The sequence below is a fragment of the Oryctolagus cuniculus genome, chromosome 15 (assembly GCF_964237555.1).
Source record: "Oryctolagus cuniculus chromosome 15, mOryCun1.1, whole genome shotgun sequence".
Lineage (NCBI taxonomy): Eukaryota > Metazoa > Chordata > Mammalia > Lagomorpha > Leporidae > Oryctolagus > Oryctolagus cuniculus.
Window position 1 is genome coordinate 68,922,515 of NC_091446.1, and position 140,573 is coordinate 69,063,087.

At 52.1% G+C, this 140,573-nt stretch overlaps 2 protein-coding genes and 1 long non-coding RNA gene across 13 annotated transcripts; 2 read left to right on the top strand and 1 right to left on the bottom strand.

The window, feature by feature from the left end:
- Positions 1-12,828: 12,828 nt before the first annotated feature.
- On the bottom strand, positions 12,829-62,682 carry POLR3A (RNA polymerase III subunit A). 2 transcript variants are annotated; one of them, XM_008269916.4, is made up of 32 exons: positions 62,480-62,682; positions 60,040-60,175; positions 59,758-59,895; positions 58,524-58,695; positions 58,189-58,343; positions 54,366-54,605; positions 54,108-54,270; positions 53,677-53,813; positions 50,822-50,925; positions 48,854-48,995; positions 45,975-46,115; positions 42,450-42,519; positions 41,509-41,636; positions 41,213-41,351; positions 38,910-39,074; positions 37,679-37,851; positions 35,915-36,026; positions 34,760-34,878; positions 33,985-34,122; positions 31,798-31,968; positions 30,058-30,171; positions 28,740-28,775; positions 22,124-22,210; positions 21,955-22,037; positions 21,237-21,407; positions 19,825-19,918; positions 19,536-19,628; positions 17,786-17,950; positions 17,191-17,355; positions 16,805-16,936; positions 15,646-15,778; positions 12,829-13,439 (listed from the first exon to the last, which is right to left on the bottom strand). In XM_008269916.4, the coding sequence occupies exons 1-32, from the start codon at positions 62,521-62,523 to the stop codon at positions 13,291-13,293; spliced, it is 4,209 nt and encodes a 1,402-aa protein (XP_008268138.1). In that variant the 5' UTR covers positions 62,524-62,682; the 3' UTR covers positions 12,829-13,290. The 2 variants fall into 2 exon arrangements, with proteins under 2 accessions (XP_008268138.1, XP_002718445.1); XM_002718399.5 differs by lacking the exon at positions 28,740-28,775 and having other exon boundaries at positions 62,480-62,676.
- A 1,388-nt stretch (positions 62,683-64,070) lies between these two features.
- On the top strand, positions 64,071-69,993 carry RPS24 (ribosomal protein S24). 10 transcript variants are annotated; one of them, XR_011382454.1, is made up of 7 exons: positions 64,279-64,424; positions 66,095-66,160; positions 66,259-66,468; positions 67,180-67,290; positions 67,404-67,906; positions 69,534-69,554; positions 69,910-69,993. XR_011382454.1 is itself a non-coding variant. In XM_008269912.4 (7 exons), the coding sequence occupies exons 1-5, from the start codon at positions 64,422-64,424 to the stop codon at positions 67,892-67,894; spliced, it is 396 nt and encodes a 131-aa protein (XP_008268134.1). In that variant the 5' UTR covers positions 64,279-64,421; the 3' UTR covers positions 67,895-67,906; positions 69,534-69,554; positions 69,910-69,993. The 10 variants fall into 10 exon arrangements, 8 of the variants coding, with proteins under 8 accessions (XP_008268135.1, XP_008268134.1, XP_069914002.1 ...); XM_008269912.4 differs by having other exon boundaries at positions 67,889-67,906; XM_070057904.1 differs by having other exon boundaries at positions 64,383-64,748; positions 67,889-67,906.
- Positions 69,994-80,084: 10,091 nt separating this feature from the next.
- On the top strand, positions 80,085-84,730 carry LOC138845390 (uncharacterized). Its single transcript, XR_011382456.1, has 2 exons — positions 80,085-81,409; positions 83,461-84,730. It is a non-coding gene; the product is annotated as an uncharacterized lncRNA (long non-coding RNA).
- Positions 84,731-140,573: the final 55,843 nt, after the last annotated feature.

Consider the following 140,573-nt stretch of genomic DNA (forward strand, 5'->3'; position numbering starts at 1 on the left):
GTTTTTATTTGTTTTCATCTATTTGAAAGGCAGAGTGACAGAGAGACAGATACACACACACACACACACACACACACACACACAATCTTCCATCCACTAACTCACCACTGCACCATAACACCTGCCCCTAGAACTAGAAGTTTTAAAATCTCTTTTCAACTCCACATTTTTTTCTTTTTTCTTTTCTTTTTTTCTTTTTCTTTTTTTTTTTTCTTTTTGACAGGCAGAGTTAGACAGTGAGAGAGAGAGACAGAGAGAAAGGTCTTCCTTCCGTTGGTTCACCCCTCTAATGGCTACTACGGCCGGCGCGCTGTGCCGTTCTGAAGCCAGGAGCCAGGTGCTTCTCCTGGTCTCCCATGGGGTGCAGGGCCCAAGCACCTGGGCCATCCTCCACTGCACTCCCGGGCCACAGCAGAGAGCTGGCCTGGAAGAGGGGCAACCGGGACAGAATCCGGCGCCCCAACCGGGACTAGAACCCGGGGTACTGGCACCGCAGGCAGAGGATTAGCTAGTGAGCCATGGTGGCGGCCTTCAACTCCACATTTTATACATTTCCATGACATGCTGTCTGCAACAGGGACCATGCAGAAAACGACTGGTCACAGCGTGCTCCATGACCGTCAGATGCGGAGCCCCGGCGTCGGGAGCCTGGGGCCTGCGGCACAGCCAAGACGCCCAGGCAGAAGGGCAGGGCTGTATCCTGCTCACCTGGCTGACCTCTGGCCTTTGGGGGTGGTGTGTGGGTGTTGTGATTGTCAGGTCAACCCCGCAGGCTGTGGCTGAGAGTCACGCAGAGCCGGGTTTGTATTCCCTGTGTGCCAGGGAAAGCGATGGCACCACTGTGGGTCTGGTTTTCTCACTCAGAACGAATGACACAGTCCGCAGCAGGGTCAGCAGCCGCCACGTGAAGATGCTTTGTACCTGCTAAGTCTTCTGGGCAGCCCAGCATCCAAGTCTCCCTTCCACACTGTGCCTAGGCCTCCCCTCACCTCCCGCTCACTGCACAAGAATGGCAGGTGGTCAGCACCCCGTCCCCTGCTCCCTCGTGGCCCATGTGGCTGAATGGAGGCTCCTGCAAAGGAAGAATGGAGACTCTTACTCTGGCAGTGGGGCCCAGGTGTGGTGCTGAGTCCTCCCCAGACCAGGCCTGGGGTGAGCGAGCCAGACTCTGCTGCCAGTCACCCTTGGTGCCTGCCCGGTTTCCCATCCCGGGCTTCTAGCCTTCATGATGGTTTCGGGATATGTTTCCAAAACCAAACCCAAACAAAGCTTTTCCACTGTGTTTGCCAGATTTGGTTTCTATTTCTTGTTAGCAGGAACTGCGATTGATACATCTGGTGCCAAAGATGATGCAAGTTATCAAGAACAGGGCAACCGGGCCTGAAACCCAAGTGGGGCTGAGGGCCCCGGTCTGGGCGCTTGCTCTCCAGGTCTTTCTCTCAGCTTTAGCAACAGGCAACTTGCAGAGAAACAGTCAATAAAACAGGGACTGCCAGCGGTAAACAAGGAAGTCCAAGGGCAGGCACGTGGCCTAAAGGTTGAGGAAGCTTAAGGCTCTGGCCAGAGGCCAGCACCGTGGCATAGTGGGTAAAGCTGTCGCCTGCAGTGCCGGCATTCCACATGGGCGCCAGTTCAAGTCTTAGCTGCTCCACCTCCCATCCAGCTCTCTGCTATGGCCTGGAAAAGCAGTAGAAGATGGCCTAAGTGCTTGGGCCCCTGCACCTGCATGGGAGACCCCAGAAGAAGCTCCTGGCTCTTTGCTTTGGATCAGCCCAGCTCTGACCATTGTAGCCATCTGGGGAGTGAACCAGAGTATGGAAGACCTCTCTCTCTCTCTGTCTCTGCCTCTCTGTAACTCTGTATTTCAAATAAATAAATAAATCTTGAGAGAGAGAGAGAGAGAGGCCGTGTCCCATATCAGAGTGCCCAGGTTCCATACCTGGCTTTGGCTTCCTGCCAGTGCAGACTCTGGGAGGCAGCAAGAGATGACTTAAGCGATTGGGCTCCTGCCACCCGCACGGAAAACCTAGATTGTGTTCCCGGCTTCCCGCTTTGGCCCTGCCCAGCTGTGGTCATTGTGAACATTTGGGGAGTGAATCAGCAGATGGGAGTTCTCTCTTCCTAGCTCTCTGTCTTTTGAATAAATGCATAATAATTTAAAAGAAAAAAAAGGAATCCCAAATTAAAATGGAGAGATTATTTCTCCTGTCACATTAGCAAAGGTTCAACTGTGTGAATCTATAAACGTTGCGTATAATGACATGGTAACAGCTAGTGCTGGCAAGGAGGCAAAGCGGCCCATGACACAGACAGGGTGCCAAGGGAATCCTAGTAAGTGTTGGAAGCTCACTACTGGAGAGACATTTTAAATATTAATTCCCACTGCCTTGGGCAGCTTCTCTATAGGACAACAGCAGGAGCATCATGGCTCAGCTACGTGCCTTTAAACATTGCGGCAAAATACACACAACAAAATCTACCCTGGCAGGCATTTTTAAGTTCAGCGGCACTAACAACACTCATATTGTATACCAATCTCCAGAATTCTTTCTCCTTCCAGAGATTTACTTACTTGTTAGAAAGGCAGAGTGAGAGACAGAGCTCTTCCACCTGCTGGCTCACTCCCCAAATGACCACAAGGACTGGGGTTGGGCCGGGCTGAAGCCAGGAGCCTGGGACTCCATCTGGGTGTCCCATGTGGGTGCAGGGGCCCTAGCACTTGGCCAGTTTCCCAGGCACATTAGCAGGAAGCTGGCTCAGAAGCAGAGCAGCGAGGACTTGCACTCCAATATGAGAAGCCAGAGTCACAACCAACAGCGTAGCCCATTGTGCCACAATGCCCACCCCGTGTTGTGGTCGTCCTTTCTACTTTAGCCATTCTGGTGATGGCGAGGAGGTTTTGAGGGTGGAGAAAGACCCCTCTCTTCTGGAAGGCAGAATCCACAGGTTTCTCAAAGGCCCTGAGAGCTGCTGTCCCATCACCTTCCCCTCCCCCTCTCCTGTACTGCAGGCCAGGGTTCTCACTCACAGCAGTGAATCTTCAGGGTGTGAGAACAGCCCTAAGGAACTCAGGCTAGGGGGACCTTGGTGTTCATCCACCCCAAACTGCCAGACTATTTCATTGTGTTTTTTAAAAGACATACCTTTAAAAAATCTATTTATTTGAAAGGCAGAGTGACAGTAAGAGAGAAAGAGAGAGGGAGAGGGAGAGAGAATCTTCCATCTGCTGGATCATTCCCCAAGCCGCCGTAACACCTAGGGCTGGGCTGGGCCAAAGCCAGAAGCCAGGAGTCAGGAACTCGGTCCAGGTCTCCCATGTGGGTGGCAGAGGCCCCAGGACTTGGGCCGTCCTCTGCTGCCTTCCCAGGCGCATTAGCAAGGAGCTGGATCAGAAGTGGAGCAGCGGGGACTGGAACAGGCGCTCTGATACGGATGCCAGTGGCGCAAGCTGCAGCTAACACAGAGTCACAATGCTGGCTCCCGGCAGACCAAACTGAGGCCAGAGGGAAGTGTTCGTGGGGGAGCTGCGTTGGCATCAGCCAATGCAGACTTGCTTAGGACGCCTGAGATTCCTGTGCGACCCTGCGCCGCTCTCCCAACAGCACTTGCCCCATTCATACCACGCAGGCAACGCCCATCAGAAGGGGCTGTTCCAAGGATACAACATCTGGAGCAGAGCAGATACCGTACTTATGCTTTGGGGTAGCTGAAATCTAATGCCTCCACCGACTCCCAGGGGGCACCACTGCCCACCGCGGTCGGTCGGGCCTTTGCTTTCTCTTCTCTCCTGTGCATGCAACGGAAGTGACTTGTTGCACAGGAGCCTGACGCTGGTGGAGATCATTAACGGCCCGCCTTCCCAAGCTGGCCTCTCCCGCTTCGCCCCTTCAGCCCCCCTTCTCATGCCAGCACGCAGACCACGGGCCTCCCTTATTTATCCAAACCCCCTCCCCTCGCCCCCTCCACCTGGTAATGATTTCCTATGGAGTCTCCCAGGTGTCTCCATGGGGACGTTTCCTGCTCCGGTCTCCATGGCAACTCCTCAGGTTGCCATGGCGACACTTAAGCGATTATTTGGAGACCCTTAAATAAATCACCCGTGGTGGTATATGCGCGGAGCGTTTGGCTCTGGCTCTTGTGTTTGGGGCCAGGGCTGGGGCCCAGGCCCACAGGCAGAGGAAGGGGGGAGGCAGGGGTCAGGGCCTGCCGCCCCCGGTCCAGCTCTGCGAGGGGCCCTCTCTGGGAAAGTTGGAAAGAAGCCTTTTGCAAAGTGGCGGAGGGACGAGAGGCAGTCGGGCTCGTGCACGCCTTGCATGGCGAGAGCTGCAGCAGGATGAGCACGGAAGGCCATGGGGTGGCTGGCAGGGGTTCTATCCAGGCCTCCGGGGCTCCATGCTGTCTTCAAAAAGTATCTATTTATTGGAAAGGTAGACTGGCAGAGAGAGAGAAGGAGAGACAGACAGCCAGACATAGATTTTCCCTCCACTGGTTCACTCCCCAGTGGCTGCAAAGGCGAGGGCTGGGCCAGGTTGAAGCCAGGAGCCTGGAACTCCATCGGGGTCTCCCACGTGCGTGCAGGGGCCCAAGCACTTGGGCCATCTTCCACCACCACTTTTCCAGGTGCATCAGCAGGGAGCCGAACTGAAGGCAGAGCAGCCAGGACTCAAACTAGAGTTCCAATAAGGGATGTGGGCAGTGTAGGCCTTGGCTTAACCCACGGGGCCACACGGCCAGCCTCTTCTGCTGTCTTGATGGTGCATTCTAAGAGAGGATTTGAGATGGAATCCACTCCTTCCCACGTTTATTTATCTGGCCAGTGTTTTCAAAGCACCTACGCTGTACCAGGCACTGTGATAGGGCTGCAGTTTATGAAACACAGATCCAGGGGCTGGCTCTGCGGCACAGCGGGTGAAGCCACCACCTGCGGTGCCAGCATCCCATATGGGTGTCAGACCCGGCTGCTCCACTTCCCATCCAGCTCTCTGCTATGGCCTGGGAAAGCAGTGGAAGATGGTTCAAGTCCTTGGGTCCCTGCACCCACATGGGAGACCCGGAAGAAGCTCCCGGCTCCTGGCTTCAGATGATCTCAGCTTCAGCTGTTGTGGCCATTTGGGGAGTGAACCAGCAGATGGAAGACCTCTCTCTCTCTCTCTCTGCCTCTCTGTAGCTCTGCTTTTCAAATAAATAAATATTTAAAAATAAATAAATAAAACGCAGATCCAGGTCTGCTCGGAGATTGTGTTCTGTGGGGGGCGAGACAGACAATGGGCCAATAAGGGAGGAAAGCAGGCAGGTTGGGTGGAGGCCTCAGTGTCGGGGGGGTGGGCTAGCCGTCCCAGGACGACCCTTGAAAAGGTGGAGGGTGCGGCACGAGAGGAACGGACTGGCACTAGGGACCCCATTGGCAGTGTCTGGCTCCTTCCATGTGCTCTGGCAGCGTAGCTACGTGGCACACAAAGCCTTCCGGCGTTTGGATGCCTCACAAGCAACTCTGCAGCAGACAGATCTGGCCAGGGGCCGAGCCTCCATTTCAGACTGGGAATCTCAGGCCCGAGAAGGATGGAGGCCTGGGGCGGCTGGCACGGAGGCTGAGTTGCCACTTGGGACGCCTGCCTCTTCCCTGGAGCCTGGTTTGAGTCCCGACTATTCTGCTCCTGATCCAGCTCCCTGCTAAGAAGGGCCCTGCGAGGCAGAAGATGATGGCTCCTGCCACACATGGAGGGGACCTGGATGGAATTCTGGGCTCCTGGCTTTGGCCTGGCCCAGTTCTGGCTGTTGCAGGCATTTGGGGAATGAACCAGCATTCACTTTCCATCTGTCTCTTTTCCATTCAAACAAAAAGCTGAAGTAAGATTACAAAGATGAAAACTGGGAAGGAAAACCTGAGGCCATGCTGCCACTGGTGGGCAGAGCGGTGATGAGAGCAATGCAGTCTCGCAGTCTCGCACACCCCAGTCCAGGCCCACTGGATCGATCACCAGGTCTGCCAATTCATACCTACCCTAAGCCCTGTCTGGTCAAAGGGGAGCCCAGTGCAGCGTACCTGGGGAGCATGTGGTCTGTTTCTAACAGACCTCAGGTGATTCTGCCATGCGCCCCGACCTGGAATTTCATAGAGCGCACTACTGCCTGACGCGGGTGATGAAAGACCCAGTCTTGAGGCCCATCAGCACCCCTGCAGGCAACGGAGAGCTTTGCAGGCCCAGGCCTAAGGCACAGTCCAAGAAGCTTCTCCAGGCGGTAGCCAGTCTTGATCCCTCAACACTGAGCCTCTCTCAGCCTTTTCTGAGTGTGGATTATCCACCTGCAAACTCGCTCGGGCTGTGCGGTCCCATGCACCTGCCACCTGAAATGTGCAGTCAAGGTTCCACATGAAAATTCAGCATCAAGAACGTAAACCAGCTCATTCACGATATGCTCATGGCTTCTTAGAACATTTCACATGCATCATTCAAATTAATTTCTCCAGTTTCTTCTACATTTTTATTGATTTTCTTTCATTTTGTTTGAGTCACAGAGAGAAAGCTATCTCTCATTTGTTAGTTCTTTCCCAAAATACTTGCAACAGCCAGGGCTGGACCAGGCTGAAGCCAAGAGCCTGGAGCTCCATCTGGGTCTCCCACGTGGGTGGCAGGGGCCCAAGCACCTGAGTGTGCACAGCAGGAAGCTGGGACTGGAACCAAGCCCTCCAATACAGGATGCGGGCACAGGTGGTGCTGTAACAGCCGCGCCCAGCTGCTCACCGCTTTCCAAGGCGGATACGGGAGATGTGACAGGAGGCACGTGGCTCGTGGTCTGTCACGGCTGCGCGGGCCGAGGTGCCACGGCAGCTTTGCTCAGCACTTCTGCCCCCAGAACCTGGCACTGCGGCCAGGCCCTGGCAGGTGGGCAGCAGGCAGAGTTTCTTGTTGTATGAACGTTGGAAAGTCATTTTTCCATCAGCCGGCTAAGGGAATATGATCTAAGTTAAGGGACAGCTTATAAAAAAGAACAGGCACAAAACTGTCAAGAAAGGGGTAGGAAAAGGGAGAGTGAGGGGGCAGGAAGGGGTCTTGGTCCCACCCCCTTTTTTTAAGAGGTTCCTGGGGCTCAACCAAGCTCAGCAGAGTTCCAGTTCTGAGGGGCTTAAGGGGAATAGTTTGACTTTTGTTAAGCCAAAGGAAAAAAAAAAACACCCCAAAAAAAACCAAACCAGGCCCTGACCCAGGAGAGCGGAGACACAGGGATCAGTGAGATGATCTTCCCCGCTTCCTGCCACCCCCTCCTTCTTTGCTAAGAGGCCCCTATTTTTAGCTGGGCGCATGGCCACCAGAGTCCAGCCTCCGGTCCCCTGGAGCTGGGCTGGGTGACCTAAGCCTGGGCCTGCTGAGGGGAGCAAAGCACAGGTGTCAGGTGGCTCTGGCAACCTCCCCCAAAGGGAAGCGGCGCCACCTCCCCGCCTCCTGGCTCTAAGACCTGGACCTTGAGCGGCCACCTTGCTTGCTTAAGATGTATTTTTATTTATTTGAAAGGCAGAGCAACAGAGGGAGAGAGAGAGATCTTCCACCTGCAGGTTCATTCCCCAAATGGCCATGATGGTTGGGGCTGGGCCCAGATGAAGCCAGGACGTCCAGCCAGGTCTCCCACATGGGTGCAGGGGACCAAGCACTTGGGCCCTCCTCCACTGCCTTCCGGGTGCATTAGCAGGAACAGGATGGGAAGTGGAGCAGCTGGGACTCATAGCAGTGCTTCCATGCGGGATCGGGTGTCACAGGTGGCAGCTTAATGCTGGCTTCAGGGAGCCGGGCTCCCCCTGGCCACTTTGTGAAACTGCTGTTCCCAGGCCCGGCATGCCTGCTGGGGCCTTGGGTCAGCAAGGGAAGTCTTAGGGACCCGTGGCCTCACCGGGGCCCCTGGGAGGGCATTTTCCCTTCAGAGCACCTGGGATTTCCTGGAACCAGCTAAGCTCCAAGGTGCTGTGACTTCCTCACCACTGTCAGGGACTGAGCTTAAAAAAAAAAAAAAAAAAAAAAAAAAACCTCAGAAGGTACAAAATCAGAAAGGTACAACAGAGTGAAAAGTACGCCACTTCCTCTCTCTTTAAGTCACCCTGGGTCGGTCTGTCCCCAGAGGCAACCATCTTAACCAGCTTTTTTTTTTTTTTTTAAGATTTATTTTATTTACTTGAAAGTTAAGAGTTACACAGAGAGAGGAGATAGAGAGAGAGAGGTCTTCCATCCACTGGTTCACTCCCAGATGGCCGTATCAGCCGGAGCTGCGCTGATCTGAAGCCAGGAGCCAGGAGCTTCGGCCGGGCCTCCCACAAGGGTGCAGGAGCCCAAGGACTTGGGCCATCTTCTACTGCTTTTCTAGGCCATAGCAGAGAACTGGATCGGAAGTGGAGCAGCCCAGTCTTGAACCGGCGGCCATACGGCATGCCTGAACTGAAGGCAGCGGCTTTACCCCTGCACCACAGCGCCGGCCACTTAACCAGCTTCTTAAGAGAAAGTCAAGTTCCCCTTTCTGGGAAATCCTCTTACATGACAGACCTGAATAGATGATCGAGTCAACTCCCATCTCTCCCTCTGAAAAACCTGTCACTATGAATTGTCCTGGTCTTAACCACTCATGAACCAGATCCCATCCACATCAAGTTCCCAATTCACATATTCTAGCCTCTAGCAATTCACCTGCCAGTGTCACAGCCGTCCTCCTCCCAGTGACAAACACTCCTAAGGATCTACCGACTGAGCAGATGGTGAGACACGCGCTGTGTCCAGGGAGGCCGGACTCCCAGGGCCACAAAGATGGCCCAGCTTGGGTGAATTAAAAAGGGCCAGGGCTCCAGCCCAGCCAGTGAGGGCATCTGGAGAGCGAACCAGAGCATGAGGTCGCCCAACTTCTCCAGTTAAAACAAGGAGAGCAGAGTACTGGTCTCCCGTTCACAGAGCATGTTTTTCAGCAGAAATACTAACATTCACTGCAACTGCAAATATTTGACACAGAGGCAGGCATCGTGGTGCAGCAGGTTGAAGTGCTGCTGGGGAAACCCACATCCCCTATGGGGGCGCCAGTTTGAGTCTCAGCTGCTCTGCTTCTGAACCAGCTCTCTGCTAACGCACCTGGAGGCAGCATCAGATGACCCAAGTGCATGGATCCCTACCACCCACGTAGGGGCTCTGGACACAGTTCCTGGCTCCTGGCATGGGCTCACACCAGCATTGGCTGTTGTGGCCATCTGGGGAGTAAACCAGCAAGTGGAAGATCTCTTTTCCTCTTTCAAATAAATCTTTCTATAGACTTTTTTTATTTGGGAGGTGGAGTTACTGGGGGGGGGGGGGAGGCAGAAAGAGAGAGAGAGAGAGAGATATCTTCCATCTGCTGGTTCAGTCCCCAAATGGCCACAGCAACCAGGGCTGGGCCATGCTGAAGCCAGGAGCTTCTTCCGGGTCTCCCACATGGGTGCAGGGACCCAAGCACTTGGGCCATCTTGTACTGCTTTCCCAGGCACATTAGCAGGGAGCTGGATTGGAAGCGGACCAGCCAGGACTCGAACAGGTGCTCATGTGGTAATCTGGCACTGCATATAGTGGCTTAACTTGCTGGACCACACTGGCCCCTCAAGTAAATCTTTCCATTCAAATTATCTTAAAAAACATTCAGTGTGGACAGTGCGCCAAACACTGTACTAAAACCTTGATCTGAGATATCACCATTAAACTTCACTGACCCCGACCGAGGTAGACACTACTCAGGTTTTCTTAGAAACCAGCAAAGTGAGGGCAGGAGGGGTTGCCATGGGTTCCAAGTCCCCAGAGAAGGGAACTGCGATTTGAATCCTGGGACTTTGACAGCAGAGTCCAGGCTCTTACAGAGAGGACACTGACCAGGCACGGTCATTCCCCAGGTGCCCAGTGCAGCCGGGCACGGGCACAGGCACAGCCAGTGCACAGTGCAGCCAGGCACAGAGCAGAAGTGATTCACACCCCAACCCTTGCAGGAGGCCGGGGTGGGGATGGCGGGCAGCATCCTTTCCCAGTGACTGCAGGCTGTGGCCTCGGCTCAGGACACACCCTCAGGAACCCAAACCTAAGGGAAGGAGGCCAAATTAGGGGCCTGAAGGCCTTGTGGGGGCAGTTAGGACCAGAGGGCTGCAGCACACAGGGGCCTTTTCCTGTCCGGCGCAGCCTGAGGCTCTGACCCCATCTGCTGGGGTCTTCGCAGCTGGATCAATACCTGAAGCACCTATTGTGTTTACTGCTGCGCTCCCAGCACTGTGAAACGCCTTGGCTAGAGCAGGCCCTTTGTCTCTGTGGAATTAAGGGATGGTTTCGCGAGGTGGCTCACCCTGGTCAGGTGGCATGTCCTGCTGGAGCTGAATCCCCCACACCACAGGGCCGCCCCTGCTTCCCAGCTTCTAGGTGGCGAGGGTGGGAAGGACGGTGAGCAGAGGAGCGCTGGTGGGGGGCAATGTTTCTTAGCTGAGTCAGAGCTAAGTCTGTGTGGAGCCCAACTGCCTTGCTTCATTCATAACCCACAGGGATGACTCTCCCAGCTTCAGAGGCAGCAGGTTTTCCTTCTGAGTTTCGGTAGAAAAATAAAGTGGTCTGCCAAGGCACAGTAAGAATTCAAGGGAAGCAACCACTGTTCAGTGTCAGGTTCAGACATGACTCTGAATCCACATGGCGCTGCACTGTAACTGGAACCTGGCTCCATGACAACTGACAGACGCCGAGATGCCAGAACACAACCCCGCCCACAAAGGATCGGACCACGTGGGGGCTAGCTTAGTTCCCTTTGTACAAAAGATGCAAAAGGGCAGAGTGCACGGATGGTTGGTCAGAAACAAGGACATTTTCGAGGGTGAGACAGAACTCAAAATGTGTTTCTCTTCAGTCTTCCCAGTAGGTGAGAACAAAGTCTCAGCCCTCCACTGAGCTCTTAAGATGGCACTGCTGCCTGGTCATGGTGCTCTGTGCTGGCATGGAGCCCCGTGCCCGGGCAGAGGCCTGGGGTTTCAGCACTCAGCATGGGATGCAGGAGGGGCACAGAATGGGGTACTGCTCAGTGTGGCCCGTGTCACAGGTCACAGCAGGGCTGGCAGGACCAGGGCACCTGGGAGACGTGCTCCTCTGTAACTGCCCACCCCGAGGCCAGCTGGTTCTGGAGTGCAGACTTGCACCCACCAGCCACACCTGTCTCACAGGCCCAAGCAGGAGGCGGTGGTGCCGTCTTTAGAGCTCCTCCCTAAGGTGTCAGCAGAGGCCAGCAGCCTGTGCCCCTCCGCGCCCAATGCGTGCACCCCACTGCCTCTGGATCTCATCAGGCCCATGGCGTCTTTCCCAGGCTGGCAGCTGCGGGGGGTGGGCGCCCTCTGTGGCTCTCCCCTGGGTTGCGTGAGAGCAGCAGTGCCCTGGGCGGCTGGCTCCAGTGGAAACACTGAGTCAGCCCTTATTAACAGCTCCATCCTTTGTCATGAACCAGGCTGGCTCAGTTCCAAGATACAGGGGGCCAAACATCAGGGACCACGGATGGCGTTTTCCTATCACTGTGGGCACAGGGAGAACTCAGGGTCCAACCACACGTCCTGATGCGAGATTTCACCTGAGCAATGGCTGAAGGTCAGGACTTCTAATTCAGAACCCCACAGTATGGGGGAAAACGCTCATTCTGCCACCCGCCACGAACCTCAGCAGCGTTACCTTGAACTCAGGAACATGCAATCTATAGATTACTCAAGTTCATGCACCTCCCCTATTTTTTCTCTTATTGTACCCATCTCTTTAATCCATACTGGTTGTTTCACTTCCACAATCAAATCCTGCCTCCTAGGTATGGGCCGCTGTTTCTTACAGGTTGACCGTGTCATTTCACAAACGAACCTGCCCCAGTGCACGGGGCCACACAGGAGGGTCAAGTCCCCACTTGTGACCATTGTGTCACTCCCAGCCAAGGGGCCGTGGCTGGGGAGGGCCCCCCTTGGGGAGGAAGGAAGGGCCAGAAAAGGTGCCAGCACTGGGAATGGACGCTGTTCTTTCCAAGGAGGGTGCTACAGCCCTCTCCACTGCTCTCGCTGGCCCCTGGCCAACGCCACGGAGCAAGCTCAGGACAGGACAAAGAACACACTGTCTGAAGACAAGCTGCTTACGTTTCCTTCCTGTGGAGCATGAAAGCCCCTCAGCCGCCTTAGCCTCCCCCAGCAACGCTGCAGTGAGCAGCAGAGCCTGAGCAGGTGGCGACCACGCGTCTTCCAGGAGTCCCTGCCTTCTGTTGTCACAGGAGGTGGATGCCGCCCAAGAAGCCTACAGTGGCCAATTGGTGCATGACCTCAGCTCCAGCTGATGCCCAACCCTCCTGCCCGTCTCCGTGACCCTTTTATTCCTTACAGCTGGTGTCTTCCTGGACCTATGCTAGTCCCTCTCCCATCAGCACCTCTGGGGCATTGCATAGCCACCAGTTCTGCACCAAACGTGCGGATGGCGTGGACGCCAGCACAAGGAGGTGCAGTGGCCCGGACCAACCTTCCCCAAAAGCTCCAAGCCATCCCACGTCCACCTCGGCAAGCCCTGTGGTCAAGAAGAATGGGTTTGGTTTGTCACAAGAGAGAGCCCTGTCCCGAAGGGGTCAGAGGTCGATGAACACAACAGGATAGTCAGAGGCGTCCACAAAGACATTTCAGTGCAGCTCGGGCCTCCCCACAGGCTCAGCCCGGTTACGAATCCTAGACGGTTCCCTCTGCTTGACCAGTTTTTCTGTGGCACTTCTGTGCTGGCTTTCCCAGTTTCTGTAGCTTCTTGGGTTCAAAAGTAAAAAGCAAAAATTCTAACTCTCTCAAATGGAACAAATAAGTAACGGAAGCAGTATATTAAGGAGCACGTCACATAATGAGATTCCAGCCCGACTAAGGAAAGGAGAGACCAGGAATGTGGCCTGGCCTGTGCGGGGCTCAGACCTGGCTCCCAGCCAGCTGTGAAGACACCAGTGGGAGCTGACGGACAGATGTGCAGCAACGCCCAACTGGGGTCTCCTCCCCAGCCTAGGGATGGGCAGGCAGTGTGGAGCCATCTGTACATTGAGTTTCAAACAAACAATAAAACCCTCAGTTCTCTCCAAGCAGCGTGGTGCAGGCAGGGTCACCGGTGTGGGCCGCTCCCCCTCGGGGAGGAGCTGCTCCTGGGATGCAGAGGCCTTCTCTGCCGTCTGGCACAGGCGGGGACATCAGGGCCTCTGTCCCGGGGAGCACAAAGCTCTCCCAGTCAGTTGCAGACAGGACAAGCAGCTGAGGCCGGGAAAGGTTCCTCCTCCCCGGGACTACGTGACAAGGGGGATGTGGAACTCGCTTGTGTCGAAGATCAAGGGCCTTCTGGGAGGGTTGGGGTCCCTGTTGGCCTTGTGGAGCAGCTTGAAGAGGCCGGTGCCGATGTTCATCGGGATTCCCATGATGATGCACTCGGACACCCCTGCAACAAGCAGAGCGGAGATCAGAGAGCCTGTCTACACAGGGGCCGTCGGGACGGAGACGTGATTCAGGCAGCAGGGAGTCGGGGTCTGGCCCCCAGCTCCACTCCATCAGCTGGCTCAACTTGGACAGCTTATCTTCCTTCCTGTCTGCAAGTGGCCGTGGAACACAGCTCGGCGCTGTGCTCCTGGGCAGGTGCGAGGACTTCGGCACCTTCGGGGAAGGACAGCACCGGCTTCCAGCCCACAGCTTGGAGACTGGGTCAGCCCAGCCGGTTCTCCTCTCCCATCTGAGTCACAGGCACCCTGTGGGCCCTGCCTTTGAGAACGCTCAACTCAGATTCAAGGATACTGAATGAGGCTCACCCCACACTTCCTCAGCTTGGGCCTTAGAAGAAAAAGCAAACAATGGGGCACAGTAGTGAGCAGATGATACTGCCCTAGGAGACCACAGACAGCTGTCAGCTGTGGCCGGGGGAAGGGGCCGGGCCAGCCTTCACAGCCCCCGAGCCGGGCCATGGGGACCCTCAGCCCTAATGAGAAACATTCAGAAGGCATGGTTCCTATGGAGTTACAGAAGGGGCGGTGCAGATTCTTTCTCCAAGCTCCATTTCAGCTCTAACCAGACACAAATGTTGGCCCTGCATCAGGCTTTGGCGTTTACGTGCCAGGCTTTGTGCTAATGGGGAAGCAGAGAGGCAAACAACCAAATTAAAACCCTACGCGGAGTGAAGGTTAGTGGGGGTTACGATGTGCAGAGGGACCAAGAGGAGGAGGCCACTTCAAAGTGGGTGAGGGACTAGGCCAGGTCCCTAGAGGGTCAGCGCTGGAGAGGTAGCAGGGGCCCAGCCTCCTGGTGTCAGGGTTGAGGGACTGGCACTTCCTCCTGCGTGTCAGGCAGACTTGCTCTTCATGTTGCCTTGGCCTTGCCCTCTTCTGCTAAGTACACCTCCCTCTGGCCCTCCTGAACCTCTGCTGCTTTTCTTCGTTTACCCTTAGCTTAAATAATCATGTAATTTCTCTTTCCTTCCATCTCTCGTCTGCATCTTAGGGACAAAAAATAATCGTATGCTCCGCATGAGGCCTCACCTGACCACTGTGCAGTTCACAAATCCACGCAACTGCTTAAGAGGTGGCAGAACGTGGCTAACGGGAAGCACAACTCTGGTTTGAGAATGGTGGCCAGGCTCTAAATCCCTGCTTGGGCCTCAACGGCACATGACCCCGACAGCTTATGGACCCTCCTGGGCCCCAACCCCTTCCCCGGCCCCAGTCTTCAGGGGAGGCAGCAGGTCATTCAGACACTGAGGTGACAGTTCCTGCTCATGCTCCCTCTCGGCCAGGCCAGTACACTGCCTCCAGAGGGGGCTCTGTGGAGTGGGCAGGTTGAAGGTATGCACAAGGGTGTGATCCTGCCATTGGCCTGGGCAACAGTGATGAGGCCACTTGCTCTGCTCGCTTGAGACAGGACTGACCACACACATCACAGTGGGTTGAGACACTGTATCCATGTGCCTGGCAGAGGGCTCAACAGATGTAAAAAGGTGCCCACTGCCTTTCTGGCCACCACCTGGGCGGCTGCAACACTGCCTCTCTCCTGCAACGCTGGCATCACACAGAGGGAGCTGGGTCGTGTGGCCAACTACAACTTCAGGAAAACTTTCCACCAGCCTAGGCTCGACCTTTCCTTCTTGAACCAAAAACTGCACTGCCTCATGGAGGAGATGCAAGGTGCAAGACTGATGGGTTCCGATGCTATGACCTGTGCCTTATTCTTAAAACAGTAAGGCTCTGGAGGCTGGTGTTGTAGTATAGTGGGTTAAGCTGCCTGTGGCACTGGCATCCCATATCGGTGCTGGTTTGAATCCTGGCTGCTCCACTTGCGATCCAGCTCCCTGCTAATGCACCTGGGAAAGCAGCGGGAGATGACCCAAGTGCTTGTATCCCTGTTCCCATGCGGGAGACCAGGATGAAGCTCCTGAATCTTGACTTCAGTCAGGCCCAGCCCTGGCTGTTGTGGGTATTTGAGGAGCAAACCAGCAGATGGAAGATCCCTCTCTGTAACTCTGCCTCCCAAATAAATTTAAAGAAACCAAAAAACTAAAGCTCTGCCTTAGTTGACTCCCTGGGTATCCCTAGAATCCAGCCACGGTCCCTGCTGTAAATAAGGCAGGCCTCTGACTGCACTCCTTGACACGCCAAACCTACCACAGACGGAGTCCTTCTGGCCAAAGTAGGCAGCGTCGAAGAGATGGTCAGCGGTCTTCTCGAAGGACGCCAGCATCAGCACACTCTCCTTCATCTTGGCCAGGCCAAACCGGGTGATGCCCAGGACTTCCCCCTGCACCAGGAGACAGAGGGTCAGAGGCACTCGGGCCACTGCCAAGAGCTCGTTTAAAGCACTGTGCTGCCCTTCGACAGAGCAAACCTGCATCAGCCAAGAGGCAGTTCAAGCTGCAAAAGCAGGTCTGAAAGGGACCTCAGTGGCTATGCGTCCAGCCTCTGTGCCCATGAGGAGGTGAGCCGCTGCTGGCTCGGGGTGTCCCACCCCCGACCTAACAGAGACCTGGGACTCTCCCTGCAGAGAACGGGAACGCTTCTGAAGGTGTTCAGTATGGCTCAAAGAAGAATAAGACTCCAGTAGGAAAAGAACTCGTTACATGTAGGGCCTTTCATTCCAAGGATGAAAGTGTGCACCGTCACTACAGAAGTGTTTGTAAAGGCTGTGGGACAGGGAAATATTTACAAGGTTACACATCCCATGCACACCGCACACTGCGCACACAGAGGAGCTGCGTGTCCAGAACAAGCCTGGGGAGGCGGACTGGGAGGCAGCCTTTCCCTCGTGGGGGTGAGAAACTGGCCACCCTCAGCTGGTTTCTGAATGCCCTGTAACACAGCACAGGAAAGCCCACTGCCCCATAGCGCTGCTGGAGGGAAAGCATTATTTTGGGAAAAAAAAAAAAAAAAAGAAACCACCAGAAAAAATTAAGTGCCTAGCCTTAGCACCCCACTCCTCAGCCTCCTGCTTCAGATCCTGCTAACCTAATTTCCTCCTAGAAATGCTCACAGAAGTTATGCAGAGGACCAGACAGGGAATAAACACCTCGCTCAGCATGGGCCCTCTGGGCTCTGGGCAAAGGCTAGCTGGGCACTAGCTAAAATCCAGAGGTGGACAAGAGCCATGGCCAGGCAGGGCTCCGCACTTCGCCAACGTGGCCCGGGGGTGCCGTGACGCTGCGGTTCTCCCGCTGAGAGTTCACATGACATCCAGCCCCACCGAGTTCTGGTTTCTGGTTTCCTCTCCAGGGCACTCCACGTGTCTCTCTCCTCCGGAGAGTGATCTGCAGAGGCCCCGCCCACACACCTTGTAGGTCATCAGGTCGGAGAGCAGCATGACGTGCCTCCTGTCGATGCTCATGCCGTGGTTGACCATCGTGTACTGGATCTCATTGATGATGGTGGTCCGGGCAGCCTCGATGCCCAGTGTCTTCTCCACCTGTGGAGAGCTGCGGTGAGTGCGAGTGGAGATTTCTGGGAACGGTGCCTCCATGTCTACCCACTTCCTTCTCTGCCCTGCAGGTTCAAGGCCAGCCTGCACTGTTTCCCAGAAGTGGATTTTACGCCATTCCTCGTGGTAAACCCAGTGCAAACAGAAGGCTCAGTGAGCTGTGCTGGGAGCGAGCCGGGGGCCAGCAAGCGGCATGAGGGAGCCAGTAGGACCCTGAGTGGACACTGAGGGGTGGGCGATACCTCATACGTGTTGTTGGAGGTGGTTCTGGTGCCCCGCACGCCGTGGGTGGCCATGACTGCCCGCAGGTTATCGCCTTCCACCAGCAGCTTGTACTTCTCCTTCCCGCTCTGCTCGTCAATGTGAATGACAGCTCTGGAGACTTCTGGGATGCCCTGTACCACCACCTGGATTCAGAGACATGGCGGGCTCTGCACACTGCGACATCCATGGCCCCACCAACCTGAGAGCCTCAAATCACAACAGCTTAACAGCAGGGAAGGGGAGGCCCTGGGGCTGGGGCTTCTCACCCCAGTGCTTGGCAGAGGTCACCAGTAACACTTTAAACCCAACTGCCTGTGGTGTACCTTGGGGGGTCAAGGGCTATGCCCCAATCCACCATCAGCTGCACTAGAGAGCATGGCAGAGCCCGATGGGCGGGGATGGTGTGCAAATAAAAAGAACCCGACTGATCCCTTAGGGATGGGGCCGAGGAGAAACAAAGAAATGGGCGCCGTCCCCAGTGTGGGTCATGAACAAAGTCCCTAGGGTTCCCACTCCTGGGTGTTCCCACTCCAGGTAAACACAGGCTCTCTGGCAGTGCGACTCCTGCCTCACCTTGGGGAGATCCTCCTTCAGGAACTGTAGTACGTAGTACATGGAGCTCTTGCTGTTCTCTCTGGGGGTGACACACACCACGGCCTCGCCGTGAACGGCCACGTCGCCCGGCTTCACGCGCAGCTTGGATGTGCAGATGGAATAGCGCACGGTCTCAGCGTTCACCTGCACGGCAACCCAGCAGCTGTTATGGACACAGGTCTGCAGGCTTCAACCACACGCTTTTCACCATGTATTTCATTACTGCCCCTCTAAGAACCCTTTTTAGACCCTTTCCTCCCTCTAAACCACAAAAATGTTATTATGCACATACCTGTTTACGTATTGTGTATCTGTGCTTTACGCATCAAACTAGTAGGTGTTTTTCCCCCCAAGAACCACTATTCGCCCTGTTGAGAACTCATGCTCGACTCAGGGAGGCCCGTGCTGCCTCTGGGTGGCTCCACGGTGGCTGGAGGCCAGGACGCATCCAGCCTCAGTGGAGCACCCCACTATCTGCCATCACCATGGCTGTCCATGTGCCACATGCTCTTCTGGTAACAGAGCCCCAGGCAGGCAGCTAGGGACATGCTCTAGCAGTCCCCACTCTGGAGAACTGACTGCCAGACTTGAGTCAACAGTCACACGGGCAGCACATGGATTTCACACTTGAGAGAATGTGTTTTAAAGACTAATTCAGGTGTAACTCCCTACGAGGAGGGTGCCAGGACATGACTCAGTTCACAGCGTGTACCTTGCCCGAGTCTGAGAAAGGCTGCTCCTCTTTTAGCTTCACCTATTCATCAATGCCAGTGTAACAAGTTAGGTTCATCTACACAACAAAAACTATTCACTGGGACAAGCCGGGGGTTAAGCCACCACTTGGGACACTTGTGTCCGTATCAGAGCGCCTGGCATTGAGTCGCGGAGCCTTGGCCTCCAATTCGTCTTCCTGCTACTACATCCTGGGAGGAAGCAGGAGATTGCTCAAGTACTTGGGGCCCTGCCACCCAAATGAGAGATCCAGATGGAGTTTCAGGCTCCTGGTTTTGGCCTGGCCCAACCCTGACTATTGTGGGCATTTGGAGAGTGAACCAGCAGATGAAGATCTCTCTCTCTCTCTCTGTCATTCTTTCAGATGAGTAGAAAAAAAAAATCATCCACTGACCCAACCAACTGTTGCACTGGGAGCCTAGAGGTGAGGAAGACACAGCTGGCCCTAGGGTCCTTCCAGAAACTGGGAAGGTGGATGAGGTGACCCGTTATCACAAAACACGCCACGGGGTTGCAGCTGAAGTCCCAAGTCTTATTACACAGCTTTTGTCAGGAGTGGGCTTTAAATATTTTTTTTTTTAGTTTTATTGTTTTCTAAGATAGAATTCCCATTCTATTTTTGGTCTGGTTCATTCCCTAAATGCTCATGATGGTCCCAGGAGCCAAGAACTCCACCCCGGTCTCCTACACGGGTGTGAGGAACACAGTTACCTGCGCCATCACCACTGCTCCAAGGGTCTGCAGTAGCAGGAAAGTGGAGTGAGGAGTTCAGCTGGGCACACAGAGACTCTGATGGAGGACTTGGGGATCTTTGCTGATAGGTGGAACACCCACCCCAACTCAGGTGCAGCAAGAGAGAACGAGAAGGTACAACAGAATCCAACGCCAGACACGGGACAGAGCCTCTGCAGCGCTCCCTGTCACCCTGCTTTATCAGCACCTGTCTTGGCACTAGCAGGATGACTTCCTTCCTCTACCACTTAATCACGTGACTCACTTCCAGTCTCAGCAGCCTAATCCGCTCCAGGGAGAGCTTGACGAGAATAAAGCAGTCATCAGGAAGAAACACTTCTTCGATGTACTCCGAAATCTGCAGTGGCAAAATGTCAGAACGGTCATCAGTCCTTCCCTCCCCTAAGAGCAGACGGCTTCCTGCCTTTTCAATGTATTTTTTAGAGAGCAGGAATAGTGTGGCCGTGACTGATGGGTCCACACACAGTGGCCGCTCTTAAACTTCTTACGACACTGCTGATCCAGTTTTCTGGTTTCCAAGAGGGATTTCTTACCTCCCCCAAGAGGGTTTTCTCAATTCTCCCCTTCACGAGGCGCGCGTAGTCCGCGTCGTCGTCCTTGTCCAGCTGTGCTGTGATAATGGGAGTGCTGTGGCAGGCAAGGGAGAAACGATTACGGCACACGGCCGGGGCCTGCTTGAGGACGACAGCTTTGTAACACTGAAGACTGGGCAAGCGCCGCAGCTGCCCTTCCCTGAGTGCTCCCTGTGTGTCGGACATGCCGCGAAGGGCTGTGCACGTTCTCATTTAGACTTACTATTCTGGGAGCTCCCCAGGCATTTCTCCACCAGAGAAATGAAAAGGCTTTCAGAAAACTCTTCCTTAGAGTGAGCCCTACCACTTTCTCTTTGGTCCTCAGAGCAGTTATTTAGTTCTGTTCCCTGCGTGAACCGACCTTTCAGGTACCACAGCTGTCCAGGCACACCTCTGGCTCCTCCAAGCAAAATCCATCAGCCTCCATCCTTACTGTCCTGGACGTGTACCCTGAACACATATTCCTGGGACTCACCTGACCAGGCCAGGGAGGCAGGCAGCACTCCTAACTCCCTGGACATCCACGGTGACTGTTCTAGAAGTAAGTGTAGCTATCTGATTAAATGCCATGCATTGGGGCCGGCGCTGTGGCACAGTAGGTAAAGCCACTGCCTGCAGTGCTGGCATCCCATATGGGTGCTGGTTTGAGTCCTGGCTGTTCTACTTCCTATCCAGCTCTCTGCTATGGCCTATGAAAACAAATCCGTGGGCCCCTGCACCCGTATGGAAGACCTGGAAGAAGCTCCTGGCTCCTGGCTTTGGATTGATGCAGTTCTGGCCGTTGCAGCCAATTGGGGAGTGAACCAGCAGATGGAAGACCTCTGTTACTCTGCCTTTCAGATAAAATAAATAAATCTTAAAAAAAAAAATGCCATGCATTCTCATTTTTGTAGTGAGATCATGGAAGAAATGATTTTTCTCATCAAAAACACTGTGATGTATTTTGATTTCTTCTAGCCTCAGATCACCTACCAGTCCTATCATGAAACTACTGCGGGGTGTGTGTATGTTGCAGAGTCTGACCACAGGCCAACCGACAGACATACCGGTCGGGCCTATTCAGGCTGGGAGCAATGACATCAAAAAGATGAAACCTCCACTGACATATGGCTCCAATTTTCCTAGTCACTTTCACTTCTTTCTATTATCTGACTTGTGTCCATAAAAAGCCATTGCTTCCATTCTGACTATATGCAGTTTCAACTTATGCTTCTGAGTGACTTTTTACAAAACTAAAACGGGATTGGTGCAGCAAGCGTGCTGTCCAGAGTGTGAGACACTGTCCCAGGAGAGCATCATAGGCATGCGTGCAACACAAGGCTCACTGCTTCTCCAGGGATAGGACAGATGTGTGTGGGACCAAGGGAGCCAACCTGATGGCCTTGGAAGCATTGATGATCTCTTTGATGCGAGGCACGCCCAGGGTGATGTTCATGGAGGCCACGCCTGCAAAGTGGAAAGTCTTCAGGGTCATCTGGGTGCCTGGCTCCCCAATACTCTGGGCGCACAATGCACCCACTGCAGACCCCGGCTCCATCTGTGCTCTGGAGGGAAAAGGCAACACGACAAAGATGAAATCATCAGGTTCCTGGTGACCCCTCTTAACAGAAAATAAGCAGACGCCACCAGGGTCAGGATGGAATTGGCAATGGGCTAGGCTGCATTTGAGATGGAGTAAGAGCCTTGCATTGATCAGCAATAGGCGCAGATGGGGGAACTGGAAGATCAAAGCAGATGACTGTGCAGCTGAATTCTGCGTGGCTACTCGTGGTCAGCATGTGACGAACGGGCTGGACATCTGTGGCCTGGAAAAGACCCGAGGTCTCCTGCCCAGTGGCACAGAAGGCAGAGTACTGGCACCTGCCGCACGTGTCAGGAATTTCTTCTGGGGACATTTCTATGCGGTTAATTCCATATATTTTACAGCATCTGGTCAAGCAATGCACTGGAGTCCTTAGATCTGAGGTGACAGAATCTGCTCTAGTACTGGCAGTTACTAAGTTGTGCTGGCACAGGATTCTTTACCCCTGGGGAAACAGGGGAGGTGGGAGACCCATGCGATGCCCAGCAGTCCAGAAAGTAGCCCCCCACCTCATGTACTTGTCCCGACAGGTCTCCAGAAACTTTTCTATTTGGGTGGGGGTGATCCGGTCCAGCTGGTACAGCACACGGGGCTGGAAGAACAATGCCAAGTGCAGAGTTAGGGCTGGCAGCGCCTGCAAACACCTTGGTGTCCTGACACAACTGGGAAGGCTCTTACCTCTGTCGTGCCGTTATCATTGATGCCGTATTTATCTCTGGTTTTCTTGATCCTCTCAGAAACCCCCTTAATGAATTTTTTTATTTCCTGAAAGATTACACAGCAAACATCAGTTGTGCTTCTTAGTGATTCAGGTAACACTGCTAACCATGATACTTACGGTAACATTCAGGTAACATGGCTAGCTATGATAGTTATGGTAACATTCAGGTAACACGGCTAACTATGAAAGTTATGGTAACATTCATTTAACGTGGCCAACTATGATAGTTGTGGTAACATTCATTATCTATTAAACTTCAGGAATACATGATGAGTTTCTCAAAGTTGTGCAGCAGTTGAATAGACATAGGCATACTGCTCTATTGCACCTTGCAGACAACTGAGCTTTTAACAAACTGAAGGTTCCGGCAGCCTTGTGGTGACGAAGTCTGTGTGATTTTTCCACCAGCAGGGGCTTACTTGTCTCAGTCACACCTGACTCATTTCTGCGTCCTGTCGACGTGTTCATTAAATCTGCTGTGGTGCTCTGTGATCAGTGACCTTTGATGCCTCTGTGTTTTGCGTTCCACAAACCACACCCAGGGATGTTGGATGTGTCCTGACTGCACCACCAGCTGTTCCTCCATCTCTCTCCATCTCCTCATGGCCCCGATTCTTCAATACTGAAACCTGGCCATGTAATAACCCTGTAAGTGTTCACGTGAAAGGAAGAGCTGCACATCTCAGTTTTAGCAGAAGCTGGAAATGATCAAGCTCAGTGAGGCAGGCACATCCGAGGAGACAGGGCAGAAGTTAGGCCTCTTGTGCCAAACAGCTGAGCTGTGGATGTAGAGCAAAAGTTCTTGAAGGAACCGAAATGTGCTACTGCAGTGAACACACATGTAAGAAAACGAAACCACGAAGCCATGGCATTCCCTATAGCCAAAGCCTAATGCAGAGCAAGACTCGACCTCTCTGCGGGTCTGTGATGGTCGACAGGGGTGAGGAAGCGGCAGGAGAAAACTCCTGAGTCTGGCAGGGATCGGTCCATGAGGTTCCAGGAAAGGCACCATCTAGGCAACATCCAAGTGCAGCAAAGGCTGAGGTGAGGCGGCAGCCGCTGCAAGGGACCCAGAAGCTCCAGTGAGGGCAACTGAGGGTGGCAGGGAACGTGGCCTCAGCCTAGAAGACGATGCCATCCAGGACTTTCACAGCCAGAAGTCAACACCTGGCTTCAAAGCTCCAAAGAGAAGCCTAACGCAGCTGGTGACTTTGTTGAAGCCACTGCCCACATCCCATTCTGAAGATCCTAGGACCCTTAAGAATCTACCTTGCCGGTGCTTAATAAATGAAACAAGGCCTGGATGACAGCACCTGTCTACAACATGCTTTAATGTGTATCTTAAGGCCCACTCTTGAGATCTACTAGTCAAAAAGATTCTTTTCAAAATACTACTGCCGCCTGGGCTCCTGGTCACCCAAGAGCTCACATGGAGAATCCTGACACAGGTTCTCAGTGTGTGTGCTAAGGATCAAGAAGTAGCTGTGACTTCCAAGTCTCATGATTTAAAAAATACATTTTGTGGGGCTGGTATTGTGGCACAGCCAGTAAAGCCAGCACTTGCAATGCTGACATCCCATTCGGGTGCCAGTTTGAGTCCTGGCTACCCCACTTCCAATCCAGCTCCCTGCTAATGGCCTGGGAAAAGCAGCGGAAGATGGCCCCAGTGCTTAGGCCCCTGCCATCCATGTGGGAGACCTGGAAGAAGCTCCTGGCTTTGGCTTGGCCCAGCCCTGACCACTGTGGCCATCTAGGAAGTGAATTAGCAGATGGAAGCTCTAACTCTGACTTCCAAATAAATAAATAAATAAATCTTGAAAACAAAATGCATCCTGTAGGGCTATAGCTGCCATAGTCAGTGATTCTGCTGATGCATCTGAGCAAAGTAAATTGAAAACTTTATAAAAAGGATTCACAACTCTAGATGCCATTAAGAACACTTCTGATTCTTGTGAGGTCAAAATATCAGTATTATCAGGAGTTTGGATTTCAACTCTTACGGATAACTTTGAAGGGCTAAAGACTTCAGTGAAGGAAGAAATTGAAAATGTGGTGTAAATATCAAGAAAACTAGAATGAGCAGTGGGTCCTAGGGGGTAAGCATTGTGGCACACTGGGTCAAGCTTGCCCATCTCCCATACTGAAGTGCCTCTGTAGGATTTAGCTTCCTGCTTATGCACCTAGAAAGCACTCAGGAGCCACCAAATGGTGGCCCAAGTACTTGGATTCCTCCCACCCACACAGCTTACGTGCAGCTCCTGGTTTCAGCCTGGCCTGGACCTGCCTGCTGTGGGCATTTGGGAAGTGATTCAGTGTTCAATGATCTCTCTCTGTTGCTCTGCTTTTCAAATGAAAAATTAAAAGCAAACAAAATCAATGGGGGTGGGGGGAGGCTGAAGAAGTGACTGAATTGCTAAAATACAATAAACCTTTCAGAGATGAGGCGTTGTTTCTGACGCATGAGCAGACAAAGTGGTTTCTAGAGATGGCTCCTGCTCGTGGTGAAGAGGCTGTGTTTCTAGAGATGGCAGCAGGAGGTCTGGAATTCTGCATACACTTGGCGGGTAAAGCAGCAGAGGATGGGCTCCTGTTCTGAGAAGGTCCTACGGGAGGTGAGGGGCTAGCAAAGTGCACTGCCCGCTACAGAAGGGGAGTGCCAGTTTGGGTGGTGCACTTCATTGCTGCTCATTTTAAGAAACTGCCACAGCCACCCCAGCCTTCAGCAACCACCAAAACTGAGCCACAACCATGCACCAGCAAAAAGATTATGGCTCACTGAAGGCTCAGATGATCGTCAGCAATTTTTAGCATTTGTTTTTTTTTTTTAAGACTTTTTTTTTTTTAATTTGAAAGGGCCACAGAGAGGTCTTCCATCTGTTGGTTCACTCCCCAAATGGCCTCAATGGCCAGAGCTGAGCTGATCAGAAGCCAAGAGCCAGGAGCTTCTTCCGGGTCTTTCACATGGATGAGGGAACCAAGGACTTGGGTCATCCTCTGCTGCTTTCCCAGGCACATTAGCAGGGAGCTGGGTAAGAAGTAGAGCAGCAGGGACTTGAACTAGTGTCCATATGGGATACTGGCGCTGCAGGCCAGGGCTTTAACCTGCTGCATCACAGCGCCAGCCCCAGCATTTAAGTGTTTTAGAATTGAGGTACGTATGTTGGTTCTTTAGACATGACACTGCTCCACATTTAACAGATCATAGTAGAGTGTAAGCCTACTTCCGTATGTACTAGGAAACCAAAATACACGAGTGCCTACCTTTATTGCAACCTATGCTTCACTGCAGTGCTGGGACTGCTCCTGTAGTGAGTACAGGTAGTTGCACCTGTAGCAAAGGTTACCATGGATCTGGGCTCCATTACAAAGTGGCATCCCGTCCACAATCTCCTGGTGCAAGTGCTTCTAAGGCCCATCCCCTACTCTGCCGTGACACTGCCACCTGGGGAGCTTACATGCTGCTAGGGAATACTCTTTTGCTCTCCCAGCACCACATGGCCTAAATTCTTACAGCCCTGAACAGGTCTAAGCATACATTTACACTTTCATTTCTACACTGATTAATTCTTGAGGGCTTCTCCTAAAGCTATGATGATCAAACTAAGTGCCATCAGCCAAACCACAGCTTTGTACATCGTGCTGTGAGCTGATCTTCATTTCCAAGAAAGCTCTGCAAACCCCAACTTCTCTCTGCATCACGACCCACCCCCAGCCCTGAGCCTCATGCTCCCTTCCCACACACAGTTAGAACTTTGTAGGCATTCCTGGCCGTCGCCCTCACAGCCACTGCGGCTGTCTGTGCTGTTTCAGAACAGGGAAGACAACAACATGGAGCAAGGAAGAAGACAGAAGGTGTGTGATGGTAGGGATGGGGCTGACAGGCCAGGCTGAGAGATGACAGACCTGAGTTTTCTGGTGACCACCCAGAGGGGAAGACCTGTGGCTTCATGATCTGCTGCCTGCCAGCCAACCAACCTGGCACACTGCCTCTCCTAGAACTGGGGTCGCAGAGCCTTCTCTTGGGGAGGGCTCCCAGGAGCAATGCACTAGCTGCTCACGCGGCAAACACCAAGCACCCAGGACTGGCTCTGTGAGCACTCCTGGGGCAGACTGCAGCACACGCTGTACAGGAGCACCGGTCTTCAGCGGCCCTGGGAGCTGGCAATCTGGTGCTCTGCTTTGACCCAGGCATGTGTGTTAGATATGAGAAGGAGCGGACGGACTGCTTCTCTCCAGCTCCTTCCCAGAAATGGGATTTCCCTCAATGACTGTGGGAAAACCACGCACGCAGTGAGCTTGAATGGACTGTGGCCCGCTGTAGGTGTCCGGCTGCTATGTGGCTGGCTAAGGACAGAGGCATACATAGAGGTGGACGTGTGGGCTGGCACAAGGTCAGACTGTTCCAGAGTCTCATGAAGCCTTGCTGCTCAATCCCAGGGTGGCCTGCACCTGCTCAATCCCGCCTGCACGCCCCCAGAGAGCAGGCTAGCGCACCCTGCCCGGAGCCTACTCGCTTTCTCGGCTGAAAACGTGTAAGCTGGAAACAAATGTTTTAAAATGTACCGACCCAGAAGCTTACTTTTGCAAAAATCAAATCCTGCAGGGAACTCAGAGAGTTTAACACTTCCTAGTCCTATTCAATCTTAAATTTGCAAAAATAAACCTCTTAAGTTCCCACAGACTACCCAGCAATTTCTAGTTCCTGCCTTTTCTGAAAGCACAACACTAGAACTTTACATTCTTCGGTTTAAATAGCCTTAGCACCACACAGTCCACAGCCACCTGCTCTCCCCAGCCCTTGGGATAGTCTGGCATCAGCCTTGTCACCTGGAGGACACTGAGAAGCTGGTGGGGTTTAGGGGTGGCCGAGGTGATAGTGCCTCTCCATAGTCTTCTCTCTCAAGTTTCTGTGGAATTCAGTCTCTCTCCCAGGAGCCTAGTTGCTACACAGGCTACCAGGGCGGCGGGGGGGCGTCTATCACCCCTCAACTGTCCTTTCCCATGACCACAGTTTCCTTACGACTACCCACTCTGACCAACTCTTCTTCCCAAAGGGAAAGCAGACATACATGAATGATCACCCTGCAGCTCAGCAATGACCCTACACAGAAAGGACTTTTATTTAACAAAGGACTTTTAATTTGTAAGAAATTGAACATCTTAAAAGGCTCTTTTTAAAGACAAACTCGGGGTTGGTGTGTGGCACAGTGGGTTAAGCTGCCTCCAACACTAGCATCCCATACGGATGCTGGTTTGAGTCCTGGCAGCTCTACTTTTGATCCAGCTCCCTGCTAATGCACCTGGGAAAGCAGCAGATGGCCCAAGTGCTTGGGACCCTACTGCCCAGTAGGAGACTGGATGGAGTTCCAGGCTCCTGACTTCAGCCTGACCTGGCCAGAGCTGTTATGGACATTTGGGGAATGAACCTGTGCACGGAAAAGCTCTCTCTGTAATGTCTTTCAAATAAATAAAGTTTCTTAACAATTTTAAAAATAAGGAAAAGCCCTTCAGACTCATTCACTAGAAATCTGAGACCACCATTTCAGACAGGGGCAGTCACCACAAACCACAAGGGGAAAGCAGCTGGAGCGGGCAGTGGCACAACTGTTTCGGCACGGCTCTGCCTCCCGGAGGGGCTGTTCAAAGGCATTTCCACCTGGTGCACCGAAGTCTTCCTCCGTGTCATTCAGGGCAGAGTGTCCTCCCCCAGCTACTCATCTGGCTGTGGCCGGGTCTTTACAGAAAGTTCCCGAGAGCCCCCTTGGCCCCGATGTTGCTACTCCATCACTGGGTGCTCTGGGCTGCTTGGGCTGCCATACAGGGGACACAGCAGCAGACAGAAGGGCAAGCAGCCTCAGGAGGCATGGACTCTGCACACACCTAACCTGCTCCTCAGCTGAGCACTGGAAATGAACACACGTTCAGTGGCTTTGCCTAGCGGAGTGCTTTCCTTACAAGAGGGTTACGGGCAGACGCTCTGGAAGTTAGGGTAAAAACCAGTGCTCCCCTGGTGGAACGGAAAACAGAAACAAACAGAACTCGGATCAAACAGCCCATGCACACTAGAGGGAACTCACACCACGGCAATCAGCAGGCAATTAATTACATGAGTAACCAGCCATTAGATTGTCACACACACTCCACAGAGTGCGAGCAGGGGCATCGGCCTTGGGCAGGGGCCAGGCTCTGAGCCACTCAAGAGTGGGCTTTGTTGCTTCAGCTCTGGGGCGGGCTAGGGCTGAAGAACATCTCACAGCTCAGACAAAGCTGTTCTGGCCAGTGGATCTCAGACCCTCCCGGCAAATCTGAGCTCATCAGAGTGTGAGCATCTTGGGGGCTAGGGCACATCTGGTCGTCTTCGTGATCTCGGCATCTGCAGTGTGCATGATGTACGGTGAAGGCTGAACCAGTGCACACCGGACAAACAAATACAGCCAGTCAAGGGGTCACGTGCCACACTGCGTCAAAGGCAAGAAACAAGAGAAGCCAGGCTTGGAGCGCCGGCAAACCGCTGGGCTGCTGCCAGAGCTCGCCCCGCTCCACTCAGCACTCACGGCATTCTAAACACATTACCTCGTTGTACTTCCCATAACCTGTCTCAGTGAAGGTCTTTGAGGATAAACAGAAAAATAAATATGTGAACGTAAGCTTGCAGAAAAACCAAACTGCAGTTCTAACTTGTTTGTTCAAAAACAGGAAGTAAAGCAAACCTCTTGGGAGAAAACAATAAAGGCGCTCAGCCTCACCACGCCCTTGGTTTGAAAACTTTCAAGCCCAGAAGAGTGCTCTCTATTCTACACCTCCGCATGCAAACGGAAGGAGCGAAGAATCTCCTTGAGCAAGCCAGTCTATTTACGCTCAGCAGGCTCTAGCGAGTAATCCAAGGGAGACACATTCTTCCCTGGCCTGCTGAGCGCGTGCTGCGTGTGAGCCGCCAGCCAGGACGGCAAGGGAGCCAGTTACGCACCCCTGCGTTCCTCACTTTCCCTCCAGCCGTGCCTGCAAGCTCGAGGAAGCTGCTGGAGCACGTCAGCATGATTGACAAACAGAAACCAAGTCAGTCACAACAACAAAACCCCAACAGGACACCAGGCAGCGGCTCCCTGGAAGAACAAGGAGGCTGACCCAATGGATTTCCGATTCCTCATACAGTAAGAGAAGGAGCTCCTGCGGCTGCTCCTGCTACTGTGAGCAAGCACTGGGATGCAGAATGACTGAGAAGAGTTGGTCCACAGGTAGGAATGCAGGTGAGAGGGACAGGGCTCCAAAAAAAAAAGGTCAGTTTTTTAACTAAAGTATTTTGCTTCTAATAAGGTGCTGCCTGTGTGTCAGACATACATTAAGAAGAGATGTGCGATACATTCTACCTGTTGTCTGGTGAGAGTCTGACCAGGCCATTTTAAACTTTTTTTAACAGAGCAACGAGCCCTTGTTAAAAAGAAGCAAAGCAGGCCGGCGCCGCGGCTCACTAGGCTAATCCTGCGCCTAGCGGCGCCGGCACACCGGGTTCTAGTCCCGGTTGGGGCGCCGGATTCTGTCCCGGTTGCCCTTCCTCCAGGCCAGCTCTCTGCTGTGGCCCGGGAGTGCAGTGGAGGATGGCCCAGGTGCTTGGGCCCTGCACCCCATGGGAGACCAGGAAAAGCACCTGGCTCCTGGCTCCTGCCATCGGATCAGCGCGGTGCGCCGGCCGCAGCGCGCCGGCCACGGCGGCCATTGGAGGGTGAACCAACGGCAAAGGAAGACCTTTCTCTCTGTCTCTCTCTCTCACTGTCCACTCTGCCTGTCAAAAAAAAAAAAAAAAAAAAAAAAAAAGCAAAGCAGACACAGACAGAGCCGGCAGGCGGTGCCCGGCAGCCGTGTCCCGTGACTGACACGGGCCGGTGCAGCTCACCTGCAGGAAGCTGTCCTGGCAGCACAGGAACTCGTTCTTCTTCATGATGGCCTCGCTCGTCAGGATCAACTCGTTCTTGCTGAGCGCAGGCTCGTTCTGGCACGGGAAGACTGCCTCGAGTATTAAAAGGAAGTCATGTTATCTGGAGTGGGGGCAGACGGAGAAGGGGGTGCTACTAGGTACCAGCGGTAAACGACCTTACCCAGAGTGCGTTTCAGTAATCGGCGATTTTGCCTTCAGAACAGTGGTGACCAGACCCTGACAATGCACCCCACCACGGACTTCCAGGCTCTTCAGGAGGTCTCCACTACTCCCAACCCTCACAGCACCCCAAATGTGCATCTCCACAGTTGTTTAAAACAGCCCAAACATTTCAAGGGTGAAAATAATCTCTCTCTCAAGCTCATGGGATTTCCCTCATACATTAAAATTTCAATTAATGGTTATTCCTATTTATTTGAAAGGCAGAGCAAGAGAGAAACAGAGAGATCTCCCATCCACTGATTTGCTCCCCAAATGCCACGAAAGCTGGGGCTGGGCCAGGTGGAAGCCAGGAGCCTAGAATTCCACCTGGGTCATCCACATGGGTGGCAAGGACCCAAGTAACTGAGCCATCATCTGCTGCCTCCCAGGAAGCACGTTAGCAGGAAGCTGGATCGGAGGTGGAACAGACGGGACTTGAACCAGGCACTACAATATGGGATGTGGGTGCCCCAAGTGAGGGCTTAACACAGTGTGCTACAACACTTGTTTCTTCGATTTTCATTTATTTGAGAGACAAGAGTTTTCATGTCCATGAGTTCACTCCCCCAGAAGCTTGCAATGCCCTGCACTGGGCCAGGCTGAAGGTGGGAGCCCAGAACTCAACCCAGGTCCCCTTTGTGGGTGGCAGGAATCCAACTACCTGAGCCATCAGCACTGCCTCCCAGGATCTGCAATGGCAGGAAGATGGAGTAAGCAGCCAGAACCAGAAACCAAGCCCAGGTACTTCACTGTAGGATGCAAACATCTTTCCAATATCTTAATGGCTGCACATTATTCTGTTGTAAGGATGGATCACTGCGTGTCTGACCTGCCCTTCTGATGGTTTGCCTCTCTTGTTAACAACTTGGAAAATATATCCTAGGAACATCTGGTCCATTTCTGTAGGGCAGGGGTGGGGAACCTTTTTTCTGCCAGGGACCATTTGTGTATTTATAACATTATCTGCATGACTGCTACAGGGGTTAGCATTGTGGCACAAAGGGTTAAGCCACTGCCTGAAATTCCCCTATCCTGTATGAGTGCCACTTCAAGTCCCAGAGGCTCCAATTCTGATCCAGTTCCCTGTTAATATGCCTGGGAAAGCAGCAGAAGATGGCCCAAGTGCTTGGGTCTCTGGCACCTAGATGGGGACCCAGATGGAGTTTCAGGCTCCTGGCTTTGGCCTGGCCTAGCCCTGGCTGTTGCAGCCACTTAAGGAGTCAACCAGTGCATGGAAGAGCTTTCTCTCTGAAACTGCCTTTCAAATAAATATTTTTTTTTAATTGACTTGCTATACATTTATTGAATTTCAAGTCCCACCTGTGGTTGCCTTGGTAGGGCCAGAACAGATGGTTTCCTGGGCCTGAACGTCGCCCGTGGGCTGGACACCCTCCTCCCCACCAGGGCCAACTCTTCTTAAGTGGAACTGTTGGGTCAAAGGGCATATATATTTAAATTCAGAAGCACTCCTGTCCCAGATATACTGCTAAATCTTACTCTGATGTTGTCCAGGACCCTTTTAAACTCCAAAGGTTCATCTTTTCCCTCCATGGCTGCAGGGTCTAAGCCGTCTCCCCCGTAAATGAACTGGATGATATCGCCGGTAGAGCTTCGGACCGTCAGATCATACTGGGAGCATAGGTCTTCAAGAGACTTCACAAGCCTTCTCTAAAGGAAGGGAGGAGAAAGCTCAGCTGCTTCGAGAAGACCAGTCACATGTGCAGAGGATGAGATTTGCGATTCTAAGCTTCAAGGTCACACGCACTTTAATCACATAAAAATATTTCATTTGAAATCCCTTGAAAAGAGTCCCCTCACCCCAAGAACAGAAAGACCAAGCATGCCTCACCAGCCTGTGCAGTGGGATTTAGAACATGCTCCAACCTCTGGCGCATGCGTGGTTTTTAGAACACATGCAATTTAAACCCCATCACCCACAAGGACTCTGCAAACAAAAACTGTTTTCCTAGGCTGTTCTGCCTTCCCTTTCTTTCTCCCCAAGGTATAAATTAATGCAAGAGCTTTGCATTTCCAAACACAGCTTGAGCCAGGACCCCTGTAGAGTTCAGTATGAATTACAGCAGATCAGGTGGGGGCCCTCTTCTGGGTTAGTGGGAAGGAGGGAACAGGGACTGCTCTGTGTCTGACCCAGCAGGCAGCAGCCAGCCCTCGGATCTGCTGCTCAGGGCACCTTGCACCAGCACAGTGCCCCAGCCAGTAATGTCGTGGCGGCTTGGTGGATTAAAGACAGAGGAAATCTTCCTCCAGGCAATTTAAAAAAACAAAAATCCCTCATGCCAAAACTAATTTGTTCTAGGTTAACACACTGCTCTGGGAAAGTCACACTGTCTACTTCAAAAAGGTACAGACGAAAAACAAAGTCAAAACACATCACGGCAAGAGCAGTAAAAGCATTTCACAGCATGTCACGCTTCTGACAAAAGCAGCGCGCTCCAGAACTGAAGGGCAATTTCCCATCGAGACATGATGAAACGCATCCGATACCAACGCACGAGGCACAGAAGGGGCTGTGGGAGCAGGAGCCCGCCGACGGCTCCATTCCCTGGCCCTCGCTCGCATCTCTGCTGCACTCATCCCCGTTTCCCAGGGTGCATGACGGGGAGAGGACACACGGCCACAGCAGGCTCCTGGCCCAGCAACCTGGCGTCGTAAGCAGTTTAAAGTATTTTTTTCACAGTTTTTTTTTTTTTTTTTTCCCAACAAATAGTAAAGTTATGGAGGACGGAGTAGAAAGACCATTGTCGGGGCTGGTGCTGTGGCACAGTGGGTAAAGCTGCCACCTGCAGTGCCAGCATCCCTATGGGCACCAGTTCAATCCCAGCTGCTCCACTTCCAATCCAGCTCTCTACTATGGCCTAGGAAAGCAGTAGAGATGGCCCAAGCCCTTGGGCTCCTGTTCCCACGTGGGAAGACCCGGAGGAAGCTCTAAGCTTCGGATCTGCGCAGCTACAACCGCTGAGGCCATCTGAGGAGTGAACCAGCGGATGGAATACCTCTCTCTCCATCTCCCTCTGCCTCTCCCTTTCTCTCTAACTCTTTCAAATAAATAAGTAAATTAAAAAAAATCATTGGAGATTGAAAAGAAATCCCACAGTGTGGTCTGTGAGTACAATAAGGTCACACTTGCAGTCCTCTGCCACTAGGGGTAGATGTGGGAAGTGTGAAAGGCAAAGTGCAGCCCTGTACCAGGGAGCAAACCATGCTGGAGTCACACTCATGGCTGATAGAGCTTTGCTCTGTGTCCCAGCCCTCTGATGGGCGCTGGCCTAGGTTCGTGGAGCCGGTGAGCATGATAGAGTAACGAGTAACATACACAGCCACAAAGTGGGAGGCAGGATCCCCTCGGTTACCACCCCCACTGTATGTGCTGGAAGATACGGGCTCAGTGAGGTTCCACGACATGCAGTCCACGGTCTCCTCCAGGGGAGCTTTGCAATGTGTGGCTTGGGCTCGGCCTCGACAAGGCCAGGTACGCAGCATGATTTGGAACATATCACCTCCCCCTGGTCATTACTTCCATGGCATCTGTTTCTAAGTTTTTCCCTTTAAATACCAAGATAGGTAAATTATAGCTCACGCACAAAACATGCACACACTCAACAGTAAAATCTGGTAGAGCCCTGTCTTGCTCGCTCGCCAACGGCCCTCATTTCTTCTCATTACCTGCATATATCCCGTTTCTGCTGTCTTCACGGCTGTGTCGACTAGACCTTCCCGACCAGCCATTGTGTGGAAGAAAAACTCAGTGGGAGTTAAACCGGAATAAAAGCTATTAGCCACAAAGCCCTTGGCAGCTGGGAGCTACAGAGAAGTGGAAAAAAAAGAAAAAAAAAATCAAACAGAAAGAGTTCAAGGTCCATAATTCTAAAACTCATTCAAACCAGAGAAAGCCCCACCTCTGGACTTTAAATACCTGGCCCACGTACACTCACAAAGCAGCAGCAGGCTATATATGCCTTTTGCAGGAGAAATAACCTGGACAATCCTTCCCAGACACGAGGTGAGCTCCAAGCCAGAGCTGGCGCTGGTGCCAAGGGTGGACAGCTGGCTCAGGAGAGGGAAAAGCCAACTTTGGGCTGCATTGTCTAAGGCAGCAGCTGAGCAACCAAGGACCTCAGGAGACAATCTGTCCATTTCCTAGGGAACGACTCACCTCAAGACATCCCTCCCAGGGGCCAGGCTTGCCCACCCTCAGATTTTGAGCTGCAGTGCTAAGGGTCACAGGGCTCATGGTGGGGCAGTGATGGCTGCACACCTCTGAATGTAGTCACTGAACTCCATATTTTATAAACAGTGAATATTATGATATTAAGTACATCTCACTAAGATGGTGAAAACACACATACAAAACAGCACATGAAATGGCCAATGGCCTTTGATCTACACAAGTCTGTCTTCCCTAGAGGACAACTTATGAACAAGCCTTCAAGGGTCTTACCTTTGAGTGTTTTTCAAAGTGAGGCAAGGACCTGTTTTCAAAGCCATCTGGCACTCGGGAGCCGCTGATGGCTTGCTGCCCCACACAGGCGATCATCTGTGATATGTTAATGAAGGAACCTGGGGAAACAGGTCAGCAACACAACATTCACGTATCGAAACAGCACTAACTGAAGTACAAGCAGCAGGGAGGGATACAACAGGCACAGGACGCAGCACAGGCTTATTCTCAACAAGCTGAGTCCAGGGATAGAGAAAGACAGCACCAGGATGAAGACAGGGTGGAGCCGTCAGTAACGGCACAGCTGAGCGAGGACTCTGCGGCACGTCTGAGCTGCAGGAAAGGCTGGGGAAGAGCCAGGTGAGCATTCAAGGCAACAGCAGTGACTGCACTGGAGGACACAGTAATCTGCACACCAAGAGGGTTGGGGGAGTTCCGAAGTGGATAGAAGAGCAGAAGCAAAGGCAGAAACTGGAAAGCCTGGGGTATGTGCCAGGAACAGGAAGTAGGAAACAAAACTAAAGAGACTAGATTTCATTCCATTAAAAAATGTACAGAAGAAGCAGCACAGAGACTACATGTGAATGCAGTTCCATGAAACCCAACGCTTTAAGGGCCTGGGTAACTGAAATTAAAGAGTTTTGTTACAACACTAAGTATATTATTCAAAAAGTCTTGGATTTCACTTCATAAACATTTATTTAAACTGTTTTTGAGACAGAAATGGGGGGGAGAGCACTACTGTGTAGGCACAGTAGTTGGGATGCTGCTTGGGATACCCACAACCCATACTGGAGTGACTGGGCTTGAGGCCAGGCTGTTTCCGATTCCAGCTTCCCACTAATGCACACCCTGGCAGGCAGTAGGTGATGGCCCAAGAACCTGGGTCCCTGCACTCACATGGGAGACCTGGACTGAGTTCCCTGCTCATGTATTTAGCCTGGCCCGGTCCCAGCTGTTGCAGACATTTGGGGAGGGAACCAGCAGATGGGAGCTCTATGTCCCTGTCCTTCTCTGCCTTTCAAATAAATAAAAATGAAAGAGAAAAGGTAAATAAGAAGTAAAGTGCCTGTCTGAAGTTGTGACTGTCACATTTTCTGAACCAAACCAGCTGGCCTGCGTGCAGCACACACTGCCAGCAGGCAAGGCGCACACCTTTGGAACCACAGAGAGCCATGGTGAGGGGGCTGTTGCTCTTGTCCAGCTCCCGGAGGCAGGCACTGCCGGCGTGGTCACGGATCACAGACAGCTCCTTCAGGATCAGAGCCTGGTGGAAGAAAAGGTGATCGGTGGTGGGTGGTCCTCCCACGCTCTGCAGATGACAGATCTTCCATCCGACATTTACAGACATCTCAAAATTGGAAGCAAGTTGTCTGATTTCCCATCAGTGAAGGCTGCAGAGCATTCGAGGACCACCATGATCAGCTGTACAGCTGCATCCTCCAAAGGTTCTACCATCAATGTGTAACAAACACCTGAAAATTCCTTTAAATGGTCTACAACGTAGAATGCACTAGCTCTGTTTACAGTACTGTATGCAGCAATGTATGTGCATATATACAGCTACGTGTACACACACCCCCATCCCTGTGTAAATAAATATAAGACAACATGGAGAGGCCGGCGCTGGGGTGTAGTGGGCACAGCCGCCGCCTGAAATGCCAGCATCCCATAAGGGCGCTGATTCAAGTTTTGGCTGCTCCATTTCCAATCTAGCTCCCTGCTAATGTGCCTGGGAAAGCAGTGGAAGATGGCCCAAGTCTTTGGGCCCCTGCATCCATGTGGGAGACCCAAAGAGGCTCCAGGCTCCTAGCTTCGGAATGGCACAGCTCGGGCCGTTGTGGCCATCTGAGGAATGAGCCAGCAGATGGTCAACCTCTCTCTGCCTCTGCCTCTTTGTAACTCTGCCTTTCAAATAAATACATAAATCTTTAAAAACACAACATAGACAATATGGAGTACGTAACAGAGAACTGCCTGTGCTACCTGTAACTTGTCTCCCTTTTCTGGTTAAGTACACATGTGGATTGCCACAAGCTGAGCAGTGATGAGGCGACTCTTCTGGAACATCCTGGCCCATGTGTTTGTCCACAGAATGTCACTCTTCAACTCACAACACGAGACATTCCATCCGTCAGTCACAGGCTCTTCAAACCCCGGCCCTGCCAGGGCCTCAGGCTATTTGCTAGGTAGGTATGAGTGAGAAACATCTATTTCTCTCTCCTTAGGACATGGTGAGATCAATAACTGAGTTAACAGTGAAAACCTCACACAATCCTGACCCTTCCCTGCTTCAAACATCGATTTCATCACAAAACTTCTTCATGCATTAAAGAGCTTTCTTTCATACTTCGGGGAGTTACCACTCAGAGTACAGGCTGTGGGGGACACACAAAAGAGCCAGGCAAAACCTTGGTGAGTTCCTACTGCTGATGTGGCTGCCTGAGACCTGGAGACTCTCGGCAGCTGGTGGTGGTACCCACGCTGACGCACGCGGGTCGAGCTCAGTTAAGTGGGTTTCCAGTGTGAGGGAGCAGTGGTTGGGTATGTGAGTATCTGACATGAATTCCCCCTCTTCTCTAGCCAAGCAAAGCGCATCTATTCCAAGACTGTGGTACCAATTTCTATTTGAAGGATGCTAAAAATGGGAAGGGCAGGAGCATTAGCAGCGTTACACGAGGGGCCTGGGTGTGACGTCGGCACAAGAGCAGCCCCACGTGGCAGATGAGCGGATGGAACAGGAGAGCTGGGAAGGGACTACAGCGTCTAGCCAGAGGCCCTGCCCTCAGTGACCAGCCGAGAACACACACGACCCAGGGCAGAGCTGCGAGCAACACCGCTGCCTTTTCTTCGCTCTCCTTTGCCACCTGCTCTTTGCGGTTATGGTACAACCCAGTGGGCACCCTTTCAGTCACTCACCTCCAGGGTCTCCTCGGCTGTGCAGCCAGGCTGCTGCTGCAGCTTGCCGGTGTTCAGGGCTTCGATGTACTCATCACATTTCTTGTAGCCAGCATTCAACAACTCATACTTGGCCTTCAGCAGTCCCTGGCCAGGTGTGACGTCACCAATCCCAATGGAGAAGCCGCGGTTTGCTATTTAAGAGTAGGCAGGTAGCACAAGAGGAGAGCGCCACATATGTTAACTCAATAAACATATCAGATATGATTAATGATGCGGTCTTCAAAGAATTCATGGAAATTGTGTATAATAAAAAAAAATGCAGGGGCCAGCATTGTGGCGTAGCGGGTAAAGCCACCGCCTGCAGTGTAGACATCTCATATGGGAGCTGGTTCAAAACTTGGCTGTTCCACTTCAGATCCAGCTCTCTGTTATGGCCTGGGAAAGCAGTAGAAGATGGCCCAAGTGCTTGGGCCCCTGCACCCGTGTGTGGGACCTGGAGGAAGCTCCTGGCTCCTGGCTCTGGATCAGTCCAGCTCTGGCGGTTGCGACCATTTGGGGAGCGAACCAGCAGACAGAAGACATTCTCTCTCTCTCTTTCTCTGCCTCTCCTTCTCTCTGTGTATAATTCTGACTTTCAAATAAATAAAATAAATCTTTAAAATATTTTCTGCACCAAAATAAACTCATCTTTCAATTGCTTTTTTTTTTTTTTAATTAAAGATTTATTTATTTGAAAGGCAGAGAGCCACAGAGAAGCAGAGGCAAAGAGACAGAGAAAGATCTTCCATCCGCTGATTCACTCCCCAAATGGCTGCAATGGCTGGAGCTGGGCTCATCCAAAGCGAGGAGCTTCTTCCTGGTCTCCATGAGAGTGCAGGGGCCCAAGGAACTGGGCCATCCTCTTCTGCTTCCCAGGCCATGGCAGAGCTGGATCAGAAGCAGAGCAGCCAGGATTCAACCAGCACCCACATGGGATGCCAGCACTGCAGGTGGCAGCTTTACCTGCTATGTCACAGCGCGGGCCCTCAATTTTGTTTTCCATAAACTCTCTGAAGCACTCTCATAAACCTACTATAATGCATACTAAATAGCAGCGTCCCTCATCTGATGAGATGTGTTTAAGACCCCCAGTGGATGCTGTAACCATGGATAGCACCCAATACCTATGATAGGTTTAATTGATAATTTAGGGACAATACAAGATTACACCCACCATACAGCAGTGACACAAGGATGCTAGGACACTTACACAGGTAGACAGGAGCCAGCCTGGCCAGCCGAGACATCGCATCAGCAGCTTCATTCTGTCCCCAGTCTCGCAGCAAGATGTAGAAAATGTTGTTCTTGGATCCAGAACCCAAAGTGCCTTTGTCCATGCTCCCACTCATCAATTCACTGTTTTGGATGGTGACATCTGGAGGACAGCAACAATTACTGTTTAGACAGACATATATCCCTTTGCCACATTCTAAAATGAACTTGAGGCAGCTGAGAAACAGAAAAACATCTTTAAAGATTTATTTTCTTATTTGAAAGCAAGGGTTACAGAGACAGAGAGAGAGAGAGATTTTCCATCCACTGTCCACTTTTAAAATGGCAGCAATGGCTAGGAGTGGGCCAAGCTGAAGCAAGGAGCTTGGAGCCTCATCTGGGTCGCTCACATGGATGGCAGGGGCCCAAGAACTTGGGCCCTCTTTCACTTTTTCCCAGGCACATCAGCAGGGAGCTGGCTCTGAAGTGGAGCAGCCGGGACTTAAGCTGGAGCCCACACGGAAGACCAGCCTCGCAGGCAGAGGCTCAACCTGCTATGCCAAGATGCTGGCCCCCAGAAATTCTCCTCAAGAGCTTTCTTAATTGAGGGAACAAAGATAAACTGAAGAGAGCAGGTGAGCCTCAGTTAATTATAGTTCTAATCCTGAAAACTACTTGACCTCCACCCTCTCATCTGGGACTGTGGATGACAATGTCAAGCACTTGTCATTCTTACGTCATACTTACAGGTATTTGGAGTATCAGATGAAATTTGGTAAGTGCTTTGTAAGAATGTAAAGCCATTTGCTATTTACCTAAGATACTCAAAAGCAGTGGCACCCCATTAAAAGCCTCTAAGAAAACCGAATAGTGGCAGTTGTTTGGAACAGCTGCTAAGATGCTGCCTGGATGCTCACATGTCTTAACTGGAGTGTTGGGTTCAACTTCTGGTTCCACTTCCTGTTCTAGCTTTCCACTAATGTGCACCCCAGGAGACAACAAATGATGGCTCAAGTACTTTGGTCCCAGCCACCCACATGGGAGTTCTGGACTGAGTTCTGACTTTTGGTTTCAACTGGCCCAGCCTTGGCTGTTGCAGGCAGCTGATGAATGAATCAGAAGATGGAAGATCTGTCTCTCATTTTTTTCTGCCTTTCAAATAAATAAGAAAAATAAATACTTAAAAATGAAATTCATATCTAGAAAAATAACCTAAAAGAATCTCATATATCCTAAATAGGAACCTAAAATACACAAATGCATTTTATTTTCTAAAAATATTTATTTTTATTTACTTGAAAGGTAAAATGGCAGAGAGACAGAACTTCTTTTACCCACCAGTTCATTCCCCAGTGCCTGCAGCAGCCGAGGCTAAGCCAGGAGCCAGGAACTCCATTCGACCCTACCATTTTGGGGGGGCAGAGACATAAGTGCTTGAGCCATTACTTGCTGTCTTCCAAAGTGTGCATTAGCAGGAAGCTGGATCCAAGGCAGAGGCTTGGGACTTGATCCCAGGCACTTTGGTACAGGAGGCGGGTGTCCCAGGCAGCAGCTTAACCTAATGTGTCACAATGCCCAGCCTTGAACAGTGAATTTGCAAAGAAATAAACCTGAGGAGATGAGTGTCCTTTAAAACATTAACTCATCATTGGGAGACAGTAGAAAGCCTGACCTTCAGTTCTTCAGTACAGAATCCTGCAGGTCCATTCTAGTCTCCAAGCCGGCCGGCCAAGTCCGTGTTAGGGCAGTGCCGCCCAGAGTGGCCTGCTGGGAATGCTGGCTTGTGGTGTGGTGGGTGCTCGGCAGCGTGCACGCTGAGTACATCAGAGTGCTCTGCTGGACACCACGGTGCTGAGGACCACCCTGGGGTTGCCCTGGCTCGGGCTGGCTCAGCTGACTTACACTGAAATACTCTCCCTGATATTCTAGTCATCAAAACCCTGCAGACCAGCTGAGACAGGCAAATACACTCTAAGACCACAGACACATTTCTTGACACAAAAAATAAATGATACCCTTAAGTAATGAGACCCTGTTCAGGGGAAAAAAATAAAAATAACAAAAAGGAAAAATAAAAGACAAATTGCATTGACAAAAAACTAGTCCCTTATGACAAAACACATTTGGAGAAGAACATTCTAATCACTGTTTCACGTGTCCAGAGGAACTCAGGTGAGAAACACCAGTTACGACTCTGAAGAACAAACTCCCTGCCTAAGGCCTCAGAAAAGCGTGGATCTGGTGGCTGAACGAAGTCCCCAGGGCCGCAATTGTCCTCCCCGCCCAGGCGCCCTCACTCACAGGAGTCATTGACACACAGGTCTTCTCCTTTGCCACAGTACTGCTTGCCCTTGGTCCGCAGATTGGCCCTCACTGGGCTGTCGTCACTAGGCCTCAGGATAACACTGAAGATCTGCTTGCCAGTCCACAGGGTGACAGGCTGCAGGAGGACAGAAAACCAGACAATCACTTACATATGGTCACATAATTAACAGCAGATGGCCCAGGCCTGGTGCACAAGACTCCAGCCTGGCACCCTCCCCGCAGCACACACGCACTCACTGCAAACACAAAAGGACCCTTGGGCACACACGTACCTTTAATATTGTCGGGGGTGGGAGGCGGACTTTGATTTTCTCATCTTTGCCGACCAGTATGGAGGCAATGATCTGGCAAGCCTTGGCTCGGTCGAAGAAAGTGTCTTTGAGAGTAAGGAGGTAGGCACCTGCGAAGGTTAAGAACACCACCAAACTAAGGAAATGAATGAGAACATGAGGAAACCCAAGGTTTCTGTTCCAAAACGAAGGTGGACCACTAACGGGGCGAGCTACAACACACAGCTGCTCATGGAGCTCCCTCCGAGAGCCCAGGCTCCACAGCACAGCCTCTTTGTTGGACTCACTGCTATATCCCCAAACCAATGGCCACATTCGAGGTGAATACTAGGCCTACAAACGGCCAGTCCCTGGGAAGAGCTCAGCAGGAACTTGCTGAACCAATGAATAACCAGCCAATACAAGATATCCAATAGCTCATGCTCAAACTCGGTAAGCAAAAGGAATTAAGCACAGGCAATCAAACACCTTTTCTTTTTTTTTTTTTTTTTTTTTTTGACAGGCAGAGTGGACAGTGAGAGAGAGAGAAAGACAGAGAGAAAGGTCCTCCTTTGCCGTTGGTTCACCCTCCAATGGCCGCCGCGGCCAGCGCGCTGCGGCCGGCGCACCGCGCTGATCCAATGGCAGGAGCCAGGTGCTTCTCCTGGTCTCCCATGGGGTGCAGGGCCCAAGCACCTGGGCCATCCTCCACTGCACTCCCGAGCCACAGCAGAGAGCTGGCCTGGAAGAGGGGCAACCGGGACAGAATCCGGCGCCCCGACGGGGACTAGAACCCGGTGTGCCGGCGCCGCTAGGCGGAGGATTAGCCTAGTGAGCCGCGGCGCCGGCCTTAAACACCTTTTCAAGCCATCCCATGAATCACTGAATAAGAATCCCTGTGTTCCAGTCAGAAGTCTCCTTTTAAGTGAATTTCACAGACCCACCTGTTAGGAAATCCTGAATAGCAGCTATCAGGGGCTCACCATTCCTTGGGGTTACAAGATTTGCTTTAGTCTGAAGGAAAAATAATCACAGTAAGTTAGCTATTCTGAGATGCAGGGTGCAGTCCTACAACCTGCATCACAGTTTTTGAATTGTTATGAACAAAGAACAAGCAGCAGGAAGATGAAGCTGAGAATAGGAGCCAGGGTCTTAAATCCCAGCTGTGTCGCCACCTACCAGTTCCTTCAATGTCAAGGTGAGGGAAAAAAAAAAAAAAAAAAAAAAACCAGCAAGACTGACCTCAGAGGTTCCTACCAACACAAAAATGAAACATCTCATGTTGCTGTTCAAGAATTCTGTCAAGAGGGACCAGCACTGTGCCGCAGCAGGTAAAGCTGCCACCTACAGTGTTGGCATCCTGTTGGGCGCCGGTTTGAGTCTCGGCTGCTCCACTTCTGATCCAGCTCTCTGTTATGGCCTGGGAAAGCAGTAGATGACCCAAGTGCATGGGCCCCTGCAGCCACGTGGGTGCTCGAACCCCTACCACTTATCTAGACGACCCATATGGAGTTCATAGCTCCTAGCTTTGGCCTGGCTCAGTCCCAGCCACTGTGGCTATTTGAGGAGTGAGCCAGTGGTTGAAGGTCTGTCACTGGGTTTTTCAAATAAATAAATAAATATAATAAAACAAAGATGTCACTCGGGATACATGTATCCCTCATGAGAGTGCTTCTGTTCAAGTTCTGGCTCAATTTCTGATTTCAGCTTCTTGATGGGCACCCTGGGAGACAGAGTTAATGGTCCAAGTACTTGGGTCCCAGCCAACCACATGGGAGATGTGGACTGGGTTCTCAGCTCCTGGCAGTGGTTTTGCCCAGCCTTGGCTATTGTGAGCATTTGAGGAGTGAACCAACAGAGAGGTTTCTCTTTCAAAATAGGGAGAGGCAGGGCTGTCACTGTGGTATAGTTGGTTATAGGTATAGTTGGTATAGGTATGGTTAGGATGGGGCTTACAGTGCCGGCATCCTGGGTAGGTGCTGGTTGGAGTCCCAGCTGTTCCACTACTGACCCAGCTCCCTGCTAATGTGCCTGGGAAAGCAGCGGAGGATGGCCCAAGTCCCTGGGCCCATGCATGGGAGACCTGAAAGAAGATCCTAGCTTCAGTCTGGCCCAGCCCATCCATTGCAGCCATTTAAGTAGTGATCTAGCGGATGGAAGACCTTTCTCCCCCTCTGTAACCCTGCCTTCTAAATAAATAAATCTTTAAAAGGAAAGGGGGGGGGGGGCAGGCATTGTGGTGCAGTAGGTTGGGCCACCTGCATTCTATGTTGTAGTGCCTGGGATCAAGTCCTGCCTCAGCTTCTGATTCAGCTTCCTTCTTCTTCTTCTTTTTTTTTTTTTTTTTTGACAGGCAGAGTGGACAGTGAGAGAGAGAGAAAGGTCTTCCTTTGCCATTGGTTCACCCTCCAATGGCCGCTGCAGCCAGCGCGCTGCGCTGATCCGATGGCAGGAGCCAGGTACTTACCCTGGTCTCCCATGGGGTGCAGGGCCCAAGCACTTGGGCCATCCTCCACTGCACTCCCGGGCCACAGCAGAGAACTGGCCTGGAAGAGGGGCAACCGGGACAGAATCCGGTGCCCCAACCGGGACTAGAACCCGGTGTGCCGGCGCCGCTAGGCAGAGGATTAGCCTAGTGAGCCGCAGCGCCGGCCTTCAGCTTCCTTCTAATGTACTGGGGAGGCAGCAGATGATGGCCCAAGTGCTTGCTTTTCTGCCACCCATGTGGGAGACCTGGATGGAGTTACTGGCTCCTGGCTTTGGCCTAGCCCCTCCTATTGTGGGCATCGGGGTAATGACCAATGGACGGGAAATCTCTCTCTCTCTAAGATAAGTAATTCAGTTCTCTGAATGTGAGGACTGTGGTTTTATCTCTGATGTCACAATGATGGCAGAACCGCTGAAATTCTCAAGACATTGCATGCTATCAACAGCCAACAACCGAATTTTTACATTTAGGATGCACCACTGGGCAAAGTCAACGTATGTCAAGGGGCTCTGTGTCTCAGAGTACATTTGCTCTAATCTTGGCTTGGAGGCGCTCACGGACTCTTTCAGGTCTGCTGGGCTCTGATCCTCGGAAGCAAGTATGATACAGCCCACCTCTGAACACCACCCAGAGCAGGGATTCTGCAGCCAGGGTGGAGACAGCCGCTGAGCCCGAGGTGCCTCTATTCCACACTTGCAGGTTACTCCCTTCTGCCCTGAGCTAGAGTGGCATGTGATCTAGGGATAGGAGCAGAGATCCTATCCCCTGCGCGAGGCTGAGATCTGTGTACTCTGGGTAATCCAGGACCAAACCCAAGCTAGAACTGCTGGGTCAGAGAGAAACTTTCCTAAACTATGTGACATACACATTCAAAATGTTCAGAAGGCAGTTGTCCAGACAGCAACTAGTCCACCTCACTATCCTCTTTCACTGTTGTCATTTTTAACCCATGAAACATGCTGTTCTAACAAAATGTCCATGGCATGGCTGGTAGCACTGGTTGACTGTAAACTCATAGCTACATCCTCAACATGGCTTTTTGTTATAAAAATGTTAATTATAGGAAAAAAAAAAACCTAAAAGCATAGATTAAGTTAAAATTCCAAAACTATGCAGAGAATACAAAAAGCCTGAACCACTAGATTAGCAACATCACACCTGAAATGGTAAGTAAGGGGTGGTTTTGGAGGTGGGAACACTTACAACTGGACGACGACCAGTTCATGAGGAAGCTGAGATACTGAGAAAAATAAAGTTTAAAGGTGTAAACACTCAACAGCTGGGGCCCTTAAGTTTGGGAGGGCGGAGCCCTACCTGGCAAGTACTGCCCACAACTGGGCTCTGGCTGGTTCAGGGGAGAAGAGCACAAACGGGCCCAGAGCTGGAGCTCACTAGAAGCTCCCCAAGGGCAGGCACCTGAAGTCCTGTCGTCTATCATAGGCACTCCCTGACTGCTTGCAATGAAATGGTGGTAAAATGAGCAGGTTTGGCATGTCCTTAAGACAACTGGGAAGGAAGGCACTTTAGGGACGTTTCTATTCAGAATGTTCAGTGAAACGCACTGATGCTGAAACAACCTTCGGCTGATGGAAAATCTACTTACGTAGCACATTCTTCCTTCTCTGCGACACCCAATGCTCATACTGCCACACACTTGCCTTTTCATAGCCAGTCCTCATATCCTATTACGTATTTCCTCCCAGGAATCCGTATCCTAGATTAGAAAACCCCCTCTCCCCATAGTAAGCACCGTGACGGACACCACGTCACTTATATGCCATAACTTCCAAGGGAGGCTATTCAAAGGCTCCAAAGCAATCAATGGAAACAGATGAAATAACACAGGCAGTTAGTGGCATACGGCTGGGAATCCAGAGTGGCTTCCTGGCTCTGTTGGGGAGTGTTTTCAGATAGCACCTGCTCCCCTTCCGCTTCTTCCAGGAGCTGTGACCTAATAGCGGGGCCACAAAGCCCTACGCACCCCCATGAGAACGAGGGCCTCTGCTTTGGCCTCCTCCGTCTGAGGCAAGTGAAGATTCATCTCGTCGCCATCGAAGTCCGCGTTGTAAGGCGTGCAGACACACTCGTTGAACCTGAACGTCCGGTGGGGCTTGACCCTGGCCTGTGGAGAGCAGAGCAAAGCAAGGCAGGAAAAGGATTCAGGCATTTATCCAAAGGGCTCTCCATGTGAAATCAGCAGAAAATGGCCTGGAGAACAGGACACTTCACATTAAGGAAGCAAATGTCTAGTGTATTCTGTCAAGTGACAGAGATCATTTGTGGACTCATTCATGATGCTTTATACCATCATACAAAGCGGTGGATTTAACACTATCAGGCAAACACCAGCATGAGCCAACTTGAAGAGATCCTACTGTCCTTTTCCCCTGCACATCACAGTTTTGAGTATTAAGATGATTAACAGCAGCGACTGAGTAAAAAATGCTAAGGGACCGTTGCTGTGGCGTAGCAGGTAAAACCACCACCTGCAGTGCTGGCATCCCATATGGGTGCCAGTTGGTGTCCTGGCTGCTCCACTTCTGATCTAGCTCTCTGCTATGGCCTGGGAAAGCATAGAAGATGGCCTAAGTCCTTGGGCCCCTGCACCCACGTGGGAGACCCAGAAGAAGCTCCTGGCTCCTGGCTTCGGATCAGCCCAGCTCTGGCTGTTGCAGCCATTTGGGGAGTGAACCAGTAGATGGAAGACCTCTCCCTGTAACTCTGTGTTTCAAATAAATACAGAGAGAGGGAGAGAGGGAGGAAGGAGACAGAGAAAGAAAAAGAAAAGAAAGAAACTGCGGCTTCATTTTCCAGCTCCAAAGGAAGTAATGATCATAAATGAATGAAACTATCAGAAAAGAATGGTGAGGAACCTTGCAAGAGGCATCAACCGAAACATCAGCATCTGTAACCTTCTTGGCATAACTAAAGTGGACAACCAGACATGTGCACCCTCTGATACAACAAAAGGAAGCAGCTGACACCATCTGAGTTGTTTTTGCCAAAAAGTTGCACATAAATCTGGGTGCCCCTCAGTGCCAACTTCTAGCTAACAGGCATGAAAGGAAGAATGAAGGGCTGCTTAAGCCCTCACACACACAGATTGAGAACAAGACAACCTCCAAATGACCTGGCTTCTTCAACAATAATGCAGAAATTCAGAAAGAGGGGGGACCAGCATCGTAGTGTAGTAGGTTAAGTGTCCGCCTGCATCCCATCTGGGCGCCGGTTTGAATCCCAGTTGCTCCACTTCTGATGCAGCTGGGAAAGCAGCGGAACACAGCTCAAGTACATGGGCCTCTGCACCCATGTGGGCAACCAGGAAGAAGCTCCTGGCTCCAAGCTTTGGATCAGCCCACCTCTGGCCATTGTGGCCATTTGGGGAGTGAACCAGTGGATGAAAGACTTCTCTAACTCTGCATCTCAAATAAATAAATTTAAAAAAACATTCAGAAAGAGGGTTGAAGATCAGTGGAGATTTAAGGCACATAGCAGCTAAATGTAATGTGCACACAAATGTTTGCATCCCTAGTCAAAGAAATTAGCTGCAAAGACACTGCTGAGGGGCTGGTGTTGTGGTTCAGTGGGTTAAGCCACCGTCTGCAACGTTGGCATCCCATATAGGTACCAGTTCAAGTCCTAACTGCTCCACTGCCACTCCCTTCTAAGCTCCCTTCTAATGTGCCTGGGAGAGCAGTGGAAGATGGCATAAGTGCTTGGGCCCCTGAATCCAAGACCCAGATGAAGCTCCTGGCTTCTGGCTCCAAATGGCCACAGTGGCCCTCTGGGAAGTGAATGAGTAGATAGAAGTTCTCTCTCTCTCTCTCTCTCTCTCCCCCTAATTTTCTCTTTCAACTAAATAAATAAATCTTAAGAAAAAAAAAAGACACTTTTTAGACAGCTGGGGAAATCTGAATATGGACTGGTTACTACAGAACACCAAGAAGTGGCTATTTTTTTAGGTGTGATTATGGCACTGGTGTTAGCTAAGTTATTCATATGGCTACAAACTGAAGATACATGGAAAAAATACATTATTGAAAAAGAGACAAAAAGCTTGCAAATTCACTGTGTATAGACAATGGGAAAATATATGTTCATACCATTCTTTCTACTTTTGTGTGCATTTGAAGATTTCCAAAAAGCAATTTCTATAGTAAAATGTCCCAAAGTCACGCTCTAGATTCCCATAACCACAACCCCATAATCATTAACGATTTCTGCAATTTCTCTTGTTAACAGGCCAATGTGAACTACCCAAAAACTGAATCCAGAAAAAAATGACCATAAAGTGCCTGCTCACACACTACTTGCAAAGGCTGGCAGATTTAACAACTTTGCACAGAAGAGCATTTATGAATATTTAGCAAACTAAAATTGCCATCTCATTTCCATTTTCAATCTCTCGAAAAAGGAACCACTGCTGTTATAAAGCTAAATCACCAAAAAATATGGCTGAAGGACTTGGAGGACTACTGCAAAGAAAAGCCTTTGAAGCATTTCAGTTTCTTAGTTAATATGCAACTTTAAATCACAAGTCAATTTTCTGCCGGACCTATTTTTAACATAAATTTGTGCACACACATATGTATTACACATTTTTGTTTGCAAGTGAAATCAGGCTAGCCGCTTTCACACTGATTTTTAATTTGACCCTCTGTTTTTACTGTTGTGTGTGAGCGTGACATTATCAATATTAGAATTCCTAGAGGGCAGTTTGAAATTAAAAGTTTAAATCCAACTAAGAAGTGAGAGGAGGAGACCAAAAGCAGGGCAACTTTAACTAGAGGAGTCCAGAAACAAGCAGGAAGGCGGCCAGCAATTGCCGCTACACAGGGAGGGGCAGCAGGCGGTGCTCACCAGGTGCGCCATGATGCTCAGTTTGTGCAGGGAGGGCTGCCGGTTGAAGAGCACCACATCCCCGTCTATCAGGTGTCTCTCCACGACGTCCCCGTACTTGAGCTCCTGCGCCATCTTTTCACGATTCCCGTACTTCAGAAACCTGAAGGTGCAACAGCAAACACCATCACTGAGAACAAGGTCTCCTTAGCAGGTCCTCCCCTTCAGACCAGGGTTCAATCTCTAAAACGGCCATATCTTATAGATGCCGTTGTCTCTAAGACACTTCCACTTTTATTGTTAAAAATATTTATTTGAAAAGCAGAGTTAGAGAGAGAGAGAGAGAGAGAGACAAAGAGAGAGAGAGAGAAGGAGACCTTGTATTCACCGGTTCACTTCCCAGATGGCCACCAATGGCCATGGTCGGGCTGGGCCAAAGCCAGGGGTCAAGAGCTTCATCCAGGTCTTTCACGTGGGTGGCAGGGGCCCAAACACTTGAGCAATCTTCTGCCGTTTTTCCCAGGCCGCTAAGTGGGTGCTGGATTGGAAGTAGAGCAGCCAGGACATGAACCAGTGCCCATATGGGATGCTGACTCCCAAGCAGTTTTACCTGCTACATATCATCAGCTCTAGAGGTTTCCAATTTTTTTTTTTTTTTTTTTTTTTTGACAGGCAGAGTGGACAGTGAGAGAGAGAGACAGAGAGAAAGGTCTTCCTTTGCCGTTGGTTCACCCTCCAATGGCCGCCGCGTCCGGCGCACTGCGGCCGGCGCACCGCGACCGGCGCACCGCGCTGATCCGATGGCAGGAGCCAGGAGCCAGGTGCTTTTCCTGGTCTCCCATGGGGTGCAGGGCCCAAGTACTTGGGCCATCCTCCACTGCACTCCCTGGCCACAGCAGAGAGCTGGCCTGGAAGAGGGGCAACCGGGACAGAATCCGGCGCCCCAACCGGGACTAGAACCCGGTGTGCCGGCGCCGCTAGGCGGAGGATTAGCCTAGTGAGCCGCGGCGCCGGCTGAGGTTTCCAATTTTTAAAAAAGAATTCATTTACTTGAGAGGTAGAGAGACAGAGTGCCCCCACCCACTGGTTCATTTTCCAAATGCCTGTAACGGCTGGGGTTGGGCTGGGGCCGGGCTGGGGCCAAATCACGGAGCCAGAACTCAATCCAGGTGTGCCATGGGTGTCTATCAAGTTTCCAAAAGGGAAGGCTTCTGTCACCCTCTAAATTCCCATAACTAGATTGTATTTACTTGAGCTATCCCTTCTGGATATGCAGTAATAGCTTTTAAAAGCCTCAAACTCCTCAACTCAGTGACCCTAAGGTTTTAAGAACCTAGTCCAGGAAAATCAACTGGGAGTGGTATTTATCCTGGGGTGTGCATTATCAGGAAGGTGGAGTTGAAGTGGTTCTGGGACTGGAACCCAAGCATTCTCATTTGAGGTGCGGGCATCTGAACTGCTAGGATAAATGCCTCCTTTGTTTCTACTTTTAAATCATAACATTATTGTACTTGCCACCAAGAAAACTATTTGTCCACTCGTGACAGACCGATTGCAAGATGTATCCCAATTTGAGAACTACAATTTGCTGAACTACTGAAAACTCTCTCAGAAGCAGAAATACAGCAATAAACCAGCTCCCCCACAGGGCCCTGGTGGTCAGTCAGTTCAGCTCGCTACAAAACCCAGAGTGGGTGAAATGTGCATCTCTGGGCGAAGAGTACACTGGAGGACACCTGAGAGCCCAGGTGACGCAGAAAATGACCCACGGTTGTCTCAAGGTATTCTGACCATCTGCATGCAAAATAGTTCAGGCCCGGGTACAAAGGAGCACAGCGCAGGCACACGCCTTGGCTCACTGTCATTACGCATCTCTTCCTCTAGCCAAAATGCCACATGGCGCTCTGCACTGCGGTCTGTGGCAGAGCTGGCAATGGTGAGCCGCAGCGCGGGAAGGGGGTAAGAGGTGGCTGACGGGGAAGCTGTTACCTTTTCATGTGCATGTGCCTCTGCTGAATGAAGTTAGCTCCTGGGTGCACTTCAGGGCCATTTTGAACCAGTTTCCTCAAAAAATTGATGTTTGCTTTATTCACCTGCAGGACCAGAAGGAAAGAACGGTAAGATACTCAGGCTGGCAAGCCACACTGGGCTGCCTCTTAGTCTTGACTCCCAGGTGTGGAGTCTTAGAAGAGCGGCACCCTGGGGAGCCTGCTGCCCACAGCCTGGAGTGTGAGGAGAACAGGAATGCGGGATCAGCCTCATCTGTCATTTACTTGCTGGGGGATATGGCTAGGTTCTTTTCTTTTTTTTTTGCATGTAAGATTTTATTTATTTAAATGAAAGGCAAAGTTACAGAGGGGCAGAGGCAGAGACAGAGAGAAGTCCTCCATCCACGAGTTCACTCCCCAAATGACTGCAACAGTTGGAGGTAGGCCAATCCGAAGCCAGGAGCCACGAGCTTCTTCAGGGTCTCCCACGTGGACACCAGGGGCCCAGGGACTTGGGCCATCTTCCACTGCTTTCTCAGGCCATTAGCAGGGAGCTGGATTGGAAGTGGAGCAGCCAGGTCTTGAACCAGTGCTCATACGGGATGCCGGCACTGCAGGTGGCAATTTTATCTACTACACCACAGTGTCGACCCGTAAGTCCTTTTCTTTTCTTGCCTTTGTTTGTCCCCGTCCATAACAGAGTAGGATGCACTGATCTACATGGATGTTCTAGTATATTCTGTGGTCCTAGAAACAGGTAGCAACTTCATCTGAAATTACTTGCCAGGGCCTGCTAAGGTCTTACAGTTTAACAGCAGCACACAGCCCCTGACCTGCGCTGGCTGTGTGCTGCCATCTCTTGGGACAACAGTCTCAGGGAATTCCAATTCAGAGACAGAAACCTCAGGGTCACTAGGGAGTCAACTGAGGCTACCTGACAACCTCTACCAGATCCAGGCTAACTGTCAATCTCAGGGGAGAGCTAGTGTTACCTGGCCCCACAGTTTTCAAGGCCTCAACATAAATCCCTTCTGGGTATGCAGTAATAGCTTTTAAAAGCCTCAAACTCCTCGACTCAGTGACCCTAAGGTTTTAAGAACCTAGTCCAGGAAAATCAATTGGGAGTGGTATTTATCATTTACTTTCCTGGCTTCAGACTGGCCCACCTCTCACCATTGCAGCCATCTGGGGAGTGAACCAGTGGATGGAAGACCTCTCTCTCTGCCTCTCTATAACTCTGCCTTTCAAACAATAAATAATCTTTAAAAAATAATAAAATAAAAAGTATTCTAGATCCTAACTGTAAAGAAAAAAAATACAAAAAAGCTGTAGGACCAGGCATTGAAGCACAGTGAGTTAAGCTGCCACCTGCAATGCCAATGTTCCATTTGAGCACCGGTTCAAGTCCTGGCTGCTCCATTTCAGCTTCTTGACATTGGCCTGTCCTAGCCCTGGCATTGCAGCCATTTGGGGAAGTGAACTGTGGATGGAAGATCTCTTTCTCTCTCTGTAACTCTGCCTTCCAAATAAATATTAAACAAAAAAAAGGCCAGCATTGTGGTGTAGCTGGTAAAGCCACCGCCTAACATGCAGGCATCCCGGGTGCCAATTCAAGTACTGGCTGCTGCAATTCAGATCCAGCTGCTTGCTAATGCACCTGGGAAAGCCGAAGATGGCCCAAGTGCTTGGGTCCCTGAGCCCATGTGGGAGACCAGAAAAAAGCTCCTGACTTCTGGCTTCAGTCTGGCGCAGCCACTGTAGCCATTTGTAGAGTGAACCAGTAGATTGAACATACCTCTCTCTATAATTCTGCCTTTCAGATAAATAAAATAAATATTTAGGGGCTGGTGTTGTAACATAAAGCTGCTGCCTGCAACACTGGCTGGTTTGAGTCTCGGCTGCTCCATTTCTGATCTAGCTCCTTACTAATGTGCCTAAGAAAGCAGTGGAGAACGGTTCAAACTTGGGCCCCTGCCACCCATGTGGGAGACCAGAAAAAGCTCCTGGCTCCTGGCTTCAGAACGGCCCAGCTCCGGTTGTTGCAGCCATCTGGGGAGTGGACGGAAGATCTGTCTATTTCTCCCTCTCTCTGTTAACTCTCTCAAATAAATAAATGTTTTTTTTTTAAAAAAAAAAAAAAAAAGTTAAACACTGCTGCTTGGGACACCTGCACCTTGTGTCAGTGTCTGGGTTGGAGTCCCATCTCTACTTCCGATCCAGTTTCCTGCTAGCTTGCACCCTAGGAGGCAGCAGATGGCTCATGTGAGAACCAGATGGAGTTCCTGGCTCCTGGCTTTGGTCTGGTCCAACCCCAGCTGCCAGCTGTTGGGGGCATTTGGGGAGTAAACCAGTGGATGGAAAATTTCTCTCTCTCTCTCTCTCCAACTCTTTCAAATAAATCTTTAAAAATAAACAAACATCAAACTGTGGGTTGGGTTGGATACCGTGGCCCTTCCCCTGCATGCTACATGGAACATCAAAATAGAACATGAAAGATTGTATTTAGGGTCTGGTGCTATGGCGCAGCTGGTTAAAGCCCTGGCCTGAAGCTCCAGCATCCCATATGGGCGCCTGTCCTAGTCCCAGCTGCTCCTCTTGCAATCCAGCTCTCTGTTGTGGCCTGGGAAAGCAGCAGAGGATGGCCCAAGTCCTTGGGCCCCTGCACCCATGTGGGAAACCCGGAAGAGGCTCCTGGCTTTGGATCAGCGCAGCTCCAGCCATTGCAGCCATCTGGGGAGTGAACCAGCTGATTGAAGACCTCTCTCTGTAACTCTTTCAAAGAAATAAACTAAAAAAAAAAAAAAAAAAAAAAAGACCGTATTTAAACAGAGAACCAGGAAGCCAAATGGTCCTTACCTTCTCAGGAAAAGTTAGAATTTTGGCCACATGAACCGGGACAGCTACTTCATCAATCCGGAGGTTGGGGTCAGGTGAGATGACAGTTCTGCCAGAAAAATCCACTCTCTTTCCCGACAGATTGCCTCTGAACCGACCTAAACAGAGAGAGTATGTCATCATCAGTCCCCAGGGCATGCTGTGTGCAGCGGGAGTGCCATGAGCAGCAACACTGCAGGAGGCCCGTGACCTTCGACTGATGAACTAGACATGCGTGGGGTCTTCACAAAGCCCACAGCACGTGCATATGCATGGATTTCAGTGTTTTGTCCCCAAGTAACCTTATCTTTTAACTGCACTTTCCACATACTTTCTGAGGTGCCCTCAGCACACGTCACACAGGGCACCAAGGGCAGTGGGCTTATCTTCCAGACACTTCGTCAGCAACCTGCCTTGTTTGCCCTTGAGACGCTGCACGAAGCCTCTGGTCCACTTTTTGGGCGCCATGTTGAGGGGGATGCCTGAGAGCTCGCTGTTGATGTAGAGCGCACACTGCAGCTGCAGGAAGTCCCAGTCCTCCATGATCATCTGCGTCTTGGCGCCTGAGATCCGGTGCTAATATGGGCAGAAGGTGAACACAAACAGGCCTGTCAATCTCATCTTCCAGGACAGATTTACTGAAAACCTACAAGAAAACACGATGCACTGACCTTTTTAATGACGTCATTTAGAAAGATTATTTCTGTCAATTTCATCGTCAGATCATCTTCATTGGTGCCGGACTTCAGGTCACTCACGACAGAGGGTCTGATACACAGGGGAGGCACCAAGAGCCGGGTGAGGATCAAGTCAGAGGGCTTTCCAGCTTCTGGGTTCATGAGGAGGAGAGGGACATCTTCAGCCGGGATTCGTTTAAATAAGTTCAGAACTATTAAGGGATTCAAGTTTTCCTGTGCAAAGGGAGAAGGCAAGGTGGAGGCAGTATGTTAGCTTTGCACAGGGCGGCCAAGGTCTGACTTCTCCACACCCTCTCACCTACCTTCCACTTAAACTCAGCTGCGTATGTGATGCCAGATTTCTGTGATGACATGCTAGGCTGCAAGAGCCTGAACAATGTGAGGCCTTTTATTTAAGAGTTAAAGCCAGTGACTCCCTTGTCATATTTATTCCAAAGGGTACAATTTCAGAAGTGAACACAACAGCAGTGGGCGTCTGGACAAGCAGTTAAGTCACTGCTTGGGACCCTCACATCCCTTATGAATGCCTGGTTTGTGCCCCAGGCACTCTGCTTCTGATCCAGCTGCAATGTGCATCCCAGGACGCAGCAGGGGATGGATCAAGTACCTGGGTCCCTGCCACCCAGCTGTGGGAGACTGAGATGGAGCTTCAAGGTCCTGGTCTGCACCTGCTCCAGCTCTGGCTGCTGCAGGCATTTGGGGAGCCAGCTAAAGCTTTTTTTTTTTTTTTTTAATTTGACAGGCAGAGTTAGACAGTGAGAGACACAGAGAAAGGTCTTCCTTTTGTTGGTTCACTCCCCAAATGGCCGCAGGGCCAGAGCTATGCCAATCCAAAGCTAGGAGCCAGGTGCTCCCTCCTGGTTTCCCATGCAGGTGCAGAGGCCCAAGCACTTGGGCCATCCTCCACTGCCCTCTGGGGCACAGCAGAGAGCTGGATCGGAAGAGGAGCAACCGGGACTAGAACCTGGCACCCATATGTGATGCTGGCGGATTACCAAGTGAACCACGACGCTGGCCCCAAGCATCTCTTTCAAATACAAAGAAAATTTAAAAAAGAAGAAGAAAGAATACAAAGATTAAACTATGTTCAACAAAGCTGTTCTTAATAATGAATAGCTGGAAACAGCCAAATGGGTTACGGGCTAGATAAAATTTCACATGTGGAAAACTATGAAGACACCCAAAGAGACACACCAGAGAAATGTCACAACCGACATGGGAAGAGTCCATAAAATACTGCCCAATGAAACAGACATGTGAACAGTCTCCCTTCAGGGGAAACCCAGTGCTCTGCAGAGAAAAGGCATTGTTGACCATGTTGTTAAGAGCTGTCTGGAGGTGAGCAGAATTACCTTTCTCCTTTTCCACCCTGAAATTTACGTTCATCAACTTACATTGCCTTGGAGCAACATGTGCCATGCAGTTAGCAACTTATTCATAATGTGGCAACCACGCTAATTATTCCAGACCCACAGATCAATGGTAAGTGACTCAGCCTGAGTCTTACTGCTCTCATTAAGGTTTCTGGGAACCTAAGATCAGATGCCCGAGTGTATGCTGCAAGTAGGAGCTGCTTTGCACAATTTCCTAAGAACAAAGCTGAAAAGACACGTGATTAGCTATTGCGTGTAGGGCACTGCAATTAGAGAAAAGTAATAGAGGGCTGGCTCTGGGGGACTCCTGGGGGCAGCAGGGGAGGAGGAAGGAACTCAGCCAGAGAAGGTGTCTACCCAGGTTTTCAGCTGGGGCGGAATTCCCTGCCTCCACCTCGCTGCCTCCCAGCCAGGGGCACCTTACCACCACCTGCAGCGATCTGGCAGAAAACACCCATGTGTATGAGCGGAACTGCAGGAGTATGACAAAGGCCAGACCTCACCCGGAACAGTGCAGTGAGCACCAGGCAAGAGTTAGGAACGTCGGGGAACTGAAGGGGGTCAGAACACACGGCCGGTAGGAGTCTGGAAACCGCTTCCTAGCAAGAGCTTTCACTCCACGGTGCTGTGACCAAGTCCTGAGAGGCACACGCGCAGGCTGCTGGCTTGTGCTGCTACAGAGCAGCAAACGCAACAGTGAGTCTGAACTGAGGTGGGTCCCTCCAGGACCAAGCCCCTCAGGACTTGCAGACAAAACACCTGGCAGACCCACGGAGAGTCGGTGCTCCACTCGGGAGCAGGGGCAGGGAAGGTTCTCACGGCAAGGACAACGCTGCAGGGTCCTGGGCAGACAACTGCAAGTGGAAGGTGGAGGTGGGAGCAGAGTGAGTGCACGGGGAGCCTGCAGGTAAAGCCACAACCGAGAGTGTGCATCGTTCCTCACGCTCACTGACCAAGGCTGCCAGTGGCCCCTCAACCTTGCCCACAGCTTAGCTGCAGCTGCATCAGACAAATCCAATTCAATCAGGTCCATCAAGAGTTCATTCTTTTTCTTTCTTCCTTTTTTTTTTTTTTTTTTTTTTTTACAGGCAGAGTGGACAGTGAGAGAGAGAGAGACAGAGAGAAAGGTCTTCCTTTGCCGTTGGTTCACCCTCCAATGGCCGCCGCACCGCGCTGATCTGAAGGCAGGAGCCAGGTGCTTCTCCTGGTCTCCCATGGGGTGCAGGGCCCAAGCACTTGGGCCATCCTCCACTGCACTCCCTGGCCACAGCAGAGAGCTGGCCTGGAAGAGGGGCAACCGGGACAGAATCCGGCACCCCGTCCGGGACTAGAACCCGGTGTGCCAGCGCTGCAAGGCGGAGGATTAGCCTAGTGAGCCGAGGCGCCAGCCAAGTTCATGCTTTTTCCAGACTACATGTGTGGGCACCCACTCACCTCAGCCCTCCCCGCCTACCCCCCTCCCTGGGGGCTGCTCATCAAGTTACCCCTCATTCTTCCTGTGTGCCATTTCCTGTCCCTCACTATCCACGTGAGGAGCAGGACCTCTCTCAGTTTATGCCCTGACAGCTGTGATTTTAAAATCATTTATAATGGAGCCAGAGATGTGGCGCAGTAGAATAAGCCTCTGCCTGCAGCACCAGCATCCCATATGAGCACTGGTGTTCAAGTCCCAGCTGCTCCTCTTCCGATCCAGCTATCTGCTGATGGCCTGGGAAAGCAGTAGAAGACGGTCCAGGTGCTGGGGCCCCTGCACCCACTTGGGAGACCTGGAAGATGCTTGTGGCTCCTGGCTTCAGATTGGCCTAGCTCTGGCTGTTGCAGCCAATTGGGAAGTGAAGCAGTGGATGGGAGACCAACCTCTCTCTCTAACTCTGCCTCTCAAATAAATAAACCTTTAAAAAAATCATTTATAATAAAACCTAACACGTTATCTCATAAAATGTGAGTAGGGATAAGCAGTCGGCCTAGTGGTTACCACACCAGCTGAGGTGCCTTACTGGAGTGGCTGGCTTCAAATCCTGGCGCCACTCCACATTCCAGCTTCCTGCTGAGGAGCACCCGGGGGACAGCAGGTGATGCTTCAAGTCATAGGTTCCTGCCACCCACTTGGGAGACCTGGATTGTGTTCCCAACTCTTGGCTTCAGCCGGGCCCAACCCTGGCTGTTGTGGGCATGTGGGGAGTAAATCAGGGGTGGGAGCTCTTTATCTGTCTTAAATAAACTTTATAAACAAAAATAAGGGGAGGTCCCAGGCCAGGCCACTCTGTAGCTGGGGCCAGATAAAAGCCTAGGACAGTCACGTGCAGTACGCCTGGAGCGCTGTCTTGGTCTTTGGAAGCAGTTAGGCACAGCGGGGCAGGAGAGGGAGGGAGAGTACGTGAGTGTGTACCGTGTACGGGACGGGCATATGCTCACGGGCTCACCTGTGCCCTCCCCAGGAGCGGCTCCACTTCTCTGTTATGTTCAATGGCCGTTTCAAAAGACTGAAGGAAAGTGGAGACGATGGGGTCCACCACCTTCTTGTTGGTCTTGTATTTCTCGTGAATTATCTTCAGTAGTCCACATTTCTTCACAGTACCTGGAAAAGTGCATTTATCAGGTCCCCAGGGTGGCCTGAGATTAGTCTGGTCACTGAAATGACAGAAGCTGCTAGAGCCCTGGAAGCCCCACGAGAGCTGCACGCTCCGACAGGGCCCGCGGTGGCCAGGGCAGCAGGAGGCGGCACGGCGTGGCACGGGAGGGGGTCCCCGGGCCTCACCATTGACGGCGCCACAGTGATGGCAGGCATTCTTCTTGCGGCACTTCTCCGAGATCTTCTTCTTCAGCCCTCGCTTCTGCAGGTAGGTGAGGCCGGGCCTCTTGAGGTAATCCAGGAACTGCTTCTTCTCCTCCGGGGACAGCAGGATGTGGCAGCAGGTCTTGCAGATCATCTGAACAGGGAGCAGAGCAGAGCAAGGGTGAGAGAGGGAAGGTCTTCCCTTTGGAAGACGCCCTTCTCCGTGCTGCCCGGCGCCCTGAGCGATGCAGACAGGCACGGGGAAGCCCCTGTGAGAATGTCGGTAGCGTTCCTACCGAGCTGACATGGCCTGTGTTTTTCTCTTTAAGATTTACTTATTTATTTGAAAGGCAGAATGATGGGGGGTGGGGGATACCTCCCTTCTGCCAGTTCACTCCACAAATGCCTGCAACAGCCAGGGCCAGGCCAGGCTGAAGCCAGGAACTCTATCCAGTTCATGCACATGGGTGGCTGGAACGCAAGTACTTGGGCCATCACCTGCCACGCAGGTATATCAGCAGAAGCTGGACCAGAAATACGGAGTAGCTGGGACTTAATGTAGACACTCTGATATGGGATGTGAGTGCTCCAAGTGGCAGCTTAACCTGCTGCCCCATAATACTCACTCCGGTAGGATTTTTTTTTTTTAACTTTTTCGCACTACTCTGCGTTATTTGAATTACTAGCACCATTGTTATTTTTAAGGTATACAGCTAGCACTTTCTCAAAGGAAAAAAGAATTCTTAAGTAATATACCATAGTTCTAGATGAAAACATTACATATTTAGTATAAAATTTTACCTGGATGTATTCTCCACCACTCACAATTTCTAATCCTAACGTCCTTGACCACTCTAAAATTTGTTTTGTGATTTTTTAAAAAAGATTTATTTATTTATTTGAAAGAGTTACAGAGAGGCAGAGACAGAGGCTGGTTCACTCCCCAGATGGCCGCTACGGCCAGAGCTGTGCCAATCCGAGGCCAGGAGCCGGGAGCTTCTTCCGGCCCACATGGGTGCAGGGGCCTAAGGGCTTGGGCATCTTCTACTGCTTTCCCAGGCCATAGCAGAGAGCTGAATTTGAAGCGGAGCAGCCAGGAACTGAACCGGTGCCCAAATGGGATGCCAGCACTGCAGGCGGCAGCTTTACTTGCTACACCACAGCACTGGGCCAGTTAATCTAGAATGTATGCCTTGGAGAACACCTGTATGCTTACCTGTAAGATGCCTATGACGGCTCTGAAGTACCCCACGTGGAAACACGGCAACTCCAGGTCAATGTAGCCATAATGGCCCAGACAGTCGGCCAAGTTCTTCCCACAGGTTTCACAAGGACGGTCCTTCTCACTCGTACCCTTTGGAGAAAAGCACACGCAGTGACTAACAGAGACCACTGTGGGGCAGAGGACTCGGGCTCGGCCTGAGATGTGCAGGGGACGGGGAGATGGAGAGCAGGCCTCGCCCTCCCACCTGGCCCTCATCAGGGCCCAGGGCCTCACCATCCTGTGGTCCAGCACGCCATACAGCAGCGGGGCGTGGTTGTTGTCCTGACTGTACAGGTTCTTGCTCACAACCTGGATGTGCGCCTGCTGCCGCATCTCCTCGGGGGACTTCATTCCAAAACAGATGTGGCTTCTGGGACAGGAAGACACAGGGGAGCGCTAACACCTGTCCATGGCCCACCTGCCGGTGCTGCCCTCCCCCGCAGGCTGATCGGTTCAAACTGGCCCCGCTCCTCTCTCACAGCACCTCTCCACCCCACTGGAATCCAGTGTCTCCTGCCCCTGAAATTAGCAGGACTCACCTAGGTACTTCAACTCTCTGAAGCACCAGGAGTCCCTCCCCGCCTGCCCCAAACCCCAGTCCTTCCATCTCCCGCCTTGGGTGACGTCATACTCCGGAGATTTTCTTCCCCAGGCTGACTGCTCGCTCACTTTTTTTTTTTTTTAAGACTTATATATTTATTTGAAAGACAGAGTTACAGAGAGACAGAGCAAGAGATAGATAGGTCTCTCATCTGCTGGTTCACTCCCCAGTTGGCCGCAATGGCCAGAGCCGAGCCGAGCCGATCTGAAGCCAGGAGCCTCCTCCGGGTCTCCCACGTGGTGCAGGGGCCTAAGGAGTTGGGCCATCTTCCACTGCCTTCCCAGGCCACACACCCTCCTAAGTGTAGACACGCTGAGGCCTATCAAATATCTGTCTGCAGGTCAGCTGCTGCTGCTCTGCTGCACACTGGGAGACAGGACAGCTCCTGCTGGACAGCTCCACCTGGACATCTCACAGGCACTTCGGATCGGACGTATCTGAAACATACTTTCTCCCCTCTATCTGTCCATTCATCCTTCTAACAAAGCTTCGTCTCTGCTACATGGCAGGCTCGGGGCTGAGGACACAGATTAGACAAGACAGACAACAGGGAGCTCCCAGTGCAGGGTGGGAAAAACAGACGATGAACACGCAGACACATAACCGCAAGCAGGTGCAGAGAAGTAGGCTTATGTGACAGGGTGGAGGGACGTGGAGGCCACTACGCCATGCTGCATGGTCAGAAAGCCCCTCTGGTCACTTGCTTCTTCTCTGAGCTGCCCGCCTGCACTGCCACGTGTGTTCACTCGGTTAAACCGCGCTAGCGGGGCTGGCGTTGTGGTGTAGCGGGTGCAGCTGCTGCCTGCGATGTCGGCATCCCGTGTTGGCACTGGCTCGTGCCCAGCTCCCTGCTGATGGCCTGGAAAAGCTGCGGAAATGCTTGGGCCCTGCCACCCTCATGGGAGACCCAGAAGAAGCTCCTGGCTTTGGCCTGGTCCAGCCTCAGCCGTTGCTGTCATCTGGGGAGTGAACCAGTGGGTGGAAGGTATCTCTCTCTCTCTCTTTCTCCATTCCTTGCTGGAACTCTTTCACCCTGTAAGTGCCGGTCCGAGTCCTGACTGGCTATTCCGCTTCCCACTGAGGTGCAGGGTAGGCAGCAGAGGATGGCCCAAGGGCCTGGGCCCCCGCTTCTCGTCTGGGAGACCTGAATGGAGTTCCCGGCTCCTGCTTCAGTCTGGCGCAGACCCAGCTGTTGCCATCATCTGGGGAATGAACCAGCGAATGGAAGATCTCCCTCCCTCTCTTTCCTCCTGCTGTTTTCAATTAAGTAAATAAAAAAACCTAATAACAAAGTCTCTGTAAAAGTGACTTTTGGCGGCCTTACCATCAGGAGAAGACGACCCGGTGGACAAGCAACGTGGAGCCCAGGGAATGACTAGGGCCCGGCTCCACGCCGTGGCCTCCAAGGCTTCCCTAACCCTTCCAGGAGAATGCTGATCAAGATCTCTTGGCTTCCAAATGACTCCCCCGGTCAGCTCCAGGTGTCCTGTTTCCAGCCCCCCAGCCCCTGGGCTGCCCCCTGCCTGGGCCTGCGGCTTGCTCCCAGAGCCCTCCAGGCCCGTGCTTGGGGCTGCACTGGCCGCAGCCAACGCTGGCTTGTCCATTTCCTCCGGCGAGGCCAGGCAGTGCGGGGCCCAGCGCACGCTCGGCTCTGCAGCGTTATCTGCGGCGAGGACGATGCACTCGTATGTCTACCAGCAGCCTCTCCTCTGAGGCTGTCATGCCTCTGCCTTGGGGGGGCCGCTTTCGCCCTGGCAACCCCACCCCGGCCGCTCAGCAGACCCGATCCCGGGCACTGCCCTCGCGCCGGCTGCGCGAAGCCTCGCTGGAAACAGAACGGGGCCGCCGTACTGGCTCGGGAGAGCGGGCGCTTGGCCCCGGCCACTCTGCCCTCTCCGCCCCAGTCCAGGGGCCCTCAGGGGCCGTGACCCTCCGGCCGCTGCTCCCGAACCCGCCGTCGTACTCGTGGGCTTTGCTCCAGGCCCTCCCCTTCCCACTGCGCCTCACCGTGGAGACCCCCGACCTCTCTGCCCCTCACTTTTACGCCCTTTACCCGCTCTTGCTCCATCTTACATTTTCTTGGCCACGTCCGTCTCCCGGAACTGCTCCTTCACCATGGCGGCGGCTGCAGGGGAGCCCTCGCGGGGACTCGGGTTAGAGAAACAACGGCCCGAGGCCCCCCGCACCTCCCCGGGGTGCTGCTGGATTCGGGGCTACAGCATCCGCGGAACCCTGCCGGCCTCCGTAGAGCGTCCCACGCGCCTTCCTCTTCCGCTACTCGCTGGCACGGCTGTCTGTCAAGAGAGGCTTCCGACTCGCCGCTTCGTGGCTTCTCTCTGCAGCGCCACCCGGCGGCGCCTCCTGAGATTGCACCTGCTATGCCGGCATATGCGCTAACTCGCGTCCAGGCTGCTCCACTTCCGGCGGCCTGAGTACTTAGGCCGCCGGCCACTTACGTGGGGGATCAGGATGGAGTCCCTGGCTGCTGGCTACTGCCTGGCCTCGCGGTGACTGATGCGGTCATCTGGGGTGTGAGCCAGCGTGTGGAAGGTTCTCTGTGTCCCTGTTTTTGTGTGTCACTGCTTTTTCCAATAAATAAGTTAAAAGCCTAAAACAAAATTTGGTTTCTTTATTTGGGAAGACAGAGGAGAGAGATCTTCCATCCACTGTTTCACTCCCCAAATGGCTGCAACATCCAGGGTTGGCCCAGGCTGAAGCCAGGAGCCAAGAGCTCCATCCAGGTCTGCCATGTGGTTACAGCGGCCCCAGTACTTGGGCTGTGCTGCACCGCTTTCCCAGGTGCGTTAGCAGGGAGCTGGATCGGAAGTGGAGCAGCCGGGACTCCAACCGGCACCCATATGGGATGCTGGCACCCACCACACCACAGCCCCAGCCCGTTACTCTCCCATGTTCCTATGCCATGGAGCCCCAGTAGTAAAACAACATCCCTGCCAATGGCCTGGGAAAGCAGTGGAAGATGGCCCAAGTCCTCCCGCCAGGGAGACCTGGAGGAAGCTCCTGGCTCCTGGATGCTTTGACCTGGCACAGTCCCGGCCATTGTGGCCGTCTGGGGAGTGAAACAGCGTATGGAAGATCTCTCTCTCTCTAACTACCCTTCAAATAAGATAGAGAATTTTAAGCACTAATACAGAGAACAGTCCTGGAGTCACGGAGCCCGTGGGAATCTAGAATCCCTACTTATAGTCGTGTGACCCCTGGCAAGTTATTTAACTTCCTTGTGTCCTAGCAAATTGGGCTTGGTAGGGAGCTAGTTGGTGAGCAAAGGGGCGGAGAGCCTTGCTGCCGTCTCTGTGCCTTAGCCATGCCCCTGCTAGAACCCCTACGCCAGGAGCCTGGAACTCCATTGGGGTCTCTCCCGCGCGGAAGGGAGAGATCCAGGCACTGGGGCCATCACGCTGCCTTCCACGGTGCGCAGCAGCGGGGAGCTGGCGTCGGAAGTGGCGCTGGGACTCGAACCCAGGCACGGAGACGTGGGCTGCAGGAGCCCCAGCTGGCGGCTCGGCCCGCTGCGCCACCACGCCTGCACCAGTGCCTGGGTCTTCCAAGTCTACACTGCGGGCTCCCGGTCCACACCAGTTTCTCGGAGCTTCTCCTGAAACGCGCCCGCTTGCATTCTTGGTACGTCTGCTTCACGTTAAGCAGCACGGATATCCGGGCCAAGCAAGCAAAGACAGGCAGCTGCAGAGTGAGGGGCTGGCGCTGGAAGACCTCCGAGGATGCCCTCCAGGCTTGCGTCGACAATTCGGCCCACTGGGGTGCAAGCCGCTGAAACTCAGCCCTCGCACTGGCCGGTCTGCAAACCTAGGGTGTGGCCGTAGGTCGGTGAGGCGGGACCCCAGGCACTTTTAATCAGGCAGTGGCGCGGCCAGCCCCGCGGCTCAGGCCACGCCCCCACGCCGACGTCGCCCGGGGGCCTTCCGTGCGCGCTGATATGATTGGCCGGCAAAGGGTGGCTCTCTTTTCCTCCCTGGCTGCGTGAGGGTCTACCGCCATCATGGTGAGTTTCTCCAGACTGACCCCTCTCATCCGTCTCATATCCGAGCCATCCTTCGTCCCTCGGTCCTTATGTGTGACATGCAGCTGCGGGAAGCCCGGCTGATTTTTTTCTGGCCGTGTCTGACGGGGGCCGGTTGCCGAGGGCCTCGGAGCGACGGACGAAGAGTTGGTGCTGTCGGGCTTCGCTGCTGATCGCGGCATGTCGGGCTCCCGGCTTTGGAGACTGCGGGAGCGGTGGAGGGCGCTTGACGACCTGGCGGAGCACAGTGGGTTGGGTGGAGTGTAGACCCTCGGAGGCACGTCCCGCCCGGAGCGCTTCGCTGGGGTAGGCGCCCTGCAGGGGACGGCAGCCCGAGGGGCGAGGCAGGGGCTGGCGGCGCCGGGGCGTGGCGACGAGCGAGACAGTGTCCGCGTGGAAGTTAGAAAACCCGTCGGGCGAATGGGTGCTCTTATTGGGGAAAATTAGCCCCGGGAAGGGATGGATCACAAGGTGGGCTTGCGTGAGTCCCGACCGGTCGGCGCGGGCATCGAAGGCTTAGCACCTGTTTCTGGCCGCGCCTGCAAGCTGTTTGCTCTCTGGCGCTTTGCTTTCAATAAATGAGTGCCGTTGCCCTGTTACCTTTGTGATTCGAGGTGTTGTGGCTATCAAGCCGGACTCCTTACTAGAACAAATGTAAGTAAAAGAGAAAGGTTTTCCAAGACAGCTAGGGTTTCGTTTTGTAGGGTCTTTTTTTTCTTAAACTTCCCTTGTTGCCAAACCCGTGTGTACCCACTGGCGAGTTGTCCAAAGAAAACTTGTCGAAGGGGACAAAGCTATAGATCTGCCTAGGTGTGCTGTCATGTCGAAAAGGTAACTCCGCGAGGTTTGTGAACGGAAATGCAGTACCCAAGTCTTACCATTTTAACACATACCGATGCATGGAAAGTTAATCGAGTGCCATGGGGAGGAATTTAATTTGGCCCGGGTCTCACTTGGCTGCTTTTAAGCCCGGCCCCCACCTCCAACTTTTTGGTAAAATTCCTGGTTAGTCATGGTAAACTTGCCGGAAGCCAGCATTCCTTGCTAAGAACTTAGGGGAAAAACAGTTGGGTCGTTCCAAAGCGACTGCCCAGTTTCGTGAGGAACTGGGGAAGGGCAGATTCCGTGTAGGTGGTGAGTGCAATGCTCGCCTCGGGTTTGGGTAGGGGAGGGTACCGTGAGCCAGGGTGGTTTTCAGTCCATAGGCAGGATGGAGACATGATGGGTTGTCTCCAATGGGGGTGGGGGGTGGGAAGATGCTCCCGGTGTCTTGGCTGAGGCCAAGAATTCTTACAGGTAATCTTAAACACAGGGGCAGCCCCCACCACAGGCCATAGCCAGTGCTGAGGTAGAGGAGCCCTGCTCTGGGGCGAGCCCCTTGAAAGGGCTTGTGGGCTCACACAGCTGTGGCCTGCCCTTTCCCGGGCGCTTGCTTGTCGGGAGTGGGATTTCGCATTTCCCTTTTACTTCTTATTGACGCTTTCGAGCTGTTAGTCCTCCCTCGGGCTGTGAGCGCTTGGAATGGGGCACTGCAGCGAGGACTGTTTAAACGTCGGTGAAGTAGTCACATAGCTAGTGTGTATACAGTTGGTAGTACCAGCTCTTGGAGACTAGGGAATGGAGTCTTCTAACAACTCTGTGCTCTGTTTCAGAACGACACAGTAACCATCCGGACCCGGAAGTTCATGACTAACCGACTACTGCAGAGGAAGCAGATGGTAAGCAAGGGCACCCCAGCCCGTCTGTGCAGGGGACTGTGGTTACTGTAAACGTGAAGTTCCCTGGGGCCGACAGTAAACTAGGTGTCTCCTTCCAGGTCATTGACGTGCTCCACCCTGGCAAGGCGACGGTGCCGAAGACAGAGATTCGGGAAAAACTGGCCAAAATGTACAAGACGACTCCCGACGTCATCTTTGTGTTTGGATTCAGAACTCATTTTGGTGGTGGCAAGACAACAGGCTTTGGCATGATTTACGATTCCTTGGATTATGCTAAGAAAAATGAACCCAAACACAGACTTGCAAGAGTATGTGTCTCTTGAGTTTGTTCAGCATTGTGTTGTGGGTGTACAGGAGGAACAAGGTCGTGCAGTCTGGCAAGGACCCTAAAGGGGCTGAGAAGGTTCTTTGGTTTGTGTTATAGATAGGACATGAGGATTCAGAATATTGTCTGAGGCCTGAGTTAGGTTTGGAAGGGCGGGTACAATAGTGCTCACAGAGCAGGCCAGGGGTAAGGGTCATTTTCCAGAGAAATACGTAGTTTGGAAAACTGGCACCAAGTTGAGTGAGGCCCTTTGAGTTTGGGCTTACTCCTGTAGATATCTTGCAACCATGGCAGGATCTCTTGACATCTGCTTGGTGTCAGACACTACAGAGGGGACTGGGCAGGAGTCCTGGCTCATCCGTGAGTAGACAGCACGCTGTGCCTGTTCTCTTGTGGTTGCTGTGGCACTTGGTGATGTGCTCTGGGGAGGTCTGCTGAGGGATGATGTTGAGGCTGTGGAAAAGTCTCTTGGCAACAGGAGCGGCAAAGGCGGGTGGGGGGAGAAGAAGGGTAGCTGCTTCTCTGGACAGGCAAGGGGAGGAGTTGGCAACAGCCTGAGGCAAGCCCTCTGGGAGGTGGCAGGTTTGCTAGCGGGTTTCTTAGCTCTGACCTGGTTGACCTGGTCGCTTTTCTCCCAGGGTAGTGGGTGCTGATGAGTTAATGTTTGCTAGCCTATGCATTCTTGTTCCTTCAGCATGGCCTGTATGAGAAGAAAAAGACTTCAAGAAAGCAGCGAAAGGAGCGTAAGAACAGGATGAAGAAGGTCAGGGGAACTGCCAAGGCCAACGTTGGTGCTGGCAAAAAGGTACAGTTTCTCCAGGAAAACTGCCGTTTGTGGGTCTTCAGTGTTGAGAAAGGAGCAACTTTGTTAATGACTTTTCTTAATGTTTCTTCCCCTCCCCTTCTTCTGGATGACAGAAGGTAACGTGCTCTGCGAAGCTGTGTGGCATCGTAGTGTGTCTACACACCAGTAGAGTAGTGTGGCCCTCCCCACTAGCTCTGATTAGCGCAGCATGGGGGCCGCATTGGTGCAGTGATCCTGGTGGGCGCCTGGCAGGCCCTGTCGGAGTGTCTCCCTTTCGCTGCTCATTGGCATGGACTGTTAGAGGGGAGCAGCTCTTGGTCCCTGGGATTAAACTCCCCGGGTCCTGGCCTAAGGAACAGTTGGATCAATGTGGCCCATGCTTGCCTGGCACGCTGTAGAGGCGTCGAGATCCTAGCATTGCTTTCCTCCAATTAGTCCAGACCTAGATGATTTGGATGATAAGCAGCTTTGTACCAGCTTTGCTAGCTAGTTGTAATAGTTGAATTAAGGTGGTGGGTTGTTAAATTATCAAATAATCAAGTGTTCTGTGAATTTTTTTGCCTTCTCCCTCTACTTTCTTGGATTTGTTGTTCATCAGAAATGAAGTGTCTAGCAGGTACTGAGATTGTAAGCACGGTGTGGGGATGCATCACCTTCACTGAGTTTGCTTTGCATGTCGGCTCTTGGATAACGATTTTATAGTGTGATCCAGCTTAATGTCAATGCCATTTTAAACTAGTGTATTATGAGCAAAGGAGAACGACTTTGGAATCATGTTCACTTTGGAGACTCAAGCGCATGTTAAGTGGAGAAATGACTCACGGGAGGAAGATAGGTGCCACCCTTGCAGCTTGCACTTGGGAAGTGCTCTGTCTCAGATAACGACATGCTCGGGAGACTGCAGTAGTTAACGCTGGGCTTGGAGGGGCCGTGTCGCCTGTGAGCCGTCTTCCCCCAGGAGCCACGAGGCCAGTGGGTCCTGGGCAGCTCCGGTAAAAGCTGCTCAGTGACATCTGGCACAGCCTCTGTCCTGGTAGTCTCCACTCAGCCACCTCCCAGCGTTTTCTTCATTCTCCGGTTTTCTGTATGGTGAACCCTTTTTGTAGGAAGGTTTTTGAGATAATTATAAATTTACATCAAAGCCTTTGGTAGGTAAGTCTTCCTGTGAACATTTGGTCAGAATGGACCACCACCCCATTTTAAACATACTTGAACAGCCTAAATTTGTAACACTAAGTAGGCTAGAGGGCAGGGCAGTGGGCTTTTGGAACGGTAGTGTCTACTGTTCCTGGCTTCCTTTTCTGACTCCTTAGGCGGAGCAGCCAACGTGGCATCCCTGCCCAGGGCTGTAATCACACTGACTTCCCAGCACTGGAGTGGCTGGTGGTGATGAGCTGCCAGCGAGACTACCCACCAGTGGCTTCTGGGTGGGGACCATTAGACCTGTAGACAGTGTCAGAGAGGAGCCAGAGGTTGTCCTCTGACCTAGGTTTGAATGACATTTAGTACTGAGTCTTCATTTGACCTTTGAGTCTCATGTATGGAGTGGTTGGGGGGAGCTCCTGCGCTGTTGCCAGTCCTGCTTCCAGTTGTGCTGGTGCAGTTCCCTGGTGCTGCTTCGAAAAGCCACCTGGAAGAGGAGTTCACACGTGAGCACACGTACCCTGGCACCGACACCATAAGCCAGTCTGCTTCCGATGCTGCAGTAGGTGTACGTGCTTCCTTTCGGGTGCAGTGCAGTTGTCTGTAGTGGTCTCCTATTTGAAGAGCGATTATTGTAACATTTCTGCTAAAGTTAAATTCTTACTTGCACTACTTTTGTGGCTGTGAATGATGTCTTTTAAAGTGTGGAACCGAGCTACCTTTTTAAAAGACATGGTACCTCTCAGCATTTCCATTGAGGTTAAGTTAGACTTAGGAATGATTCTGGGGTCAGTGTCCGTGAGCCTGGCATGACACTGCTGGGCAGAGCAGAGGGCCAGGGCTCAGGTGTGCATTTTCATCCACACCTGGACGTGGTAGCACTTTGGCATCATGATTTGTGAAGTCATCATGCCACAGAATTGTAGGATTAATCAGTCAGTGGGCCTGGGGGAGGCTGTGCACACAGCCCTTAGGACCCACACGGCCATTTCTGAGGTGTCTGATTGCATGCACTGAGACGATTCTGGAGTTTGAAAAGGGACTATTAATGAAATGTTTTTTTCCCCCCTTTCTTCCTCTCTTCCCTGCCACTGATTCAGTGAGCTGGAGATGGATAACAGGTATAATTCAAGCTTTTCCTGTAGATTGTTCACCTACTTGGTTTACCAGTGTACTAAGTTTAAAGATCATGTAAAAATCATTTAGAGATGGATTTACCAGAGTTATAACCTTGTAAATTACTAATAGCATGGTTTTGTTTTTAAAATGTAGTTAATATTTAACCCATTTTTGTTTTCTAACTTGAACGTTTGTTTTATTTCTTAATGTTACATTGTGTTAATGACTTCACATAATTTGATTCTAGGTTATTAATTGTTCTGCATGAATGTTATTAATTTTAGGATTTGTTGAAGACTTTGAACTTTTAAAAGAATTTTAAAGATAGTTGCTAACTTCATCTTTTTCTCTTCACAGCCGAAGGAGTAAAGATTTTGCAGTGAATTTATCTACAGTGATTGTGCGAATTTTTCATGGGAATTAATAAACTGTAAAAACTTTCACGTGTCTCTTGTTTGAACTATATTTGAAATTCAGCAGCGGTTTTATAGTTTGCTGTTAATTGCAGATTTCAGTAGCTTCCGAGTTTACGTGTTCCATTAAAGCATTCAGTGTAAACTGGTATAATAGAATGTAGTTTGTCCTCTTTTAAAAAACAAATTTTTAATTCCACGTTTCCAAGAACTTCATACACTTCACTTGAAAATTTATTTTCATTTTATTTGAAAATTTATTTCATTTTATTTGAAAATGTATTTCATTTTATCTGAAAGACAGATGGAGGGATTTTCCACCTTGGCTGGTTCACTGCCCACAGGTCTGTGCCAGCCAGGGCTGGGCCAGACTGAATCCAGGAGCTTGGAACTCCACACCTCCACCTGGGAGGCAGGGGCCCACATATTTGAGCCATCAACCTACTACTTTCTCCCAGGGCTCACGTAAGCAGGAAGCGAGATTGGAAGTAGAGTAGCTGGGACTTGAAGCCAGGCACAGGAAGGGATGCAATGCAGGTGTCTCAAGTGGTGGCCTAACTACTGTGCCTCGTGCATGCCATACCCCAATTTTTTTTTTTTTTTTTCAAACTCAAGCCATTTAATTGGAAATCCAGAGACAGATCTTCATCCACTTGTCCACCCTTCAAAGCCAGGAGCCTGGAATTGGAGCTTGGGTTTCCTGTGTGAGTTGCTGTGTCGAATGTGTATTCGCAAGTTGGGGTCTGAGGTGGAGCCAGTGCTTGAACCAGGCAGTCTGGTATTTGCTGAGCCCTGCGCACGCTGCCTTTCACTGTAACAGTGAGGCTGTCAGGTGTGGAGTATCTGCAGTGGGCTTGCATTTAGGTGTAGTTGGATTGGCTCGTGTTGCTCTTCGCCATCCGTGTGGTTGATTGGACTGTTAGCTGAATCTTCTATCTTCCTAGACTGCCAGCTTTAGTAGGAATGAAAATTACTGGATCACATTGTCATTTCCCCTGGAGTAAACAGGATCTGTTGATGGGTTAACTTGCCGGCTTTTTCCAAATTTTTATTTGAAAAATCTCTGGTTCATCTCTGAAATGTCCACAGTGGCTAGGGCTGGGCTTGGCTGAAGCCTGGGGTCTCCCATGTGGGTTGCAGGGACGCAGGGACTTGGGCTGTCACTGCTGCCTCCCAGCGTCTGCATTAGTAGGAAGTTGGAGTCAGAATCCTTACCCTGGTATGGAATCCAGATGCTTGGATATGGACTGTGGACATCTTAACCTCTGGGCCAAGCTCCTGACCTGGCAGTAGTGCATGGAGGCCAAAGATGGCAATAGGAGCTGTAGTTCTGTGGGACAAGGCAGGGCAGGGTCGTGGAGTGCTGGGAGGGGAGCTTAAGGTGAGGCCAGGGGCGGGGCTAGTGGGAGCAGCGGGTGGTCTGGGAAGATTAGGGGCACAGCTGCAGGGAACCTGAGCAGGGCGGAATTCTGCTTCTGCTGGGCATGTCTGCACGGGCAGAATGCAGTCGTTCAGCCAGTAGCCTCTAGAGAAGGGAATTGTGGTTAACGTGGGGGATCACAGAAGGCAAACTGGCAGTCTCTGAGCTTAGAGCGGTTCAGAACCTGGCAAGTTTTGTGTAAAGGCCCAGATATCCAGTCTTGTGAACTAGCGACAGTGGCCCAGCCCTCTGTGGGGTGATGGCTGGGACCCTCGGGATGGGGGTGTGTCCAGGCCACTGTCACCTGCCTGTCCCCTCTGCTTGCTTCTCTGCCGTAGAGTCCGTCTGAGGGGGTGCTCACGTGGTCCTTGAGTGGGTGAACTTCAGCTGCTGTTTTCATGGGTACCTGCTGTCTTGCCAACTCATGAGGCTGTCTTGAGGCTCAAGGGGTACCCTCGCTGTGAGACGAGTATGTGGTAGGCAGCTGTGTGGCAAGAAGCGAGAACTTGTAGGCCATCACTCTAAATGTGGGCATTTGTGCTGTTGAGCTTGAGGATTCCTGGGGGAGGAGCATTTCATAGGCCCTGACGGTAGCCAGACAGCGCTGTGCTGTCAGCAGACGTGGGAAGAGCTTTCGCAGAAACGCAAAGTGGCGCCTGCTCCCTGCTCCCGGCTTGGCACTGTGGGAGATTAGCTTACTGAGAGGTAGCAGGCATCTTTGAAGAGTGGCGAGGAGAGAAGCTAGAGGCAGTCCTGGAAAAGGGGCTGCTATAAAGTGTAGTGAATTCTTGGGGTGCTGTTTAGCTCGCCCTGCACCCTGGAGTCATTTGTTGCTATATCCTGCTTGTGTGGTCGGGCAGCTTTGGACTATCCCTTCCTTGCAGGATGGTGGTTTGGGGGTGCCCAGGAAGACAGCACCTTACACCATACTGTCCTGGAGCTAAGGCAGGCCTCTAGTCAACAATTCCTTCAGCCTGCACGATGCCAGGTGTGGTCTCCCAGCCAGCCAGTTGTGGGGCTGCGATCGGAGCGCACTTGTCTGACAAGACCTGTGCATTTACTCAGTCTCAAATACTGATGGCAGCTTTTTTCTGAGCTTATAGGGATGTGTCCAAGACTTAGGTTTGTTTACCAACTGTGTGCCCAGCGATGTGCCACTTACCGTGGGGTTGTTGAACAAGTGTTAGAGGCCAACCAGACTCCCCATCTGAGCTCTGACTGTCCCTGTTGTAGGGCCTGGGGAGATAAAACAGCAGTGTCTCCCTTGAAGTTCAGAGGAGGTTGAATAGCTTACCCCGGACCTCACAGCCTGGCTTGTGTTCTTAGCGTGAGATAGCAGATAGTGCCCAAGTGTCAAAGAAACCAGGACCATGAAGGCCAGTGCAGGGAGCCTGGGCCTGGTGGGCTTCCAGGAGGAGTAGCACCAACTGGGGCAAGGGCACTGCATGGTTGCTGGATACATGGGAGCAGAGGTCTCCTCCGAGGCCTTGAAAGAGGCGAGAGAAGCAGGGAGGGAGGAGCACCAGGGGAAAGTGAGGGCCAGCCTGGGGAGGTGGCAGCAGATGCAGACGGCCACTTCCTGAGTCCAGGGACAGGAGGCCCTGCATGACCGGTGGCCTCCAGCAGGGTCTTGCACGATGCGTGTCCGGTAGGAGAAATGTTCCAAAATCAGACTTCAGATGGGCTGCAAGAGCGCAGGTGTCTGACATGAGGGCTGTGCTAGCGCAGTGGAGGCTGCCGGGGCGGGGGTGGAGGGATGGGGGTGGGGATGGGTGGGGGAGGGGGACCAGGGAGTGAATTCTCCATTCATTTCTTCACCTGTCTTCTGTCCCTTCTCTGTCCACTCGGCCTTGAGCCTCCTGCATGCCAGACATGCGGAGTCAGCAGTGAGAGCCCCATCGTGGTGTCTGCAGCCTCAGGGGCCGGGTGCAAGTGGGACTGGAGAGGTCAGGGAGGACGTGGCATGCTGGGCTAGGGAGTTCTTAGCCTTCGACATTTTTGGTTGAATAAAAACAGCAGCGAGTTAGATCATTAGCTGTTCACGGGTAGAGCAAGTGTGCTTGTCACGCTCTGACTTCTTCCACACAGAAAATGCATACAACTGACCATCGTGTGTGTCAGAGAGGGGGTTTGTGTATGAGGTCAGAGGTCGAGAGATGGCATGTAAGCAATGTGGCTCGGTGGGGGTTGGGCGTCCATTTCCCTGTCTCTGTGTTGGCCACAGGGCTTTGTGAGTGGTTCCTAAGCTGGACACCCAGGGGCTGGTTGAAAACGATACCCAGCCTCTTGCCCTAGATGTCCAGGGTTCAGGGTCTGGGTGGCATGGGGGATGCTGCACAGCAGGCAGGTTTGGGAAGCCTTGAACTGAAGATTCCCGAGATCCCTTCTGCCTCCGAGAATTCTGTCCCCACCCGGACACAGTGTCTGTCCTCGGTGAGCCGCTCAGTGAACAGTGATGTGTTAGGGCTGTTAGTAAGAGCGGCACTGAGGGTAGCATGAGTGCCTGCCCAGGGACTGACACTCTGAGGGAAGGATGTGGCCCCCCAATTTCACAGGTGAGGAAGTTGAGGCTGGTGGAGGTTCAGGCACATGGTCAAGGTTGTGCGGCTCTGACATTGTAGGATGTCGGGGGACGTTTGTGGAACATCTCACTGCGGGGCTGGGGTTTGTGTGAGCTTGCGTCAGTGCACAGTGATCGGCTAAGATGGTGGGCAGCATCCTTATCACCTGAGAACTTGTTAGAAATGCAGGTTGCTGGCCATGCTCAGAACCTGGGCAGTCGGCGGTTTTCCTTTTTAAAGATTTATGTATTTATTTGAAAGGCAGAGTTGCGGAGAGAGGCAGGGAGAGGCAGAGGCAGAGAGAGTTCCATCTTCCATCTGTTGGTTCACTCCCAAGATGGCTGCAGTGGTGGAGCTGGACCGATCCGGAGCCAGGAGCTTCTTCCGGGTCTCCCATGTGAGTGCAGGGGCCCAAGCGCTATCTTCTGCTTTCCCAGGCCATAGCGGAGAGTTGGATCGGAAGTGGAGCAGCTGGGACTTGAACTACTACTGCACAGTGCTGGTCCCAGGCGGTCTGTGTTCTAACAACTGCTCCAGGTGACTGATACAGGCAGAGCCACGGTGGGGGGGTGACATTCCAGAGAGGGAGCGCTGTGGAGATCAGGAAAGACAGCACTTTGTGTGGTCCTGTTGCTGGAAGAGATCTGACGTGCCACGCGGCCTCCCACAAGGGGGCGCTGTGGGCACAGGCTTGGAAGGCGCCTGCTTTGTTGTCCAGGCCGCTACCCTCGTGGAAGCCTGAAAAAAGCCTGATGCCAGATCAACTGGAGAGGTCACTCTTTCTTCTCAGAGAGGGTCTAATGGGGGTGGTAATCTTGTTTATAGGATGCGGCCCTGGTAGGGAAGCTGAACCTGGAGGGCTTTGTGCTGTTCACATGTGCGTGGCCATGTCTACCCATCCGTGCCGCGAGGCCTCTGCAGATCCTGTGCAAACAGCTCTCCCCCGGCTGCAGCTGCCCAGCCAGGCAGCTTTGTGGCTTCTGTGGGAGGCAGAGCGCTGGAGCCGGCAGCCAGATGCCGGTGCGGTGTTGTGGGCTTCTTTCTGCTCTTTTAACAAGCGTAAGCGGGGGCCAGGGTGCTGGGCCACTAGCCCTGTTGGCAAGCCTTCACTCCGCCCCCCACTCTGTTCCCCCGCCCCAGGTGAGCCTCCTTTCTCCTCTGGGCCTGGGTTTCCTGCACTGTGGGATGGAGGAGAGGTGCTGAGTAGGCAGCTCTTGGCGTCCGTCTTTCTCCCCAGATTGCAAACCCTGCCCAGGGAGTCGAGGAAGAAACCAGTTGGGCTACTGCAGGACCTGGGTGTGCAGGGCTGTGAGCCCTGCTGCGTGACATCCATGTCCTGTCTCTGTTTCGGGAGGCGTTGCCAGGGGCTTGTTGCGGGCAGCAAGGTGGAACCTGTCAAAATGGATTATTTAGAAGTCCAGATCTTCAGACACGCAGGGTTTGCCTCTGTGGATTTCTATCCTGCGCTGCGGGAAGAAGGGAAGACATACATCACGCCCTCCTGCTCTCGCTGCAGTCTGTATTTCCTCTGCAAACACACGGCCTCCGAGGCACTTCGCAGTCCCTTCATTCATCCCGGGACTGGCATCTGATCCTCGCCAGGGCACTGAATTGCCTTTCCAGACTGCTGGAAGCCCACACATCCCAGAGCCATGTGGCCCCCAAGACCACATCTGGTCCAGCCTCCTGCTGCTCTCACCGTCTTTGGTGATGTTCAGAGTCTGGTTAGAAATCGCCCGAGCTGTGACCGGTGGTGTGGTGCAGTGGGTTCAGCTGTGGCTTGCGACGCTGGGTGTCCCCTATCAGGGCACTCCATCAAGTCCTGGCTGCCGTTCCAATTCCCAAACAGTTCCCTGGGAAAGCAGCAGAAGATGGCCCAAGTAATTGGGTCTCTGACACCCACATGGGAGACTCAGATGGAGCTCCTGGCTCCTGGCTTTGGGTATCCCATGTGAGTAGCAGAGAGTTGGATCAGGAGTGGAGCAGCCAGAACTTGAACCGGTGCCCTTACGGGATGCTGGCACTGCAGGTGGCAGCTTTACCCACTATACCACCGCACCAGCCCCTGATGCCAGCACTGCAGGTGGTGGCTTTACCTGCTACACTACGGCTCCAGCCCTTGTCACTCTGCCTTTAAAAAAGAAACAAATTGGGCTGGCAATGTGGCGTAGTGGGTAAAGCCGCCACCTGCAGTGCCAGCATCAGGGGTTGGCACTGTGGCATAGTGGGTAAAACTACTGCCTGCATTGCTAGCATCCCATACGGTTGCTGGTTTGAGTCCTGGCTGCTCCGCTTCCTATCCAGCTCTCTGCTATGGCCTGAGAAAGCCATAGAAGGCCCAAATCCTTGGGCCCCTGCACCTGCATGGGAGACCTGGGAGAGTTTCCTGGCTTCTGGCTTCGGATTGGCACAACTCCGGCTGTTGTGGCCATTTGGGAGAGTGAACCAGCAGATGGAAGATCTCTCTCTCTCTCTCTCTCTCTCTCTGCTTCTGCCTCTCTGTAACCCTGCCTTTCAAATAAATAAATATATCTTTAGAAAAAAAGAAAGCGATTGCTCAAGCCATAGGCTCCACCCTCGGTGGAGGAAACGTGTGGAAGGAGAGGCCCTGGCCCGTCAGGCCATCTGGGAGAAGGCGGGGAAGGCTCCTCTGCTCTGTGACACACCCGTGCAGCACACAGGCAGTGCTGGTTCCTCCTCTGTTTGTGGTGAGGGCACAGAGAGGGAGGTGACTTGCCCAAGTCCCTCAGCTCACTGCTGTTGGAGAGGGTCTTCAGTCTCCCGCTGACAGCAGCTGGGCCCTCTGCTACCCGGGGGCCATTCCCTCCTGTTTTTAAGGGCACCGAGCCCTGTAGTGGTGTCGGGGGCACCTTCATCGCGCTGTTCTGTCTGGCAGCGTCTGTCACTGGTACGGAAGTGTTCTCTGGGAGGCCAAGGATTGACGTGTCTGTCACTGCTGTCCCTGAGCTGGCTTTGTCATCACTTGAATGGGAGTTACAGGCCTTCGGCTGCCAGTCACTGACAGCAGCTTCAGCTGCCTGGAATGGTGATGCTGGCTAGGAAGCAGAGCCACGGCGTGAACCAGGGGCTCTGATAAGGGGATGTGCTCGTCCCAAGTGGTGTCGTAACTGCCATGCCAAAGCCTGCCCAGTGGTGTCCTTTAAAAGGCAAGTGTTTTACATCTTAAGGAATTACAAATCAATTATTTTCACTTTGACACCTTTGTTTTTGATATCATACATAAGAAACCACTGCCAAACCCAAGATCGCTTGCTGAGAAGACCCTCTTCCCCCATGGAAAGTTAGTGGCACCTTGTTGGAAAGGTAGTGAGCGATGTTGCCACTTCCTTCAGAGCTGCTGCCAGGGTCCCCGCAAGGCTATGGATGTGACAACAGTACCTTCCTTCATGTTTTTAAAGATTTCTTTTTATTTATTTGAAAGACACAGTTACAAAGAGAGAGGCAGAGATCCTCCGTCCACTGGTTCACTCTCCAAATGGCTGCAACTGTGGGAGCTGGGCTGAGCCAAAGCCAGGAGCCAGGAGCTTCTTCTGGGTCTTCCATGTGGGTGCAGGGGCCCAAGCACTTGGGCCATCTTCTACTGCTTTCCCAGGCCATGGCAGAGAGCAGGATTGGAAGTGGAGCAGCCAGGACTCGAACCAGTGCTCCATGTGGGATGGGGGCTTAACCTGCTATGCCACAATGCGGGCCCCAATACCTTAATTTTATTATTTTATAAAATGTTTATTTTAATGTACTTGAAAAGAGAAAGAGAGAGACAGAGACAGAGAGAGATATCTTTCATCCATCTGTTCACTCTCCTATAGCCACGGCTGGGCCAGGCCTACCTGGGAGCCCATCTGGATCTCCCATATGGGTGGCAGAGGCCAAGGCCCTTGGGCCATCTGCTGCTGCCTTCCAGGGCATACAAGCAGGAAGCTGGTTCGGAAGCAGAGGTGCCAGGACTTGAACCGGACACATGGATGTGAGACGTGGCTGGCCCCCATGGTGGCTTGCCCTACTGTGCCACAGCACCCAGTGCCCTTCCTTTTACTGTGCACCACCTGTCTCTGTGCCAGGCATACTCCCTGGATTATTTTTTGCCCTCAAAACAGTTTTTCAAGGTGGGGGTTACTACCTGCATTTCAGAGATCTAAAACTCGAGATTCACACCACTGAGAGTGGCTAAGTGGGCCTCAGACATGGCTGCGGGGCTGGGCCCTTCCCAGCGCTTGGAATCTGCTTGCAGCAGGTGCCCCCGTCCCCCAGCTTGGCCGCTGTTCCCACAGGGGCACGGTGGCCAGCCGGACGCTAGCTGCAGCCAGGATTATGAGCGGCAGACTTTGCGATTTCATAGGGTGCTGGAGGCACTCGAACAATAAGCACACTGCTTCCACAGCAGGTGGGCACCCGGAATGAAGGGACCACTGTCCTTCCGAGCCTTCCCGGGCTCTCTGAGAAAGGGACCAAGGGGACGGCCTGGGAGGCGAGGCCTGTTAGGAGGGGTGGAGCCCCTGCTGGAGGGAGGCACTGTGCATGGAGGGCTCCCAGGTGGGCAGGGTGAGGTTTGTCCTAGAGTGTGCAAGCCATGGGAAGTGGGTAAGGCGGGAGCTGGTGGAAGAGAGCAGGCACCTGAGCTTCCTGTGGTTTCCTGGTGGGACTGCCGCGGGGGCTCTTTGGGCCTTGGGCCAGGTGTAGGCCTGGGGGATTTAGGGGTTTCCGGCACCCCCTAAAGGCTTCTGATGCTACAGGGACTTTCTGTCCATGCCGCTGGGGTTGCCCCCAGCCCAGATCTGTCATGTCTCGCCAATCCCGAGGGCTAAATTTGGAGTTTAATAACAACACTTTGGATTTATGTAGCCCGTTTCCTTGGAGGCACTTCATCTGTTATCCCGTTAATTCTCATAACATCCCTGGGCGGAAGGTGAGGGAGAGTGAGGGAAGAAGGAATTCCTCTCCAGCTCCTTTGTGTCCTGAAGGTGAGAGGAGGTGTTGGGAGTAGGCGCCCGCCGGGGCTGGGAGCAGCCTGCATTGTAGCCCTCAGCGAGAACAGGCTGCCCTTGGACATGGGTGCGTCTCCCAGGAGGATCTGATGCCACAGAGCGGTTATGCTGCACCTGCTGCGCAGAAGTCTTCCGGGTGACCCTGTCAGAGGTGAGAGGAGTGGGTGTGAAGTCGAGCAAGGTGAAACCAGGGTCTAGGTGTGTCAGGGGTGACCAGGGTGGCCTCCGCTAAGCAGGCTGCAGAGGTGGCAGGATGGCTTCCTGGGGTGCAGGGTCGGGGCAGGATTGGAGCCATGTTTGGAAGCAGTCTTGGAGAGGACCCCGGTCTGTAGCAGTCTGGCACCAAGAGTGTGACTCTCATCTTCCTCCCTCCTGGTCCCACGGCGGGGGACAGGCCCTTGCCCTCCTAGCTCACTTTCCCCAGGAGTTGTTCAGGGTGTGCTTTGTGGTTCTAAGGCTCCAACTGGAGTGTTGATGGATGGAGAGTGCGAGCGTGTGGAGGAGGACGAGCTCCTGGGTGGGGCTGCAGGAGCTGGCTCTGAGGTTGCAGCACCAGCAGAGGGGAGGGCCGGCCCATGCACAGGGCGCTTCCGGGGCAGCGTCAGCCTGCAGTACTGTGGCATAGCGGGTAAAGCCTCCTTCTGTAGTGCCAGCATTCCATATGGGTGCAGGTTCAAGTCCCGGCTGCTCTGCTTCCAATCCACCTCCCTGCGAATGCACCTGGGAAAGCGGTAGAGAATGGCCCACATCCTTGGGCCCCTGCACCTGTGTGGGAGTTCTGGAATAAGTTCCTGGCTCCTGGCTTGGATCAGCCCACCTCTGGCCATTGTGACCATTTGGGGAGTGAACTAGCAGATGGAAAACCTCTCTCTCTGCCTTCGCCTCTCTGCCTTTCAAGTAAATAAATAAATCTTAAAAAAAGTACACAAACATTTTTTGATACCAGCTTTTAGCTTATTCTAGCATACATATAATATAAACACTTTTGTGAGAAAAAAATAGCTTAAGGTGTAATAGCTGAAGTTGAAAAACCAGACATGCATAAAAAACTGATGCCAAAACGTATTTGGAAAAGAAAACATGAAATATAAAGGTTAATTCTACAGCTTTTTCTTCCTTTTTAAAAAACTTTAATAAATATAAATTTCCAAAGTACAACTTTTGGTTTATAGTGGCTTTTTCCCCCCATAACTTCTCTCCCACCCACAACCATCCCATCTCCCACTCCCTCTCCCATCCCATTTTTTATCAAGATTCATTTTTAATTATTTTTATATGCAGAAGATCAACTTAGTGTATACTAAGTAAAGATTTCAACAGACTGCACCCACACAGACACACAAAGTATAGAGTACTGTTTTAGTAGTAGTTTCACCATTAATTCGCATAGTACAACACATTAAGGGCAGAGGACCTACATGGGGAGTAAGTGCACAGTGACTCTTGTTGATTTAACAATTGACACTCTTATTTATGACGTCAGTAATCACCTGAATCTCTGTCATGAGCTGCCAAGGCTATGGAAGCCTCTTGAGTGCACAAACTCCGATCTTATTTAGACAAGGCCATAGTCAAAGTGGAAGTTCTCTCCTCCCTTCAGAGAAAAGTACCTCCTTCTTTGATGGCCCGTTCTTTCCACTGGGATCTCACTCACAGAGATCTTTCATTTAGGTCATTTTTTTTGCCACAGTGTCTTGGCTTTCCATGCCTGAGAAACTCTCATGGACTTTTTAGCTGGATCCAAATGCCTTAAGGGCTGATTCTGAGGCCAGAGTGCTGTTTAGTGCATCTGCCATTCTATGAGTCTGCTGTGTATCGTGCTTCCCATGTTGGATCCTTCTCTCCTTTTTAATTATATCAGTTATTATTTGCAGACACTAGTCTTGTTTATGTGATCCCTTTGACACTTAATCCTATCTTTATAATCAATCATGAACTGAAACTGATCACTTTGACTAGTGAGATGGCATTGGTACATGCCACCTTGATGGGACTGAATTGGAATCCCCTGGCACGTTTCTAACTCTACCATTAGGGGTAAGTCTGAGTGAGCATGTGCTGAACTGTACATCTCCTCCCTCTCTTATTCCCACTCTTATATTTAACAGGGATAATTTTTCAGTTAAATTTAAATGCATAAGAATAATTGTGTGTTAATTAAAAAGTTCAACCAATGGTATTAAATAGAACAAAAAAATACTAAAAGGAATAAAATAGTAAGTTTTTCCTTGACAGGACGAGGGCTGATCAAGTCATTGTTTCTCATAGTGCCCATTTCACTTCAACAGGTTTCCTTTTAGGTGCTCAGTTAATTGTCACCTATCAGGGAGAACATATGATATTTGTCCCTTTGGACAAAAAAAAAAAAAAAAAAAAAAAAAAGCCTGGCTTGCAACTTCCTGTCCATCCAAGACCACACTGTTAACTGGGCTCTGGCCGATCTTCCCCAGCCCCAGGCAGGTATGTGCGTGCAGAAAACCAGGAGCAGAGTGTGTAGAAGGAGGCATCTGGGAAGTTCTCCGGTGTGTGCTCTCCCTCCCCTTCCACAGGTGAGCGTGTTACGGTTTACAATTGCAAGTACAAAAAAACTGTGCAGGAGCAAGAATCTGAGCAGGTGCTGGAGACCCGAGAGTCAAGAGAAAACCAGTGGCTTCAGGTAGGAGCAGTGCCAGGACTGGGGAGTGTGGGGAGACGGGCCGCCAGGGTGTGGAGCCCGGATTGTGCAGGGGGCTGTATTTGAAAGCAGAGATGTGGCTCCATCAGGTGTGCCTTCTACAGAGGCACTGGCCTGGTGTGGAGTCCCTGGCTTCCCCTCTTCTCCTAGCTCCTTACTCTGATCTCCCACTGGGTGGGCGGCTTCTTGTAAGATGTCTAGGGTTCTAGGCCAGCACTGTGGCACAGTGGGTTAGTGCCCTGGTCTGCAGTGCTGGCATCCCATATGGGTGCCAGTTCAAGACTCGGTTGCTCCACTTCTGATCCAGCTCTCTGCTATGGCCTGGGAAAGCAGTAGAAGATGGCCCAGGCCCCTGGGCCCCAACACCCATGTGGGAGACCTGGAAGAAGCTCCTGGCTCCTGGCTTCGGATTGGCGCAGCTCCAGCTGTTGCGGCCATCTGGGGAGTGAACCATTAGATGGAAGACCTCTCTCTCTCTCTCTCTCTCTCTCTCTGCCTCTGCCTCTGCCTCTGCCTCTGCCTCTCTGTAACTCAGCCTTTCAAATAAATAAATAAATCTTTAATAAAAAGAAAATGTCTAGGGGTCCATTTTCTTTTGTTTCTGTCTTTCTTTCTAAGAAATATTTATCTGAAAGGTAAAGAGAGAGAGAGAGAGAACTTCCAACTGTTGCTTCACCACCCCCAGATGGCTGCAATGGCCAATACTGGGCCAGGCCGAACACAGGAGCTTCATCTGGGTCTCCCACATGGGTGCAGGGGCCCAAGGACTTGGGCCATCTTCTTCCACTGCTTTCCCAGGCACATTAGCAGGGAGCTGGATTGGAAGTGGAACAGCCAGGTCTCAAACTGGGCCCACCTGGGGTGCTGCAGGTAGCGGCATTACCTTCTACACCACAGTGCTAGGCTCTGGGGGTCCATTTTCAGAAAACAGAGAATGGAAAGTTACTCATAGTTGACTTGCAGGTGTAGCAAGTCACTAGGCAAACAGGATGTAATGGAGTAGCCAACTCACAAGAAGCAATTAGAGTGCAGAAGGGGAGGAGGAGGGTAACTATAACTTAGGGAAGTTGGTGTACCCTATAGTACTCAGCCAATGAGGAACTGGGGAGGGGACTGTGAGCCAGGATACAAGTTTACAAGTTGCTGGCTGTACCTGCTGGGTGTGCCTGCTGCTCATCAGGCACCTGGTCTTCAAGGCAGATAATAAAGTCTCGCTTCCACTGTGCTTCCTAAGTCCAAGGCCATCTCTTGAGTGGACAGGTGAGGATACTTCCCACACACCCTCACTCTCCACCTGCTCGGCCTGAAAGCCCTGCTGCACGCTTGAACTCTCCCAGCCCCCACATCCAGTCCATCAGCTCATCTTGGCACTTTATTCCCTTTAAATCTGCAGCCTCATCGTCCCCACAGCTCTCTGTCTGAGCCTCCGCCCCTCTCGCCAGTGTCCTCTGTGGCTGCCTCTCTGGCCTCCTGATCACACCTCTGCCTTCAGTGTCTTAGCCAGGCAGCAGCCAGTGTGACACTGGGACCGTGTGAGAGCTTGTTCCACCATGCAGGTCCCTGCGGAGCGTCACATCCCACCCAGCGGAGCCTGAAGCATCGCCCTGACCCTCATGGCCCCGTGCCCTGGACTCTGCCCCCTTCTCCTGGCCCTCACTCTGGTTTCCTGCCTGCCTTGCTTCTCCTCAGCGGTCACTCTGAATATTTTCTTGCCTATTGGCCCCCCTAGAAAGAAAGTTTGGTGGAAGCAGGTTTTTTTGTTTGTTTTTAAGAAAGAAATTAATTACAAAGGCAGAGAGGCATTGTGCCCTCTCTCATACACTGGTTCTCTCCCCAGATGCCTACAACAGTCTGGAGCTGGGCTGCAGCCAGGACCCAGGAACCCAATCCAAGTCTCCAGTGTGGGTGGCAGGCACCCAGCTACTTGGCCATCACCTGCTGCCTCCTGAGGTGCCCATTGACAGGTCGCTGGAATCAGGAGTAGAGCTGGGACTTGAACCCAGGGACTCTGATGTGGGACGCAGGTATCCTAGGTGGCAGCTTGACCTCTGGGCCAAACACCTGCCACCAGAGATATGTATGTGTGTCTGACTTTCCAGTGCTGTGCCTCCAGCCCTAGAAGGATGCCTGGTGCCCAGTCGAACAAGCAAGTCCTGTTGAGTGACTGACTGGTACAGGCAGCAGTTAGGCTGAGAACCGGAGCAGGAGACCATCCCAGAGGCTGTGGCAGAATCTGACAGGAGGGGTCGGTGGTCCGGTGCCTGCACAGTGCCAAGGTTTAGACGCATTCAGTTGAGAAGAGCCTGCAGCTGTAGTTGGTCCATGCGGGGAGACTGTGGCACGCCTGGGCATTCCTACCTCTCACAGTGAACTCCAGGCTGAGGGCCCATCGTGGTGACAGAGGACACACACGAAGCACTTTCTCAGCCGTCGCTGTAGGGGATCATAAGGTTGCTCCTGCCCCAGGGCGCTGTCTGTGGGATGCGCATGTTGCAGTTCATGGAAACAGATCTTGGAGGAGCTTCTGGTTGCCTTATGGAGAATCCATTCTCTCCCCATCCTGGGCATGGAGGAGAAGGCTCCTGTCAATGGCTGGGCACTCTGAGGAGGGTGTGCACCTGCCGTGGACAGCTTGTTACCATGACAGAAGGCAGCCTGGGCACTGGAGCCTGGATCAAACCCACTCCCGGATGTTAGATATGGGAGCTAATGAATGTGGTTGAGGGGAATGACTGCTTTTCTCTTAAAAATAATTCTTTAGTTAATTCATTTGAAAGCCAGAAAGAGACCCACAGAGTGAGAAAGCTCTTATCCACTGCTTCACTCCCCAAATACAATTGTTTGGGCCAGGCCAGGGCCAAAGTCAGGAGCTGGGAACACAGTTCAGATCTCACACACGGATGGCAGAAGCCCATCACTTGAGCTGTCACTGCTGCCTCCTAGGGTCTACAGTAGCAGGAAGCTGGAGTTAGGAGTCGGAGCTGGGAACTGAACCCAGGCACCCTGGTAGAGGATGTGGCCTCTTAATTGCCAAGCTTAACACTTGCTCCTAAATAATTGTTAAATAAATTGTTTTGTTCTGTGATATAATAAAAGGATAAGACATACGCCACTCTTGCTGCTGGGAACACACAGTCTCGAAACTATGAAAGGGAAGCAGAAACGTCACAGAGCCACGTGGGCTGGAAACTAAAGCTGAGTGGTCCCTAGAGCAGCTCGCCAATCAGATAAAGGTCATTTATTTGGCCTCTGCCTTAATCGTTGGGTTTCCTGGAGTTGGTTTTCCCTGCCACTCACAAATTCCACTTCTTTCTGAGCAGGTGCCCCACCTCGAGTGTCATCAGGATGGTGTGCAGACACAGGGCCCCTATGATAGGAAGCCAGAAGTCCCTGGGTGCCTTTGTGGAACCCTAGCCTTGCTAATGCTGGGTGGCAGGCAGGGCTAGGGGAGCAGTGGATGTGGCTTTCTCTTGCCCCATTGCCTCGAAGCACTGCCCACTTCCAAGCTCCACCAGGACTGGAAGGTGAGTGCTGAGCCCGGTCACAGGCTCACTGCCCAGATGCCCTCCATGGCCAGTGCTGTGTCTTCCTGACCGGGAGCTCACTTGGGCTTTCAGCATGGGTCCCAGCTCTGTTGAGGCCATGAGAGAAACCTGTTTTCCTGCAGAGTCACTGACTTCCTCCTCCCGCTGTGGACGTGCCTTTTGGGAGGGTCTCACTCAGAGGGGACAGCACCTGTCACCCTGCAGCCGGAGGTCCCTGCACATGTCCACACGGGCACCTGTGAGTGATACATGCTGGAGCCACTGGCGCTCCATGCCACCTGTTAACAGGGTTCTTGCCCTTGGTGGGCTCCTTCCTGGAGTATTTATAAATGGATAAAAAGCATCTACTAAAAGAGAAAACTGATTCTCATCAAATACACTTAGCAAAATATTGAAACATTTATAATGAAGTAACTGTTTATTAATGCAGTGATAACAGTATCTTGTGGCAGGTCTGAGAGCTACTATAATTCCAAGTCATCACACAGGGCTGAGTGGCGTTCTGAGACATCGGCAGCTGTGATGTCATGTGAACATATGTGGGACTTTCGTCGGCCATGAAGTCACTGGGACTGCTCACGCTTTGAGGTTTTGTTGTCTGTGCTCACCATGTCTTAGAGGTCTTAGAGGAAATAAAGGTGTCATTCTCTACCCAAGTCCATTGGTCCCTGCATTCTATCCCTGGACCCCATGGGAGGTGTCCTCGGGCCCCAGATTACAAACCCTAAAGTGACGGGTACTTAACAAGTTTCTGTGTGTGTGTGTGTGTGTGTGTCCGTGGTGTGCCCTGGCTCTTGTGGGCATTTCATGAGGACACTTGAAAAATTTCACGGATGTGGCTGGCATTGTGGTATAGCAGGTTAAGCCGCCACCCATGATGCCACCATTCCACATGGGCACAGGTTCAAGTCCTGGCTGCTCCACTTCTGATCCAGCTCCCAGACAATGTACCTGGGAAAGCAGTGGAGGATGGCTCAAATCCTTGAGCCCCTGCACCCATGTGGGAGACATGGAATGAGTTCCAGGCTCCTGGCTCCAGCCTGGCCATTGCAGTCATTTGAGGAAGGAACCAGTAGATAGAAGATCTCTCTCTGTCTCTGCCTCTCTTTCTCTTTCTCTGTAACTTTGCCTTTCAAGTTAATAAATAAAATTTTTTTTTTAAAGAAAAACTTCATGGATGTGAATGGAATGCATTTGGTGCAGTGGAAAAGACACCACGTGGAATTCCCCCATCCCCTCTCTGAGCTCCTGTGTTGGGGGTCTCCACTTCTCTTCTGATTCCTGCTTCCTGCTAATATGCACTCTGGGAAGTAGCAGGTGATGGCTCAAATACTTGGGTCACTACCATCCACATGAGAGATCCAAACTGGGGTCCAGGCTAATGACTTCAGCCTGGCCCAGCCCTGGCTCTTGTGGGCATCTGGGGAGTGAACCAGTGGATGGAAGACCTCTGTCTGTGTCTGTCTCTGTATCTCTCTGCCTATTAAAAAAATGAAAATCTAGAAAAATTATTGATTTTTTAAAAAAGATTTATTTATTTGAAAGTCAGAGTTACACAGAGAGAGGAGAGGCAGAGAGAGAGAGAGTCTTCACTCCCCAATTGGTCGTAATGGCTGGAGCTGCACTGATCTGAAGCCGGGAGCCAGGAGCCTCTTCCAGGTCTTCCATGCGGGTACAGGGGTCCAAGGACCTGGGCCATCCTCCACTGCCTTCCCAGGCCATAGCAGAGAGCTGGATCAGAAGTGGCCCAGCTGGGTCTTGAACTGGCACCCATATGGGATGCTGGCGCTTTGAGCATTAACCTGCTGCACCACAGTGCTGGTCCCAAAAAATTTTTTAAAATGCTGAAAAAGTTCATGGAAAAATGGAATTAAAAGATAAGTTTATTAAATTATTAAAGATGTTATTCTGTGATTCAAGCACAGTACTTTTTAAAACAATGACTTTTTAATATTTATTAATTTGTTTGAAAGCCAGAGTTAGAGGAAGACCCAGGGGAAAGGAGGGAGGAATGGAGGGAGGGAGGAGGAGAGAGAGAAAGAGAAAGAGATCTTCCATCTGCTGGTTCACTCCCCAAATGGCTACAACTGCCGAGGCTGGGCCAGGCTGAAGTTAGGAGCCTGGACCCTCATCTAGGTCTCCCGTGTGGATGCAGGGGTCCAAGCACTTGAGCCATCTTCTGCTGCTTTCCAAGGTGCATTAGCAGGGAGCTGGACCAGAAGAGGAGCAGCCGGGACTCACACTGGTGCCCGTATGGGATGCCGGTGTCTCAGGCAGCAGCTCAACCAGTTGTGCAACAGCGCTGGCCCCCATGCACAGTTTTATAATTGTACACATTTTGCAGACCACAGGCACGCCCAGTGGACCTGCTATGTGTGCACACACAGACCACAGGCATGTCCAGAGAGACGCTGCCAGCGGGGCACCTGCACACACCTACCTCTCACACATGGGGCTGTGCAACCACATGCTCCCATAGAAGCACCTGCGCCACTTAGACCTGCCCATGGGGCTGCAGAGACACATGCGCGAGCACAGAAGCACGTGGACACATACACCTGGCCTTACCCCGTGCTGGCTGTGCCTGTGCACACAGCCCTGACTCCCAGGCCCCGCCTGGCTGCCAGGCCATGCTCATACCATCTGGACCCTGTCCCAGGTGCCCAGGAGGTCCCGGGATAAGGATTCTTCCCACTGTCCCCGGACACAAACGAAGGGGCCAACAATGTCTAATCCACCCCCTGATGGGTGATGGGGATTTGGCTGATGTCACTGAGCCACCACGAGTGGACCTCCAGGGAGCCTGGGCCTGGGCTTGTCTGACCCCTTGGGGGCAGTGGGGCCTGGCGCAGGGTGGGGCGCCCTCTGAGGAAGGCATTCTTCATTGGTAATGAACATGTTGTCTGTAGAAACTAATGGCCCAGCCTCCTATTCAGTTTATGTAAAATAAAACAGGCCATATGCTGCTGCTTTCAGAGTTTGGGTGTTTAAATTAAATGTTGTTTAATGAATATTCAAACCCATTTGCTCCAAAGTTGTACTCAATGTGGTGGCGGCTTTCATGCCCCCTCCCCGAAACCCCCTCCTCGCTCCAGTACTCAGGGTATTAAGCCATTAGAACGGGTGTGAACATCCAGGCATCTGTCTTCCAACGGCAAGTTGGATATTAAAATGCTGGAGCAGATGACAGTATAAATAAAGACATACAGTGAGCGGCTCGTCTGGTTATTTTTTTGTTTGGTAATTAAGACTGAGGAGGCTCTAACTTAAGTTCTATCTTATTGAGAAACAGAGGTGGGGCTGAGACTGCGCCACCTCTCCCTCGTGGCTTTGCTTGCTGGCCCAGAGGGGCTTCCGCCTAGGGCCTCAGTGCACGAGTCTGCGTGGTGGCGCAGAGACACGAAGTGGCTTTATCTCCCTGCTGAACTCTGCCAGGTTACCCCTGACGCCGGCTGGAGCGGTGTTAGCCGCAGCTCTGCTGTCACTGAAGCCCCGCGTGGTTCACAGCCATGGGCTTGTCTCCGATGGAGGCTCTTCCCTGCCCACGATGGAACCGGGGAGGGAGCAGGGTGGTTTCCCCCTGACCCCCCCCCACCCTGTCTAGCCAGAGACTTGGGTCTTGGGTCTCACCTCTCTGAGGTTGGTGGCAGGGCTTCCCGTGGTGGGGGGGTGGGGGTGGAGAAGCGGTCCCTGTGGGTGGTGGAAAGACTTTGTACTCGGGTCCTTCTGCCCTGCGCTGCCTTGGCTGACGTGGTGGTCCCGCTGTAGATGGCAGGGCTGGTGTGCTTGGGGCGGAGTCCAGCTCATGCCAGCACCGTCCCTCACAGAATCCCTCAGAGAGACAGCAGCTCTCCTTGCAACAGTAAAAACCCAAATGGAGATCCTGTTGCATGTGCTTGGAGTGAGGGTGTGTCCACGACTGGGATGGTTTTAGGAACACCACCAGGATCCTCATTCTTTCTCCTGCTCTCCTGTTCCCCGAAGTCACCTCCCAATTCAAAGAATTCAAATTGTTTCCACATCTCCCATGATCACTTCCGTGTGGGGGACCCCCAGGCCTCCTTCCCCGGCCCTTGGCTCTCTCTACAGCTCTGTCTCCACTAGGACACACGACCAAATGTCAATCTACTGTACCCAACCTCCTCACCTCACCTTCCCTCTTCCACAAGCCGAGCCACCGAGTTCTGTAGCATGAGCACCGAATCGGGCAGGTACTGTACACACTATGCACAGAGGCCCGTGGTAGGCGCTGAGCATCCAAGGGCACCCAGCAATGGTCACTGCCCTCAAGAAGCTCTTGGCCCAGCGGGAGCCGGAAACCCGAGGTGAGAGCGTCAGTGTGAAGTGAGAAGCACGAAGCTGGACACGGGATGAATAGTCTTTCCTGGGCAGGCAGGGAGGGCTTCCTGGAGGATGAGCTCATTTGTGAATAACTGGTAAGAAGTGTTCTGTTGTCGGCGCCGAAGCTCACTAGGCTAATCCTCCGCCTTGCGGCGCCAGCACACCGGGTTCTAGTCCCAGTCAGGCCGCCGGATTCTGTCCCAGTTGCCCCACTTCCAGGCCAGCTCTCTGCTGTGGCCCTGGAGTGCAGTGGAGGATGGCCCAAGTGTTTGTGCCCTGCACCCCATGGGAGACCAGGATAAGTACCTGGCTCCTGCCTTCGGATCAGTGTGGTGCACCGGCCACAACGCACCGGCCGCGGTGGCCATTGGAGGGTGAACCAACAGCAAAGGAAGACCTTTCTCTCTGTCTCTCTCTTTCTCTCACTGTCCACTCTGCCTGTCAAAATAAATAAATAAATAAATAAATAAAAAAGAAGTGTTCTGTTGTTTCAATCGGCAGAGGCCCCTTGCCTGGCTTTCTGAGATCTACAGAGTCAGGGTTCCAGAACCTGGACTTGTTCCAGGGGTTTGTTTCATCACCCAGCAACGAAAGGAGGTGAGTCCAAAACTTGAGACCTCCCTAAAACCCTGAAATCAATGAAGGGCCAGTGCTCAGAATAGGGACAACTGGTCTACCTGATTCGGCTTTGCTCCCTCCTGGAATCTCCCATAGAGAACTGGATCACCCTGGGAAGGGATAGAGATGTGATTTGGAGTCGGATGCCTCACCTGAGGGTTGCAAGAGTGCTTCTGCCTCCCTGAGTGAGTGTGATGAGCACAGGACACGTTAGTATTTGTGAAAGTGTTGAGAGAAGAGCAGTGCCTATGAAAAGCCAGACATTACCCACACTTCTCCCTCTCTCTCATTTTATTGGATTTCCACCGCCATCATTCATGAGTTTCTTAGAAGCTTAATCCACCTAATCAACCAGCCAGCCAGCCAATCAGCCGCCTCACCACCCCCTCCCTCATCACAACACATTTATTTAGTATCTACTTTTTTTTCCCTAAGATTTATTTATTTATTTATTTTGAAAGTCAGAGTTACAGGGGGTTGGGGAGATCTTCCATCTGCTGGTTCACTTTCCCGATGGCTGCAATGACCAGGGCTGGACCAGGCCAAAGATAGGAACCAGGAGCTTCTTCCAGGCCTCCCACATGGGTACAGGAGCCCAAGCACTTGTGCCATCTTCCTCTGCTTTTCTAAGCCATTAGCAGGGAGCTGGATCAGAAGTGAAGCAGCCAGGACACAAACTGGTGCCCATATGGGATGCTGGCATCACATCATAGGTGGTAGCTATATGCTGGTCCTAGTACCTACTTTTTGCTGGCCACTTATAGTTAAAGAAAGGCAAGCAGCTGGACAACCTTTGCCAATGTTTTACATTAGATGCCTTATTTTGCTGATACTTTCCAAGCCGCACTAGTCAGTTCCTATCTCTACGGGAGATGAGAAATTGGAGCAACAGCAAGCTTAGGCATTTTCCTCCTGCCACAGAGCAGAGCCACAATTTAAACTCAAGTCTTAGGACTACAAAGGGCCTGCTTGCCATTGACATTGGGGCCTGCAAGGCTTAGATTTTGATTTGAAGAGACCCCAGGCACCCAAACGAGCCGTCTGTCGTGCCATGGCTGCACTGAAGCTTCCTCCGAGAAGGGCTGAAGCTCCAGGAGCAGTTTCCAGGTCTCTGCTCTCATCTCCAAAGACAGCACAGCCACGATGTCCTGAGCTCTGCAGCAGCCTGACCTGCTGACTCGGCCAGGAATCTGGGGACGTCATCGCAGGCCTGCGCCTCGGTGGCTCCTTCGTTTCCCGAAGGGCTGGTGGGGGCTGGGATTGCTTTGTTCTATTTATGTTTAACTTTGTTTATTTGGAAGGTTGTGGGGGTCACTTGGCATTAGGGATTTTACAATGTGGCTATCCTCTGTCACTCTGCTTTTAACTAAACAAATAAATACATAAAAACTGGGGCCAGCGCTGTGGCTCAGCGGGTTAACGCCCTGGCCTGAAGCACTGGCATCCCATATGGGCGCTGGTTCGAGACCCGGCTGCTCCACTTCTGATCCAGCTCTCTGCTATGGCCTGGGAAAGCAGTGGAAGATGGCCCAAGTGCTTGGGCTCCTGTACCCGCATGGGAGACCTGGAAGAAGCTCCTGGCTCCTGGCTTCGGATCGGTGCAGCTCCGGCCATTGCGGCCAATTGGGGAGTGAACCAGTGAATGGAAGACCTCTCTCTCTGCTTCTCCTCTCTCTGTGTAACTCTGATTTTCAAATAAATAAATAAATAAATCTTTAAAAAAATTAAAAATTTGCAGACCCGGCCCTTGGAACACTGTTACAGGCAGCTCAAGCAACATCTCATCTTAAACTCCTCCCCAACCCAAGGAGGCAGGTGTGAGTAAACCCATTTCATACATGAGGAAATTGAGGCCCATGAGGCAGAGACAGGATTCAGCTCCACAAGCTTCTGTATTACTCTTTACTATTAGGAACCTCTTTTTCTTTTTTTTTTTTTAAAATATTTACTTATTTATTTGAAAGACAGAGTTACAGAGAGGCAGAGGCAGAGAGAGAGAGAGGGAGATCTTCCATCCACTGGTTCACTCCCCACATAGCCACAATGGCTGGAGCTGGGCCAGGTTGAAGCCAGTAGCCAAGAGTTTCATCTGGATCTCCCATCTGGGTGCAGGGGCCCAAGGACTTGGGCCATCCTCTGCTGCTTTCCCAGGTGTGTTAGCAGGGAGCTGGATGGGAAGTGGAGCAGCTGGAACTCAAACTGGTGCCCATGTGGAATGCCAGAGCTGCAGGTGGTGGCTTTACTGCTACTCCACAGCCCCAGCTCCGGGAACATCTTTATATATTCCAGAGCACTTTCTCTTCCGTTATTCAGTTGTTTGTCTGCTGGAGATACTTCCTTTTTTTTTTTTTAAAGATTTATTTATTTATTTGAAAGTCAGAGTTACACAGAGAGAGGAGAGACAGAGAGAGAGAGAGAAAGAAGTCTTCCATCCGCTGGTTCACTCCCCAAATGGCCATAATGGCCGGAGCTGCGCCGATCCGAAGCCAGGAGCCAGGAGCTTCTTCCAGGTCTCCCATGCAGGTGCAGGGGCCCAAGGACTTGCGCCATCTTCTACCACTTTCCCAGGCCACAGCAGAGAGCTGGATTGGAAAAGGAGCAGCCAGGACTAGAACCAGTGACCATATAGAATGCCGGTGCTTCAGGCTAGGAGATTAACCTGCTGTGCCACAGTGCCAGCCCAGGAGATAATTCCTGAGCCAACAGTTCCTGACTGGCCAGACACTGCAACCTCAGACAGCCCAGGTTCAAAACCACCACTTACTACTAAATGCAGCCTTGAGCAAGTCATGCATTTGTTGAAGCCCCAGTGTCTGCTTTGAAAATTGGGGGTAACAATGTCTAAATCACAGGGCACTCAGTAGAGTGGAACAACTTATTCCTTGGACAGCACTTTAAAAATTACTTATTTTATTCATAAGGCTGAGGCAGAGAGAGAGAGAGAGAGAGAGAGCGAGAGAGAGCGAATGAACTCTTCTACCCACTGGTTCACTCCCCAAATGCCCACAACAGCTGGAGCTGAGACAAGCTGAAGCCAGGATCTGGGAACTCCATCCAGGTCTCCCATGTGGTGGCAGGGACCCAAGCACTTGAACCTTTATCACTTCCTGACTCCCAGGTGCACGTTAGCAGTGAGGTGGAGTGGGAGAGGAGCTGGGACTCGGGCCCAAGCACTCCAGTATGGGATGCAGGCATCCCAAGCACTGACTTAACCACGGTGCTGAACCCCCAGCCTGGAAGGCGCTTCTTATACCAAGTGTGGAAATGGCAACCCCCAATCAGTATTGCGATTGACGAGAAGTCCCAATCTTTGAAGCTGAGCCTCACCCTACATTTCTGGAATTCACTCAAAGCACAGGGGCTGGTGCTGTGGAGTAGTAGGCTAAGCCTCCACCTGTGGCACCAGCATCCCCTGTGGGTGCAGGTTCAGGTCCTGGCTGCCCCACTTCCCTGCCAATGTGCCTGGGAAAGCAGTGGAAAATAGCCCAACTCCCTGGGCCCCTGCACCCACGTGGGAAACTGGGAAGAAGCTCCTGGTTCCTGGCTTTGGATTGGCACAGTCCCAGCCATTGTAGCTATTTGGGGAGTGAACCAGCAGATGGAAGATTTCTCTCTCTCTCTCTCTCTCTCTCTCTCTCTCTGTCTCTGCCCCTCTGTAACTCTGCCTTTCAAATAAATAAATAAATAAATACATCTTTACAAACAATTATATACTATAGTTTTGGCTAATTCCTAAAGAAGGCATGGCTATTCCGGTCTTATTTGTTAAAGTCTGTGGTTGAATAACGTCCTGGTGCTAATTCTGGATCCCGTGTCCATGTTTCCTTCAGTGCAAATGGGATATTTCAGCTGTGACTTACTGAAGGCTCTTGAGATGGAGAGAGTGTCCTGCACCATCTGGGGAGACCCCAGTAAGAACAAGGGTCTTTCTAAGAAGGAAGTGGTAAGGGCAGCATTGTGGTCCTGCTGGTTAAGGCACCGCATGCAATGCTGACATCCCATATTGGCACATCGGTTCAAGTCTCGGCTTCAGATGTAGCTCCCTGCTAATATGCCTGGGGAGGCAGTGGAGGATGGCCCAAGTAATTAGGCCTCTGCTACTCATATGGGAGCCCAGGATGGAGTTCTTGGCTCCTGGCTTTGGCCTGGATCAGCCCTAGCTGTTGCAACCATTTGGGGAGTGAAGTAGCCATGGAAGATCTCTCTCTGTCTCCCTCCCCACCACCCTACTTCGCTGCCATTACTCTGCCTTTCAAATAAAATAAAAATAAATCTTTTAAGACAATTAAAAAAAGAAGAAAGCAGGAGGAACAGAGTCAGAAAGCTAATGATGGAAGTAAATTTCAGGGAGAGAGAGAGAGTTGAAGATGGTTTGTTGCTGCCTTCAAAGTTGAAAGGGGCCACAGTCAGGGATCCTGGCAGCCTTTAGGAGTTGGGACAGGCCAGGGAACAGTGTCCCCAGGAGCTGCCACGAAGAACGCAGCCCTGCCAGCCCCTTTTGGATGTCTCACCCCAGACCTCTGAACTAACACCTGTGCATTGTTTCACGGCCACTGAGTGTGCGGCTATCTGTTGCTGCAACACTAGGAGATAGGTACGAGATCCTGATTTCACACAGGGGTGCTTCAAAAAGTTAGTGGAAAATTCACATCATGTTTAAATTCCATTCTCCCATGAATTTTCTGAAACACCCTTGGCATTTTCTATACAAACGCTAAAGGAGTTAGGAGTCCCTCCACCAGGCCACGTGTGCTCGGCACGTCCCCCTGAGCGTGCTTCTGGAAGCAGCGTGATGAGTGTGTTAACAAAAGGGGCTTGGGTGCAAAGATCTGAGCAGGAATCCCAGCCGCGTGCTCCTGGGCCACTCACCGGATCTCCCTGAGCCTCCCTTTCCCAATCTGTGAAGTTTGAACCCATGAAAAGTGCTTGACCCAGGCCTGGCATTCAGCAGGTTCTAACCCAATCTGTCTCCCTACCCCCTACCCGCCCCATGTCTCCCTGGCTTAGAGACACTCACCACTCTTCCCTGGGGGAGCATTTGTGTCCGTAGAAGTGGACTCTAAGGGTCACGTCACTGCCTCCTGTCTGGGGGCTCTCCTGGGTGCAGCCAGCCTGTCCTGCAGCCCCAAGTGATGCGGGACGGCTTAGACAGATAATTTTAAATTCATGAGCTTGAAGCCGTGTCTTCTTCGCCCTGTGTAGCCACGTCCATCTACCTGCCAATCAGGGGGCCCTCCCCAGGAAGTACCTCCTCTTACCCGGGACTTTGGGGTGGTACCACGTAAACACTTCCGCTTTTCTTTTTTCTTTCTTTCTTTCTTTTTTTTTTTAAAGATTTTATTTATTTATTTGAGAGCTAGAGTTACAGATAGGGAAAGGTAGAGACAGATAGAGAGGTCTTCCATCCGCTGGTGCACTCCCCAAGAGGGCGCAACTGCCAGAGCTGAGCTGGCCAGAAGCCAGGAGCCAGGAGCTTCCTCCAGGTCCCCCATAGGGGTGCAGGGGCCCAAGGAGTTGGGCCATCTTCCTGCCTTCCCAGGCCATAGCAGAGAACTGGGTCAGAAGAGAAGCAGCCGGGACTAGAGCCGGTGCCCACATGGGATGCTGGCGTCACAGGGGGAGGATTAACCCACTGTGCCACAGTGCCAGTCCAACACTTCTGTTTTTCTATGCGCATAAGAAGCTAGGAAGAATGGACATGCTCTCTCCTTCTTGTGGACTCAGGACAAGCAGAGCAGGGTATGATAATTAGCTTTCTTTGGCCCCCTTTCCTGAGAAAAAGCCCTAATGGGCCTGTGTATTTTTCTCACTTTGTAAAGTTTATCATGCTACGTGCCATGTTTGGACCTGTATTTAGAATTCTTCTAGGAGTAAAAGAACCTGGGAAATTAGTGTGGTCCCTAATACAAGGACAGACTCAGGGGCAGGCAGCGGGGGAAGACTGCTCTCAGCCAGGGTTTTCTCGAGATGGAACCAGCTTTGTGGGCCCTTCCTCATTCAGGGAGACCCCGGTGCTGTGACTGTCCTCACCCAGCGCACGGCTGGAGCGTCAGGTTCAGACCTCACACCGCAAAGAGCTTCAGGCATACACCCCTGTGAGGTCACCCTGTGAGGTCACACTTGCAGTCCCAGTGTCCCCCAGTGTGGGATTTGAAGTTGTGCCTCACCCCCTGTCATGCCCTTAAGAGCATTTTAGGAATCTAGAACTTACTTACGACTGGCACAACCACAGTGTCCTGTAGTTTGTTTTGGGCAGAGGGTTAAAACAGCAGTGTGGTAAATGTGCATGTTCAAAATCCCCACAGGGTTTTTTTTTTTTTTTTTTTTTTTTAGATTTATTTTATCTATTTGAAAGGCAGAGTTACACACACATACACAGGTATCTATCTTCCATCTACTGGTTCTTTCCCCTAATGGCCACAGCGGCTAGGGCTGTGCCAGGCCAAAAACAGGAGCCTAGAACTCCATCCGGGTCTCCCATGTGGGTGCAGGGGCCCCAGCATTTGGGCCATCCTCCCCTGCTTTCCCAGGTGCATTAGCAGTGGAGCAGCCAGGACTCACATGGGTTGCTGGCATTGCTGGCGGCAGCCTAACCCACTGCACTAGGGTGCTGGCCTCTCCACTTCTTTTTTGTTTGTTTGCATTCTAGCTTTGGCAGTTCTTCACTTTTCGCTCCACTCAGAGCTTCTGGAAGTGGAGGGAGGCTTGGCCCTCAGCCTCCATTCTCATGCAAGTCTCCTGAGTTTGAATAAAGGCTGTGACTTTTGAAGCCTGGTCCCATTTAGTCTGTGTTCCAGGATGTTCTACCAGGTGCACAGGCAGGTCCTGTCTCTCAGTGGCCATTCTGATTGGTCAGGGAGCTTTGTTTGCGTGGTACCCCTGGTCTTCCCTATTTTATAGATGCGAAAACTCAGACAGGAAAGGTTGTGTGCAAGGCAATACAGCTGCCCGGGCTGCCCCTGCTTTATGGCAGGTTAAATCACTTTGGCTTTAAAGACCCCATTATAATAGCACGGTTTCTTTTCTTTTTACCACCTCGGAAGCGGCTGTAAAAATATTAAAACCAATTGCCACCATCTTTTAGCCCGCTGCGTTTATGAGCTGCAGCTTTCGAGTGAATGGAGATGGTCGGAAACTCCCTCCCCGTTCCATTCCGAGGGGGCATTTCAGATTTATACCGTATTTCCGCAGCCGCTTAGAAATAGGGCGTATGCACCCGGGGCATTAATGAAGTCCGCTCAGGGCTGGCTGGTCTCTTTCATGGAGCTAATTGTTAAGTGTTTTGCATACTTACAATTGAACTAAATTATCCCAAGCTAGCTGGTTGCAGGGAGTGTTAATTATATTTCAGTAAAGGAAAATCAAGGCTCAAAAATCATCCACTTAGAGCTTATCTATTTATGAACATCTCATTCTGCGGATCTCAAACATATATTTTAATGCCGCGTGAAGATTGAGATTAATATTTCTTCACCAAAGAGACCTCGCTTCCTTGCTCATCTAGGCCCCCCGCGCCAGCCCACTCTGTCCGTGGTATTCAGCAGCCACCTCTGCAAGTGGAAAGAAACCTTCCTTTGTATTTCTGGCGCCTTGAATCTTGAAGCTGGATGCCAAGAACAGCACTCGCTCCATTCATCTCCAGCCCAACTGGCCTTCTGCAAATGATGTTAAGTCATTAATTTATGGGGTCTGCCCAGGCCATCCAGGGCCATGTGCTCCCTTGCTCCTGTGTTTGCAGGAAGTCATCTGGACAAGAGTTTTCACCTGGGACTTGGCGTGGCTGAGTGCCCAAGGGCTGTCACTCAGGTCGCAGTACAGGGGTGGGGTGGGGGGCGGGAAGCCCGGTCTGGTTGGGGGAGGGGTGCCTGCAGCACCTGCATTATCCTTTCACTGCATGTCCCCATTGGGTCAGATCTAAATGAGCGCCTAACAAGAAGTTCTTTGCATTTCTTTGGGATCTGATGCTCAATTTCGCTCCTATTTGTTTTTCACTTTCTGTCCATTCACTGGTGCGTGTGTTCATTCGCTCACTCATTGCACATGTATTGAGCTGTGGGAGGCCCATTGCCTGAGAGCCCTGGGCCAGGCGCTGAGTGCAGAGAGCTGGGGACAGCAGGGTGTGCCCCTGCAGGAACTCTCTCGACACAGAAACACAGTTGTCCAGTGTCTGTGTCCACGCCAAAGTCCACGACACTTAGGGCCTTTGTGTTAAATATCATCGTATTTAGAGAGAATCTATGTACACCCTTCTGTATACTGTAAATCATTTCTAGGTTACTCTTTTTTTTAAGATTTTATTTATTTATTTGAGAGGTAGAGTTACAGACAGAGAGACAGGGAGAGAGAGATAGAGAGGTCTTCCATCCGTTGGTTCACTCCCAAATGGCTACAACAGTTGGAGCTGGGCTAATCTGAAGCCAGGAGCTTCCTCTGGGTCTCCTACATAGGTCAAGGGGCCCAAGGACTTGGGCCATCTTCCATTGCTTTCCCAGGCCATAGCAGAGAGCTGGATCTGAAGAGGAGCGGCCAGGACATACAGCACCCATATGGGATGCAGGCGCCACAGGTGGAGTCTTAGCCCACTAGGCCATAGCACCAGCCCCTCTAGGTAACTTCGTGTCCCCAGTACAATGTAAATGCTATGCAAATAGTTGTTATACTGTGTTGTTCAGTAAATAATGAAAAAGGAAGAAAAGTTTTACATGTTCAGTACTTCTATGTAATTTCTATTTTTTTAAAGGTTTTTTCTTTTATTTCTTGGAAAGGCAGAGTTAGAGAAAGATCTTCCATCTGTTGGTTCACTCCCGTAAATGGCCACAATGGCTGGCACTGGGAAGGCTGAAGTCAGGAGCCAAGACCTTCCAGTCTTCCTTGTGAGTGGCAGGTGTCCAAGCACTTGGGCATCTTCTGCTGCTTTCCCAGGGCAATAATAGGGAGCTAGACTGGAAGTGGAGCAGCTGGGACTTGAATCCCTCATGTGGGATGTTGGCATTGCAGGTGGTGGCTTAACCCGCTTTGCCACAGTGCTAGCCCCTAGATGCAATGTAAAAAAAAAAAAAAAAAACATTTTTAAGGGGGACCTGGATAGAGATCCAGGCTTCTGGCTTACGGACATTTGGGACATGAACCAGTAGATGGGAGGTTCTCTCTCTCTCTCTCTCTCTCTCTCTCTCTGTCTTTCTGTAACTCTGCCTTTCAAATAAGTAAATAAATAAATCTTTGAAAAAATATTTCAATCTGTGGAAGTGGAAGCCTTGGCCCCAAGGCTGACTGTAACCCGGGGCATCAGAACCGCCTGGGGGTTCTGATCCAACACAGGGTCCTTGGCCCCACCCCAGGGGTTCTGGCTAAAGTCGGGGGAGCTCTGAAGACTGGCTTATCTGGTCTCAGGACCCCACTCTGACTACCACTGCAGACCACGCATGGGATTTAGGAGGTCATCCCCAAGCCATTTTGATTTGGGCCAGCACCTGGGATATGGTGCCCCGTCCCCTCTAGAAGCCATGCCTGTGTGTGTGGCTGGCACCGTTTCTGCTGTCTTCTTTCGCATCACCCCCCTTGTGCGTCCATTCCTGTGGCGCGTTAGAGCCAATTAAAATCTGTAAGCCACAGGTAGTGAGTGAAATCCCAAGGACTCATTTGCTCAGTGGAGTATTCATCTGCGTAATGTCATGCAGCCGGGAGGCATAACCCCCCCCCCCATGTTTAGCTGTAAATGCTCTAATTGGTCCCACTGGGCTGGGGGTGGGCATAGCTCTACCTGTTTTGAGCAAGGGGGTAGGCGTGACTCCACCTCTTCTGAAAGGGCAGAGTCAGCTATCTGGGCCCTCGCCTGAGCTGCCCAAACCCTAATGCTCTCCTTGTTGCTGCGTGGGGCTGCCGCCCCCTCCCCACTCCGGCCCCCCACTCCGGCCAGCCCTCCTTGGCTCTGCCTCCCCACCTGGGGTGGGCAAGGGAAGGAGAAGCAAAGTCCACACGGCGCCCAGCACTTGCTCCCCAGGGCTTTGTAAGCAGAATCCTTCCCCCCATTAGGAGGTGGAGGGAGTCAGCATTGGGTTAACAACATGGCAGTGCCAACCTGTCTAGCCAGCCACCCTGCCTGTAAGCCAGCCTGAAGAGCAGGAGACAGGACGTGATGAGGCTGCAAAACCAGGGCCTTGTGTCTGCCTGGGTGTGAGCCTCTCCAGCCAGCCTTGGTGCTAGGATTTGGGGCAGCTGTGTTCTAACTGAATTCCTTCCCCTGCTAGAGTTTGGCTCAAGATAATCTTGTCTCCAGAGAATTTGGTTTCCACTTGGAGAATTTAAACCTGGGGGTTGGTCTTGTCATCGTGCCCATTTTGCAGCTGGAGCACAGAGGGGTTCACGTGGCTTGTCCAGAGAGCCAGGCACAGTTAGGTTAATATAATAGCTGAAAATTCTGGCTTTGGAGCCAGACAGGCCTGGGTTCAAGTCCTTCCTCTGTCCTTAGCCGCTGAATGCCCTTGGGCAACGTTTTCTAACCTCCCTGAGTTTGTTTCCTTAGTGAGAGATTGGGCACTGAAACAGCCACAGTGCAGGGTAGCAAGATGTACCTGAAGCCTTTAGCACAATACTTGCAAAAGGCAACAGTAGCAATAACAAAAATACCCTTGAGGTAGGCACAGCGGGTTAAGCCATTGCTTGGGACACCTGCTCCCATATCAGAGTGCCTGGGATCCAGGCCTCCCTCTGCTTCCGACTCAGCTCACTACTGATGCACCTGGGAGGTGGAGGGTGCTGGCCTAAGTACTTGGGTTCCTGCGATCTGCGGGAGAGACCCTGATGGAGCTCCTGACCCCTAGATTCTGCCTAGCCCAGCCCTGACTGTTGTGGGCGTTTGGGGAGTGAGCCAGCTGCTGGGAGATTCTCTCTCTCTCTCTCTCTCTCTTTCTCTCTCCCTCTCTCCTTGTTGCTCTGCATTTCCAATAAATAAGTAAATCTAAAAGGGGAGATTCTCTCCAGTGTCCCGAGTCCCCGTCTTCATGTTTTCTTCTTCCTTGGCCTCTGTCAGCCTCACTTCCAATGAACAGAACTGTCCTGTCTCCCTCACAGTGAAGTGGAATAGTGGGTGGGACGGCTTTGGAAAGGCTGGAATGGAGTGGGTGCCTTTGCATAAGGGATTATTGTAACCAGCAGGCTAAACAGAAGGACCCACAGTCTCCCAGGGATGATGTCTTACTTGGTCCTGTTTCTGTTGCTGTAACAGAATAACAGGGATTGGCTCATGGTTCTGGGTATTAGAAAGGTACTGGCGCCTACTTGGGTTCTGGTGAGGGTCATGTGCTGTTCTGTGCATAGTAGAAAAGCAGAAGGTGGGACCAGGTGCACATGGATGTGAGAGAGGGGGAAAAGGAGCTGACCTGCTTTGTAAACCCCTATGCTCACAACAGTTAACCCATTCCTTCCCGAGGGCCGATACCCACACCACCTCTCAACGCCACCCCGCTGGGGACCAAGCCTCGGCCCAAGCTTTGGTGGGCTGAGCCCGTAGTACAGACTCCTCACTCTGACCATTCAGGGCAGGAAGTTTAGGACAGAGATTCCTCTTGCCTTCAGAGGACTCTGTTCTCTACTGCAGGTGAGCATTAGTTCAAGTTCATTGCTGCCAGCCACAGAAATGGACCCCGGCTGATGTTAGGCAGTAAAGGAATTTACGTAAGGAGGTTACAGCAGCAGTAGGAAAGCTGGGGAGATGCAGTGAGAAGGCTGGGGTCCAGGACCACCATCTGAGCTGTGCCACAGGCAAGGGTCAGCCTGGAACGTGAGGGACCTGCATCTTTAGGGGTATGGGCTGTGACTGCACCCCGGGAACTCGGCTGCTTTCTCTCCTGCCTCCGCCTCTCCACTTACAGGTCTTGCAGGTCTGATTGGCTCTCCCTTGGTCTCACGCTAGACTCTGGCCACTAAGAGGAGCAGGGGTTTTTAAACAAGTATGGGGGGGGGGCGAGGGGAGCTCTTCCAGCTGCTTGTTCACTCCCCAAATGGCAGCAGCAGCCAGAGCTGGGCCAGGCTGGAACCAGGAACCAGGAACTCCATCCTGGTCTCCCATATGGGTAGCAGGGGCCCATGTACTTGGGCCATGATCCACTGTCCCAGGCACATTAGCAGGAAGCTGGATTGGAAATGGAGTAGCTGGGACTCGAACTGGCTCTCTAAGTGGAAGCTTAACCTGCTGCACCACAATGCCGGCAGGCCTGCACTGTTTTCTGCACTAGACAGAAGGCTCTGCCCCATGGCTATAGGACAGTGTAAGGAGAAGACTGAGAATGGGGAGGCTGAGTGCGATGTGTGTCAATGACAAACCAGAGAAACCACCAGGCACCTCCACCGGTGGGTCGTGATGATGCTGAAACCCGAGCTTGTTAATTCTGGTTTATTTCTGAGTTCACTTTCTGTCTCCTGTTGTGTTGAGAAAGAGACTCGAACCCCCGAGAGTTGAGGTCCTGATCTTGCACTGGGGCCATGACAGGCTATCAGGAGCCCGCAGCATCGACACCTTGAAATGTGTGAAAAGTGCAAATTCTTGCCTCCCCTCTCCCGCCCCCACTGAGCCAGAAACTCCAGGTCGGCCAGAGCGCTCTGCAGGTGACACTGCCGCTGGCTCACATCTGAAGCCACTACCTGAAGGTTTGGAGGAGCCCTTGTCATCTTAAGTAGGAGAGGGAGAGTGGCAGTGGCCCTCGGCACTACACCCTATGGCACCCACACAAATGGCCCAACTCGCCTCAGCCTCTCTCTGCTCCTTGCAGAGGAAGGGGAGACATGGGTGCAGTGGGCCCCCTTCTTGCTTTGTGCACAGGGCTGAGGGGAGGGGCCCGGGAGGGCGGAGCAGTGCTTGCCTGGCCATGAGGCTTGGCCTCCCTGTGGGCTGCAGCCGGGCACTGCCCAGAGGTGCCAGGGCGGGAGCTGAGGGCCAATGCTGAGCGCAGTGTTGTATTCACAGGTGGGGCTCCCTCTGCTCAGCCCCCTCCCTACACGACCTCCTGCGTGCTTAAGATGGGAGTCACGTCACCCCGCTTCTGCACTCGAAGAAAGGGGGCGCGCGTCTTCCAGGAACGCCCCATGAGCACCTCGCATCGCGGGTGAGTGGCTGAGCCAGGATTGTTCGCTATTACCTGTTGCTGCGTGATCTGAATGGTGGAAAGAGGTGGTTTGGCTGCCGACTACCTGCGTGGGGAATGGGTGCCACCCTGTTGGGATTCAGAGAGCTTCCCTTGCAAGGCCAGGGCTGGGGTGCAGGTTTGAGAGGTGCAGATGAGAGGGGGCGACCCTCAGAAATTCCTCCGGCTGGGGCGGTTGCTTGTGGAGGCTCCGCCATAGCCCAGACCTTGGGCCGATCAGGTGGAATAAGTGACTCGGACCCTCTCTGCCTGCTGAAATCCTGCTCTCTGCTCAGGCCCAGCTCGTGTGTGCCTCTCCATGCAGGGTCCCTGGCCAGCCTGGGGGTGGGGTTGGGACTTAGAACTCTTCATTTAGAACCACAGGCCGAGGCTGAGCTGGGGGCTGGGATTTGGGTTTGTTGACGTCCCCCACCCCACGGCAAATCTGAGGTGCACAGAGATGTTTTGTGAAGGCTCAAAGACCTGCCTCGGTTTCTCCTTAGCGCACATGCGAGCCGTTTACGGCGAGAATTGAGAATTGCGTGGCCGGGAAGTGGACCGAGACTGGACCAGGCTCTTTGTCCTCCAGGCGGTGGGACTTTTCCCTGGAGGCAGTGGGAGCAGGTGGAGGTGCTGGATCCCCCTGAGTTGTGAAGTGTGTCTGGCAGGGTAAGGCTACAGGGTGAGCCTGTATGGGGACACCCGGAGGACTCAGCAGGCTTGGGGACACTTGGTAGGACTGAATTAGTCCTGGTGTGGGGGAGGCCAGAGCTGAAATTAGCAGTCAAGATAGAGAAGGAGGAGGAGGCGGAGACAAAGGAGGGGAGGGGACTCAGCATTGCCAGGAGGCTGTGATGGCCGGAAGTGATACAGAATCTCAGGCAAAGAGCTTAAAAGAAGCCCCAAAGCCACAGGGGCACAAGAGGAGGAGTGGTGGCCCCTTCACTGCAGAGAGGGCTGGGCGAGGTGGCTGGAGGGGCCAGGGAAGCCTTTGGCATCCTGGTGTGGTGCGGGTGAAGCTGGGCTGCAGTAGGAGGCAGGGGGCAGGCAATCTCGGCTCCCAGGTGGGCTCCCCACGTCACGGATTCTGCTGCCTGAACAATCCCAGTAGCTGGAAATGCAAACACTGGCAGATCCAGCACAACCCCCTTGGCGTTGCTAATCAGCCTTGAGACGGTTCCTCGCGAGTAGCAACTCCATCGCACCTGGGTTACGACTGCACCACCTGCTCCGGGAGGCGGGTGGGGTCCGTGGCTGGCCATTGGTGCTTCGCCCAGTTCTCCTTTACAAATGTCCCCAACAGTGCTCTAGCCCCTGCCCCCTGGTCCTACCTTTCCCAGGTGACGTGGCTTAGATCTTATTAGTCGAGAGATGGACTAATTTGTGTAATGGAAAAGTCACGGCGAGGGAATGCGATGTAAATGTTAATGGTTTTTTTAACTTCACATTATGTGATCCGTTAACATTAATATTTAATTTAATGCAGTCAAAAGATTAATGCTTGTGTTTATTTCTAAAAAAGGCAAGGATGCTTCAGGCTGCTTTTCAGCTTGGTTGAGCTTTGGGAGGAAAAAAAAATACCCCGCAACAATCCACCCAGCACAGAAGAAATGTATTCATGCTGTAATAATACAAATATCCTCTCCCCCACCACCCCGGCTCTCCCTCCTCCATCCCTAAAAATAAGCCACAGGGTTCTAATGGGGACACTGATTAAATATTCGGCTCTGTAATTTATGCCCAAGTGAATCCCAACAGGAACCAGAGGCTCTGGAAATCTGTTGTGAAATAATTATCCTGTGTGACATTGTGGGGTTGGCCTGCAAGGGTGCCGTCAATAACGCATTAGCCCAAATCTGTTTGAAATACGGCAAGGAAATTACCCGATCTTCATGGGAACCTGAAAGAATTATCAGTAAACAAATTTAATCAACTTGATGTTATGCATACCACTCAACCTCTTATTATCTGATCATCTAGGTTTAGAACACGCAGGGGAATTGAATGACGTGGGATGGGAGGCTGTGTGTGTGTGTGTGTGTGTGTGTGTGCGTTTGCTGGAATCAGCCTCCGGTCTCTGCTTTTCTCCTCTTTAGCTGCATTTCATTTTTTTTTTTTGGGGGGGGGGCCTGAGTGTTGCCCGTTTCAGCCCAGCTGGCCTTTGGGAACCCGCCCCGCCTCGCCCGGCAGCCCGTGCAGAAGTGTGATGGACAGGAAGTGAGTGCTCTTACCTGGCATAGGGCACCAGGCCGATGTCAAAGGCCTGGCTTCTCAGTGTGGCTCTGCCACTAGTTTTCCGGGTCAACGTTCTCAGTTCCCCTGACGTCGCTGAGCCTTCACTTTGCTGTCTGGAAAATGGGATTGCGTGGCTATGAAATCTGGGTAGCAGCTCAGCAGCATCTCATGTGGGTGGGTTACTTGTCCTTAGACCCTGTGGGGACCCTAAGGGGGAAGGGGCTCTCTCAGGAGCCTGTGGGAAGCTGGAGGCGGAGTCCAGATGAGAGCTTCAGACCTGCTCCTCACAGCTCTCCTGCCCCTCGCGGCAGAACAGAGGAATAAAGGCCTGGAAGCACTTCCTGTGACTTTTAGTGCGTTGGAAAACACTGAGCCTTTGGTTTGGGACCAGGAGACAGGGGTCACCCTTCTTGGGTCTGCGAGCCAGTTCTAGACCCTGGCTTCCAAGTCCATAAGACAAAGGTGGCAGGGTGAGGTGGCCTCTTACCCCAGCCTAGAAGTTCCACACTCTCACCTGCTGCCTTTTCTGAAAAGAGATTCATTTATTGGAAAGGCCGAGTGACAGAGAGAGAGGAAGAGGGAAATCTATTTTCCATCCTCTGGTTCACTCTCCAAATGGCTGCAACAACCAGGACTGGGCCAGGCCAAAGCTCTGAACTCCATCCTCCTCTCCCACGTGGGTGGCAGGGGCCCAAGTACTGGGGCCATCGTCCACTGCTTTCCCACGCTGCATGAGCAGGGAGCTAGTTCAGAAGCGGAGCAGCCGAGACTTAAACCAGCACTCAGGCTGGCGCCGCGGCTCAGTAGGCTAATCCTCCGCCTTGCGGCGCTGGCACACTGGGTTCTAGTCCCGGTCGGGGCACCGGATTCTGTCCCGGTTGCCCCTCTTCCAGGCCAGCTCTCTGCTGTGGCCAGGGAGTGCAGTGGAGGATGGCCCAAGTGCTTGGGCCCTGCACCCCATGGGAGACCAGGAGAAGTACCTGGCTCCTGCCATCGGATCAGCGCGGTGCGCCGGCCGCAGCACGCCGGCCGCGGTGGCCATTGGAGGGTGAACCAACGGCAAAGGAAGACCTTTCTCTCTGTCTCTCTCTCTCGCTGTCCACTCTGCCTGTCAAAAAATTAAAAAAATAAAATAAAATAAAAAAACCAGCACTCAAGATATGGGATGTGGGGTGTGGCAAGTGGCAGCTTAGCCCACGGTGCCACAACACCAGCCACTGCCATCTGTTTTCTGAGCTCCTCAATTGGCTGCAGCTTTGTGCCTGGAAGCCCTATCAAGTTATGCCAGCACCAAGCCCTTGGGGACCAAGCAAAAGCCAATTCATTCAGTGATTTTTGGGCACCTACTATGTAACTGTCCCTGTATTTGGCGTTAGGTAGTGTAATAGCATTTTTTTCACTAGAGACTGGGATATGCACTGACCTAGTGCTTTGCACGTTAGGAGCAAGGTGACTGAGACTTTCCCAGGGCCAAAGAACAACAGACACCTTTCCAGAAGCCGTTGGCTGGGCTGTTGTGCCTGCAGCCCTCACAGAAACACAGACCTTCCCCACATAGTCTCAGCCTGGTAAATGGACGTCTAGATCAGGTGCTGTCCAACCTGGTAGCCACCGGCCCCATGGCTGTTGAACATTTGGAGGGTGGCTAGTTCAGAATGAGAGGTATTGTAAATGTAAGACACACACTAGATCACAAAGATTTAGCAAAAAAAAAAAAAAAAAAAAAAAAAAAAAAAAAAAAGAATGTGCAGGGGGCAGGCATTTGACCTAGCTGTTAAGATGCTAGGTAGGACACCTGCATCCAGTTCCCAGCTCTGCCTCCTGCTTTTTGCTCATGCAGACCCTGGGAGGCAGCAGGGTCGGCTTAAGCAGCTGGGTCCCTACTACCCATGTGGGGACCTAGACTGAATTCCCCATTCCCAGCTTCAGCCAAACCCAACCTTGGCCTTTGCATGCATTTGAGAATGAACTGGTGAATGGGAGCTCTCTCTATCTCCATGCCTATCTGTCTTTTTTACTGTCTTCCTGCCTCTCACATAAGTAAATAAATAAATAAAAATAAATCTAAAAGCAGAGAGTGTGAATTATCTCATTAATAATTTTTAAATGGATTATATATTGAAATAATACTTTTTTTTTTTTTTTTACAATTGCATTATCCCATGTAACTCCCAGGACAGCTGTGTCAGGTAAGCAGTCCCATCCCATGAGTTAAATGGAGGCACCAGGAGTTGGTGCGACTTATCCAATGTTAAGCAACTAGTAGGCAAGCTTTCAACCCAGCTCTGCTTTCCAACCTGGAATAACTGCTCGACGGCTGTGTTTGGAGGAGCGAGGCAGGAGAGACATTTTCAGGAGAGACATCCTTGAGGAAGACCTCCAGGGAGAGGGTGTGTGCTGCAGGCACGGTGCTGAGCTGAGGGCGCACACACTGGGCTTGGGGACACAGCGCACGGAGCAGGTGCAACCCTGTGTGAGGGCAACAGGGCAGGTGGAGCCAGACTGAGAACTTTGGCTTTGCTCCCCCAGGGCCTGGGAGACCATTTGGAGGGAGGTCTGGGCGTGGAGGCCTTGGGGAAAGCTTCCAGAGGGCGTGGAGGTGGGGGTGGTGGGGTGGGGGTGGGGTGGGGGTGGAGGGGGGATGGGGGAGTGGTGTGGGGAGGCAAAGCCAGCCGGAGGAGTGCATCTTTGGCGGAGGCACACCTTGTTCGGGCCTCATCTGAATTTTTCCCCCATGTAGTGTGACCCTGGCCATACAGTTTTACTCGGCACCACCACCCCTGTAAGATCTGTGACACAGAACCTGCAAACTCCTTCGCACTATTTTTTTTTTTTTGACAGGCAGAGATAGACAATGAGAGAGAGACAGAGAGAAAGGTCTTCCTTCCATTGGTTCACCCCCAAAATGGCTGCTATGGCCGGCGCTGTGCCGATCTGAAGCCAGGAGCCAGGTGACTCCTCCTGGTCTCCCATGCGGGTGCAGGGACCCAAGCACTTGGGCCATCCTCCACTGCACTCCCAGGCCACAGCAGAGAGCTGGACTGGAAGAGGAGCAGCCAGGACAGAATCCGGTGCCCCAACCAGGACTAGAACCCGGAGTACCGGCGCCGCAGGTGCAGGATTAGCCTAGTGAGCCACAGCGCCGGCCCACTGTCTTTTTTTTTTTTTTTTTTTTTTTTGACAGGCAGAGTGGACAGTGAGAGAAAGAGACAGAGAGAAAGGTCTTCCATTGCCGTTCGTTCACCCTCCAATGGCCGCCGCGGCCGGTGCACTGCGGCCGGTGCACCGCGCTGATCCAATGGCAGGAGCCAGGTACTTCTCCTGGTCTCCCATGGGGTGCAGGGCCCAAGTACTTGGGCCATCCTCCACTGCACTCCCGGGCCACAGCAGAGCGCTGGCCTGGAAGAGGGGCAACCGGGACAGAATCCGGTGCCCCGACTGGGACTAGAACCCGGGGTGCCAGCGCCGCAGGCAGAGGATTAGCCTAAGTGAGCTGTGGCGCCAGCCTGCACTGTCTTCTAATGTCCAAAATGTGACCCCTTCCGGCTCTCTGACCTTCCCGCAGGGGACTAGGACAAGAGCACGCTGACTCACAGCATCTCTGGCCTGTCTCGTCCCTTCCAGGTGAAGTGTTCCCCTCCTCCTCGGGATCTCCCCATCAGGGCTGCTGTAAACGGCCTCTGCGACTGCTCAGCGACTCCCGTGGTCAGTGCATAGGCTTTCCAGGCTGACGGTGCCTGGGGATTTGTGGGGTTACTGCATTCTCAAGACAGCAGGGAGAGGGGGCCTCAGAGCCCCCTTTGTGTCCTCCATGCCCCCTGCAGCTAGTCTGGTCTGCTCCTTGGACTGGCGGTCCCCGCGGAGGTGCCTGGCCTTGTGGGCGATGAGCTGGCAGGAGAGCCTGTGGTTTGGCCCTTTGTCCCCATCTGAAGTGGCCTCTTTCTCTTCACTTCAGCTGTTTGCCTTTTGGTAGCTTTGTGTGCTCTCCTTGGGTCACCTCCTTGAGGAAGAGGTGGGGGTCACCTGGCCATTTCCTGCAGTCCCGGATGTGCCGCCCTCTTTCTGCTGTGTCAGAAATGCTTGGGGGCCCAGCACTGTGGCGCAGCAGGTTAGTGCCTGGCCTGAAGTGCTGGCATCCCATATGGGTGCTGGTTTGAGACCTGGATGCTCCACTTCTGATCCAGCTCTCTACTGTGGCCTGGGAAAGCAGTGGAAGATGGCCCAAGTCCTTGGGCCCCTACACCCGCGTGGGAGACCCGGAAAAAACTCCTGGCTCCTGGCTTTGGATTGGCGCAGCTCTGGCCGTTGCGGCCAATTGGGTAGTGAACCAGTGGATGGAAGAACTCTCTCTCTCTCTCTCTCTCTGCCTTTCCTCTCTCTGTGTAACTCTGACTTTCAAGTAAAATAAATAAATCTTAAAAAAAAAAAGGAAATGCTTGCATGAGTGGCTTTTCCCAGAGACTTAAGATTCCAGCTAGGAGACATGGGAAGTGACTAGGTTTTTGCATGTCCCCGGCTTCTTCTCAACCTGCCTTGCAGTGAGACTGCAGCTGAGAGAGGAAAGGTAGAACGGGTTACCTCACCTGGGCTTTCCTTCCCTCCACCCGTCTTTCCTTCCCTCCACCCGTCTTTCCTTCCCTCCACCCGTCTTTCCTTCCCCCAACCCGTCTTTCCTTCCCCCAATCCCTTGAACAGGAAGGGCTTTGGAGAAATAGCCCACTGCAAGCCACGTGCTTCAGGGGTGCTGGCTTTCTGTTAGAGTTCCAGGCCAGGTCACTAGCAGATTATCTCATTCCCTTGGCCAGTGATTGGTTCAGGGACGGACATGTGACCCACATCTGTGCAATGACAGACAGTCCTGAGAACTTACCAGAACTTGGTGACAGACAAGTTCTCTCTTTCTTCTGAATTGCAATGTAATTTGCGTAGGGTGAAAAGGTGTAGCTTCTTAGAGTGGGGTTTGAAGAGTTTTGACAAGTGCATGCACATGTATCTAAAGCTGTAATCTCAAATGAAGAGGTAGGTCATTTCTGTCACCTTAAGAAATTCCCCCAGCTTTCCTAGTCAACCCCACAGCTCCCTCCCATCTCTTTCCGGGCACCCTCTCCCTAACACAAACACCAGAGGCAACCACTGTTCTGACTTTCACCACCATGGATTATTTTTCCTGTTACAGAACTTTCATTCTGGACTTTGCACTCTGTTCCTTGCATCTATTTGTCTGCTCCAATATCACACTACCTAATTGCTGCAGTTTTATAGTAAATTAAAAAAAAAGATTTATTTATTTATTCTAAAAATAGAGTTACAGAGAGAGATAGAGAGATCATTCCATCCACTGGTTCACTTCCTGAATGGGCGAAACTGCCGGAGCTGGGCCAGGCTGAAGCCAGGAGCCTGGAGCTTCGTCTGGGTCTTCCATGTGGGTGCAGGGACCCAAGCACTTGGGCCATCCTCTGTTGCTTTTCTAGGCCATTAGCAGGGAGCTAGATTGGAAGTGGAGTAGCCAGGATTCGAACTGGAGCCCATGTAGGAAGCTAGTATTTCAGGCAGTGGCTTTATCTGCAATGCCAGAGTGCTGACCCCAGTAAATATTGAAACCAGACTGCATATATTTTAAAATTTGTTTTGTCAAGGTTGCTTTTGCTATTTATGTCCTTTGAGTTTTCATATAAATTTTTTAAAAGATTTTTTATTTATTTGAAAGAATTACAGAGACAGAGGTAGAGACAAAGAGAGAGAAGTCTTCCATTTGCTGGTTCACTTCCCAGATGGCCACAACAGCAGGAGCTGGGCCAGGCTGAAGCCAGGAGCTTCTTCTGTGTCTCGCATGTGGGTGCAGGGGCCCAAGGACTTGGACCATCCTTTGCTGCTTTCTCAGGTGCATTAGCAAGGAGCTGAATTGGAAGTAGAGCAGTCAGGACCCAACTGACACCCTATGGGATGCTGGTACTGCAGGCTGGGGCTTTAACCTGCTGTGCCACAGTGGTGGCTATTCATATAAATTTTAGAATCACTTTTTGATTTCTCAAAATGCCTACTGGTGTTTTTATTTGGATCTCATTGACTCTATAGATCAGTTTGGAGGAAACTGACCTCTCATCCATGTTGAATTTTCCAACCTATGAGTATGGTAGATCTTGCCATTTGTTTAGTTCTTCTTTAATTCCTTTCAGCAGTGATTTACTGTTTCCAGTCTGGAGGCTGTTGACTATGTTCATTTCTATGTATTTGATATTTTTTGATGTTATTATGGAAAGTATTTAAAAAAATGTTATCTTCCAATTGTTCTGCTGCTAATGTAGAAGTTTATTTTTAGAGTTTATTAAGCTGGTGGGAGGTGAGCCAGACAAGGACCACCAAGGAGGGGCTGTCTCTCTGAGAATGAACTTGAAACAGAAGGGAGAGGGGCTGTCGCTGTGGTGTAGTAGGTTAAGCCTGCACCTGCCACATTGGTAATCTCATATGGGAACTGGTTCGAGTCTTGGCTGCTTCTCTTCTGATCCAGCTCCCTGCTGATGGCCTGGGAAAGCAGTGGAAGATGGCATAAGTCCTTGAGCCGCTGTGCCCACATGGGAGAATTGGAAGAAGCTCCTGGCTCCTGGCTTTGGATCAGCTCAGCTCTACCTGTTGTGGTCACTTGGGAAGCAAACAAGTGGATGGAAGACCTCTCTCTGTCTCTCCCTCTCTCTACTTGTAACTCTGCCTCTCAAATAAATACATAAATCTTAAAAAAAAAAAAAACCAGAATGGAGGAAAGAGAGAGAATATGAGAGCCAAAGAAAGAATTTGAGATCCTCTATTCAATTTCGATGGAAGCCAAGTGTACCCTGGACTTCACTGGAGACAATGAATTCATTTTCTGAAGCCACTGTGAGCTGGATTCCTGTCCCCTGCCTTGTTGGCAGCTGAAGGAACCCTGGTACTCCTCTGTCTGACGTAGCCCAGTCTTGAAGGCTAGTGTTGGGTGTATGGGAGTAAGCCCCTTGTCAATGAGGAAAAGAAAGAAAAATGAACCACCAGTTCTTATTCATGTTCCTGGGAGTGAAAGCTATGGACTGTGGGGAGCAACTCGGACTATACTGTTACTGGAATTAAGACTTATTCTATGCATCTGCTCTCCCACAATATGGCGCTGGGAGAGAAGAAAACAGCTTCTACACAGCTGCCTCCAGTTCAGCCAATAAACTTTAGGACTTGCTCCTGATTGGAGGAGAGCAGCGTACTCGGCGTGTGGGCAGCCGGGTTGGGATTGGCGGAGGAGGACTATAAAGGAGGAGAGAGACGGCATGCACCAGGAACATCTAAGGGGAACATCTAAGGGGAACACCTGTGCAGCCCCCGAGAGAGCCGGCCGGCGGTGTGCCGCTCCCCTGCGGAAGTGGGGAATGTGGCCAGGGGGAACTGCCCTTCCACGGAGGTGGAAGGGATAGTAGCCAACCCGGGAAGAACCAGCAGCAAACCCGGGGAGGGCCGAGCAGACAGAAAGAACAGCGCAGGGTCCTGTGTCGTTCCTCCATGAAGAGGGGGAGCGACAATGGACTGGCTGGTGCCTTGCTAGGTGACTGCTAGGGACTGAAGGATTATGTCCTCCTCAATTTCTATTTTTATGCCCTAACCCCTTTGCAAGATGGTGTGTGCAAATGGCGTCCTTGGGAGGTACTAGCAAGCTTTGCATGAGTATAGTGAAGTGCCCAAGGCAGTCTAGCTTGGCTCATGGTTCTGGAGGCGCAAGTTCTGGGGTCCCATCTAGCAGTAGTCTTCTTGCTGGCAGAGTCCTCAACTGACAAAGAGCATTGCACCACAAGAGACAGGGAGTGCATGGGTCACCTGTATCTTTGTGGCTTCTTGTAGGATGCCATCCCAAGGATCTGATCCAATCCAGTCACTTCCGAAGGCCCCACCTCCAAATGCTGTAATTGCTTTAAGTTTCGCTCTCAGTACCACTGACTTAACAACGTTGACGACCAAACTGAGTTCAGGAGGAGGGACAAAGATTCACACCATAGCAGGAGGTAGTTAGAAGAAGCCATGAGGATAGGGCCTTGTGATGACATCAGCGCCCTTTTTTTTTTTTTTTTTTTTTGACAGGCAGAGTGGACAGTGAGAGAGAGAGACAGAGAGAAAGGTCTTCCTTTGCCGTTGGTTCACCCTCCAATGGCCGCCGTGGCCGGCGCGCTGCAGCTGGCCTACCGCGCTGATCCGATGGCAGGAGCCAGGTACTTCTCCTGGTCTCCCATGGGGTGCAGGGCCCAAGCACCTGGGCCATCCTCCACTGCACTCCCGGGCCACAGCGAGAGCTGGCCTGGAAGAGGGGCAACAGGGACAGAATCTGGCGCCCTGACCGGGACTAGAACCCAGTGTGCCGGTGCCGCAAGGCGGAGGATTAGCCTAGTGAGCTGCGGCAGTGGCCAAAATCGTGTTATCTTTAAGATTGTGGTTTTCCTCATTCTCTTGACTCATTATGTATAGATACATTTTTTTGTTAATAACAAATACAAAGTTATGAGAGTAGAACTATAGCCTGTAGTGTCTATTAAAACCTGGGAAAAGGCTAGCAAGCTTTGCTGGGCGATATTAGAATAATTTGACATTGAGGTCTCCTAGTAAAATTAGCAGCACCACACAGAATCATGTTCAAAGTGATCAATGTAAGAATTCTTTTTCTTCTAGAACTTATTGTATCTTGGAAACCATTCATAGCATTTGTGTAAAGGGTCCTATGCATATGGATACGTTAATGTTTATTTTACTTGCAAGCATCACAAAGGGGCCGCGGCCACACACTGCTGACATGAGGACAGCCATGAGTGACATTGGCTGGCGCCAGGCTGCACGTTCCGCTCAGCGTCAGCATCGCCTGCTCTTGACTTTCGCTTGATGGTGATGCATTCCCTTGTGCCAGTAATGTCTCTATATTGATGCGCTTTCATTCTCACAGGGGAATTTTGATATTTTCACTTGTTTCCTTGATGGCTTTTTCTTGGGAATTGAGATTTGGAAAAACATTTAGACTCTGTGAGAAGTTTAAGTGTAGAAAGAAAGTTTAAACTTTGGCAGGGATTTCCGAGTGGCTACACTAGTCTGGAAGGGGATGTACACGAGGGAATTTGGGGAAGGTAAACAGAATGCGCAGCTGGCGTTTGAGCTGGGCTGTGAAGGGCGGGCAGGATTTAGAGACTAGAGGTGTGGGGGAAGGTAGGGAGGCAAGCGTTCAGCATCCCAAGTGGAAGGCACGGCTTGAGCTGCGGAAGACGGAGCTGTGGAAGTGTGGGGATGCCCCAGGGAGCCAGACTGGTTACGAGCAGAGTGTGTGTGAACGCGGGTGACTGGTGAGAAGGTAGAACTCGCCTACCATTGCACCGCCCAGCTGGGGAGGGAGGCATGCGGGCCTGTGTTTCCATGTTGTGATGCGGCAAACTGAGGCTCACGAGTTAAGGCTTTGCCTAAGGCCACATGGGGGACACATGGAATAACGTGGGGAGCATGACTCCCCAAGAGCCAATGTGATGTTTGCCCATCACAGGCGCACACTGGAAGTCAGTGGATTAAAGTCCCTGGGGCTTTCTTCCTTGTCTGTTGAGTTGAATTGATGTGGATGGACTATAGGAGAGATAGATTTTGGTTCAATATGAGAAAATGCCTTCAGGAAAAATAGGCTCAGTAATAAGTTATGCTAACATTTGTTGTTGTTGTTGGTTATCTATGTATTTCTTTATGTATCTATAAGGATACCTCAAGAAGTTTGTGGGGTGGACTTTTGGCATGGTAGTTAAGAACCAAGTTGAGGCTGGTACTGCAGCTCACTTGGCTAATCTTCCGCCTGCGGCGCCGGCACACCGGGTTCTAGTCCCGGTTGGGGCACCGGATTCTGTCCTGGTTGCCCCTCTTCCAGTCCAGCTCTCTGCTGTGGCCTGGGAAGGCAGTGGAGGATGGCCCAAGTCCTTGGGCTCTGCACTCGCATGGAGACCAGGAGGAAGCACCTGGCTCCTGGCTTTGGATCGGTGCAGTGCGCTGGCCACAACACGGTGGCCATGGTGGCCACTTGTGGGGTGAACCAACGGAAAAAGGAAGATCTTTCTCTCTGCTCTCTGTCTCTCTCACTGTCTATCTCTGACTGTCAAAAAAAAAACAAAACAAAACAAAACAAAAACAAAAACCCAGAACCAAGTTAGGATGCCTGTGTCCCACATTAGAAGGTCTGCTCTGGCTCCTGACTCCAGCTTCCTGTGCTGATGTGCACCCGGAGAGGCAGTGGTGATGGCTCCAGGAGTTAGGTCCCTCCCACCCAGGCGGGAGGCCTGGACTGAGCTCCTGGTCCTGACTTCAGCCTTGGCCAAGCTCTGGCTGCTTGTGGGCATTTGGGAAGTGAACCAGTGGATGGGCGCTCTCTCTGCTCTGTCTCTCTGTGTCTCTGCCTCTCAACGAAACACATACAAATTTTTTAAAAAGTCAGTGGAAAATGAAATAAAATGATACTGATTTTGAGGCAATCTTTTTGAATCCATGTCTTCAAAAAGTTCATGAAAAATGTATATTACCAAAAATTAGTATGAATTAAAAAATTTTGGTACCAAAATAAGCTTAACTTTTAAATCCATTTCCTGGAACTTTTTTTTTTTTTGTACCAGTACCAGGCTTTTTTTTTTTTTTTTTTTTGACAGGCAAAGTGGACAGTGAGAGAGAGAGAGACAGAGAGAAAGGTCTTCCTTTGCCGTTGGTTCACCCCCCAATGGCCACTGCTGCTGGCGCACCGCGCTGATCCGATGGCAGGAGCCAGGTGCTTCTCCTGGTCTCCCATGGGGTGCAGGGCCCAAGCACTTGGGCCATCCTCCACTGCACTCCTGGGCCACAGCAGAGAGCTGGCCTGGAAGAGAGGCAACTGGGACAAAATCTGGCACCCCGACCGGGACTAGAACCCGGTGTGCCGGCGCCGCAAGGCGGAGGATTAGCCTAGTGAGCCGCGGCGCCGGCCATTTCCTGGAACTTTTTGAAATCCCCTCCTGTGTGTGTATGTGAATGCATCTATGTGTTTATGTGTCCACATATCTACTGTGTCTCCCTGGAGCTACATGCACATATGTGTCTGTATACCTAGTGGCCTACCTCTCTTCCAGTTTTATATTTCTTACTGACGCTGCGAATTTGTAGCTGGTCATGGCTCCTGCTTCCTTTGTCCATCAGGAGTTTAATGTCAAATGTGTAGCTTTATAGAAAGAATAGTCCGTCTTTCGGCACGCTAATATTATACCCTTCACTTTGTTTTCTCCTGCCCTTTTGTCCTTTGCTGTCTATTTGCATCGGACATGTTCATTCAAGCCGCCTCACGTTTGCAGATAATTAACTAATTAATTGGGCACAGACTGCAAAATGCTAACAGTCGGATGTGCAAAACACTACACTGTGTGTCGCGTGAGGTCATGAGCTCGCTGTCACCAGAGGTGCCTAAGAAGTTTGGGGAGCATTTGGCTCAACAACCCCTTCTACTCTGCGACTTTTTTGATTCTAAGAGCTGGAAAAAGGTCACTTTTCCACCGTGCTTGCAGCCACCGATCCCCATGCTGCAGCCGGTGCTTGTCATAAAAGCCCGTCTTGTCGCAGGCCTGAGGTCCTCTGGCAGCCCTGGCTAATGACTCGGGGATGCAGGCTGCCGGGCAGTGGGGCGACAGGGCGGGTGACACTAATCGCCTGTGACTGGTGGTGGATGGATCAAGTAAGCCGATGCTGAGATTTGGGCTGAGAATGATTCACGACTGTTTGGGAAAAACCTGATAGGGATGCTCTCACTCCTAGAATTAATTAGTTTATGCTCCATCAGTCGTATTGAGCAGAGTGTAAATGGCCCTTCTGAGTCCCAGGCTCCCTGGTTGAGGCATTAGCATTCCTCCGCCCAGCAAGGCGCAGGCGCAGGGAGCTTCCTTGGTGGAAGAGCAGGCCGAGGGGGCAGGCACCCCTGCCTTCCCAGCACCCTCCCTCCCTCCTTCCTGCTTGTCACTTGGACATGCTGCCTTCGCCATTCTCGGTGCATGCCAGAGAGGGCTCGCTAGCTCAAGTGTGTGGGGGGAAACCATGTGACCTAAGCTGGGCCAATCGGTGCAGTGCAATGCCTGGCTCAGAGAATGATATGCATGGTCCAGCCAGGTACTCAATGAGATGTTTGTTGGGAACTTAGGGAGAGCCCTTCTCTCACTTTTCCTGATGGGAATGTGACAGGGGAGCTGCAGCAGCCATATTGTGACTCCAGCCCTAAGCCATTGGGTCATTCCCAGCCTTTGAAATCACCCTGCTGGGGGGGGGGCCGGTGCTGTGGCCTAGCAGGTAAAGCTGCCGCCCGCAGGGCCAGCATCCCATATGGGTACCAGTTCTAGTCCCAGCTGCTCCATTTCTGATCCAGTTCTCTGCTATGGCCTGGGAACACAGTAGAAGATGGCCCAAGTCCTTGGGCCCCTGCACCCACGTCAGAGACCTGGAAGAAGCTCCTGGCTCCTGGCTTCGGATCAGCACAGCTCCAGGCATTGTGGCCAACGGGGGAGTGAACCAGCGGATGGGAGACCTCTCTCTCTGCTTCTCCTTCTCTCTCTGTGTAACTCTGACTTTCAAGTAAATAGATAAATCTTAAAAAAAAAAAAGAAATTGCCCTGCTGGTGCCATACGAAGCAGAGACAGCTGTCCCCACTGAGACCTGTCCACATTGTAGATTTGCAAGCAAAAATGAGCCTGCTGTTGTTTTAAGCTAGTAGGTTTGTGGTGATTTATTACAATAGCAGCTGATGCCTAGAACAGTTCATCTCCCATGTTCTGGACTCTAGACCGTTCTTCCCCTGTTGCCACCTGATCCTCTTATTACCCCTCTGTTTTAAAGAGCCTTACTAGTGTGGGGCGTTGTGGCACGGTGGGTTAAGCCGCCCTTGTGATACCAGCGTCCCATACTGGAGTTCCGGATCCAATTCCAGTTGCTCTGCTTCCAACCAGATTTCTGCTCATGCGTGCAGCTGATGGTGGCTCAAGTACTTAGGTCCCTGTCATCCATGTGGGAGACTGGGGTGTTGTGCCAGGGCTCTGGCTTTGGCCTGGCCCAGCCCCATTTGTTGTGGGAATTTGGGAAATGAACATTTAAGGTCTCTTTTTCTCTGCCTTCAAAAAATATCAATCAATCAATGAATCTTAAAAAAAAAAAAAAAAGAGAGAGAGCCTCACCAGCTTGCAGGCTAAAGGTCAAACACTGGGGTGTGGTCTTCAAGACCTTTCTGGCTCAGAGCTCTGAGCTCTCCTCTCCCTGCCCTTCCTCCCAGAGAGCCTGTCTTCCGCCACACAGAACTGCTGGCTCTTCCCGAACAGCTACATGCTCTCTTGGCCACATCATTTAAAAAATGTTTAAGTTTATTTGCAAGAGAGAGAGAGAGCGAGAGAGTGAGAGAGCGAGCTCTCTGGTGTCGTCTTATAAGGACATTAATCCTATAATGAATACCCCACCTTTGTATGAACCTAATCTCCCCTCAAAGTCCCCAATTCCAAATATCATCAAATTGGGAGGTAGGGCTGCAGTACATGAATTTGGCTGGGGAGAGGCCCAGTTCAAGCCATAGCACTGAGCACTGTTATTGTTACCAGGTGACAATATCTCACTTGTACAGACTGGCACAGCTGAAAGAGAGTTTCCCCTCGGTTCTGAGAAACTGAGGCGGGATTGTTTTCCCTCTAAGCACTCTGGCCCCTGCCCTCCCAGGTGTCAGTAAAGCCCACGCAAGCAAAGATTCGTTCCCCTGTCCGCTTGGATGCTGCTTGGAGAAATGGAAGAGCCCAATCCTTGGGAGATAAAAGGTTACCCTATGATTCAGATATTTTGGAAGTTGAACGTCCTCCAAAGTTCCATGTGTTGAAGGTTGGGTACCCAAGGTCTGATGTTCATGGTGCTAAGAGGGAGGAAACCTAACTTAATGATGGTGTTTGAAAGAGGCCTTTGGGGAGTGATTGTCCTGGATTGGGTTGTTAGGGACAAGCCCTGTGATTGACCCCTGGCTTGATGGGGCCACGAGGACGCAGGTAGACGCACACTCCCTCTTGCCACATCATGCTCAGTATCAGCTTGGGACGCTGCTAGCGGCAACCACTAAAGGCTGAACTTACGGGGCCCACCCATCTTGCAGTGTGAGCCTTCAACACTGGGGGCCAAAGTGAAGCTCCCCTCTCTCTTTCCTAAGTAGTTTGTCTCGAATGCTTCATTGTAGTAACAAAAAGCTGACCCATGCTGGTTACAAGGCCCGGCTGCCCAGATGCTGATGGTAGGGACTGGATGCTGTCGTCTGGGAACTGTGAAGGGCTGTGTCCACTGTGTGTGCTCAGGAGCAGATGGGAGGTCCCAACAGGGGTGTAACGGTGGCTCCCCAAAGTGTACTGTGTGCTGCCCTGCAGAGGGCTCTGGAGGGTGCTCTCTCGTGGGGCTACCTGGGAGTGGCTGTGTTCTTTTGGACAAAGCCAGGTCTTCACAAGCTAGAGCCACCACAACCTTTCAAATTAGGTCACTGCAATGCTAACGTGGTCTTATGACGTCATAAGACCACGTCACTTTTGCACGGGAGTTGAACCACTGCACCTGAGACCAGCGTGTGCCCTTCCTTATGACTTGAGGCTAGAGGCTTTGATCTGTGCAGGGGACAGGCTGGTGACCAAAAGGGAAAACCCTCATGTGAGGGGACATATGCTGGGAGGGCCAGCCCCCGCGGAAAGGGACCCACATCATCGCACAACCTCCAGTGCTGCTGTGAAGGCCTAAGCACCTGTCCTTTGGGACAATCTGACAGGCCTCTGTGCGCCGGGCACCAGCTTTTCTGACAGTTATATTTGCTGCCCCTCTTGGTCTTCATGGACGTTAGTTTACAATGGAAGGGATCGGGGTTCAGAGAGGTAGGATGGCTTTCTCGAGGTTACACAGCTAGGAAGTAGCAGAGCTAGGATTCCAGCGTAGACCTGTCTGACTCCATGAGCACATGCGTTTCTTTAGGGCAGATAACAGAAGTGCTCAGGAAATGTGAAAAGGTGTTGATGACCTCATGACGCACCCAGAAGCTGCATTAGGTTCACTTCTCACCCTTAGGAGGAGTCGTCCCTGCTGTTGTTACCCCCCCCACCCCTTTTTTTTTTGGACAAGCTGAGTGACAGTGAGAGAGAGAGAGACAGAGAGAAAGGTCTTACTTTTCTGTTGGTTCACTCCCCAATGGCTGCTGCGGCCGGCGCACCGCGCTGATCTGAAGCCAGGAGCCAGGTGCTTCTCCCGGTCTCCCATGCACTCCACTGCACTCCCGGGCCACAGCAGAGAGCTGGACTGGAAGAGGGGCAACCAGGACAGAATCCGGTGCCTTGACCGGGACTAGAACTCAGGGTGCCAGCGCCGCAGGTGGAGAATTAGTCTATTGAGCCATGGTGCTGGCCCTGTTGTTACCCTTAAAGATGGAGCTGGGAGCTCCATCACACTCCTGTCGGCTTCCGCTGGGGAACAGGGGGCAGTGCTCTGGCCATGCCAAGTGCAGACTCACTGTCCTTGCTGTTTATGGAGGCAGGTGGTAAAGTGCAAGAATGTTCTGTGCCTTGATACCTTGGCTCTGAGCCCCAGTGGACACAGCTGCCATGAAATGCCCCCCAAAGCTGGCCCCCTATCCTCTCATTTCTATGTTTGATGGGGTTTCTAGTAACCAGCACTGTTTGCTAAGTACTCCCTGGTGCCCCTCTTTCAAAGACTTTTGTGGAAAAGGAAAAGAAAGAAGTGGGGGGTGGTAACTGGGTGGGGGGTGAGTGGAACTAGGAGAGGCTGGAGCGGGGACACGTGAAAATGTGGGGACCAGGAGAGATGACTGAGGGCATGTCCTCATGCAGTGACGGGGTGCATAGGGAAGCCTGGCTGTGACTGGGGGGCATCTGGCAATGGGCGGCATCTGGCTATCCCACCCTACTCATGTAGGTGTGACCCTCTCACTGCCCAGGGCGAGACTCGCTCTCCAGTGACCCTGTGCTTCCAAGGAGGAGCCCAGGACAGGCTGAGAACCTCTCTGAGTCCCAGAGTTGGTTTCTTCTGTGGCATGCTGATAATCTCGCCTCTGTCATGGTGTTGTAGCAGGTTCTAAACAAGATAATGCAAGCAGAACCTGGGCATGGAAAAGCAAAGTGGTTTTTCTACCTGGAGATGTTTACCATGCAATGTATTTTTGTGTCATCTTTCCCTCCAGATGTATAAATACACTTTAAAGGTTAGTGTCATTCTTTGTGCACTGCTCTGTGACATGCTTTTAGCACTTTAGTATATTCTGGATAATTTTCCATGCCATTAATATTTTTTTGTAACATCATTAAAAAATGTATGCCAGTCATTCCAGCAGGTGGACTTCTAGTCTGTCTTGACCACATCCTGTTGTAGACATCCTGGGTGTTGTTTCTTAGTATTTTCTTTTATAAATGGCATTGTGATGAATGGCCTTGTGGCTGCGATTTTACCTCTGTCCACGGTTATTCCCCAGGGCAGTTTTCTGGCCATGGGGCTGCAGCTGAGCTATGGAGGAGCTCATTCACCTTCCTGCAGGGAGAGGACGAGCAGATGTGGGTGATGGCTCAGACAGGCGGAGTGAACACCAGTCCCCAAAGGGTGCTGATAGTGGGGCTGCCGTCATCCCAGAAGCAGGACTCTGGGGCCCTGTGATAAGACTCGAGATGTGGCTGATCCCTTCAGCAATTTAATTGCTGCCTGAGTTGACGACATGAAGGCAAGCTTATCCAGTATGAGGAGGCTGTGAGGTTGAGAGGGATGTGTTGAGTGACAGAACCAAGAAGCAAAGAGCCCCTGACTGGCAAGGAGGATGGGCTGAAACAAACAGGATAAGTGAAGAGGGAAGACAGTAATGGATTATTTATAACAGTGTTTCAGAAATCTCAACTATGCAAGTGGAAGGCGTGGGAGACCTCCTGATGCGTTAGGCCATCGGAAAACATACAGGGATGGATGTGATGTGGTCTTTTTCCCTTTGCTATGGTTTGACTATTTCTCCCCCTAGCCTCAGGGTTTGGTCCCCAAAGTCTTGTGTTGATGGTACTAAGAGGGTGGAAGCATAATCCTACTGTGGTGTTTGGAAGTGGAGCCCCCATGATGAAATCCTGGTTGTTTAAAACTTTAAAAGAAAAGATTCATGTATTTTAAAACAGAGTTACATGGGGTGGGGGGGGGACGGAGAGAGAGAGAGAGAGAGAGAGAGAGAGAGAGAGAGAGAGACATTGACAGACATTGATCTTCCATCTGCTGGTTCACTCCCCATATAGTTATAAATGCCAGGCTGGGATATCCCGTGTGTGTGGCAGGGGCCCAAGCACTTGGGGACATCTTCTATTGCACTTCCAGGCACACTAGCAGAGAGCTGGATTGGAACTGGAGCAGCTAGGATATGAATCGGTGCCCATATGTGATACCGGCGTTGCAGATGGTGGCTTTATGTGCTACGCCACAACACTGGCCCTCCCTGGGGATCAATTTAACCTTCAGTTCCTCTCCCCTCCCTAGAAATTAGGGGTGTGGTGGGGCTGAATGTTGCAACCCTCCAAGCCTGCCTCTGTGTTTCTGGGGACCAGCCCCATGCTGAAGCTACCAAGGGACTTACAACATGAGCACACGAAAGACACTGTTCTAGATATTCCAAGGATTTTATGAGATGAAGACCAAATATATCTCCCTTAAAATCACGATGCCTACAATTATAATTTAAAATTTACTAGTAGTCAATGATACTCTTTAGATGATTCAACATATCCAAAACTTTATCATTTCAGTGTGTAATTAAAACGAACACACTATTAATGCTGTATCCTTTTTTTTCCCTCTGTGTACTAAGTCTTTTCAAAATGGAGATGCAATGTTTGCACGTATGTATGGGGAACGGTGTGATCATTTGATACAGGTATATAACATGTAATGACCTAATCCAGATACTTAACTTTTCCATGTTTTTAAACATTTATCATTTCTTTGTGATGGAAAACTTCAAACTCCCCTCTTCTAGTTTTTTACAAAATATAGAGTAAATTGTTGTGAACTGTAGTCACCTGCTGTACCATAGAACATTGGAACTCTTCCTCCTATGTAATTCCGTTTGGTACCTGTTACCCAGTGTCTCTCTAAGCCCTCTCTCTCCACCCTTCCCATCTCCTGGTGATCACGACTCTGACTTCAAGTGTGTATTTTACACTAGTTTTGTGAACACCCCCAAAACTGGGTGTGACAAGCCAATCCCTGACCTCAGGGTAGTGGGAGAAAGGAGGGCTTTATTTGCAATGCTTGGAGCAGGGAGTCAGGCAGGTCTGGCTCAATCCCTGACCCCCACCCCCCCACCCCGCCCCGAGGGATTGAGGGCTGCGAATCTTACGGACTTGAGGCTGAGTATCGCACAACCAGCTTGCCTGTGGGTCTCTGATTGGCCCACAGCGCTTGTGGCCTTTCCTTGATTGGCCAGTGTTTTCTTTTGTAAAGTAAAGGTGGGTTCTTGTCTGTCTGGAGTCCAGGGGTAGACCGGATGTTACTTTGGTCAGGTCCTGGGAGTTCTGCTCAGCTCTCAGAAGCGAGGCCAGCACTGAGATGTCCACGTCAGGGGGTTCCCGGGTCTAGGTCAGTGCTGTAAGTGGGGCCTTGCCCTTGTGTCACCTGCTTAGTTTAGTGAGTTCATCTTTAGTAAGGACCTGTAGACTGAGACAGACAGGGCCTGAGTAAGACTACATCACAAAGGCCGGCGCCGCGGCTCACTAGGCTAATCCTCCGCCTTGCGGCGCCTGCACACCGGGTTCTAGTCCCAGTCGGGGCGCCGGATTCTGTCCTGGTTGCCCCTCTTCCAGGCCAGCTCTCTGCTGTGGCCAGGGAGTGCAGTGGAGGATGGCCCAAGTGCTTGGGCCTTGTACCCCATGGAGACCAGGAGAAGCACCTGGCTCCTGCCTTCAGATAGGCGTGATGCGCCGGCCGCAGTGCACTGGCCATGGCGGCCATTGGAGGGTGAACCAACGGCAAAGGAAGACCTTTCTCTCTGTCTCTCTCTCTCACTGTCCACTCTGCCTGTCAAAAAAAAAAAAAAAAAAAAAAAAAAAAAAAAAAAAAAGAAGAAGAAGAAGACTACATCACAGGCATGGAGTGGGGGCTCAGCTTCAGCATCTCTACCCAGTACTAGGTTTACAGTGGTTCAAATGAAATGTAGCCCCACTGCCGTGGGGCTGGGGACCCCAGCTGTGTTTATTCCAAGTTCTTGTCTCTGTGTAAGAGAGGAATTCCAAAGCCGGGACATAGAAGAAGTGCAAGCGTGGGGAGCAGGATTTGTTGAATGAGCTTAAGGACATAGCGCACCTTCAGCAGTCAATGCAAGCAGCCCCATGAGCAGAATCCCGCCCACCTGTCTAACCGCCCCTCTTCATTGGGCAAGGGGTGGTGCCCTAATTGAATACACAAACAAGGTGGAGTTTGGGGAGAGTGATGATCAAGGTTTTATGGTGTCTCATCATGGCATCTTCATGGAGGAGGAGGGTCGGTGCAGTTCCGGCCGTTGCGGCCCATTGGGGAGTGACCCATCAGATGGAAGACCTCTCTCTCTCTGCCTTCTCCTCTCTATGTGTAACTCTGACTTTCAAGTAAAAAATAAATAAATCTTAAAAAAAAAAAAAAAAAACAACTCAAAGACGGCTGGAATCTCTCGTCTCTTTTGTTCACTGACTCCCTGCCTGGCTCATGTCACTATCAAAACAGTAAGTTGAGTTTAGTGAGAAAATACTTCATACAACTCTTAATTTTTTAATTCAAATTTTAAAGACCTTCACTTGATAAAAATGCAAGTTGCTGCAAGCACACTTCTGGTGCTCAGTGGCCAGTGGCTACCACATTGGATGGGGTAGGTGTGTGCTTTTGCCACTCAAACATGGGGTACAGACCAAAAGCATCCGTGTCCGCTGGTATGCAGCATTTCAGGCCCTACCCAGATTTCCTGAGTCGAAACTTCAGCAAATTCCCCAGATGATTCCTGTGGTTTGAGAGTCCCTGGCCTGAATTTCAAGCCATGATTTGGGATGTCTGAAGAAACAGAGCGCATTTTGTATGCACAAGAGAGGCCTCCGGGAAGCTATGATAACAGTCTTGACATATTTAAAGCCTGTCATTTGGCAGGTGGGGAAGATGGAGTCAAAAATGGAAGAGGCTGGGCCACAGGCAGAGGCAGGCTTGGCGTGGGAGGGAGGGAGCAGAACCTTACGAAGCTTCCATAGTTAATCACTGCTCTTGATCCTTGCAACAAAAGAATTGGATTTGCAGGCAAATCCCATCATCTGAGTTCAAATCTCACTTTTGCTAATTAGTCTGTATCCTGCAGGAAGAATCCTTAATCACTCCGAGCCTCATTTTATCACCTGTGAAACAGGAAAAACAGTAACCCGCCTCCCAGGGCCAGCATACCGACCGCGTAGGAACAGACCACGTACATCTGTGGTCTTCGTCGCGGCATCTCTGTGCTTGGCACAGACCTGGCAGGGGCCCTGCCCTCCATCGTCATCGCTTTGGAAGCTGGGCAAAGCTCTGGCTTGGGGAGGATGGCGCGGGGGGGCTTTTAGCAAGCGTGCGGTTGGAGGTGACAGGTGTGTTCCTCAGTCCACACAAACGAACCCAGCCCTGAGCTCCTTCGTTCCACGGAAAGCCCATTTGTTATTTACAGCTTCAAATTGATCTGCATCGATCTGTCCTCAAACCTTTTCATCAGGGGAGTGAGACCGGGAAAGCAGCGAGGGGTGACGGGGGCTCCTCCACTCCCCTCCCCGGGAGACTGGGCTGGATCGCTGGCTACTTTCCTGCCCTTGGGACAAATGGGACGAGCGTCCAGGGGAGGAGTGGGGAGGCAGGCAAAGTGGCTCAGAGAATCTTTTTGCCTTTCTCTGCAAAAAGACAGCATCCCAGGCTCGCCAAGCCACATCTGTGCTTCTGTCAAGTAAACAAAGAATATCTACTGCTCTCAGGCAGCCACTAACATTAGCCGAGTAAGGGCTCTTTAGGGACCAGGGAAAGGAGGCCTGCATTTGAAAATGAACCACTGTACGTGGATTTATAGCATTGCTTTTCCGATGGAGAGAGGGAAAGATTTTTCTCTGGGAGATTAGAATTTACTAGTGGATTCAAGTGTAACTTTGGAGAGTGGTGCAGGTATTAGATGTGGCAGTATCACAGTATTGTTTTATTGGCAATTAGATTTCAAACTGGCACGCATGTATGAAAATAAGTCTCAATTATGGGCCTCTGAAGTTTCCCTACCATCTGTCAACAGTTTGCTCCTTATGCCACAACATGTGTACCTTTGCAGGGAAAATGATTTAACAGCCCAAGTGAAGAGGTACAGCTCACCAAATTGTAGTGGAGTTTATAGCCAATGTCTGCCTTTATGATTTCTGATGCAGAGAGAGCAAATTTAAACTTACACACACATGCATGCATGCATGCCTGCACACACACACACTCACACCTTACAGGGTCTCACAGACTCACAACTGTCCGAGACAAAATAAAAACTCAGCAGCAGGGAGCCCAACTTTCCCACTTGGTAGCTGCACACAGTCCAGTGTAGGGAAGGCAGAGACCTGTGCAGTGACACCGTGACTTGGGGCAGAGCTGGAGCTGCAGCCAGCAGGATGGTGGGGGTCAGGGCTCTGATGTGCAGGTGGATGTGTGACAACCTTCCCTGGGATCCATTGAGCCCTGATTCATAGTGCGTGCCTATGTCCATGGTGCACACACCCCCACGATGGCTGATTTTATGCTACCAGTGTGAGGTTGTTTTTCCTGTTTATAGATGGTAAACTGAGGCTCACAGAAGTTAAGGAATTCTTCCTGAAGAAGAGACATGTCTCCTGACCTCCCAGGAGACGTCTCATCACCTCCCAGGAGACGTCTCATCACCTCCAGGAGATGTCTCATCACCTCCCAGGAGACATCTCATCACCTCCCAGGAGATGCGCCTCATCATCTCCCAGGAGACATCTCATCATCTCCCAGGAGACGTCTCCTCACCTCCCAGGAGATGCGCCTCATCATCTCCCAGGAGATGTCTCCTCACCTCCCAGGAGACGTCTCATCACCTCCCAGAAGATGTCTCCTCACTTCCCGGGAGCCAGTGTGAGCTGGTTCCAGTGCATTGTGGGTCAGGGGAGTGAGATAACTGTGTGGAAATGCGTGATTTGCTTACCCAGCACTTTTTCCTGAAGGCACTGGGTAGAGCTGCAGGGGTGGTACCTACCCAGGCCTGGGCCAGTCAGTGGATCCCATCTCCCTGGGTGTTGACTGGCACAGGCGTGGGCTCCTGACCCCGTGTGGCTCTGGGAGCTGGGGCTAGGGCTTTGGTTGGAGTTGGTCTTAGGCCCGTGAAGGAGCAGCTTGGATTTGCTGGTGGCTGTTTTGCCAAACAGGAGGAGTGGCTGTCAGAATGGAGATGCAGAGAGGAACAGAGCCCGAGGTGGGGAGAACAGGCCTTGCTAATGTGGTTTGCTGCAGGATCTATCCCCGCTTCATGCCGCATTCCTGGAGTTTGTTTATGAGAGTCGATGAGCTCCTTTGCTTCTTTATCAGAAGGAGTTCTAATGAATGACTGCTCTCGAGGATGCCCGTGGCTCCTGCCACTTATCTGGAGTGTGAACTCCCTCAGACCATGAACCTTGTCCTGGCGTGCTTCCTTTTGGGTCCTCACGCAGCGCCTGGTGTGTGGGAGATGCTCGCTGAGAATTAACAGAACGCCTTCCACGGGGCAGCTTCTGATGCAAGATGCAGGAACAAACGACTCCCCAACTTCGTGATTTAGGGGTGGGCCTTGCAGGGCAGTGGGTTAAGCTGATGCTTGCCATGCCGGCATCTCACGTCAGAGCACCAGTTGAGTTCCAGCTGCTCCACTTCTGATCCAGCTCCCTGCTAATGCACTTGGGAAACAACAGGAGATAGTCCAAGTGGTTGGGCCCCTGCACCCATGTAGGAGAACTGTATGGAATTCCTGGCTCCTGGCTTTGGCCTGGTCCAGACCAGGTTATTGTAGCCATCTGGGGAGTGACCCAGTGGATGGAAGATCTCTTTCCCTCTCTCTGTTGCTCTGCCTTTTACATAAATAAATAAATCTTAAAAAGAAACTTAATGGCTATAATTAGAGATTTATTTGTCACCTGTGGATTTTGTCATCTATGCTGTGTTGGCCATGACTCTGCTCCATGTGCCTTTTCCAAGGACCTAGCCTCGTGCAGCAGCTTACTTCTGAGAAAGCCTATTCTCATGAGGGCTGAGGGAAAAGGGCAAAGGTGGAACCTTGTGTTAGCTTCCAAAGATTTGGCTTGAGGTAAGACACCTGCCACCTCTGCTCATGTTGCACTGACCAACACCAGTCACATGGCAGGAGGTGTCCACTACAGCAGGGACTGCAGGCCACAGGCACGGGGAGCGATAGGGGATCAGTGCTCTCAGAGGTTGGGGAGTGACAATGGGAACAACAGGCAGACAGCCACGCACTACACAGGGAGTGTGGGGACACAGCTGCACCACACCCTGTGACCATGAGCATTTGCATGTCCACTGAGCTGGCCATGCCTGTCCTGGGTGCAGAGCCCGGAGGGACTCTGAGACATGCAGAGACAGGGCTACAGCAGCACAGCACAGAGACCTCATCCGCTCAGATATCTGTAGGTGGCTGAGTCTTAGGTAAATTAGGACACATTCATACAACAGAATATTACACAGCAGCTAGAATGAACCAACCTGAGCTGTCTGGAGCAATGTGGTTACATCTTTTTATTTATTAAAGATTTATTTATTTGAAAGGCAGAATTACAGAGAATAGATAGAGAGAGATCTGCTGGTTCACTCCTCAAATGGCTGCAACAGCCAGGGCTAGGCCAGACTGTAGCCAGGAGCCAGGAGCTTCTTCCAGGTCTCCCACATGGGCGCAGGGGCCCAAGCACTTGGGCCATCTTCCACTGCTTTCCCAGATGCATTAGCAGTGAGCTGGATTGGAAGTGGAGCATCCCATACTTAAACTAGTGCCCAAATGAGATGCTGTAGTCCTGGCGCTGTAGGTCCTGGCTTAACCTGCTGTGCCACAGTGCCAGGACTCCAAGCGGTGCCCATATGGGATACCAGAGTTGCAGGTGGTGGCTTAACCCTCAACACCGCAGTGCCAGCCCCTGTGGTTACATTTTATACATGGAATACTGACCGAAATAGGGAAATTAACAGAAGATGACATAGAACAATTCCAAGTTGATTATTCCTCTATGAAGACACCGTGCACAAAAAAATAGAGGAATAAAACACACAAAGCTCAAGATCTGGCTCCTATGAGTGGGGAAGGGAATGGGGGGGGTTGGGTGGATTCGTGCCACTAGAGACACTGTGGCTTTTGAGCTGGGTGGGGATCTGAGGGGCCACATTACTATTGCACAGTGTCCCTTAGATCAGGCACACTCGTCCTCCTGTCTCTCACACATGCTGCCTAAAACATAATTAAAGTGCAAAACAGCAACTAGGAATGGAAATAACTGTTAAAAGACAAAAGTGATTGTGGAAAAGGGTTGTCTTAGGAAAGTGAGGTTCCTGGAAGCAAATTAGGTAAAATTCGGCTTTGGTCAGAGTGTGGGGACCTGGAATCACAAAACGGGGCGTTGAGTGTTCTGGTCCCCCAATACGAGCCCTCCCTCTGCATCAGGCAGCTGGGATGGCCAGGCGCCCCCGGGGGCCCCAACATTACACCTGCTAGACCGGCTCAGGAACCGAGGTGTTTCCCAGGTGTCTCACTGCCTTCCTGGGGAAAGAGAGGCAAGTCAGGCCTGCTGTCGGCACTCCAGGGGTCCGAATGGTGTCTGGGCTTATTCCCTCAGAGGGAAGCAGGAGGGAGAAGGCGACCGTGGGAGCCAGAGCACAGGGGAGGGCCGTCAGGCCTCGGAGCAAGGGAAAGAAGCTGGTACCTGGACTCCCTGAGTCTCAGTGCCACCTGTGGGCCATGTGCCAACTCTGTCCTCTGGCCCCTGCTTGGCCACGCCTACCCATTCAAGCTCATTTAATCTATAGAGTTTGGATGCAAGGAACAGGGGCACAGGAAAAAGGACTGTTTTGTCAATGCATTTAGACAGGTGAGGGCTAGTTTTAAGGAGAACTTGATGTAGGGCTGAATACATGACCCCAAGCTTCTTCTCTCTCACTTCTTGGTTCCGTTGGCCTTATTCTCAGGGACCTCCCCCTGTCCTGAGGCTTTTATGTTACAAAAGTCCAGCAGGGAAGAAAGGACTTTCTGTCCCTGAAGCTGCGACCAGACACTGAAATTCATTGTTTGGACTGCTTGGTCCCGTGGCCCCTTCTAAGCCAATCACAGTGGCTGGAGGAATGGGATGCATGGATTGGTGGAGCCAGGTCACGTGATCGTCCAGGCCTGGAAGCAGCTTCCATAGAAGTAAAAGACTATGAGCAGCAGGGGAGGGGCCTGATGCTGAGGGTCACTTCCTGCTGACAGACGCTTTCGTGGTGTCACTCACTCTGTTTATGCCTTAATAATAATCACAACTCATATGCTGTATTGACAGTTGGAGTATGTTCCCCTTTGGCGGTTCACCTTTTACCTTTTTTTTTTTTAAGAAAACTTTATTTATTTATTTATTTATTTATTTATTTTTTGACAGGCAGAGTGGACAGTGAGAGAGAGAGACAGAGAGAAAGGTCTTCCTTTGCCGTTGGTTCACCCTCCAATGGCCGCCACGGCCGGCGCACCACGCTGATCCGAAGGCAGGAGCCAGGTGCTTCTCCTGGTCTCCCATGGGGTGCAGGGCCCAATCACCTGGGCCGTCCTCCACTGCACTCCCGGGCCACAGCAGAGAGCTGGCCTGGAAGAGGGCAACCGGGACAGAATCCGGCGCCCCGACCGGGACTAGAACCTGGTGTGCTGGCGCCACAAGGCGGAGGATTAGCCTAGTGAGCCGCGGCGCCGGCCCAACTTTAGTTATTTTTACAATGAACATTTTCAAAGACACACGAAAGCAAGGAGGATACGACAAACCTCTTGACTTGAACCCTTGTCGTCTGTTCGTTTTTGACCTTCACAAGTTTCAGAACAGTGCATCCGTTAGACTTGAGTTTCTCCTTTGTGGTTCTTCCCCCTGTTTGTGTTTGGAAAGAACCCAGGTAACCACTCAGCTGTGATTCCTCCTCGTTCTGTTTTTTGGTGCAATGCCATGAGGTGAGGCTCTTGTAGGATTTTTTTTCCCCAGGAAGGCCATTTTCCCAGCTTGGTTCGTTGGATCCCCCTTCCCGTGCCTGGGCCCTGCCCTTAGCAAGGCCGTCCATCAGCACTCGTGGCCTCCCCTGGCCTTCACTTTCAGCACTCCCAGGAGGAGGGCTGAGATCCGCCACTTCCCCCTCTTACCCATCCAGTGACTGCCACACTTTGCCCTCCTGGCAAGAGCCCGGTCTGGCATGGCCGTGGGGCCTGTGGGTGGTGGAGGAGGCACAGGCTAGGAAGAGGGCACAGAGAATGGAGGCAGAGGACTCGAGCCTGGTCAACAGCAGTGGGGAGAGGGCTCTGGGCCCGAGCCAGAGGTGCTCGCTGCTTGATAACTATGTGACTTGTTGCAAATCGCGTCAACTCTAGTACTTCTTTTTTTTTTTCTTTAAGAGTTATTTATTTATTTGAAAGTCAGAGTTACACACAGAGAGAAGGAGAGGCAGAGAGAGAGAGAGAGAGAGAGAGATAGGTCTTCCATCTGCTGGTTTACTCTTCAGATGGCTGCAACTGCTGGAGCCAGGAGCCAGGAGCTTCTTCTGGGTCTCCCACATGGGTGCAGGGGCCCAAGGACTTAGGCCATCTTCTACTGCTTTCCCAGGCCATGGCAGAGAGCTGGATCAGAAGTGGAGCAGCCGGGACTTGAACCGGTGGCCATATGGGATGCCGGCACTGCAGGAGACAGCTTTACCTGCTACACTACAGTGCCAGCCTCAACTATGGTACTTCTGTCAGCACAGAAGTGGTGACCACATACCCTTGATGGGCTGAAGGGTGGTAAAATTGGACGGGGGTTGCCTGGTCTGGACTACAGCCTGGGGCGTGTGTGGTGTGGTATATTGGTATTTGCATTAAAATGGTAGAAGGAAAGAAAATCAGGAAGAAGACTCTTCCTAGCCCCTCGAGCCGACTGCTGGATGGTGGTGCTGTGGGGATCAGGAGCAGGAGTGGTGCTTGGCGCAGGGCCAGACTGCCTGTGCAGGGGAGGCAGACTTGCAGGCCACTGGACCTGACATCTCCCTGCGGGGCGGCACGTCGAAGTGGTGGTCGCCCGGGATGGTGCATGTGTCTGTGTCGGGGTGTGCAGGGTGGGACAGCAGTTCCTGTTCCTGCAGAGGTAGCACTGAGGCCCCCCGGAGGCTCCGGGGGGTTGGAGCCAGATGACCACGGTGCCTTTTCTTGAAGGGAAATAAAGGTGGTCAGCAGGCTGTGTGTGTGGATGTGTGTGTGTGGGGGGATGCTGGGGGAGACAGAATGGATATGCATTTGTGTGCCTGCATCCTGTTCTGTATTTTTATGCTCATGTGTGTGGTCTTCTGTTCTCATATACACGTGTGTATGGATGCACATGTGTGTGTGAGAAACGTGCCTGCGTCTGTGGTGGGATTTCAGGAGTATGTTTGTAGGACTGTGTGTGTGTGTGTGTGTGCAGCTGTGAGCACACCTGTGCACCTGTGTGTATTTGTGCCTGTGTGTATGGGTGTGAATGTGAATGCGTGGGGAGGGGATTGTGTGTGTATGTGCGTGTGTTTTTCACTGTAACATACATGTGCATTAGCATGAGCAGGTGTATTCACATGGTGGTGTACGTGTGTCAGTGTGTGTGACCTTTTATAGGTGTGTGTTACAGACTGCACAGAATTGTGTATTTGTGTGGGTATGCACATGGGCCCTTGTGTGTGTGTATAAACCTGTGTAGGGAAAGTGTATCTATGTATCCAGGGACATCTGTATGTATGTGGTAGTGTGGAGAGGCGTAGAGCTGTGTGTGTATGTGAGTGTGTGCATTTGGGCAAGTGTATATGCATGTGTGCTGTGTTTGCAAGCATGAGAATGTGCACACTTGCTGTGTGTATATGTGTGGATACATGTGAGAGGGAATGTATGCATGCGAGGCCATGTGATTCTGTGCCTAAGTAGGGGCATGTAAGCTTGACTAAAAGCATGAGCACGTGTACTTGTGCATGTCTGTATTCCTGGGTCTGAGTGTGTGTGGGCGTGCACGTTCATGTGTATACAGACAAGTGCCCATGTGTATGCACATGTGAGAACGGATGAGTGTATCTGCACGTGTGGGATTGTGTGTGTGTGCTTGTGTGTGGGTATGTGTGAGTGTGGGTGTGTATGTGCAGGAGGTGGGTCTGTGCTGGGAGCTGGGGGCTCGTCTTGGCTGCTGACTGACGGTTCTAGGAATGAAGCCCCTCTGCCACCCTCCTGCTCGCCCTCCCCAGGGCCTCACTTCCTCCCTGAGCTCCGGCCAGCACCCCCTCTCCCACCCCACCCTGCTGCTTCCTGTCTCCCTCCTTCCTCCTGACATTTGACCCTCTTGGCTAATGTGTGAGGAGGGTGGGATTGAGAAAGCAAACACAGGAGGGTAGGCTGGGCTGAGGTCGCTGTGGCAGGGCCAGAAGGCAGGCGGGATCTGAGAGCTGTGTGTGTGTGTGCACATGTGCATGTACATGTGTGTGTGTGCACGTGCGTGTATGCATACGTGAGGGACACAAACCCGTGGAGCCCCTGCAGCACTCGGCTCCATGCCCGGGGGGGTGGGTAGGCAGCCCAGGTTCTCAGGGCCTGTGCGTTGCAGACTCACGAGCCAGATGGTGCGGTTGGGGTGGCCTGAAGGCCAGGGGCAAGGAGGGTTCTGGGGACCTGGAGAACGACTGTGGAGCAGCACACGCGTGCTGTCGGGGGAGGTGTGTGGTATGTTTTTGTGTATTTCATGACGTATTTCCCCTTTGGATTTTCGACAGCTTGTTAAAAAATCCAATCATAAAGCTTCGGATATTCTGATATAAGGAACCAAATGGTTTCCTTTAAAGCAGGAAATATTTATAGACAAGTTGCGAATGCAGCACCAAAGAAGGCCCACATTTCAATGGGACGTTCAGATTGTGGGTGAGCCATGGGCCAAGAGGTCCTTTTCGCTGGTTACTTTTCTGAGCTTGGATTCTCCCATGAGGTCCCATGGTAGGGAGTGCTCCGGAGCCTGGCCAGGGCCCACCTGGCAGGCCCTCTGCTATGTGTTGCTGTTGGCTGCCGTGCTTGTCCAGGCACTGCCGGGCAGGTGTCGGGCCCTGCGCTGCCCCTCTAACCTGAGCAGCTGGCCACCTCTTCCACATGCCTTTGTGCCCGCAGCCACAACAGCCCCTGGTCGCCTTGTGCTGTGATGTGGCTGTGGCTCAGGAACCGCACCCCCTCCCTCGGGTTCCCATGGAATGGAAGCCAAATCCCTTCACAGGGCAGTCCAGGCCAAGAGCGCCACCCACCTCCCTGTGGTGCACCCCTGGGTGTCTCATCCATCACTGCGACCTTTCCAGCTTGCTGCAGGCTCCAACTGCTTTTTATTTGTAAGCAGAGAATATTGACAAGCTATAAAAGCAGCACCAGTTACAGCAGAACATTCGGGGGCCTGTCACTCACGTCTTCCACCTCGGAGGCCCTTCTTTTCTTTCTTTCCTTTTTTTTTTTTTTTGACAGGCAGAGTGGACAGTGAGAGAGAGAGACAGAGAGAAAGGTCTTCCTTTGCCGTTGGTTCACCCTCCAATGGCCGCCGCGGCCAGCGCACCACGCTGATCCGAAGGCAGGAGCCAGGTACTTCTCCTGGTCTCCCATGGGGTGCAGGGCCCAAGCACTTGGGCCATCCTCCACTGCACTCCCTGGCCACAGCAGAGAGCTGGCCTGGAAGCTGTCCTGGCAACCGGGACAGAATCCGGCGCCCCGACCGGGACTAGAACCCGGTGTGCCGGCGCCGCAAGGCGGAGGATTAGCCTAGTGAGCCGCGGCGCCAGCCTCGGAGGCCATTCCTGCTCCTCTTCCTGCCCAAGTCCTGCCTCTCCTTGTAGCTCAGCTGAAACCCCGTTGCCTCCCTTCCTTCTCCATGCTCCTCTGATGTGTTCTGGACTTCAGAACTCCTGTGGGATTTCTGATGGAAATGATGGCTGTCTTTCCATGATGTCAGAGGGATAGTCCTGGACCCACCTTGCTCACCCTGGCTCCAGCACAGATCCTGGCACATGGTGGGTGCTTGGTTTGCTGAATGATTCCTTTTGGAGCTTGTACCATGGGCGCAGATATGATGATGCTCAGCTGGGAAACAAATGCTGATCTGCTTGGATGCTCCTGCTCCTCCCCAGCTGTGTGTGTGTGTGTGTGTGTGTGTGTGTGTGTCTGAACATGAGCTAGCACTGACCCTGTTCAGTGCATGAGCAGTCTATGTGTAAAGAGCATGGACCAGTTCCACTTGGGAAATAAGAGCTATTGGACCGGAGACTTTGGCCTTGCATGCCTCTCCCAAGTTTTGTCTTCTATCTTGGACATGACCTTCATCAACCCCATCTTGTATGTGACCTCTTCCCTTTTTTCTTCTATCATCAGCCTGTCTTTCCAGCACCATTCCGGATGCATACGTTTCCATGCCAGTGGAAATGACAGAGGGGCCAATGATTCTGGACCATGCATGGGTTGGGTGCAGAGGATAGAGAGGTGAGAAGGGTAGGCTCCTTCCCACCAGAAGCTCACATCTGAAAGGGAGACAGGCCAGGGAGACACTGACAACACTTTGCTGATGCTCCAATAGCAAGAGGAGCAGACTGGCTATTGCAGCACCACAGAGAGGGGCTGTCTTCCTCATCCTTTAAGAGTCATCTCACAATGGGGCCAGCGCCGTGGCTCACTTGGTTAATCCTCTGCCTGCAGCGCTGGCATCCCATATGGGCACCGGTTCCAGTCCCGGCTGCTCCTCTTCCAGTCCAGCCCTCTGCTGTGGCCCGGGAAGGCAGTGGAGGATGGCCCAAGTGCTTGGGCCCTGCACCCGCATGGGAGACCAAGAAGAAGCACCTGGCTCCTAGCTTCGGATCAGCGCAGTGCTGGCCATGGCGGCCATTTGGGGAGTGAACCAACAGAAGGAAGACCTTTCTCTCTGTCTCTCTCTCTCACTGTCTATAACTCTACCTGTCAAATAAATTAAAAAAAAAAGAGTCAGCTCACAGATCCCTACTCACTGTGAACCCTTCCAGGAGTCCTCCAAGAGCAGTAGTGGGAAGGAACGTTAGGCAGAGCGAGCAGCACATGGCAAGTCATGGAGCCTGGGAGAACCTGATGGGCCAGGCTCTGGGCAGTAGCCCACGTGGCTGATGCGTGTGTTTGGAGCTAGAGTGTGTGCGTGCAGGGGGAGGGAGTTACAGGAGATGAGGCTTGAAGGCAGGTGGGCTCATATCGTGAAGCAGCTTAAATACCATCCTGAGAACCTGGGATGTGATCCCCGCTCCATGAAGCCTGGGAGCCACTGCAGAGCTTCCCATAGATTTGCATTGTGGAAAAGACTCCTGTGGCATCGGCATGGAGGACTGGGCCAGCAGGTGCTCCCTGGGAGACACGTTCAGGAGCTGGAGTCAGGGCGGGTGAGAAGGGATTGCTTGTGAGGTGTTCAGGTGCAAGACACAGAAGACCTAATGTGCCTTTTACCTGTAGGCTGCATTTTCTCAATGTAACAGTACATCTGACGACGGGTGTTGTGGGCAGTGGGTCAGCTGTTGTATACCATCAGAGCCCACATTGAGAATGGTCTTTTGGTCTTTTGTCAAAACAAAATTGCTGCTAGGGCTCCATTCATCCCGTTTACCTCCCCGGAAACGAGAAGAGCAAGGTGATGCTAGGGTCGCGAGAGTCAAGTGAGTGCTTAGAATCACCCCAGCTGAGCCCTGCTTGGGCCTTGCTGGTCAGGCCTGGGTCACACGGCCTCCGGGCTGCAGGGGACACAGGGGAGTGAAGGGACATGGTGGGCTCAGACCAGTTGTAGTCCACTTCCTGGGGCTGGGGCACATTTCTACCCAAAAGCAACTCTGGCCTCTGCTGCCTGGGAGGAAGTGGGACAGGCGTGTCACTGCGGGGGCTGGGTCTCAGAAGGGCCCCTGCCAGTGCTGGCCACCTGCAGCCAGAGCACAGGGTCAACAACGACCCCAGACATGGGCCCCGCGGCCGGGAGGGGGCATTCAGCAGCCTGGAGGGGGCACTGCAGGGGTGACTTCCATCCCGGGTAACCCAGGGCATCACTCCTCATCTTACGATTCAGATATCACTTATTTTGAGACCAAGATTTCTCGAAATTTGAATGGATTTGTTAAAAACAAATCGGACCCCAAGAACTAAAACAATCCCTGGGTGCTTGTGGTTGTCTCTGGCTCCGAGCTTCTGCCCGGTTAGTTCAGGCTGGTGATGGCTTAGAGGTCCCCTGGGTCCATTTCCTTTCAAGGAGAAGAGGAGGTACAGTTTGACCCCGGGTACCTCTCTTGGGCTAAGTTTTATTCTAGTGATCCAACATCAGGCTTCAGGCCCCTCTGAGCATCAGCAGGAGGGGGTGAGTAGAGGGAGCACTTCAGGGTCATTCGCTGGCCTTCAGCCAACCTAAGCCACCCAGGGGGAGATGGTGCACCACGGGAAGCAGCAGCCGTACTCCACGCCTGCCTTCCCAGTCATCGGCTCTATGGGTGTGAGGTCAGACCGCAGTGGTTTAGGCTGAGACTGGGGGCCGGGTCTCGGGGTCAGGTTCCAAAAGATGAACAGGGGCCGGCGCCGCGGCTCACTAGGCTAATCCTCCACCTTGCGGCGCCGGCACACTGGGTTCTAGTCCCAGTCGGGGCGCCGGATTCTGTCCCGGTTGCCCCTCTTCCATGCCAGCTCTCTGCTGTGGCCAGGGAGTGCAGTGGAGGATGGCCCAAGTGCTTGGGCCCTGCACCCCATGGGAGACCAGGAGGGGCACCTGGCTCCTGGCTTCGGATCAGCCTGATGCACCGGCCGCAGCGCACCGGCCGCAGCAGCCATTGGAGGGTGAACCAACGGCAAAAGGAAGACCTTTCTCTCTGTCTCTCTCTCACTGTCCACTCTGCCTGTCAACAACAACAACAACAACAAAAAAGTTGAACAGGGTGATGCAAATTCGTCTCCATCTGTGAACATCCGTCTAGCCAGTGTTTGGGAGGTGGTGAGCAGGAGTACCTCCCTGGCCGATGTAAAGTGATTGCCTCAGGCTTGTAGCGTTGTGCAGCCCTTGGAGAGCTCCTGGCCTGCTGTGCCACGGACTCCTCAGTGTCCAACAGGTGCCCTGGGAGCTGCTCTCCTCCGGAGACTTCAGTGACCAGAAGCTGCAACTCCGCCGTCACGCCTTGTCTCCCAGGCCCTGCCATGCTGCTGTGCTGGGCCGGCTCCCGATTGCCTGTGTCCGCATCTCTGCCTGACAGCTCTTGGCTCCTGTTTGAGAAGCGAGGAGAAGTGTTAGACAACTAATGACAACCTCCCCACCTCTGCAAAGAGCAGCCCTCAACCCCTGGGTGGCAGGCAGCTGTGTATAAATGCCCCAGCTCCCTCCCTCCTTGGGGAGGGGGCACACATCCTCCCAGTGCTCACAGAGCCTGCCTGCTGCTCTCTTTATCCACGGCTTCAGTCTCTTCCTCGTCTGTCTCATCTCTACTGGAGTTTCTGGGGCATGCCTCCTTGCATGCAAATCCTTATCTCGTAGCCTCTTTCGGAGGGTGGGGGAATCACAGCCCAGATAGCTGCTCTTGGGGATTCCTGTAACACAGGAAAGTATTAAAGGCTTTGGGGAGCCTTGTCGTGAGGCTGTCTCGGTCAGCTTGGGCTGCTGTAACAGAAGCCCCTAGACCAACTGGCTTATACACAGGCATTCATTTCTCATAGTTCTGGCGGCTGGGAGGGCCGAGCCCAGGACGCCAGCACGGGCAGGCAGGTCTGGTGAGGGCCCTCTTCCTGGCTCCCAGGTGGCTGTCTCGTTGCTGAGCCTGCACCTGGCAGAGAGCAGAGGCAGGAGGCGGCGTCTCTCCTGCCCCTTGTTACAAGGGCTTACCTTCTGCTGCCTACCATCTACCCCTCTCCGAATACGATGATGTTAGGGATCAGGCGTTCAATGTCTGCATCTTGGGGGACACCAACATTCAGCCCATAGGAAGGGGAGACTTGACAGTGCTTCCCAAACCTGTGATGATAACAGAGAATTCCTTTCTGACCAAACACATAGTAGCCGCCCGAGGAACATCAGTGAGTGGTGCATGCGGTGGGAAATCGGGGTCCAACCCTCTCTCGTGGGTTGTAGCGGATGCTCCGAGGCCCAGGGAGGAAGCGAGCAGCTGAGCCCATTCTTGGCCGGGTGGGGATTGCGGCTCGCAGCCAATGCACTCCTGGTAAAGCTGGGATTTCCAGCCAGCCTGCTCCTCCCCCTCCTCGTCTGTGATGTGCAGAAAATGACATTTGCTCCATAAGAGCAGCTGCAACATGTAGGAGAAGCCTGCGTGGGCTCAAGAGTGCTGTACAAGCAGGAGGGATGGCGTCTTCTGCCGTGGAGGTGACAAGGGCGCCGGCCGCCGAGGCCAGGGCGCTCGCTGTCTTGTGGGTCTGAGCTCTTCCTGGAGGGGAGGTGTGGCTGCATTTTTCCCAATCCCCCCGAGCTTCCCTGAACACATTCCTCCTCTGCACTCCACCCCCCCAATCAGACTCGCTGTTGATCTGAAATATTAGCTGAGAGGGGAGTTGGAAAATGGCTCGCGGAGGGCCAGCATCCATCTCAGAATGTACTTATCTCATTTTCATAGTCACCGGAGACAGCCGGGGAAGATAACCAGATGTTCAAGCATCTCTTTGTAGCGCTCGCTCACTTCTCGCTCGCTCGATCTTTTTTGTAAATTCAATTTAAAGGGCCCGTTTCTTAGCAACAGAGGCAGTCAGTGGTTGCCGCGTCCTCCTCGGCCATTTCCGTGCCCAGGTTTTTCGGAAGTGGATGAACCTCTGAGTATTGGC

Coding starts and splice junctions, on each gene's coding strand:
- RPS24 (XM_008269910.4), top strand. Junction 66,161..66,258: donor TACTGCAGAGGAAGCAGATG/GTAAGCAAGGGC, acceptor GTCTCCTTCCAG/GTCATTGACGTGCTCCACCC. Junction 66,469..67,179: donor CCAAACACAGACTTGCAAGA/GTATGTGTCTCT, acceptor TTGTTCCTTCAG/CATGGCCTGTATGAGAAGAA.
- POLR3A (XM_008269916.4), bottom strand. CDS start 62,523: ATGGTGAAGGAGCAGTTCCGGGAGACGGACGTGGCCAAGAAAAT. Junction 54,271..54,365: donor TAAATGACGTCATTAAAAAG/GTCAGTGCATCG, acceptor TGCCCATATTAG/CACCGGATCTCAGGCGCCAA. Junction 50,926..53,676: donor TTCTAACTTTTCCTGAGAAG/GTAAGGACCATT, acceptor CTGGTCCTGCAG/GTGAATAAAGCAAACATCAA.